The sequence below is a fragment of the Oncorhynchus masou genome, chromosome 29, assembly GCF_036934945.1.
Source record: "Oncorhynchus masou masou isolate Uvic2021 chromosome 29, UVic_Omas_1.1, whole genome shotgun sequence".
Classification (NCBI taxonomy): Eukaryota; Metazoa; Chordata; class Actinopteri; order Salmoniformes; family Salmonidae; genus Oncorhynchus; species Oncorhynchus masou.
In genome coordinates this window covers 35,042,306-35,186,484 of record NC_088240.1, presented here as the reverse complement: position 1 = coordinate 35,186,484, position 144,179 = coordinate 35,042,306, and the positions used below count along the sequence as shown (strand labels likewise).

General features: G+C 42.6%; 1 protein-coding gene across 1 annotated transcript; it reads left to right on the top strand.

The window, feature by feature from the left end:
- The first annotated feature begins 74,841 nt into the window (after positions 1-74,841).
- LOC135519408 (contactin-associated protein-like 5) lies at positions 74,842-143,185 on the top strand. Its single transcript, XM_064944612.1, has 24 exons — positions 74,842-74,949; positions 86,989-87,099; positions 92,313-92,506; positions 101,422-101,569; positions 103,415-103,618; positions 105,331-105,515; positions 105,638-105,781; positions 106,789-107,056; positions 107,874-108,017; positions 113,009-113,177; positions 122,903-123,009; positions 123,928-124,047; positions 125,286-125,486; positions 127,424-127,580; positions 128,064-128,191; positions 128,402-128,572; positions 129,238-129,456; positions 133,097-133,336; positions 134,821-135,045; positions 135,156-135,289; positions 136,071-136,158; positions 137,968-138,178; positions 141,078-141,130; positions 141,813-143,185. The coding sequence occupies exons 1-24, from the start codon at positions 74,865-74,867 to the stop codon at positions 142,046-142,048; spliced, it is 3,942 nt and encodes a 1,313-aa protein (XP_064800684.1). The 5' UTR covers positions 74,842-74,864; the 3' UTR covers positions 142,049-143,185.
- The last annotated feature ends 994 nt before the right edge of the window (positions 143,186-144,179 follow it).

The following is a 144,179-nucleotide window of genomic DNA, read 5'->3' as shown; positions in this document are numbered from 1 at the left end:
CTGCCTGGTTGAAAGTGGCCTGAGTTGTTTTGTGTGGAAGCCAGACAATGAGGGCACTCGCATCCAAGTGCAAGTGAGATAAATGATTCATGAGCAGCTGCTGTTGTTTGGCCACCCTCCCATGACTCTGGTGGAGGGTAAGGACAGTATTTCCTGACGCTCTGTCTGAGGGTAAAGGAAGCACACTACATTACCAAAAGTATGTAGACACCTGCTCGTCAAACATCTCATTCCAAAATCATTGCCATTAATATGGAGTTGGTCCTCCTCTTTGCTGCTACACCAGCCTCCACTCTTCTGGGAAGGTTTTCCACTAGATGTTGGAACATCGCTGCAGGGACTTGCTTCCATTCAGCCACAAGAGCATTAGTGAGGTCAGGCACGGATGTTGGGTGATTAGGCCTGGCTCGCAGTCGGCGTTCCAATTATTCTCAAAGGTGTTTGATGGGGTTGAGGTCAGGGCTCTGTGCAGGCCAGTCAAGTTCTTCCCCACGGATCTCGCCAAACCATTTCTTTATGGACCTCACTGTACACACGGGCATTGTTATGCTGAAACAGCAAAGGGCCTTCCCCGAACTGTTGCCACAAAGTCAAAGCTCAGAATCATCTAGAATGTCATTGTATGTTGTAGCAGTAAGATTTCCCTTCACTGGAACTAGCCCGAACCATAAAAAACAGCCCCAGATCATTATTCTTTCTCCTCCAACTTTTGTATACAGTATATAGTGTATTTTCTGTGTATTGGGTCACAGCCAAAGGTGTGACATAAAAACCTCAATAATTTGTTACATTATATAGCATTTGCCATTTAGTAGCATTTTCCACCATTGTTACTTACTGTACAGTGCCAAGAAGCCATACGTATCTTGTGGACAAATGTGTGTGTGTGTGTATGAGCGTGTGTACCTGTATGGGCCAGTAGTGTATTGAGGACTGGGTTAACAGGTCACTCTCCCTGTGATGGAAACAATGGGCCATAAATCATTTAAGTAAGAGGTAATGGTACCAGATATTTCACAAAAACTGTAGTCTGCTTCCAGTCCCTACCAGCTGCTGTTAATGTCACTCCCTCCAAACAATACCTCAAGAGACATTCATATTTCTCTCTCTGCAAAGGGCATTGATTGCGTTTCATGGCAAGGCATTTGTTTCGCGGCACTGTTTGTTACCATGACAAAATGATACTGTCAGTTCTTTCTCAGAACTTGATTTTGCACTGGCTTTTATCCAGTGCAGTAAGTGCAAAGGTTAAAGTACACACTAGAGTAGTTCATTGACGGATACAGTTCATTGGAACGAGTCATGTCGCCAATTGAGGATGGCTAAGAGAAATAAGTTTCAGTCAATATCACTTTGATATATAACCCATTGTGACTCAAAGGCCTTGGGGAGAAGGGTGTTCCTCAGAAAGTGTGAACAATATTGATCAAATGAATCCCCATAGTTATAAAGACTCTCATGACACCTTAAATACTCCACCTCACTCCAGCGTGAGAAATTCTTGCTTGTGTAGAACCTGGTGGCAATTCTTTACTGTAGTCCCCCTTACGTCTTCATTCAAAGTAGTTACTAAGGACAGAGACAATAGAGGGTGTTTTGATGTATACATTCCCAATGTTACAGTACATGTTCTGTTAATTATCAAAATGACTGAAGATTCCAGTAACTTCCGTGAATTACCAGTAGCTTTGCAACCCTACTTCTAGCACACCTATTCCGCTAAAAATAGCTTTTCACAGTTCATTTAAAGTATGAGTGATGCTTTCACGCTGGAACAAGCAATGATGAATGCAGCACATTGAACACTAGTCAAGGCAATAAGCACATGGAAGATTATAATTAAATCATGTTGAGATCAGTATCTGGAAATGCACCTCATACAGTACCACTCTGTGAGCTTCACAGCTCTGCATGAGGGCATTTCTGATTTAATGCATTATGTTTTTTCGCCTGTCTATAACTGGCATCCCGCTCAGCATTCATATACAGTAGGTTCCAAAGTGCTTCTCAGGCCATTGTTAATTACAAAACATGTCTCACTGTCCTGCTAGGAGCTTCAGAGAGCTCTCACATTTGGCTTTAAACTGAGGCATTTAGGCACTTGCTGTAAGAGGGTTTAGTATTTGCTAAACCCATGTGTCTTGCTCACAAGTCAAAACAAATAGGTTTTTACTAACATAAAAAATACAAATAAAGAGAGATATAGGTATTATTTAGAAAGGCTGGGGGATGGCAAGGATATTTTTCTATTTATGTAACGAGGCAAGTCAATTAAGAACAAATTCTTATTTACAATGACGGCCAACCCCGGCGACACTTGACCAATTGTGCGCCGCCCTATGGGACTCAAAATCACAGCTGGATGTGATACAGCCTGGATTTGATCCAGGGACTGTAGTGACACCGCTTGCACTGAGATGCAGTGCCTTAAACCGCTGCACCACTTGGGAGCCCCAGAAGAGGAAAAGAGAAGGAGAAGAGATGTAATGTTTTGTTCTGACATTCACATCTGGGAGCATGACAGACCTCAATGTCAATTCTAATACTAGGTTTTATTAGGCATGGATTTGAAGTAAAGGTATAATATGATTTAGGCCTACGAGGCAATTAAAGTGTACGTTATTCTTGTTTTACCATAACTCCCTTTTTGAACGTGTACAGTATATCCATTTGTTTCCCTTGTTATTTGCATTCCTACCTGAACCATGGCATTCAAATGTGAATTACGGACTGTCAAGATTTGCATATTCACAGAGAGCTGCATAATTTAGAACACATTGCCTTGGAATGTGACAACATAGCATTCATGAGAAGGTTGGTATGAAATGGTTCTCACTGGATAATAGATTACTCAAAGCCAAGTCTGACATTTTAGCTGGGTTTACCATCAGGACTCCAAACACAATAACCCAACATAACCCTGACAGATCCATGTATTATTCACCATTCGTGGCTACCAAATGAGCCTTTATAGCCAAGAGCAAGTCATTCTATATTTAGTGTGTTTTCTTAATGGGCCTAATTAAAACATTCTATTTTTTACATCCCTTAATTCAGATATTAAATCACAACAATTGTAAACCCTTTGCTGGGTTGATCTGGTATTTGGTTTAATCTTGACTTCAGGCTACCCTGACCTTACATGTACAGTAGATACGTTCTCACTATCTTAGCAACTTTCTGCTGTAGTGTTAAACATCATCCAATTTGTAGAAATAAAGACTTGTTTTATGCTTAATGCAGTCAGGTTCAAATGTTGTGATTTGCTAAGTGATTATGTGTCCATCGCAATCAGCTACCACTAATACAAGCCAAATTGTGGTTCAGTGGTGTTTTTTCCTGTCGGGGGAAGAATGATGCTATGATGTGCATTCAAAGCTTTGCTGTAATGATTCGTTGATGACGCATATACCACTCCTCGCTCAAGTGCATTGATTTAAACTACACTGAAGGTTAAAGTTATTTTTTTTTTTGGTGGAAAAAAAGGGCACCATATTCTACCCTCCTACTTTTCCCCCTGTTGCCAGGACATTACTTTGCCCACTTCAAGTTCCAGATGGCTTCGTATAAAGGTCCTGACCCTCTCCAGTCATCAAGGACATTAAATGTGGACTGGGCAGAGGGGACATGGCACTCAATATGAAAGCATTGCCTCGTAACAAGATCTTCAGGGATTCTTGAGCACTGGCATACACTGAAAACACATTAGGGCTCATAGATGCTTTGATGGAAAACTCTACTTTAAAAAAAGTACTTCAAACATCATCACTCATGTCTTATTGTATATGTTTTTATTTTATTTCTATAAGAATGCATGGGTTAACCTGTTAAGACTCAATGCCACAAAGTAGTGCAGTAGCTATATGGCCAAAATAAACAAACAACTAAGAAACAAAGAAACAAAAGCTCCTGAAAAGATGTAGAACATTTACCATTCGGTCAAATTATGATTCTTGATCTTAGTGAAGACCCGCCATGTTCATTTGTTAATTAAGTTCGGAAACAGAACAAGCAAACAATGCAGTCCGGTCAACGATGACTGCCAAATCCTCCCATCCTTTTCCAAGATACCCTCACATCCTCCCACATGAAACTGGGAATGTGTTCATCTGATGTCCCATCTTTTCAAAATAGCTGAATGGGCAGCTGCCCTGCAGAGCTTCTACAGCCAACTTTCACTGCCAGGCATCTGTTTCTGCCTACTGAGGTGCCAAAGGACCCTCCAAGGTGGTCAAATAGTTGCCTTGCAGAAACAAATCAATCATAAAGGCCTATGCTATTGGTTTCAATCAAAACAGCACACACAGAGAGCATGTTGGTCATTCATAATCATACTGTAGGTCAGAAAACAAAATGAACATGTTAAAAATGTGACGTTAAATGACTTAGAGGTAGAATAATCAGAATCTTTAAAAACTACTAAGCGCAACCAAGTAGAATGATGGCTACTCCCCCAGTCAAGACAAAACACAGATGTGTTGTATTTGAAATTCAAATGTATATTGAACTTAAGGCTTCAGATACCTGGCCTGTCATTTAGACCTATGTATATCAGTGAAATGGAAAAAATGTTATTTAACACTGAAGGCTAATAGAGGGCCAAGACCTTTCAAGATAGAATTAATAGGAAACACAAGGCTCCAGCCTTCAAGCCATATATCAGGCAGGAAAGAAACCTTTTGAACATTTAACTCCTCATGGAGAAATGGAATGTCATTTTCATACAAATATTTTTTGTCCAAATAAAAAAGTTGTTAGATGTTAGAAGTACATTTGATGTAAAATGAAAATGCACAATTGTTATATCAGTCCATATTGTTAGATGTCAAGATATAGAGCAGATTACAATACCTTTTGGAGTTGATTAAAGAGAGCTGCATATGAAAAGCAAGTAATACCTTTGAAAACGACATCAATATGAGTCAAAATCATTTATTCTGGTGACAAAATTGACTACAAAGTGTAGATAGGATCGTTTTGGTGATAAAATCAGCGTTGTCTAAAGCAGAGTTTGGAAGGTAATTGAAGGTTCTGTTTTGATTACAATTATGTCAACAAATCATGCCCCCTTTTGCCAAGCTCCACGTGCAAATGACCATGCTTCTACAGCCAGAGGTTCTATAGTTTGCATGCCCTGCCAAAGGACTCTAGCATACCTAGCTAGCCAGCTTTCTCATTACAACTTAGATAGCTCATAGCTCATACACATGTATTGTGTATTGTCTAGATACTGCTGGTTTTGTAATATGTAACAGTATGATTTTATAATGCTAGCAAGGCAGGTTAGCTAGCTACAGGCTATCTAACGTTAGATAGCTAGATACGTTAACCTGTTGAAACTCTGGGGGCGCTATATCATTTTTGGATAAAAAGACGTGCCCGTTTTAAGCGCAATATTTTGTCACAAAAAGATGCTCGACTATGCATATAATTGGTAGCTTTGGAAAGAAAACACTCTGACGTTTCCAGAACTGCAAAGATATTTTCTGTGCGTGCCCTAGAACGTGAGCGTCAGGCAAAACCAAGATGAGACGGCATCCAGGAAATGAGCAGGATTTTTGAGGCTCTGTTTTCCATTGTCTCCTTATATAGCTGTGAATGCGAGAGGAGTAAGTCTGCCCTTTCTGTCATTTCCCCAAGGTGTCTGCAGCATTGTGACGTATTTGTAGGCATATCATTGGAAGATTGACCATAAGAGACCACATTTACCAGGTGTCCGCCCGGTGTCCTGCGCCGAAATTGGTGCGCAAAAGTCAGCTGCAAGTATTTTTCCACAGAATTCAGAGAAGAATGCAGGCTTCCACGAACGATATATCAATGAAGAGATATGTGAAAAAACACCTTGAGGATTGATTCCAAACAACGTTTGCCATGTTTCGTCGATATTATGGAGTTAATTCGGAAAAATTTGACGTTGTAGGTGACTGAATTTTCGGTTCGTTTCATTAGCCAAATGTGATGTACAAAACGGAGCGATTTCTCCTACACACAGACGCTTTCAGGAAAAACTGCGCATTTGGTATGTAACTGAGAGTCTCCTCATTGAAAACATCCGAAGCTCTTCAAAGGTAAATGATTTTATTTATTTGGTTATCTGGTTTTTGTGAAAATGTTGCGTGCTAAATGCTACTCAAAATGCTAAGCTAGCTTAGCATACTCTTACACAAATTAGTCAATTGCTATGGTTCAAAAGCATATTTTGAAAATCTGAGATGACAGTGTTGTTAAGAAAAGGCTAAGCTTGAGAGTAGGCGCATTATTTTCATTTTATTTGCGATTTTCAGAAATCGTTAACGTTGCGTTATGCTAATGAGCCTGAGGCTTTAGTCACGATCCCGGATCCGGGATGGGGAGTTTCAAGAAGTTAACGAAAGCTATCAATTATATGCATAGTCGAGCATCTTTTTGTGACAAAATATCTTGTTTAAAACGGGAACGTTTTTCATCCAAAAATGAAATAGCGCCCCCAGAGCATCAAGAGATTAACATACAAGTTGGATTTGCAAGTTAGTTCCTAGCTCATACAAGTGTATTCTGTATTGTCTATGGCAAAACTAAATAGTGGATGCAGCTATGGTGGTAGCTAATTAATACGGTAATACATTAAACTGATTACTGATTACAGATTAATAGAGTAAACTAGCAGCAACAAACTGAAACAACGTCACCGGCCAGAATCTAATCCAATCAGGAGCTTCTTCTTTTTCTTCTCTGAGGTTTATTGGCAGACTATACTCACAATGTGTATTGCCACCAACTACTGTACAGGGTAGTAAAAAATGGCCCAAATAAAAAACACACTATCCAAATTCACACTACTACCCTGAATTTCAAACAATAACCAAAACTGTACTATTCAGATCCCTACACAGGCTCAGGAAGCTGGGAGGGGGGAACCTCATTCACTACCATTTAGCACTTTCAGGTATTTTCACTGCCTCCACATAGAATACCTGCTGGATGGCCCTGATCCTAGCTACTGCAACCTCCTTCATCTGTACAGGGAACTCTGGGAACTCGGGGGCGTGATTCCTATCACAATTACAAAATGATTAATCTGACTCTTCAACGACTATTTATTCCTTCGACAAACACTTGCCACGTGTCCCAACTTTTTACAATTGTAACACTGCAGTGGCTTCTGCACATACGGTCTCACCACATATCTCGCATATCCAAGTTTTACATAAGTTGGGAGAACCACTTCATCAAACGACAGTCAAATTGATAGGCTTTGCTCCTTCCTTCTGTCTATCATTCGATTCAATTGACGTGCGTCTACTACTCATTCAATGTTTTCCCTAAACCACACAGCCTCCTCCAACGAAACACCAGAGATCACACTTTTCAGTCTGAAGCTACAGTCAGTGTACATCTGTAAAGCATAGAATTGGATTTTCCACCAGTTACCGCAGCTACAAAGTAAAAATGACTATTTCGTAAATATTCATGATAATTTTTACTTGTTGCGTTTTGGACTTAAATTAAGGCTAGGTTTGGGAATAAGAATATTAGTGTAGTTACGGTTAAAGTCAAGTTTAAAATCAAATTTTAAGAAGAGAAATTGTAGAAATAGTCAGGCCTTATGACTATGTGGCTGTAGGAACTAGTGATGACCTAGAATTGGCTTGACCCGTGTTACTGCCCTGGTGACACAGATGGCTTCATCACCAACGTTGATGTGTGCTATGGGAAAACTTGCATTAAAAAAGACATGGGTTCATAAACTAGTAGGTTAATTACCTAGACAAGCAGATACACGTAGTAGAGTCATTTTTTTGTCAATAATCAAAAAAGCCGTTGTCCTTTCTTTAAAACGAAATGCAACTGACCACTTCGCTGTCTATTGTATTATCCTGTCACAGGCCCTCCCAGTTAACACCACCTCATAAGATGAAGAAGTCACAGGAGGTTGGTGGCACCTTAATTAGGGAGAACGGGCTTGTGGTAGTGACTGGAGTGGAATCGGTGGAATGGTATCAAATACATCAAACACATGGTTTCCAGGTGTTTGATGCCATTCCATTTGATTCGTTCTGGCCATTATTATGCACCGTATGAGGATTGCCTGCTGCAGCCGAACATGCAACATAGAAAAGAACAGCAAGGGGACCCTCAACATCACGCAGATATACCCTCGCTGTGAGCATTCCTATGAATGTAACAGGGAGGCCACTTCAGGTTGGTGACATATGACCTGGTCAAAGGTATAAACAGTTTAGAGTTTTGTCCCAATTTACCTTCATAACCTAGCCTGGTGGAACCAGCCTGATCGCTGTGTTCACCATTCTATTTCACTTTATGATATCTGAAGTGAAATGTAAAGGTGAATGCAGCAATCAGGTTGCTTCCACCAAGGCTAATCATAACCACCACTGATAATGTAAACAGTGCTCTGTGTTTGTATGAGACCGACCAATATCTTTGATGAGGGGTCAGGAGCTGATCTACGCTGTTATGCTCATCAATGGGGTGATGGCAATACCTTACCTCCAGCCTAATTTCTTTCCTGCTAACCCACGGTCGTCGATGAGAAAACCAGAATTAGGTAGGTTTCATCTGACCTCCTCAAACTACAACATAGTATATGTTTGTTTGTCAGATATCCCGTATCCTAACTGCCATTGGTAATAGAACAGTGACTGCGTGTATGTGTTCACAGATGCATCTATGGAGTCAGTACTTGGAGACTTGCAAGATGTTGAGTTGGATTCCAGACTGACTGATGGACTTGATACCGATGTCTCTAAATGGAGAGAGACCTGGCACTCTGCATAAAATTTTTAGTAGACACAACATTTACTTGTATTGTCTTTATCTTTCTTTAGTATTGAATTGAATGGTATCAGTCAATAGGGGGATGGAGAAACCCTGTATATTCTGCACCAGGATCAGGGTACTCCTGTTGCATACGGGACTCCATACAAGAAGATATGACCACTCTGACATGCTTGCCAAGGTAGCCCCATTACTACCAGACAAAATGCCAACAACCACAGTATCTGTATCGGCTGGGGATGACAATGAAAGGTGAAACGTGCACATTGTTATATTAGCAGAGCACCGATCCTATGGTATTATGTAAAGACTTTACATGGACCTGTTACTACATTTGAAAGTTGTCAAAACGCTTACATAAATTCAGCAATTATATTCCTCTCATATTACTTTGTAGGCTACTGACTTATTCAAAGCTTCCTCCGGCATCTCACCATACAGTACATCTGCCTGTAGTTATTGAACTCAACATGCAGGGGGGTTTGTTTGTTGTGATTGAATGGCGGGAAACACATCAGACCACACCTCCAAGTCAAATCACATTCGACTTCTGTCTGCATTTCTTGAGGAGCAGGACAAATCAGAGGGTGCTGTTACCCTTAAGAAAATCAAGACCATTTGATCTTTAGAGGGAACTTCAAGTATAGGGAGATTAACACTGGATTACTAGAAAACGACACTTTGCATCACGATCAAGTAATTTCCCCAGAATAGCTTCCCGATTCCTTTAAGTGACAAAAGCACCAATATTTCAGTGAAGGTTAAAGTGCTTTAAGTAGCTTTTTTTTTCTTGAAGGATTTTTAAAAGTGATTTTAAATTATGTCTGAAACATCTCAACGTATGAAGAGGAAAAAAGATTGATGTTGGGAGTTAAAAAGGTACATTTCAATGCCATGCTGTATTGATGTCCATGACAGTATATATAACTGTTAAGCCTTAGCTAAGTGACTCTCATTTTATAACTAATTGGTAGAAGATTCAGACAATTAATCTACTCTTAGTATAGCAAAACTGCAGCTGTAATTGCAGTGACTTGATTATGTTAAAAATCACCCCATGGACTTCTAACCCTGTAGTTTCTGTGGGGAGTATTCAATACTCTTTTGCCATAGTATTTCTATTTGTGTTCAACACATTCAATTCAATATTGTGGCTTCTCTCAGTCATTTTCATTTTCACACTGCAATGGTATTGACTGCTACCTGTATTTATTTATTTAATTTTATTAAAAGAAAGAAAGTATACCAGGGGAGGGATGGGGTGAGAGGAGTGGTGGTGTATTTTCCCATTGTCCACACACACCGGCACAGTCGTGAAGAGGGTACGACAGTGCCTCTTCCCCCTCAGGTAGCTGAGAAGATTTAGCATTGGCCCTCGGATCCTCAAAAAGTTCTACAGCTGCACCATCGACTGTATGCATCACCATTTGGTATAGCAAATGGGGCCGAGCTCCCTGCCCTCCAGGACCTCTATATCAGGCAGTGACAAAGGAAGGCCAGGAAAAGTGCCAAAGACTGTTCACTCTGCTACCGTCCAGCAAACGGTACCGGAGTATTGGCTCTCGGACAGGCTCTGAGACAGCTTCTACCCCCAAGCTATAAGACTGCTAAATAGTTAACTAAATGGTTACCTGCAGTATCTGCACTGACCCTATCTTGCACTGACTCAATGCACACTCACAAGACTATACACACACACTCACTCACACACACTACTTTGACACTCTCATACAAACCCATACACATAAACACATATGTTCACACTCATCATATGCTGCTGTTACTCTATTCTTTATTATATTCTTATTATTATCTATCCTGATGCCTAGTCACTTTACCCTGCCTTTATTTACATAATTATATCTAACTTGTACCCCTGCACACAGCGATATAGTTCTGGTATTCCCTGTATATACTTTCCTTTTATTCCTCTTGTGTTACTATTTGTATTTTTCTTATTTTTTAACTCTGCATCATTGGGAATGGCTCATAAAAGCAAGCATTTCAGAGTAAAGTCTACACCCATTGTATTTGGCTCTTGTAACAAATACAATTTAATTTGTGAGAGTCTGAAACTGAAATAAACGTCCTTTCAGCCACTAGCTCTCAGCCTGAGCACACAGTCTCACACTATGTCCCATTCTCACATCCCCTCCATTAACTTCCTTGTTTCTTACCCCTGTGGGATGATTGGTTATCAAGGAGAAAAACAAATATAAAAGAAAAGCAGCAGCTTTTCAAGGTCTTTAGACAGTCCACTCATACACCACAAGGGAAGAATCAGCACACCGCACAAGCTGCTGTTGGAACCCATTCCAGTTCTGTCTGCATATCCGTTACTACAATGTAAAAGTGCTTTTCAAAATCCTGTTTACATTAACTATGATTAGCTTAAGTTAATTACAAAAATAGTTTGCTGTGATTTGAGCAGTGGGAAAACAAATATCCTTCCCAAGACATGGTGTGAGAATGTATGTTTTTGGATTCATTTTGTCAATAAAACTCAACTTCATAAAGTCAACATAAACACATAAGAACAGCCCATGAGCTATTTTCCTCTTGACTTAACCTGGAGACCTAGTGTGACAGGTTAAAGGAAACATTCATAGCCTGTTATACATTAAAAAGTATTAGTAAGTTGATAGTATGTGAGGATCTTAAAACATCTAAGGTTAAAAAGATGCATTCAGTATTAGTTGATAGAGATTGATAACATTCATATAATTGTGTTAAAGTTAAAATCCGTCGAGCGTACAAAGGGTACGAATTGTGAGAGTAATGTGTAAACATTATATTGATTACTTTATTTTGTGGTGCCTAAAAGTGTTAATCTGTGATCTACGAAATGCTCTTAATCTATGAGCTGGAGATCGATTGCTCTGGTCTCCAGCGATATTGCTGGGGAAATCGCGGTCTTTTCTCATTGAACTAAAAGTTGAATTGAGAATACAACACCGTATCACTCTCGTGATTATTTCTCCCCTGTTTTCAGGTACTTTATTGATGATAAAAAAGAGTAATTTAAATGTAATAACTCGCTAACATGTCAAGAGTGTTTAAGGTGTGTTTTAGTAACGTCTTGGGGAAGTTAGAGTTAAGTTTGAAGAGAGGAATATTATCCCTGCTCGGTTGTAGTGAAGAATAGCATCTTACTGAGAGTAGCTGCCGTTTTAGGTCGATTGTGAATGAACATGTGCGTTGTTAATAAGATATTTTGCTGTGTTATTTGTATAATGGTTTTTCTGTTGTTTTGTAATGTGTTACTTTTGTAAAATGATTGAAGTAAAAGTTGAATTGAGAATACAACACCGTATCACTCTCGTGATTATTTCTCCCCTGTTTTCAGGGGCGTAACATTTTTGGAGGCTCCGCTGAGATTGCTGCTCAGATGTCCAGTTTCCACACCCTGGTCGCTGAATTCTGAGCCAGCTAAATCTCCACATAACAACTCAGGCAGGCTGCAGTGAGGAAAGTGTTGCTGTTCGAGGGAAGCTGGAAGTTAGTGGTTAAGTACGTGTCAACTGAGGCCATTGATCGACCATCAGAGACAGTAAGGACCATCTAATTCAGAGTCAACGCCTGCACAGTAAAAGGTTCCTACTGTTCTGTCAACATGACAAGCGCCTTGGAAGAACTACAGGAAGAGGTAATAGGAGAATTGCACACCCTGACTTAAGACAAATTATTAGAGATATGTGATTTCCTTGAAATATCAGGCGAACAGAGAAGAGATGTTCAAAACAAATCCCGCATATCATTGATGACTCACATTATGATGTTCCTTGAAAGAGAGGAAGTTGCAGAGTTAGAAGATGGTGGCATGTCAGAATTGTTGCTACGTAAAGATGAAATTACAGAGATGATCAGTGGCATAGATAACAAAACAGGGCAAATTGACCATGATATTAAACCAGCCGGAACACAAAACGGAATAGAGGAACTGAGAACTGTAACCCCACAACAAGGGGTGGGAACTGAGCAGATTACTGCAGCCAAAGCCAGTGATTCTCTGCGTCAGCCCCAACCCCATGCCAATCTTCAGGGGAGCGTGTTGCTCTCACCCAATGCACAGCCCAGCTCATACTGGCGTAAAGAGTTTAAAATTTCTGGTCAGATAGGTGAACCGGGCCAGAAAGAAAAACTGATTTTTTTCCAGCCTTGTCCATCAGATCGAGAATGGATTTAACAGAGGCTATCCTGAGGTAGAAATAGTAGACGCAGTAGTCAGGGCTATTTCTCCAGGCTCACAGCTACGCAGCTACTTGGAAGGTAAACCCCAACTAACTCTTCCCACAGTTAGATGTATCCTGCGTTCCCACTTCCAAGAGAAGAGTGCAACAGAGCTTTATAAACAGCGAGCTTCAGAAGCACAGCATAGCAAGGAGACCCCTCAAAGCTTCCTGATGCACGTCTTAGATTTGAGGCAGAAAGTACTGTTTGCATCCCAGGAGTCAGAATCAGGGCTTAAGTATGACCCTGCTCTAGTCCAGAGCATGTGTTTACACACAGTCCTTACGGGTCTCCAGAGTGACAGTATCAGGATAGACATGCAACCTCTCCTGCTAGAGAGCGAAACATCAGATGAGGTTTTGTTAGAGAAGCTTAACATTGCTTGTGCTAATGAGATAGAAAGACGAAACAAAAAGCGGTTTAATGCCCCACAGCCTGCTACAACTGTAAGTGTAGTCCAGTTAGAAGATATGCCATCTGCAAAGTGCCCTGTGAAGGAAGCCAAAGCTAAGATACCCGCAGAACTGTTAACAGAGTTAGCTGACCTTAAGACAGGTGTAGCTTCTCTAAAAGGTCTCAGTGCAGAGATTGCTCAGATTAAGGAGACATTACAGCAGCCTATGTTTCAGTCACCGCCTTGTGCCTATGCCCCACCCCCAGATAGGTGCCAGATAGGGACCCCCAGCCACCTGTTTTGCAGCAGCAGTATTACAGCAACTACAGTCAGTCCCAAGCACCTGACCCTGCGCAGCATCAATATGCACCTAACCGGTATACCAACCACTCTGCTCAAGCTCCAAGGAGGTGTTTTGTCTGCCAGCAGGCCAGAACAGATGCACGCTGCACACACTGCTTCCGATGTGGGAGTGGAGAACATTTTCAAGCTGGATGTAAAATCCGGGGAGCCAGACCATCAAGGGAGGCCCCTTTAAACGGAAACGAGTTACCGCTGAGGGACGGGTGTTAACCGTAGCTACCAAAAAGTCCCAGAAATGTGCAAATTGTGCCAGAGAAGAGTCATTTGAGAACCTGAAACAATGTTCATCATGTAAAGAGACACTGTACTGTTCCAAAGTATGTCAAAACCAACATTGGACTAAACATAAGGAAAAATGCACTCACCTGAAAATTGACTCTACCAGTTAAAGGTTTTCCTGCACAGAGGAAAATGCCCACTCCTTACCATCCCTAGCTCAAGGTTGCCACCCCCGTAAGGTCACCTTCGTAGTCGGCAGACAGTGCCTTATTGAGTGTCACCTGAATCGCCACCACCTCCAAGCTCTATGGGACACAGGATCTCAGGTATCATTGATGAACGATGGAAAGAGGAATTTCTCCCAAACGCAAGGCTGAGAGATGTTTCAGAAATCCTGGACTCACCTGATGATCTAAGGTTGACTGCAGCAAATGGAACTGAAATGCCGTACCTGGGATGGATTGAAACAACTTTTCGGCTAGACTCTGAAACTGACCAAACAAAGGAACTGATCATCCCGGTGCTGGTAATGAAAGGCTGTCACCTATCTCATCCCATCATAGGTTTCAATGTTATCGAGCACATCCTGACAATGACCGAAAAGACTAAACAATACAGTACAGTAAAAACAGCTTTCCCAAGCCTCAAAAGAAACAAGGTGAGAGCTTTTATACAGGCTGTTAGCGCAGAACAGACAGATGAATACACAGTGAAAACCAAGAAAGAGAAGGTTGCTGTACCAAAACACAGTAGCATTCAGATTGAGTGCCGTGTAGCTTCCCAGCCTTTCAAAGATGACATGACAATGCTTTTCCAGCCAGACTTGAACCCGCAGTGGCCAGACGACCTTGAGTTCTTTGACACACTAGTCAGAGTCAGGAAAGGTGTTTTTCCAGTTATCCTGCTTGATGTCTCTAACCCCACTGACCATGACATTGCCCTGCTAGGACGCACAATAATCGGTACAGTACAAACCATTATGACTGTGTTACCTTCCCAAGTCTTTGAAAAAACTGTCACCCCAGTCACAGTGAATCACACCAGCGTTCGAACCCCATGTACTGCTACTGAACAGTGGGATCCACCAGTAGGTTTAACTCACCTAACCGAAGAGCAGAGAGAGGTTGTTAGGCAAATGCTTAGAGAGGAGTGTCACTCCTTCTCCAGAACAGACAATGACATTGGCTGCATTGAACGATTGAAAATGACTATTTCTCTAAAGGACTCTGAACCAGTAAAGCGCACATACATGTCAGTGCCCAGGCCACTATATCAGGAGATGAAGGGTTACATTTATGACCTCATAGTCCAGGGCTGGGTTAAGAAGTCAAACTCTTCATATTCTTCACCTGTCGTGTGCGTTCGTAAGAAGGACGGGACCCTCCGGTTGTGTATAGATTACAGAGACCTGAACAGAAAGACACATCCCGACCGCCAGCCCATCCCTCGGGTCCAAGACATCATGGACAGTTTAGGTGGTAATTCCTGGTTCTCCCTCTTAGATCAGGGGAAAGCGTATCACCAGGGGTTCATCTCTGAAGAATGCAGACCACTGACAGCATTTGTGACACCGTGGGGATACGTATGCCATTCGGCCTCATGAACGCTCCTGCAGCTTTTCAGCGGTGTATGGAGGAGTGTTTGGAAGGGCTGTGGGATAACATCTGCATTTCTTATCTGGATGACACGCTAGTTTTCAGTAAAACATTCGACGGCCATGTGAATGATGTGCAAAAAGTTTTGCAGCGTCTCAGAGAGTATGGCATTAAACTCAAACCAAGTAAGTGTGATCTCTTTAAACCCCAGGTCCGTTATTTGGGCAGAATAGTGTCTGCAGAGGGCAGCCGAGTTGACCCAGCCGATTTTGAAGCACTAAGAGCATTGAAAGAAATCAGACCAGAGACTGTGGGCCAGCTCAGAAAAATGCTTGGTTTACTCACTTACTACAGACAGTACATCAAATACTTTTCTAGGAGTGCCAGCTGCCTGTATGACCTCCTGAAAGCAGATTCAGAGAAATTACCTGACCACCCACGGAAAACAAAAACAAGAAAGTAAGTCATGTGGTGCCCCTAAACAAGCCAATCCTGTGGACTGACCAGCAGCAACAGGCACTTGAACAGCTGATTGAGTGTTTGCTTCACCCACCAGTTTTAGGTTTCCCTGATTTCACTCAGCCATTTGTTGTACACACTGATGTGTCACACCAAGGCTTGGGAGCAGTTCTTTATCAAAAGCAAGATGGGAAGCTTAGGGTCATTGCTTATGGCCCTTGAACCTTAACAGCAGCTGAGAAGAACTATCACTACCACTCAAGCAAGCTAGAATTTCTAGCTCTAAAGTGGGCAATCACTGATAAGTTCCATGATTATTTGTACTATGCCCCAACCTTCACTGTATACAGCGATAACAACCCGCTCTGCTACATTCTGTCTACTGCAAAACTGAACGCAACCACTTCCAGGTGGGTTGCAGACTTGGCTGATTTCCACTTTAAAATAAAGTACAGGCCAGGCAGAGAGAACGGTGATGCAGATGCTTTGTCAAGGATGCCACTGGATGTAGTCACTGATGAGAGAATGTTCTGAAGAGCTTCCACCAGACACCATTGCCGCCACGATACAAGCAGTTGAGGTACAGAAAGAGGCTGTTGTACCTTGGTCATTTTCAGCTGCATCTATTTCAGTATCAGCTGAAGGTGAGACAACCACTGCAACAACCAGCTCGATCCCAAAAGATGGGATAAGAGAAACACAAGAATCTGATCCGGTCATCCGTCCTGTGCTCAATTTCAAACTGTCTGGTTCCAAACCGCCAGTTAAAGAGCAAAAGAAATTCAGTCCAAAGACAAAATGCCTATTCAGAGAATGGGACAAATTGACAATAGACAGTGATGGCATTCTGTACAGAATCACTACAGCCAATCTGACATCGAGCACTATGTGACTAAAACTTGTAGCTGTGTCAAGCAAAAAAAGCCAACCCATGAAACAAGAGCTCCTCTGACAAACATTGTGACAACACAGCCATTTGAACTGGTATGTATAGACTTCCTTCATCTCAACAGATGCAAAGGGGGATATGAGTACATCCTCGTGATTGTTGATCATTTTACACGTTTCACTCAAGCCTACGCCACCACATCAAAGTCAGGTAAAACTGCTGCAAATCTCATCTTCAATGACTTTTCCCTGAAGTTTGGGTTCCCGTCCCGCATCCACCATGACCAAGGGGGAGAATTTGAAAATCAGTTGTTCCATCAGTTAAAGAAACTCAGTGGCATGGCGGGGTCCAGGACAACATCCTATCACCCGATGGGAAATGGTCAAGCGGAACGCATGAACAGAACATTGTTGCAAATGTTAGACACTAACTGAGACACAAAAGTCAAATTGGAAAGAGTCTCTGAACAAACTGGTTTATGCCTATAACTGCACCCGTTGCGAAGTGATTGGCTATTCACAATTTTATCTTCTGTTTGGGAGATCACCCAGGCTTCCAGTTGATATGCTCTTTGGATTGTGCACAGAGGCAGGTTCCAGTAACCAGCGAGACTACGTGGAGAACTGGAAACGAGGGATGGAAGAAGCATATGCCATTGCAAATGAAAATGCTCAGAAAGCCGCTGAAAGAAGTAAGAAGTACTATGACACTAAAGTTAGGAGTTCAGTGCTACAGCCTGTTCTGATTAAAAACCTGACACCAAGAGGAGGACCAGGAAAACTCTGTAACTATTGCGAAGATACAATTCACACAGTGGTGAGACAAATGGGTTCAGCCCTGCCGATTTATGAATTGAGACCAGAAAGGGGTAGGGGACGCTTCAGGGTCCTGCACAGAAACCTGCTCATGTCCTGTGACCACTTACCTTTTGAGACACAACCAGAAATGACCAAAGTGGACAAAAGTCAGAAAACGAGGAGACACCAGCCTGCATCACAGCCTCTAGATTCTGATGATACAGTGGGGATGAATATGACCTTCATCATGAGCCGCTACAGGTTCCCACATCTCCTACAGTACCTGAGGAGAGGAATGCTGAACCAGCGAGAGAGTGGGAACACAGGCCCCCACCAGTGAAACAGACAGTTGCAGTGCCAGTCCCTGATATGCTACCAGCGCAGCCTCTTGTTGAAAAGCGGCTGGAGGAGACAACCACATTTAAAGACCTGCCTGCTGAGGAGATGAACTTGCCTGCTGAAAATTTGTCTGATGATCGTCCACCAAGTGCCTTTCCTTCATTAACTGATGCTGCTGTACCTGAGGAACCAGCCTACCAGCTTCCACAAAGAGAGAGACACCCTCCAAGACGTATCACCTATGATCAGCTTGGTATCCCTTCTTGCTACAGTATCCAGCCACAGCCACAGTTGTTCCCTGTCTACTCTGCACCAGGACTGGTTCCATGGCTGCCATCACTACAGCAATGTTACTTTCAGCCACCTTACATGTATGGGCTTCAGCAAACATGAGGCAACAGAGTTGACATGTTTGACCATGAACTACTGTCTGATTTCACAGACTGTCGAAAGAGACAATTTGCAGACTATGCATATAGATCATTAAAATTGATGGACTGTTGATCAAGCGTACAAAGGGTACGAATTGTGAGAGTAATGTATAAACATTATATTGATTACTTTATTTTGTGGTGCCTAAAAGTGTTAATCTGTGATCTACGAAATGCTCTTAATCTATGAGCCGGAGATCGATTGCTCTGGTCTCCACCCATATTCCTGGGGAAATCGCGGTCTTTTCTCATTGAACTAAAAGTTGAATTGAGAATACAACACCGTATCACTCTCGTGATTATTTCTTCTCTGTTTTCAAGTACTTTATTGATGATAAAAAAGAGTAATTTAAATGTAATAACTCGCTAACATGTCAAGAGTGTTTAAGGTGTGTTTTAGTAACGTCTTGAGGAAGTTAGAGGAAGTTTGAAGAGAGGAATATTAGCCCTGCTCGGTTGTAGTGAAGAATACCATCGTACTGAGAGTAGCTGCCGTTTTAAATCGATTGTGAATGAACATGTGCGTTGTTAATAAGATATTTTGCTGTGTTATTTGTATAATGGTTTTTCTGTTGTTTTGTAATGTGTTACTTTTGTAAAATGATTGAACTAAAAGCTGAATTGAGAATACAACACCGTATCACTCTCGTGATTATTTCTCCCCTGTTTTCAGGGGCGTAACACCAGCATCTGGGTTTGACTTAAGAGGTCCCTAAGCGCTATACTCTTTAAACACATTTAAAACAAAATCATCATGTAAGGGGTCAAACACACCAGCCAGATTGTCGGCATGCACAGTAGGGGGCTGCTCTCCTTACATTGCACAACAACAGGTACCACCAAGGATGTAATCATTATGTCTTGCAATGGAAACCGTTTACTGTTTAAGAACCAAATGGAAGCAAACAGAGTGATCTGTGGCTTCTGGCGTTTCAACATGCATAATCAGCCTGGCTGTCAATGCCCAACAACTTGACTTTGAGCCAATCAGACAGTATGAACCTCCGCAAGAGGCAAGCAGAGAGGAGAAACAACAAGGAGAAAAGCTGGCACTTTTCCTGGACATATTAGGTAGCGTGCTTGCTAGCTGAGCCAGTCACACTTCATATGAAACAAATGGGAAAGCTTTCTCCATAAGCTAGCTATCTAGTCATGTCAGGTAGTAATATTATGAAATCAAAATGTATTTGTTTTCATGAAGTAACTGCCTATTCGTCTGCCGAAAGTCAGTTCAGTACCGAGTCACAGATGAAAAGCTATCATCTTTGACCAAGTCTTTAGCTTGCTAAATAGCGAATGACAATGCTAGATGTTTAGCTAGCTACATTTTCCCTATCTAGCACTGGCAGTGTGAATGTCAATATTCTTTTAATTGTCTTGCTAGCTAGTTGTTATCTAATTGTGACCATCTAGCTATCAGCAAGAGCTTTCTACAAATTCTAGCAAGGGATCAACATTAGCACAGTTAGCCAGCCTTGGCAGAACATGTACACATATGCCAATGGAAACAAAGAAAGCAACACTACTGCCAGGAGTGTTTTTCACAGGCTGACGGCCGATGTCCTGTGCTGTTTGAAAACAAAAATATATTGACTGCCGAAACGCTTGGCAGAGGTGCTATGTACCGCGACCAACAGCCTTTCTGGTCTGTTCAAGCCCTAAAATGCACATGGGCAGTCCTTGCAATAACACAATAGCTGTCATGTCCATAGATGTCTGAGTAAGCTTACAAATCTCTAGTCTCTACTGCATATCAAGCTAGTCAGTACTATAATTGGATAGGCAGTACAACTGATCCAAGCATTTCAGACTAAAGTCTGGAGAGACATGAGAGTGCTTTATGTTATTAAGACAGAATCAGCTCTATATTGCTGCAGGGAGTCAGGTGTAGTATGAGGCATCTGAGGATACATGTCTTATTAATGAACACAGACCGGCATGTCTTGAGAGTCAATCGAAGTGGACCACACTGAGCTGGAGCTGGTAGGACTTTCTTAAAATGTTATTCATATTTTAGTGAGGGAGAGTGCTATTACCACAAGGTTATAGATCTTGATTGATGCCAGCCTATATAGCCCATGGCTTGGCAAGTGGTGCGAGTGAGCAGTTTTCCACCTTCATTTTCCACTAGAGGTGTTTCTAAGATGCTCCTTTTTTTCAAATTTGCAGCATGGCTGTCATGAAGCTGACAGTTAGAGGCTATTTGACATGCACTCTCCCTCTGGGTTGCATGCCTCTGCTCTTACTCTGCCCTCAAAGGTTAAGTGTTTACATGACTGTCACACGAACATATTCATACCGCACAGGCACAACACAGGAAGCTCAGCCAACACACCATCGCAGAGGAAAGTGAGAGGCGTAGGAAAATGATTGCTTTTTGGATGGATGTCCATGTTATCTGTGGTAGTATAAGAACAGCAAAAAAGGGAGATTGACATTTTGATGAAGCAAATCCATTCAGAAAAAGAGTAGCCAGAATATTGTCTAAGGGCGGCGAAAACATTAAACAATTGAGGGTGTGCCAATCTGCTTGCCAATCAGTACCTCACTTTAAATCTACTCTCCCCATAATGACTCTTCTAATGTTTTCTGCCTGGAAACCACATCACCGTAGTTTTTAGAACTAAAAGGTTGTTTAGAAGCCAATTGATCTGTGCAATTTTAAAGCACATAATCATTTACCATACTTTATGGCAGCCGATGTACTGTATCTGTGTACTGTAACTTAATCTGTTTATTCCAAATTGGACCAGTTCATTTCTTAGGAATGTGTTGAAAAAGTAGGGATCTGGCTATCATCAATGTATTTATGTTCACCCATCTGTGGTTTCATATGTGCTTGTTTCCTTCCCTTTGTATTGCCAGTCATTTCTAAGCACAGAATACTTCTGTTCCACTTCCAAGAGAACCCCGCGTCCCACTCCCAACCAATTTCACCACACACACACACAAAATGGAGGAAGCTTGAGTATCACATACTGTATACCTTCAGAGTAAATATATGAAAGCAGAGAACCACAAGGGACAAGGACAAATGGAGTCACAGAGTTTGGACTCTAAGTAGTGGTGACTAAGAACTGGCCACAAAAGCAAAATAGGTTAAAAAAATATATATATATCTACCTTCAAAGTGATAATAGCCATTTCTTGGTTTATAACGATTCAATTTGTTTTTATAGATATTCCACAATGATTGATATGCCTGAAAGTCCAGTGTTTGTTCTGGTAGGGTACAGCCATATCTCAGAGGAGTGTGTTGTTTACGTGGACAAAGTCTCTCTATTCCTTTAGTGATGTTGTTCTGGATATTGTTCAAAGAGATCTATTGCCATCAGGGTTTGCATGTCTGATCACATGAGGACATCAAAGGGAGATGACTGGTTACTTTACATTTACATTTGCTTGTTTATTTGTGTATACTCTAGTAAACCAGCAGGCTCTCTGGAGTTTGAATGACTCCAAGCCCATATGAGACTATTTTTGTGTTGCCTGTGGGATTGGGTTCTTTGATGTCTTCCAAGCCATGTCAAAATCTGTAGAAGGGAATGCAAGTCAAAGTAACAAGCTGCAAGGTGGCCATGCCTATACGGAAAACGCTTGTATTATAATACATGCGGGGAATGCAAAATATACTAACATACAGTACCAGGCAAAAGTTTGGACACCTATTCATTCCAGGATTTTTCTTCATTTTTATTGTACTATTTTCTACATTTTAGAATGATAGTGAAAACATCAAAACTATGACATAACATAAATTAAATCATATTTATATTTGGGATTTTTCAAAGTAGCCACCCTTTGCCTTGATGACAGCTTTGCACACTCTTGGCATTCGCTCAACCAGATTAATGAGGTAGTCACCTGGAATGCATTTCAATTAACAGGTGTGCCTTGTTAAAAGTTAATTTGTGTAATTTATTTCCTTGTTAATGCGTTTGAGCGAATCAGTTGTGTTGTGACAAGGTAGGGGTGGTAAACGAAGATAGCCCTATTTGGTAAAAGAAAATGAAAAAGTCCATATTACGGGCAAGAACAGCACAAATAAGCAAAGAGAAATGACAGTCCATCATTTCAAGAACTTTGAAAGTTTCTTTAAGTGCAGTCGAAAAAAATCATGAAGCGCTATGATGAAACTGGCTCTCATGAGGACCGCCACAGGAAAGGAAGAGTTACCTCTGCTGTAGAGGGTAAGTTCATTAGAGTTAACTGTCATGACGTTGGCCTGGGGATAGGTTTATGACAGTCATAAATACCTCTCCCCCTCTTTTTCCTCTCTCTACCCTACTGATGTGACATTTTAAAATCCTTTGGTTAACATAGAGATTCTGGGAACATCAGAAGGTGGGGGAAATGAACTATATTCTGGTAATCCGACCAATTGAACATATGTGGTGGTACTTAATGAATATGATAGCAGTTCGGTTGTCATCTGATACATTCTCATCAATGATAGGATGACAAACTCTACAGTGGAAAGTCTGCTTATTGTAGTTATCAGATTCACATGGAATTGTTGTTCAATTTAAATGTTTGAATATAAAATTATTGGTGAATTGATCTGAGAGTCAAAGGGCTATGGTGAAGCTCATATAATTAAAGATGAAGTTTAAGTATAACTCTGACTGGTGTGTGGTTTGTAAACTCTCCTCATTTAGTAATACAGGAAATTACCACGACACCTTAAATAAGCATTCCACACCATGGAGAAAAGAAAAGGCTCACAGTGAACACAAAAATGTATGGCATTCCATGGTTCCCAGTGTGAAACCCCCCACATATTTTGCCTGGGATATTAAACACAGTCTAGGACAGGTGTTGGTTTTGCCAAAGGGTGTCATGCTTAATGCATGGTACCAGACCTGTGAAAATGGGGGTTGTTTCTGCCTCAGGTTATTACATATGTCAGGGTCAGCTAGTCTCAGACCATGGACTGTGTTGTAGCACTCACCTTCACACTTCTGGGCTGGAGACAATGGCCACTTTACCTGTGTGACCTTGCATTTAATGTAGAATAGGAAAGGGGTATGATGTTGTACCTCAGAGAATATGGCGCATAAAATAGATTGTTTTCTGTAGCAGAGGCAATGCCGTAGGCACTGTACTGTGTGTACAGTACATACAGTATGTTCGAGGTATCAAAGTGTTATGTTTAGGGGGTACACTTATTTAAAGTGAATTAATGTACATGAATAATGTTGCTTTATTTTCATTTCAATGATGATCTCTGATCATACAGCAACTATTTTGAACAAACCTACGGTGTGGATTATGTAAAAACACTAGCCACCTCTCTCTCCCACAGCAGCATTTACAATCTCAGCCACTCCATTTTCAAATTTTTATTTAATTTTTATTTAATTAGGCAAGTCAGTTAAGAACAAATTCTTATTTAATATACCAGGTGGCACACTGTATCCTCAGGGTATACTGCTTTTGTGTATATTGTTCCCTGAATTCATATATGGAAAACAAGACTGGCCTGTTAGCAGTTAGCACTAAACTCATTGCCACTCATAGAGGGCACTGATATCACGTAAAGAATAATATTCACAAACAAATCAGCTGGTATTCCGAATAAAACCAAAATCAACTCAAACGTTTAAGCTCAGTCTCTGAATCATAAGTGGAAATGCAAAAACAAGTCTCTGTTTTAGTTAAGCAACAACGGTCTCTATTTAAACAAACCTAACGCAATGGTAAATATTAGCGCTGGCAAGTATAGGTTTGGGGATTTGTCCGAAATATTTTCACAACTGGAATTATGCGCACAGCAGTTGATCAATAAATAAGTTGTGGGTGTGTTGAGTCTTGACCTTTCCACACATGGTTTTACATGGAAATCAAAGGATTTCTACTTGGAACCAAAAAGGGTTGTCCAATGGGGGCAGCTGAAGAAACCTATTGGAACCATTTTTTCTAAGAGTGCAGTTCGTAAAATAGCCTACCCCATTCAGTATTTCCTAAATATGTTGAACATGTTTGCAGTCCATATTGTTCTAATTGCATTCCTTCAATATGGAAATGCTATGTTATACATAGGCTTTAGCAATCGCGGTAATATAGGGGCTAGACCTACCGAAAATTGCAGTGTGGACATGCCAAACTAAGTCATTAAGCAAGATTGCACCCTCAACAACCACTGTGATTATTATTATTTGACCCTGCTGGTAATTTATGAACATTTGAACATCTTGGCCATGTTCTGTTATAATCTCAACCCGGCACAGCCAGAAGAGGACTGGCCACCCATCATAGCCTGGTTCCTCTCTCGGTTTCTTCCTAGGTTCTGGTCTTTCTAGGGAGTTTTTCCTAGCCACCGTGCTTGTACACCTGCATTGCTTGCTGTTTGGGGTTTTAGGCTGGGTTTCTATACAGCACTTTGCGACATAAACTGATGTAAGAAGGGCTTTATAAATACATTTGATTGTTTGATTACATTCATTAGGCTATTGACAGTGTATAATTATAATCAAATTCAAATATAAAGTAACAACAACTTATTTTAAATAGTCTCTGTCTAAATACAGTTACAGGCACCATAATTGCTCCCCATAGGCATATACAAACAAGGCAACTGAGACTATGGAGGGATTTGCACACATCCAAACTTTTGCATTAGGGCAAAATATTTCCAAACACTCTGATTAGACCATTTAAGACTTTTGTTTATCGGCTACATTTGGCCAATGGCCAGGACAAGAAGACAAATCTATGTCATGCTGCTTAACCAACATTGATTAATAAAGGGAAGCTAGGCATTAGTTGTTTATTGTTTTTAAATATGAGATTTACCGGCACAAAAGGCACATCTCTCCATCCATGGGCACTGTACAGTGCATTCGGAAAGTATTCAGGCCCATTGACTTTTTCCACATTTTGTTACATTACAGCCTTCTTCTAAAATGGATTAAATCCAGGTTTTTCCTCATAAATCTACATACAATACCCCATAATTACAAAGCGAAAACAGTTTTTTAGGCATTTTAGCAAATGTATTAATCATCCTTGAAAATACCTTATTTACGTAAGTATTCAGACACTTCGCTATGAGACTCGAAATTGAGCTCCAGTGCATCCTTTTTCCAATGATCATCCTTGAGATGTTTCTATAACTTCATTGGAGTCCACCTGTGGTAAATTACATTTATTGGACATGATTTGTAAAGGCACACACCTTTCTATATAAATTCCCACAGTTGACAGTACATGTCAGAGCAAAAACCAAGCCATGAGGTCGAAGGAATTGTCCAAAGGACACAGGATTGTGTCGAGGCAGAGATCTGGGGAAGGGTTCCAAAAAAGTTCTGCACCATTGTAGGTTCCAAAGAACACATTCATTCTTAAATGAGGAAACCGTCTGGAGGAACCTGGCACCATCCCTACAGTGAAGGATGGTGGTGGCAGCATCATGCGGTGGGGATGTTTTTCAGCGGCAGGGACTGGGAGACTAGTCAGGATCGAGGGAAAGATTATTGGAGAAAAGTACAGAGAGATCCTCAATGAAAACCTGCTCCAGAGCTCTCAGGACGTCAGACTGGGGAGAAAGTTCACCTTCCAACAGGACAAAGACACTAAGGACACAGCTATTCCAACACAGGAGTGGTTTCGGGACAAGTCTCTGAATGTCCTTGAGTGGCCCAGCCAGAGCCATACTTGAACCTGATCGGACATCTATGGAAAGACCTGAAAATAGCTGTACAGCAATGCTCCCCATCCAACCTAATGGAGTTTGAAACGATCTGCAGAGAAGAATGGGAGAAACTCCCCAAATACAGGTGGGCCAAGCTTGTAGTGTCATACCTGTCATGACTGTACTGTGAGGATGCGAATGGGTCAGATCAGCTTGGCAATGGATGGCAATATCCAGACCCTCTCTCGCCCATAGAGGCGAGGAGGGAGCTGCTTGGGTGTTGACAGTTCACACCCTATTGTAAATTCAAGGAGAGATAACATCCCTCTCCAAATGTTGTCATACCCAAGAAGACTTGAGGCTGTAATTGCTGCCAAAGATGCTACAACAAAGTAATGAGCAACCGGTCTGAAAACTTACTGTATGAAAATGTGACATTTCTGTTTTTTTTTTTACTTTTAATACATTTGCACACAAAAAAAATCTAAAAATGTTATACAGGTAATATGCTGCATCTGGCCTTAGGGCGTGGATGCCAGTGCGCCAGTTTTTACATCACCAAATTTCTAACTAACTTGATTTTGACACTTGCACCTACAGTTCAGTCCCAAAATCAAGCGAGAAATTAGTGAAAATTCGAATAAACCAGACAAAAGTATTTATTTTACCAGTTTAGTTGTTAGTCGGTGTCATAATCCAATAATTATCCAGTTTAAGAATAAGTTCAGGTTTCCCACAACCGGCAATAATGTCAATAAGCACAGGCACAATAATTATGTCTAGTTGGTAATTAATAACTGATTTTAACATCTGTTACTGCTTCTTCTATTTTGTTTCTTGATGTTGAATATTGTTTGTAGGGTCAGGTTTCACTGTTGTGACCTTTCCATTGACCTGACTGTGTCCACCATTGCTGGGAAATGACTAAATGGGGAATAATAATGTCGGAAGGAACAAATTCATTAATACATTTCTCATTAGAAGTACCAGGAATGTGTAGTTACAGAAGCAAAAGGCCACACACTACTTCAACAATTTATTTTTTGTCACACTTAATTACAGTTCGATTGAGTCTAATTATAAGACATTAATCTTGATAATTTGTTCCATTATTGTGGTTCATTAGGCTTTGTTAAATAAATGTAACCAGTCTTGTTAGGCAGTTATTTTGTTCATTTCATAAATTATGCTGCTTGACAGTGTCTTACAGCACCAATTATTAGCCCACACATCTTAACCCAATAAAATGTTTTTTCAAGGAAATAGAAATTGTGATTATCTTGTCTTTCACCAATTGCATTTTTACAGATACAGGTTATAGTTAATGTTCATATGTCTCAGAAAAGACTGGAATATGACCCTAGCTAGCATTAGGGAACTGACTATCCATGTCCAAAAGGGGCTCGACCAGGGTTCACAGAACAGCTTGCCAGAAAAGAGAGCCTCAGTCCTCATTAAAACACTTCTCAACCACCTGGTCTGTTGGACAGGAAGTGAAATTGATAATAATAGCATCACTTAATGTGCACAGGTGGGAAGGGTCCACTTATATTTGACATTTCGCCCCAGTATCACTGTTGCTTCTGAGTTGATGTATAGGGCCAGTTGGCCTTGATCCTACAACTGGAAGAGTCACATTCTATCATCTGCTTTGGTTTTCTTAGTAGTGTAATATTGTTTTCCAAAAATGTTTGAAGAAACACCATAGCTAATCTTTTAACCCAGATTGATTCAAACAGTATAACATTATTGTTTCATTTAGTTTAGTTTCTCTTCTCAAAATTTCTGTTTGAGAAGAGAATAAAGAGTAGGTTGTGAGTGCACTCTGCCGATGCCTTGGCTATAAAAAGTCCCAATGCTGAGAGAGGGTAACTCACAATAAGGTCCAGGGCCATCAAAGTGTTCTGTTGTGAGTATAATTGAGAGGTAGCTAAGCTCCCCCTTGGGATTTTTAAACGGAAACCAGCTGACACTGCCAATTTAGATGTTTCCTCTTCATAATTGAAACTCAGTTTTTGCTGAGACAAAATTAAAGGAGTTTACAGTATGCTTAAATTATGGCCCCTTATGACAACTGACAGTAATTTGTTGTGTGATGTCTCAGTAAAGTGATATACCGTGGGTGTCCAAGGTGCGCTATGCACATTAGTGGAAATGTTTTCAACAGAAGTTACAACATATTTCTTGGTCTGAGAAGAAGGCTTGAAGGACATGGATGGACAATTTTTTATGGACTGTACAAAGACTACATTAGCTCATGGCTGGCAGTATTGCATCTCCTGAGTGAAATTAAGAAGCATTACTTCCCAGGCTATGACACCAAATCATAGTTCTGTCCTGGTTCATAGTCATCAAGATCCTTCTCAGAACCAAGTTATTTCCCAATATGTTATGTGAAAGAACTGCATATATTCTGAGAAATTGTAAGACATACAATTGTTTAAAACAAAATTACTAGTACGGTGGCAAAATTAACAATGATCATTAATACCTGAGATGTATCAGATGCAGTGTACATCACGAGATATACTGCAACCATGGCCACCATCCTCAATCTAAGATGGCGTAGCAGTCGGACGTGTGTTTGTCTTGTCCCATGTTAATTAGTCTGTAAATAGTCGGAACCTAACAACCCGCCTCACCCAGCGTTGTACAGATCTGCTATTTTTTATACCTATAACTGGAACCTCCAACAGGAGCTAGCCAGCAAACTAGCTAGTAGCTACTAGTCATTGTTTGCCACTGTTAGCGGTCTTCACATTTAGCTCAGACACTAGCCAGCTTTAGCTCTGACAATTACCTGCCAGTCTGCACAGCACGATATCAACAAACAGCATATCGGACTGCTTTTCTCCACCACATCACCAGATTTCCTGCCGCAAGCTCTGGACCATTACACCGGATCATCACATCTAGCTAGCTGCAACCGAGTGGCTACGTTTGGCTAACGCCTCTGTCCCGAAGCAAGCACCAGTGAGCCTTGAGCTAGCCTCGAGCTAGGCCCATCTCCCGGTCAGCCGACGGAGTATACCAGCTAATTCTTGGGCTACAATGCCTCTTTTTCCAATTGGCCTGGACCCTTTATTGTCGACACGGAGCCTCGCCGGTCCATCACGACTGGTCTGTCGACGTAATCGTCCGATGTGGTTTCAACAGGCTTTTCCGTTGCGATGTCGCTGAAGACCCATCTGCTAGCCCCGGCCCACTAACTTTCTGTCTCCCGCTCGCCTAGCATAGTAGCGACGACCGAACAGCTCCCTGACTCACCTATTGCTACTCATTGGACCCTATAATCACTCGGCTACACAGCTGATGCCTGCTGGTCTGTTCATTAACACTGAACCTCATTTTGTTAATCTGTTGGCCCCAGCCTTGAAATTAGGTCCTGTGTGCACCTAACTGACCTTCTCTGCCCATTCATTGCCATTTACCCGTTGTTGTCTTAGCTCTCATGACCAACACCCGTGATTGCTTTATGCCTATCTCTAATGTCGATATGCAGTGTCTACTGCTGTATCGGTTAGTTATTGTTTTATTTTACTATAGAGCCCCCAGTCCTGCTCAACATGCTTCAGATAGCTCTATTGTCCCACCCCATGCATGTGGAGACCTCACCGGGCTTAACTGGTGCCTCCAGAGATGCAACCTCTCTCGTCATCACTCAATTTTTAGGTTTATCTCCACTGTACTCACATCCTTCCTACCACCATTCTCTGTTCCCAACGCACTAGACAACCATTTCTTATAGCCTTTAGCCGTACCCTTATCCTACTCTTTCTCTGTTCCTCTGGTGATGTAGAGGTTAACCCAGGCCCTGTAGCCGCCAGCATTACTCCTATTCCCCAGACTCTCTCATTTGTAGACTTCTGTAACCGTAAAAGTCTTGGTTTCATGCATGTTAACCTCTTGATGCTCTGGGGGCGCTATTTCATTTTTGGATGAAAAACGTTCCCGTTTTAAACAAGATATTTTGTCACAAAAAGATGCTCGACTATGCATATAATTGATAGCTTTCGAAAGAAAACACTCTGACGTGTCCAGAACTACCAAGATATTTTCTGTGCGTGCCCTAGAACGTGAGCTTCAGGCAAAACCAAGATGAGACGGCATCCAGGAAATGAGCAGGATTTTTGAGGCTCTGTTTTCCATTGTCTCCTTATATGGCTGTGAATGCGAGAGGAGTAAGTCTGCCCTTTCTGTCGTTTCCCCAAGGTGTCTGCAGCATTGTGACGTATTTGTAGGCAGATCATTGGAAGATTGACCATAAGAGACCACATTTACCAGGTGTCCGCCCGGTGTCCTGCGCCGAAATTGGTGCGCAAAAGTCAGCTGCAAGTATTTTTCCATGGAATTTAGAGAAGAATGCAAGCTTCCACGAACGATATATCAATGAAGAGATATGTGAAAAAACACTTTGAGGATTGATTCCAAACAACGTTTGCCATGTTTCGGTCGATATTATGTAGTTAATTCGGAAAAAGTTTGACGTTGTAGGTGACTGAATTTTCGGTTCGTTTCCGGAGCCAGATGCGATGTACAAAACGGAACGATTTCTCCTACACATAGACGCTTTCAGGAAAAACTGCGCATTTGGTATGTAACTGAGAGTCTCCTCATTGAAAACATCCGAAGCTCTTCAAAGGTAAATTATTTTATTTATTTGGTTATCTGGTTTTTGTGAAAATGTTGCGTGCTAAATGCTACTCAAAATGCTAAGCTAGCTTTGCATACTCTTACACAAATTAGTCAATTTCTATGGTTCAAACGCATATTTTGAAAATCTGAGATGACAGTGTTGTTAAGAAAAGGCTAAGCTTGAGAGCAGACGCATTATTTTCATTTTATTTGCGATTTTCAGAAATCGTTAACGTTGCGTTATGCTAATGAGCCTGAGGCTTTAGTCACGATCCCGGATCCGGGATGGGGGAGTTTCAAGAGGTTTTAACATCAGAAGCCTCCTTCCTAAGTTTGTTTTATTCACTGCTTTAGCACACTCTGCCAGTCCTGATGTCCTAGCCCTGTCTGAATTCTGGTTTAGGAAGGCCACCAACAATTCTGAAATCTCCATCCCCAACTACAACATTTTCCGTCAAGATAGAACTGCCAAAGGGGGCGGAGTTGCAATCTACTGCAGAGATAGCCTGCAGAGTTCTGTCTTACTATCCTGGTCTGTTCCCATACAGCTCAAGCTTCCACTTTTAAAAATCCACCTTTCCAGAAATAAGTCTCTCACTGTTGCCGCTTTTTATAGACCCCCCTCAGCCCCCAGCTGTGCCCTGGACACCATATTTGAATGAATTGCCCCCATCTATCTTCATAGTTCATACTGTTAGGTGACCTAAACTGGGATATGCTTAGTCCTACAATCTAGGGTAGATGCCCTCATTCTCACACAAATTATCAAGGAACCTACCAGGTACAACCCTAAATCCGTAAACATGGGCACCCTCATAGATATCATCCTGACCAACTTACCCTCCAAATACACCTCTGCTATCTTCAGCCAGGATCTCAGCGATCACTGCCTCATTGCCTGCGTTTGTAATGGGTACGCAGTCAAACGACCACCCCTCATCACTGTCAAACGCTCCCGAAAAAACATCAGCGAGCAGGCCTTTCAAATCGTCCTGGCCCGGGTATCCTGGAAGGATATTGATCTCACCACAACGGCCGGCCATGCTTTCCACCTGGCTACCCTTACCCCGGCCAACAGCTCTGCACCCCCCGCAGCAACCTGCCCAAGCCCCCCCGCATCTCCTTTACACAAATCCAGATAGCTGATGTTCTGAAAGTGCTGCAAATCTGGACCCCTACAAATCAGCTGGGTTAGACTATCTGGACCCTCTTTCTAAAATTAGCTGCCGCAATTGTTGCAACCCCTATTACTAGGCTGTTCAACCACTCTTTCCTATCATCGGAGATCCGTAAAGATTGGAAAGCTGCCGCGGTCATCCCTTTCTTCAAAGGGGGAGACAGTCTAGACCCAAACTATTACAGACCTAAATACATCCTGCCCTGCCATTCTAAAGTCTTCGAAAGCCAAGTTAACAAACAGATCACCGACCATTTCGAATCCCACCGTACCTTCTCCGCTGTGCAATCCGGTTTCTCGAGCTGGTCATTGGTGCACCTCAGCCACACTCAAGGTCCTAAATGATATCATAACCGCCATCGATAAAAGACCATACTGTGTAGCCGTTTTCATAAACCTGGCCAAGGCTTTTGACTCTGTCAATCACTGTATTATTATTGGCAGATTCTATAGCCTTGGTTTCTCAAATGACTGCCTCGCCTGATTCATCAACTACTTCTCAGATAGTGTTCAGTGTGTCAAATCGGAGGGCCTGTTGTCCGGACCTCTGGCAGTCTCTATGGGGGTGCCTCAGGGTTTAATTCTCGGGCTGACTCTGTTTTCTGACCATGGACCTACTGAAGAGATGATTCTTCTATAAAGACTTAAAGGTTGAGACCGAGTCTGCGTCTCTCACATGGGTAGGCAGACCATTCTATAAAAATGGAGGTCAATCGGAGAAGGTCCTGCCTCCAGCTGTTTGCTTAGAAATTCTAGGGACAATTAGGAGGCCTACGTCTTGTGACCGTAGCGTACATATGTACGGCAGGACCAAATCGGAAAGATTGGTAGGAGCAAGCCCATATAATGCTTTGTAGGTTAGCAGTAAAACATTGAAATCAGCCCTTGCCTTAACAGGAAGCCAGTGTAGGGAGGCTAGCACTGGAGTAATATGATCAAATTATTTGGTTCTAGTCAGGATTCTAGCAGCCGTATTTAGCACTAACTGAAGTCTATTTAGTGCTTCATCTGGGTAGCCGGAAAGTAGAGCATTGCAATAGTCTAACCTAGAAGTAACAAAAGCATGGATACATTTTTCTGCATAATTTCTGGACAGAAAATCGCAGATTTTTGCAATGTTACATAAATGGAAAAAAGCTGCCCTTGAAACATTCTTGATGTGTTCGTCAAAAGAGAGATCAGGGTCCAGAGTAACGCAGAGGTCCTTCACAGTTTTATTTGAGACGACTGTACAACCATCAAGATTAATTGTCGGATTCAACAGAAGATCTCTTTGTTTCTTGGGACCTAGAACAAGCATCTCTGTTTTGTCTGAGTTTAAAAATAGAAAGTTTGCAGCCATCCACTTCCTTATGTCTGAAACACAGGCTTCCAGCGAGGGCAATTTTGGGGCTTCACCATGTTTGATTGAAATGTACAGCTGTGTGTCATCCGCATAGCAGTGAAAGTTAACATTATGTTTTCAAATGACATACCCAAGAGGTAAAATATATAGTGAAAACAATAGTGGTCCTAAAATGGAACCTTGAGGAACACCGAAATTTAGAGTTGATTTGTCAGAGGACAAACCATTCACAGAGACAAACTGATATCTTTCCGACTGATAAGATCTAAACCAGGCCAGAACTTGTCCGTGTAGACCAATTTGGGTTTCCAATTTCAAACAAAGCCTCCTTTACTCATGCTGATAAACATAGACTCGTAAAACTTACTATCCTACTGATTCTTGACTTTGGCGATGTCATTTACAAAATAGCCTCCAACACTCTACTCAGCAAATTGGATGTAGTCTATCACAGTGCCATCCGTTTTGTCACTAAAGCCCCATATACTACCCACTACTGCGACCTGTATGCTCTCGTTGGCTGGCTCTCGCTACATATCCGTCACCAAACCCACTGGCTACCAGGTCATCTATAAGTCTCTGCTAGGTAAAGCCCTGCCTTATCTCAGCTCTCTGGTCACCATAGCAACACCCACCTGTAGCACTTGCTCCAGCAGGTATATTTCACTGGGCATCCCGAAAGACAACACCTGCTTTGGCCACCTTTCCTTCCAGTTCTCTGCTTCCAATGACTGGAACGAATTGCAAAAGTCACTGAAGCTGGAGACTCATATGTCCCTCTCTAAACTACCTCATCCTCATATTGTTATTTTTTTTGTCTTTTTTGTCTTTTGCACCCCAGTATCTCTACTTGCACATCATCATCTGCACATCTATCACTCCAGTGTTAATGCTAAATTGTAATAATTTCACAACTATGGCCTATTTATTGCCTTACCTCCCTAATCTTACTACATTTGCACACACTGTATATATATGTTTCTATTGTGTTATATACTGTACGTTTGTCTATCCCATGTGTAACTCTGTGTTGTTGTTTTTGTCGCACCAGGTCACAGTTGTAAATGAGAACTTGTTCCCAACTGGCCTATCTGGTTAAATAAAGGTGAAATACATTTTTTTTAAAGAAGCAGCTTGTTCAGACCGTGGATTTTAGCCAAGGACTGTTCTATCCATTTGGCTAGCTGTGACAAAGAGTACATTTCTTTATATTTGACAGGTGAAGCCATTGAGCAGGTAAGTTTTTGACAATAGTGGAATGCATTTGGCTGATTCAGGTATTATTACACATCTCCTTCGAAATGAGAGCGGGTTCTGCAATATATCAGAATGCCGGATAGGAGGAGTACCATGTCCCTGAGTGATTTCAGCCACCAGCAATGCAACTCTTCACTCTTTTTCTAATTTCTGTGGTAAAGATCTGTGGTAAAGACAAAAATCCCATTTCACCTAAACTGAGTGACTCCCACATAAATGATCTATTCACGAGAGAGAATAATTCTGATATAAAAATAATTTCTCCATGTTTATGCAACAGTATATTCAGAAACATACTGTAAATGATAGAAGAGCATAATGAATTTAGCATCATATTCAATAAATATTCAAATAAAAAATACAATTTTAGGGTGTGTAGACTTGACCGTAAAATGCTTGTTACGAACCCTTCCCAACAATGCATAGTTCAAATGTAATAATACAAAAAATATATTTAACACAAGAGGAATAAAATGCACAATAATTAAGTTTCATACAGGGAGTAAAAGAACCAGATCAATGTGCAGGGGTGCAAGGTATTTGAGGTAGATAGAGTGCCTTCATAAAGTTTTCACACCCCTTGACTTTTTCCACATTTTGTTGAGTTACAAAGTGGGATTAAAATGGATTTACTAGTCATATTGTGTCAACCATCTACACAAAATACTCAAAGTGTAAAAGTGAACAAAAAAAAATGTGTAAAAGTTAATGAAAAATATCTTGACTAGATAAGTATTCAACCCACTGAGTCAATACATGTTAGAATCAGCCTTGGCAGCAATTACAGCTGTGAGTGTTTCTGGGAATGTCTCTAAGAGCTTTGCACACCTAGATTGTACAATATTTGCAGATTATTATTTTTTAAATTCTTCAAGCTCTGTCAAGTTGGATGATGATCATTTTCGTTCCAATTCAAGTCAAAACTGTAACTAGGCCCACACAGGAACATTCATTATTCATTGTTGTCTTGGTTAACAACTCCAGTGTATATTTGACCTTGTATTTAAAGGTTTTTGTCCTGCTGAGAGGTGAATTTGTCTCCCAGTGTCAATTGGAAAGCAGACTGAACCAGGTTTTCCTCTAGGATTTTGCCTGTGCTTAGCTCTTTTCTGTTTCTTTTCATTCTAAAAAAACGATCTAGTCCTTGCCGATGACAAGCATACCCATAACATGATGCAGCCACCCCCATGCTTGAAAATATGAAGAATGGTACTCAGTGATGGGTTGTGTTGGATTGTCTCCAAACATAATTGTATTCAGGACATAATGCTCTGTTCTAATTTAGTGCCATATTGCAAACAGGATGTATGTTTTGGAATATCTGTATTCTATACAGGCTTCCTTCTTTCCATTCTGTCATTTAGGTTAGTATTGTGGAGTAACTACAATGTTGTTGATCCATCCTCAGTTTTCTCCTATCACAGCCATTAAACTCTGTTTTAATGTCACCTTTGGCCTCATGGTGAATCCCTAAGCTGTTTTCTTCCTCTCTGGCAACTATCTTTGTAGTGACTGGGTGTATTGATACACCATTCAAAGTATAATTAATAACTTTACCATGCTCAAAGGGATATTCAATGTCTGCTTTTTATTTTTTAACAATCTACTGAACCAATATGTGCCCTTCTTTATGAGGTATTGGTAAACCTCCTTCGTCTTTGTGGTTGAATCTGTGTTTGAAATTCACTGCTCGCCTGAGGGAACTTACAGGTATGTGTGGGGTGCAGAGATTAGATAGTCATTCAAAAATCATGTTAAATAGTATTATTGCACAGTCCATGTTACTTATGTGACTTTTTAAAGACATTTTTACTCCTCAACTTATTTAGGCTTGCCATAACAAAGGGATTGAATACTTATTGACTCAAGACATTTCAGCTTTTAATTAATTATTGATTTGAAAGAATGTCTAAAAACATGATTCCACTTTGACATTATGGGGTATTGCGTGTAGCAGAGTGATATAACGGCTCTCATGGGTTGAAGAAGGAGACCAAGGTGCAGCGTGGTAGGCGTTCATTATTTATAATAAACTGAACACCGCAACAAAATAACAAAGTAGAAAAAAAACGAAAGCACACAGTTCTGTCAGGCAACAAAACAGCTAAACAGAAAATAACTCCCCAACAAAACCCAAATGGAAAATTACAACTTATATATGATCCCCAATCAGAGACAATGATAGACAGCTGCCTCTGATTGGGAACCACACGAGGCAAAAACAGCAAAGAAATAGAAAACATAGATTCTTCCACCCGAGTCACACCCTGACCTAACCAAACATAGAGAATAAATAAGGATATCTAAGGTCAGGGCGTGACAAGTGAACAGTCTTTGGCCCTGTTCCTGGAGTGCCGCAGGTACCGCAAGATTTTGTTCCAACTAGGCATCACACCTGACCAACTGACTTAATTGATCAGTTCAGTGATTGCCTAAATTCAACAAACCTACGGCTCTCCAGAACCAGGGTTGCCTTCCCCTGGTCTATGGCTTGTGTGACTGGAGTCTTTTGCACTTCTACGGGCTTTCCTCTGACACTGCCTGATATAGAGGTCCTGGGTGGCAGGGAACTCTGCCCTCGTGATGTACTGGGCTGTCCGCACCACCCTCTGTCGCGATTTGTGTACGAGGGCAGTACATTTTTGATACCAAGCCGTGATGCATCCCATCAAAATGCTCTCAATGGTGCAGCTGTAGAAATGTTTGAGGATCCGAGGGCCCATGCCCTCTTCATGACTGTGCGGATGTGTGTAGACCATGTTAAGTCCTTAGTGATGTGGACGCCAAGGAACTTAACTCTCTACTCACTCTGCTACAGCCCAGTCGATGTGGATGGGGGCTTGCTCTCACCTCTTTCTCCTGTTATCCACGATCAGCTCCATGGTTTTACTGATGTGAGGGAGAGGGTGTTGTCCTGGGGCCATACTGCTAAGTCTCTGACCTCCTTCATGTTCTGTATGCTGCCTAATTGCCATTGGTGATCAGGCCTACCACTGTCGTGTTGCCAGAAAACTTTATGATGGTGTTGGAGTTGTATGTGGCCTCACAGTTGTGGGTGAACAGGGAGTACAGGAGGGGACTAAGCACACACCCTAAGGGGCCTCCATGTTGAGGGTAAGTGTAGCAGCGGTGTTGTTGCCTACCCTCACCACCTGAGGCAGGCCCGTCAGAAGTCCAGGTTCAAGGTAGGTGTGCAGTCCCAGGTTCCCTAGCTTGGTGATGAACTTAGATGGGACTATGGTGTTGAACACTGAGCTGTAGTTTATGAACATCATTCTCACATAATTATTTCCCCTCTTGTCCAAGTGGGAGAGGGCAGTTTGAAGAGCAATTGTGTCATATGTAGATCTGTTGGGGTGGTATGTGAATTGGAGTGGGTCCAGGGTGCCTGGGATGATGGTGTTGATGTGTGTCATGACCAGCCTTTCAAAGAACTTCATAATTACAGATGTGAGTACTACAGGGCGATGGTCATTTAGGCAGGTTACCTTGGAGTTCTTGGGAACATGTACAATGGTGGTCAGTTTGAAACACGTTCGAATTACAGACTGGGACAAGGAGAGATTGAAAATGTCTGTGGAGTCACTTGCCAGCTGGTCAGCAACATGCTTTGAGAACATGCCCTGGTATTCCATCTGGCCTTGCGAGTGTTAACCTGTTTAAAAGTTTTACTCACATCAGCCACTGAGAGTGAGACCACACAGTCATCCGGAACAACAGGGCTTTCACACAAGACTGTGTTGTATTCTTCGAAGCGGGCATAAAATGTATTTTGTGGTTTGGGAGTTCTGCATCACTGAGCATCTCACGGCTAGGTTTTCCTTTGTAACCTGCTGTTGTCTGCAAGCCCTTCCACATACAATGAGCATTGGAGTCGGTGTAATGGGATTCCACCTTCCACCTTCCTCCTACAGTATATTGCACATTTGATGTCTCATCAGAAGTAGGCTTTCTTGTATGCATCTGTGTCCGTGTCCCGTTTCTTGTAAGCGGTAGCTCTAGCCTTCATCCCAGCGTGAATATTGCCTGTCATCCATGGTTTTTGTATCATCTATGCACTTGTTGATGAAGACCTTGACTGATGTGGTAAACTCTTCAAAGCTATCGGATGAATTCCGCAACATATCCCAGGCTGTACGAGCAAGACAGTCTTGTAGCCTCGAGTCTGCTACATCGGACCACTTCCGCGTTTTTTGCGTCACTGGTACTTCCTGTTTGAGCTTTTGTTTCTAAACAGGAAGCAGGAGAATAGAGTTGTGGTCAGCTTTGCCAAAAGAAGGACAAAGGAGGACCTTGTATGTGTTTCTGTGGGTAGAATAAAAGTGGTCTAGAGCTTTAGCACCCATAGTAGTGCAGGAGACGTGTTGGTAGAAGTGACAGAATGGTTTTAAGTCTCTGTGGGTTAAAGTCTCCGCCCACCAGAAACGCTGCATCTTGTTTGTTTATGGCTCCATACAGTTCATTGAGTGCCAAAGTGGTGTTGGCTTGCGGAGGGATGTAGACAGCCGTGGAGGGGAGTGCCAGTGGATTTTCTCTTCGTCTCAGTCTCACCAAGATACCTGCTCGTCTGCCATGTATACGACTGCAGTGTTTTGGTAGCCCATGAAACAAAGGAATGGGGTCCTGTATGAACAAGGGAACAGCTGAACTGTCAATCTGATGTCCAAAAGTGCTTGACAGTCATATAATAATAGTATGAACTTTCTGTATAGAAAAAGAAAGAGAAACATGCAATCTTCCCAAATATTAAGATCTTCAATAATGTATTTAAAAAAATTTAACTAGGCAAGTCAGTTTAGAACAAATTATTATTTACAATGTCGGCCTAGGAACAGTGGGTTAACTGCCTTGTTCAGGAGCAGAATGACAGATTTTTACCTTGTCAGCTTGTGGATTCGATCTAGGCACGTTTCGGTTACTGGCCCAATGCTCGAACCAGTAGGCTACCTGCCGCCCCACCATTTATAAATAAGAGTTCACAAAAAAAGAATCAGTTCCAGCAAATCAGCCCCGGAACAATCTCCTGTTTAAAAATGATAAATTGCTCTTGACAGGATAATTCACTAATTTATATTTTTAATCAAATCTTAAGTCCCCCTTGAGTTCATTTCAGGAAGTTTTTTACTCCATTATTCTGCCTCTAACCATTTTCAATAACAAGCCAATCAGCCTCTGGTTATCTGTTCTGGATTCCCTTCATTCCTCACACGCTCCAGCTCAGACTTAGCTGTTCTGCCTGAAATGAACACAGTTTGAGTGAGTGTGTGTCTGTGTGTACATGTGTGTCTGCGTGTGTGTGTATGTGTGTGGTTTTGTCAGATGAACTGCAAATATATCACATCTGAGACATATTCATAACGTCTAATTGTCCGTTTTATCACTCTAAATGCTGCCAGCTATTTAGATTTTTTAATTCACTTTTCAGCAAACACTTGCAAATTGCAAATGAGCTGTCAGGTTGTGTTAATTCCATTTTCATAGAGATAGGCCTGTGGTCCAGCCATCTATACAGGGGTAGTCTCTCAGACAAAAGGACTTTACTTCCTATTGATTTTATACCTTCTCATATAGCCTTATGTTTGGGACTATATACAGTGTATCTATGTAAATAATGGCCAATTGTCAGACTAGTAGTGTATGGACTACTTACCTCAAGGGATATGCATATAAGAGCATACACATTTTGAATTTCTTATGCCTTTAACTTTGGAAACACTTTGATTTGACTTTGGTTGGATGAACTTATACTTACATTTTTTACATATGAGGTTTAAAATTCTTAATGTCAAAATGCTGCCATTTCCCCATCAAATACATTTAGACTGAAAGACTCGGTCAAATGCAATATTAAAATGCCACAATCCCCATCTGTTCAAAGGCACTTTGAGGTAGACATTTGCCTTTCAGAAAATCACCATCTCCACGTCATTCATCTTCTTTCATTGGAGGCGCTGAGGTTTTCTCCTGTTTGCTGGATCATTGGGCTGGTTTTCCGGGTGATTTAACTAAGGCGACACATCAGCAGCGTGATGTACATAAAGCAGGCATTCATTCCTTGGTGATCACATTTAATTCAGTTTTTAAATAGCAAAAATTACTGATCTTATCACAGACAGATGAGGGAGTCGCTCTCTGCTACCTCTCAGCTGTGTTACATTATATGGTGGTACAACATCAATATGTAAATTCTCCCTGGTAACCTGTTTGAAGAAGGGGGACTGAATAACTGGGATAGGGAGATCATTTTTATTAGACTGTGCTGGATAGAGGACACATTCAAATGTCAGGAACAATATCCTCAGTCCTGCCAATCATTTGATCATTGATTACATTAGAATTGGCTGTCAATGCAAGCTTGGTAAACTTTTCAACTTTAAAATCACACATTGGCTTGTTATCTTGAAGGGATGGTAGTTATGAAGTCATAGTATCATGGTAGACATTATAATTTATTTTCATAAAAATAGTGTACCGTTCACCACTCTAAATTGTATTCAGCAAACTTTCATAATCTGAGAACATTGTGTAGAGATTGTCTGAGAAAGCTTCCTGGTATATCTACAACCTAGTCTGAGTACCCAGACTGAAAGAAAAATCATATTTTTGGACGAATAATTCAATTCTACAAAGATATAATTGGTTTCACAACTATAAATGGTCTTCACCCAGGCTTCCCTAAACCAATAACATTGTGTAGGTATTGTTTTGGAGTCTGTGAAATCTTGTGTGGTATATACAGTGCCTTTAGAAAGTATTCACACACCTTGACTTTTTAAACATTTTGTTAATGTTACAGCCTGAATTTGAAATGGACGAAATTGAGCTTTAGTGCCACTGATCTACACACAATACCACACAATCTCAATGTTACGCTTGTTTTTTTAAAACATTTTTACTAATCAATTAAAAAAATGGAAGCTGAAATGTCTTGAGTCAACAAGTATTCAATCCCTTTTTTTTCAATGCAAGCCTAAATACATTCAGGAATAAAAATGTTCTTAAAATGTCACATAGTAAGTTGCATGGACTCACTCTGTGTGCAGTAATAGTGGTTAACATTATTAACCCATCTCTGTACCCCACGTGTACAATTGTCTGTAAGGTAACTCAGTCGAGTAGTGAATTTCAAGCACAGATTCAACCACAAAGACCAACTAGGTTTTCAATGCCTCACAAACAAGGGCACCTAAAAAGAGAAGAGATTGAATATCCCTTTGAGCATGGTGAAGTTCAGTGCTTGACTTGGATTGAAATAGGTGCCGTTAATCATTTTGGGTGCCACTACTGTTCATATTTAGGTGCAGGAGCTACACAATACTTTTGCGCTAACATTCTATAAGAGAAACAGACGCTCAAGCAGTTGAACATTTGAGGTGATGTACTAAGCTCCGGTGAGCTCCAGCCCAAGTCAAGCACTGGTGAAGTTATTAATTGTGCTTTGCATTGTGTATCAATACACTCAGTCATTACAAAGATACAGTTGCCAGAGAGAAAGGAAACCGCTTAGGAATTTCACCGTGAGGCCAATGGTGATTTTAAAACAGTTACAGAGTTGAATGGCTTTGATAGGAGAAAACAGAGGATGGATCCACAACATTGTAGTCACTCCAAAATACTATCCCAAATGACAGAGTGAAAAGAAGGAAGTCTGTACATTACAAAAATAATATTCACTGTTTGCAATAAGGCACTAAAGTGATACTGCAAAAAAGTGGCTAAGAAATTTGCTATTTGTCCTGAATACAAAATAATTATGGTTAGTGCAAATGCAGTACAACACATCACTGAATACCACTCTTCAAATTTTCAAGCATTGTGGTGGCTGCATCATGTTATGGAGAAGCTGGTCATTGGCTCGGACTTGAGAGGTTTTTTTTGGGGGGGGGGGGGGTAAAAAGAAAATAGAGCTAAGTTACAGTTTTCATTTAAATCGGCTTGGAAATCTATGGCAAAACCTGAACATGGCTGTCCAGAAATGACTGGAAGTCTATGGGTATCTACTAGCATGCTTGCAGATACCCTTAGACTTGCATTGGCTAGCGAAACTACCTCTAACTTCATACTGGACACAGAGCCATAAGAATGTTATGCACAAGTTCATCTAACTCTAGGGAAGTAGAAGAGGGCACGACAAAACCTATTCCTCCTCAGGAGACTGAAAAGATTTGGCATGGGTCCTCAGATCCTCAGAAGGTTCGACAGCTGCACCATCCAGAGCATCCTGACTGGTTGAATCACTGCCATGTATGGGAACTGCTCGGCCTCTGACTGCAAGGCACTACAGAGGGTAGTGTGTATGGCCCAGTACATCACTGGGACCAAGCTTCCTGCTATCAAGGACCTCTTTACCAGGCAGTGTAAGAGGAAGGCCCTAAAACATTTCAAAGACTCCAGCCATCCAGCACCAAGTCTATGTCCAAGAGGCTTCTAAACAGCTTCTACCCTCAAGTCATAACACTCCAGAACATCTAATCAAATGGCTATCCAGACTATTTGCATTGCCCCCCAACCCTCTTTTACACCGTTGCTACTCTCTGTTGTTATCATCTATGCATAGTCACTTTAATAACTCTACCTACATGTACATATTACCATATTACTAACCGGTGCCGCACACTGACTCTGTACCTGTACCCCTGTGTATAGTCTTGCTATTTTTGTTTTACTGCTGCTCTTCAATTACTTGTTACTTTTATTTCTTATTCTTACTCATATTTTTATTTAAATGTAACTGCGTTGTTGGTTAGGGGCTCGTAAGAAAGCATTTTGCTGGTGCATTCGGCGCATGTGACTAATAAAATTGTATTTTGATTAGATAAAGAACTCCATTTCAAACATCTCAAAGTATTTAATGTTTAAGATGGTGTAAAGAAAGATCAGAAAATTATTATCTTTATTTTTTTACCTTTCTGTGTCTCACCTTTCCATAGAGGGTCACATTAGTGTGTATCCCAAACTGTTCACATGCTACAGACAGAATTTGGCAGATCGGAAGGAACCAACTTCAGAGTAAAATGTAGAGGACCAGGGTATTCATGAGAGTCTCATCTTTCCATCGAGTGGTCATATTAGTTTGTAGGTCAAACCGTTCAGACGTTACAGACGTTTTTGTGAGAATACCGATTTTAGGGATGTCTCCGAGTCTGACAAACACCGCTGTAGCTCGGCCACCTTCCACTGCACTCAAGTCTCTTTGGTGCCTTCTAGGGCACCTGAGAGGAGCTGCTTCCTCCCAGGCAGATGGTTAATTAAGCAACTCCGCCCATTCATCCCCATCAGCCAATCAAATTAAAAAAGCAAGCGTGCCATCGTGCGTTTGAGCAAGATTAACAATTTTCCACAGTAGTGACCTTCACAACTAGCTAACGTTAGCACATTGCAAAAAAAAACAAATAAATAAATGACAAGAGCATTTTTATATTATACTGGCTAACCTTCTAAAACACTGAAATGACAAGACTGTTTACAAACTTTACAGGCAGACATGTAGACTAGCTTAACTGCTTTCCAGGTTAGTTGTCTTTTCAAAGGAGCAAACTCCCTAGCTACATATTGGCTAGCTAATATTGTTCATCTAGCTAACTACATAATACTGCAAGTAGAGCTACTACTTTTACTAACTGCTTAGCTAGCTATTTTATCTGGAGCAATGGCCTAATATAGCAAGCTACATCTTAGATGGCTGATAGATACAGTACCAGTCAAAAGTTTGGACACACCTACTCATTCAAGGGTTTTTCCTTGTTTTACTATTTTCTACATTGTTGAATAATAGTGAAGACGTGAAGACATATGGAATCATGTAGTAATCAAAAAACTGTTAAACAAATCAAAATACATTTTATATTTGAGATTCTTCAAAGTACCCCTTTGCCTCGATGACTTTGCACACTCTTGGCATTCTTTCAACCAGTTTCACCTGGAATGCTTTTCCAACAGTCTTGAAGGAGTTCCCACATGCTGAGCACTTGTTTCCACCAGTCCAATGTCCATTGCTCATGTTTCTTGGCCCAAGCAAGTCTCTTCATATTATTGGTATCCTTTAATAGTGGTTTATTTGCAACAATTCGACCACGAAGGCCTGATTCAGGGTGGCAGGGTAGGCTAGTGGTTAGAGTGTTGGACTAGTAACTAAACAGTTGAAAGTTCAACTCCCTGAGCTGACATGGTACAGATATGTTGTTCTGCTTCTGAACAGGCAGTTAACCCACTGTCCCTAGGCTGTCATTGAGAATTTGTTCTTAACTGACTTGCCTAGTTAAATAAAGGTAAACATTTTTTAATTCATGCAGTCTCCTCTGAACAGTTGATGTTGAAATGTGTCTGTTACTTGAACTCTGTGAAGCATTTATTTGGGCTGCAATATCTGAGGCTGGTAACTCTAATGAACTTATCCTCTGCAGCAGAGATGCTGTAACTCTGGGTCTTCCTTCCCTGTGGCGGTCCTCATGAGAGCCAATTTCATCATAGCACTTGATGGTTATTGCGACTGCACTTGAAGAAATGTTCAAAGTTCTTGACATTTTCCGGATTGACTGACCTTCATGTCTTAATCCTTTGACGCATATGATCACGTATTTGTGATCATTGTTGAGTGGTCCCTGCAGCGTACCGTCTCAAATATGTGATTGGAACAGTAGCAACAGAACGTATTACGCAACAAACATGTCTAAACAGCATTGTTTTCTGAACAGCATCTAAATATTTTTTTTGTACTGACAGAAAATAAAGGTCTTAAACTTTATTCCTCAATTTGACATTTTATTGTAAAAGATAAATGCAATCTACATCATCCAAGCATTACACGGAACACATTCAAAGCCAAACTCATTCCATAAATAAACCAGTCTAAACAGGTTGCGCTGACAAAAAAATCAAACATAAATTAGCGACCTAACAGCTAGACTAGTTTACAATGTACCACATCTCTGGTGGGCACAAGAGACTAATATAATTTTGTGTATAAAATAAATGTGTGTCAGCTAAGCAAACAGCAGCTAAATTCTTTATGATGGCAGCCATGTTTGTTTATGTTTGACTTTGCGAAAACTCCGTAATCCCAGAATGCCATTCACTTTAAGATGCAAATAAACAAAGTCAAAATTGGCTGTGCTCATTGCCTGAAAAATATTAACTTAGTGTAGCCACTTTCAGCATATTACAATTCACCCATGTACTTGAGCACGTGACTTTTTGTTTTACCTTTATTTAACCAGGCAAGTCAGTTAAGAACAAATTCTTATTTTAAATGATGGCCTGGGAACAGTGGGTTAACTGCCTGTTCAGGTGCAGAATGACAGATTTGTACCTTGTCAGCTTGGGGGTTTGAACTTGCAACCTTCTGGTTACTAGTTCAACGCTCTAACCACTAGGCTACACTGCCGCCCCGACTTGACAAGTCGTTTGCCATTTTTCTCAAATCACAAAGTAAATAACTAAGCAAATAACACACCCAATACAAGTCTACTGTCTAGCCTTTTTATTTATTATTGTCACCTTTATTTAATCAGGTAGGCAAGTTGAGAACAAGTTCTCATTTACAATTGTGACCTGGCCAAGATAAAACAAAGCAGTTCGACACGTACAACAACACAGAGTTACACATGGAGTAAAACAAACATACAGTAGAAAAATATGTCTATATACAATGTGAGCAAATGAGGTGAGATAAGGCGGGTAAAGGCAAAAAAAGGCCATGGTGGTGGAGTAAATACAATATAGCAAGTAAAACACTGGAATGGTAGATTTACAGTGGAAGAATGTGCAAAGTAGAAATAGAAATAATGAGGTGTGTCACGACTTCCGCCGAGGTTGGCTCTCCTGCCTGTTCAGGCGGTGCTCGGCGGTCGTCGTCACCGTCCTACTAGCCACTACCAATCCCTTTTCGTGTGTCTGTTGGTTTTGTCTGATTGGTTTCACCTGTGTGTTGTTTAGTTAATTAGTGTCTGCATATGTAGTAGGTTGTCCCGCCCTTGTTTTGTGCGGGATTGTTATTTCTATTCATGTCAGTCGGTGTAGTACTTGTGTTGTTATTCCCCCGGTCTGTCTTTGATCCTGTGTTGGATTGTTCACCCTGTGTGTGTTGGGTTGACCGTGTTTTTTATTCGCCGGAGAATAAACTGTCATATCACTATCTGCTCTCTGCGCCTGATTCCACCCACCTTGGTAAGACGTGACAGAATCCCGCACCACGATGGAAGAGAGGGTCCTCCATCATACCAGTGTGCTTCACCGGATTGGTTCTGCCATGGACCAAATGATGGAGAGAATCGATCGATGGGAGAGGAGTGGCCTCCCCACCTCATCTCGAGCAGCCCCTTCTCCAGCACCTCCTGTTCCTGCGACCACATCTGGCTCCGGGGCTCTTCGGCTGACACTCCCACGGGAGTATGACGGATCGGCGGCTGGGTGCCAGGGTTTCCTCCTTCAACTGGAACTATACCTGGCTACCGTGCGTCCTGCTCCCTCTGGAGAGGAGAGCGTGTGCGCCCTCGTCTCCTGCTTGACTGGGCGAGCCCTCGAGAGGGCCAACGCAGTGTGGAATGGTCCAGACTCGGCGATGGATAATTACCCAGAGTTGAACGGCTGTTCCACCTGCGCCAGGAGTCGAGGAGCGTACAGGACTTTGCTCTAGAGTTCAGGACTTTGGCCACAGGAGCAGGATGGAATGACAGGGCCTTGATCGATCATTTCAGATGTAGTCTCAGGGAGGACGTTCGCAGGGAGCTGGCATGTCGGGACACCACATTCACACTGGATGAACTTATCGATCTGGCTATCCGTCTCGACAACCTGCTGGCTGCCCGCGTGCGTTCGGATCAGGCCCTGTCGTTTCCACTCCCCAGCCCCCCTGCCCCTATCCCTATGGAATTAGGAGGGGCAGCTTCGAGGGGGACCGGAGGAGGAGTGTCCTCCTGCATCAGTTGTGGTCGACGAGGGCACACGTCCGACCGGTGCTGGAGGAACTCGTCTAGGAGTCGGGAGGACAGGCGGTGCACTGCTCGATCACCCCAGGTGAGTAAGCACCAGACTCATTCAGAGCTTCCTGTCGGTCATGTGTATGTATTGACTTCTTTCCCTGGGTTTTTTCCCTCTCTACAGCATAAGGTGCTAGTAGATTCAGGCGCAGCTGGGAATTTCATGGATCGTGGGCTTGCGTTAAGGCTAGGGATTCCCCTGGTGTCGTTAGATCGACCTTTCCCCGTGCACTCCTTAGATAGCCAACCATTAGGTTCAGGAGTAATTAGGGAGGCTACGGTGCCGCTGGACATGGTAATGCAGGGTGATCATAAGGAGCAGATTAGTCTGTTCCTTATAGATTCACCTGCGTTTCCAGTGGTGTTGGCGGTTCCCTGGTTAGCTCAACACAACCCGGTATTTCCTGGCGACGGGGCTCTTAAGGGGTGGTCAGAGGAGTGTTCAGGTAGGTGTATAGGAGTTGCCGTTGGTGCGACTACGGTGGAGAGTCCAGACCAAGTTTCCACCGTGCGCATTCCCTCTGAATATGCCGATTTGGCTATCGCCTTCAGTAAAAGGAAGGCGACCCAATTACCACCTCATCGTCGAGAGGACTGCGCGATAAACCTTCTGGAGAACGCTGCACTTCCTAGGAGTCATGTGTATCCATTGTCCCAGGAGGAGACGGTTGCGATGGAAACATATGTTTCTGAATCGCTGGGAAAGGGGTACATTCAGCCCTCCGCATCACCCGTCTCCTCGAGCTTCTTTTTTGTGAAGAAGAAGGATGGAGGTCTGCGTCCGTGCATTGATTATAGAGGTCTAAATTCCATCACAGTGGGGTTTAGTTACCCACTACCTCTCATCGCTACGGCGGTGGAATCATTTCACGGGGCGCGCTTCTTCACAAAACTGGACCTGAGGAGCGTGTATAATCTGGTGCGTATCCGGGGAGGAGATGAGTGGAAAACCGCATTTAGTACTACTTCTGGTCATTATGAGTACCGCGTCATGCCATAAGGGTTGAAGAATGCTCCAGCCGTTTTCCAATCCTTCGTAGATGAGATTCTCCGAGACCTGCTTGGGCAGGGAGTGGTAGTGTACATCGATGACATCTTGATCTATTCTGCCACACACGCGGAGCATGTGTCTCTGGTGCGTAAGGTACTTGGGCGACTGCTGGAGTATGACCTGTATTGCAAGGCGGAGAAATGTGAGTTTTTCAAACAGTCCGTTTCCTTCCTGGGGTATCGTATTTCCACCTCCGGGGTGGTGATGGAGGTTGACCGCGTTACAGCCGTGCGTAATTGGCCGACTCTGACCATGGTGAAAGAAGTGCAGTGGTTTTTAGGGTTTGCCAATTTCTACCGGAGGTTTATCCGGGGTTTTGGTCAGGTGGCTGCTCCCATCACCTCACTGCTGAAGGGAGGACCGGTGCGCTTGCCCTGGTCAGCAAAGGCGGGCAGAGCCTTCAGTCCTCTGAAGGAGCTGTTCACCAATGCGCCCGTGATGGCGCATCCGGACCCCTCTTTAGTGTTCATAGTGGAGGTGGATGTGTCCGAGACTGGGGTCGGAGCCGTGCTGTCCCAACGCTCGGGCGTGCCACCCAAGCTCCGCCCGTGTGCTTTCTTTTCGAGCAAGCTCAGCCCAGCGGAGTGAAACTATGATGCGGGGAGTTGTTAGCTGTAGTCAAGGCTCTGAAGGTGTGGAGACATTGGCTTGAGGGGGCTAAAAACACCCTTTTCTCATCTGGATTGACCATCGTAATCTCGAGTACATCCGGGCAGCGAAGAGACTAAATCCACGTCAGGCTTGATGGGCCATGTTTTTTACCAGGTTCCGGTTTACCCTCTCATATTGGCCAGGCTCCCAAAACACCAAAGCCGACGCACTGTCTCGCCTCTATGATACCGAGGAACGGTCAGTTGAGCCAACTCCCATCATTCCACTGTCATGTCTCGTGGCACCGGTGGTATGGGAGTGGATGCGGAGATAGAGAGGGCCTCACGGTCAGAGCCGGCCCCTCCTAACTGTCCAGTGGGGACTCAGTACGTGCCGAGGGGGTCCGGGACAAGCTGATTCGGTGGGCTCATACTCTCCCCTCCTCGGGTCATCCTGGTATCGAGAGGACAGTGAGGAGTCTGAGAGGGAGATACTGGTGGCCCACACTGGCTAAAGACGTGAGATTTTATGTCTCCTCCTGCTCCGTGTGTGCTCAGAGCAAGGCTCCTTGGCACCTGCCTAGAGGGAAATTACAAGCCCTCCCCGTTCCACAATGGCCGTGGACTCACTTATCGGTGGACTTTCTTACCGACCTTCCCCCGTCCCAGGGAAGTACTAAGATCCTGGTCATTGTGGATCGGTTTTCTAAGTCCTGTCGTCTCATTCCGTTGCCCGGTCTCCCTACGGCCCTGCAGACTGCGGAGGCTTTGTTTACCCATGTCTTCCGGCACTATGGGGTGCCTGAGGACATCGTCTCTGATCGGGGTCCCCAATTCACGTCCAGAGTGTGAAGGGAGTTTATGGAGAGACTGGGGGTCTCGGTTAGCTTAACCTCAGGTTTTCACCCAGAGAGTAATGGGCAGGTGGAGCGCGTAAACCAGGATGTGGGCAGGTTTCTGCGGTCCTATTGCCGGGACCGGCCTGGTGAGTGGGCAAGGTATGTTCCATGGGCCGAACTAGCTCAGAACTCCTTACGCCACTCCTCAACTAACTTGTCCCCTTTTGAGTGTGTGTTAGGTTACCAGCCGGTCCTGGCTCCATGGCATCAGAGCCAGACCGAGGCTCCTGCGTTGGAGGAATGGGTACAGCGCTCCAAGGACACCTGGAAAGCTGTTCAGGACTCATTACGGTTAGCGGGAGAACAGCAGAAGAGGAGCGCTGACCAGCACCGCAGTGAGGCCCCCGTGTTTGCACCGGGGGACAGGGTCTGGCTCTCGACCCGAAACCTGTCCCTCCGCCTGCCCTGTCGGAAGCTGGGGCCGCAGTGTGTGGGGCCGTTCAAGGACAATAAACGAGGTGTGTTACAGGTTACAACTTCCTAGGTATTACCGTATTAACCCCTCGTTTCATGTGTCTCTCCTCAGGCCGGTGGTGGCTGGTCCCCTGCAAGAAGGTGAGGTGCCTGAGGTCCCTCCGCCCCCTCTGGACATCGAGGGGTCCCCAGCGTACACAGTTCGGGGCATTCTGGATTTGAGAGGCCGGGTGGGGGGCCTACAGTACCTCGTGGACTGGGAGGGGTACGGTCCAGAGGAGAGCTTCTGGGTTCCGGTGGGGGACATTTTGGACCCTTCTCTCCTGATTGATTTCCACCTCCTCCACCCGGATCGCCCAGCACCTCGTCCTCCAGGTCGTCCTCGAGGACGGTGGCGGCGCGCTGCGGGAGCCGCGTGTCAGGGGGGGGTACTGTCACGACTTTCGCCGAGGCTGGCTCTCCTGCCTGTTCAGGCGGTGCTCGGCGGTCGCCGTCACCGTCCTACTAGCCACTACCGATCCCTTTTCGTGTATCTGTTGGTTTTGTGTGATTGGTTTCACCTGTGTGTTGTTTAGTTAATTAGTGTCTGTATATGTAGTAGGTTGTCCCGCCGTTGTTTTGTGCGGGATTTTTATTTGTATTTATGTCAGTCGGTGTAGTACTTATGTTGTTATTCTCCGGTCTGTCTTTGATCCTGTGTTGGATTGTTCACCCTGTGTGTGTTGGGTTGACCGCGTTATTTATTCGCCGGAGAATAAACTGTCATATCACTATCTGCTCTCTGTGCCTTATTCCACCCACCTTGTTAAGACGTGACAAGGTGCAAAGGCACAAAATAAATAAATAAATACAGTAGGAGAAGAGGTAGTTGTTTGGGCTAAATTATAGATGAGCTATGTACAGGTGCAGTAATCTGTGATTTTCTCTGACAGCTGGTGCTTTAAGCTAGTGAGGGCGATAAGTGTTTCCAGTTTCATAGATTTTTTGGCAACAGAGAACTGGATCGGTAGGATGGTCAGTTTTACAAGGATATGTTTGGCAGCATGAGTGAATGATGCTTTGTTGCGAAATAGGAAGCCAATTCTAGATTTAACTTTGGATTGGAGATGTTTGATGTGAGTCTGGAAGGAGAGTTTACAGTCTAACCAGACACCTAGGTATTTGTAGTTGTCCACATATTCTAAGTCAGAACCGTCCAGAGTAGTGATGCTGGACGAGCGGGCAGGTGCAGGCAGCGATCGGTTGAAAAGCATGCATTTAGTTTTACTTGTATTTAAGAGCAGTTGGAGGCCACGGAATGAGAGCTGTATGGCATTGAAGCTCTTTTGGGGGGTTGTTTAACACATTGTCCAGAGAAGGGCCAGAAGTATACAGAATGGTGTCATCTGCGTAGAGGTGGATCAGAGACTCACCAGCAACAAGAGCGACATCATTGATGTATACAGAGAAGAGAGTCGGCCCAAGAATTGAACCATGTGGCACCCCCATAGAGACTGCCAGAGGCCCGGACAAACGGGCCTAACCATAGCGTGAAAGCTAAACAGGGATGAAACTATTTTAGGGGGGTTTGTGGGGGGTTTTCAAGTCCATGGGGGGTATAAATGGGGGAAGGTATGGGGGATATGATGCAGGAAATATTACTATGATGGGGGATTTATCAATAAATGGGGGGCAAACACAAGTGAAGTTTATACGCTAAATAAAAATACAAATCCCTGGAAAGGGGGTTGCCAACTCTGAGTTTCAATCTGATGCCACGTTCAAAACAATTAGGAACCGGGAAATTGCTGACTTCCAACTTTAGTGTGTTCAATACAACTGGGAACTCAGGAAAAACAAGCTCCGACTGGGAAAAATTGTTTTGAACACTCATCCAACTCCGAATTCCAACTCGGGAACTCTGGCCTCTTTACAGAGCTCCGACCTTCCGACCTGAAGGTCATTGATATCATAATTTTACCTATTATTTTTTCAGAGTTCACAGTTGTCTTGAAAGCACCAGCGTTGGTGTGAAAGTAACATCTTTGGTGTGACAAACACTTACATGACAACCAGAATGCATTATATGACGTCAACAAACATGGTGCCACACAAAGCCACAAATAGCTTAAACATTAGCTCATCATAATCAGTACAACATTCCAAAAAGTATTTTACACACATCACATGTGCTATTACAATCTATGCAAGAATTGGAATGCATGATTTGTCACCAGAACTTGAAAACATGAGAATAAAACGGTAAATACATTGTGATCCATACAAACATATGGTGTGAAACAGCAGAAACGACACCAAGACATACAGAAAATAAGCATCTTACTTTGATAGAAACGCACACATGTCCAAAGTCCAATTTGTAAGGAAAACAACCATGAAGGCATGAAGGGAGCCAACCAGAAAATGTGCTGGGGGAAAATGTTTGAGCAAGGCCTGTTCTGACTAGAGATGCACAATGTCTTCATACTTGATCTGGGGAAACACTAGGGAAGTGCTTGGGCTCTAGTTGAAGAGAGAAGTTGTCCGCTCATAAAAGCCTCAAACATAAGTTGTCTGCAACAGTGAAATGGGCTACTTCTTATGTGAATTAACAAGGAGGTGGAACACACCTCAATTCAAACTGTTGTTTATAAAACCTGTTTGAAAATTATTTGAAATTGACAAGTTGAAACATAACCTATAGATAATGAGCAGGCGGGGTGTCATGATTTGATGGCAGTGCAGGTAACTGTCCTGTTGCATAACAATTGGGCTCCCGAGTGGTGCAGAGGTCAAAGGCACTGCATCTCAGTGCTAGAGGTGTTACTACAGACCCTGGTTCGTTACCGGCTGTATCACAGCTGGCCGTGGTCCCATAGAGTGGCACACTATTGGCCAGTGGTGGGCCGTCAGGGCCAGCAAGGCCTTCTCTGCTGGCCTAAACATCATTAGAATATATATTTTTTTTAAATATATTTTCCCACAAATATGTATTAAATTATTTCCCAGAGTAAGAGTTACACTCTTCATTTCATAGCGTTCCTCTTGGTTGCACTGCTTCCAGCCCCAGGTTGAGATTTGGAGGGCTGGTCTTTATGTTAGATATTTTATCCAATCATATTCAGCCATCATGTGTTGCCAGGGGTCTAAAATCTGCCATCAGGCCTTCAGAATCAACAGTGCGGGCGCTTGTAGCTTAAAGTGAATGGAAATTAAAATTTAGTGTCAACCAATCAGCTTTAGAGTTGGCTATTGTACGCCTGCTGGCTGGCTCCAGTGTTACACAGGAGCCAACTTGCAGGCGTAGTGCCTGCACGTCTTTTGATTGGATTACCAATATTGAGAGGCAGGTCCTATATGGGCAGGTCTCAAAACTAGGAAACTGAAATTGATCAACAAATTAATTTGCGTACTACTAAACTGTTTTTTCAACCCACAAAGGCGGAAGGAGGAGATATCGATTTGGTTGAGGATATAATTATAACGCCATTCTCAAGACAAACTTTTCAAGAAAAGTTAGACATTGTCAGGAGAGGTAGACGCCGACGCTACAAAGCCGACGCTACAAAGACAGGCTCCGAGAAGCACTGCAAACTGTACTGCTGGGAATGCCTATTATTTGCAAGTGATCGATTTGGTGTTTGGAGCCACACTGGCTTTGCAAACCTGAGTTGTCTAACCAAGGCAGCAACGAGACACCAAAGTACGGCTGGGCACTTACAAACAATGGTGCTTTTGAAAACTTTTGGGGACACCCGAGTGGATCTACAGCTCAACGAACAAGCGCGCAGGGCAACGAAGCTGCACAATGAAAAGGTATTGTACTCTTCCCCTGCAATTCTCTGAATAAAAATGGCAATTTCAAGGTGACACAACGCCTGGTTATCCTGCGTTTCTGTCTAAATGTATAGTGTCTAGAGCCATGGCATCATAATGATGGTAATAAGAGGTGGATTAATTCGGGTGGGACTGTGTGGGACTTCACTGAAGCCCAGGCCCCAGAACCACGGCACGCTACTGCAATTGGCCCAGCGTCGTCTGGGTTAGGGAAGGGTTTGGCCGGGTAGGCCGTCATTGTAAAATAATAACTGACTTGCCTAGTTAAATAAAGGTTACATTTAAAAAAAAATACAATCACATTTTGGAACAGTGAAAGCATTCTGGCCTCATGCGCATGAAAAAACTCATGCAGGGGTGACGGTTAGAGATATTTGGAACTCACACGTGAAAAGGGTAAAGTAATGATGGACTGTATTTTCTCTTTGCTTATTTGAGCTGTTCTTGCCATAGAATCAAAACTGGTACTGTATACAAATATATTTTCTTCTTACTAACACTCACAGGCTGGTAAGGATAACTAGCTAGTTGCCTCGCAGGCTGGTGTATAATAATAGGTTCCTCACATTCTGTTTTTATAAAGGCTCCTCGCAAGCTAGTAAGGATAAATATCTTCCCCGCAGGCTGGTGTATATTAAAAGGCTCCTTGAAGACTTTTAGACCTAAGGATAAATAGCTGCCTCACAGGCTGGTGTATAATAAAAGTCTCCTTGAAGGCTGGTGTGTAATAAAAGGCTCCTTGCAGGCTGGTAAGGAGAAATAGCAGTCTCGCAGGCTGGTGAATAATAAAAGGCTCCTCGCAAGCTGGTAAGGATAAATAGCTGCTTCATCGATGGGGAAGACCGACATTGGCAGATCCGGTGAATTGAGACACAGCCCTTGCAAAAAAAAGAAAGATTTTATTTTTTATTTTTATTATGCTAATACATTTTTCTGCAGGGGTGCGGACATCGACACTATGGGGGTTAACAAGGTCCCCAGGACCAGCAGAAGCAAAATAGGCATGAAGGTGGGGTCTAATTGTAGATTTGGAGACTTGGTGACACATCCTAGATCTGAATGAATGAAATATTCTTATTAAATACTTTTTTCTTTACATAGTTGAATGTGCTGACAACAAAATCACACAAAAAGTATCAATGGAAATCAAATGTATCAACCCATAGAGGTCTGGATTTGGAGTCACACTCAAAATTAAAGTAGAAAACCACACTACAGGCTGATCCAACTTTGATGTAATGTCCTTAAAACAAGTCAAGTAAAACAAGTAAAATGAAGCTCAGTAGTGTGTGTGGCCTCCACATGCCTGTATGACTTCCCTACAACGCCTGGGCATGCTCCTGATGAGGTAGCGGATGGTCTCTGAGGGATCTCCTCCCAGACCTGGACTAAAGCATCAGCCAACTCCTGGACAGTCTGTGGTGCAACGTGGCGTTGGTGGATGGAGCGAGACATGATGTCCCAGATATGCTCAATTGGATTCAGGTCTGGGGAACGGGCGGGGCCAGTCCATAGCATCAATGCCTTCCTCTTGCAGGAACTGCTGACACACTCCAGCCACATGAGGGCTAGCATTGTCTTGCATTAGGAGGAACCCAGGGCCAACTGCACCAGCATATGGTCTCACAAGGGGTCTGAGGATCTCATCTCGGTACCTAATGGCAGTCAGGCTACCTCTGGCGAGCACATGGAGGGCTGTGCGGCGCCCCAAAGAAATGCCACCCCACACTATGACTGACCCACCAACAAGCCGGTCATGCTGGAGGATGTTGCAGGCAGCAGAATGTTCTCCACGGCGTCTCCAGACTGTCACGTCTGTCACATGTGCTCAGTGTGAACCTGCTTTCATCTTTGAAGAGCACAGGGCGCCAGTGGCGAATTTGCCAATCTTGTTACATTTACATTACATTTAAGTCATTTGGCAGACGCTCTTATCCAGAGCGACTTACAAATTGGTGAATTCACCTTATGACATCCAGTGGAACAGCCACTTTACAATAGTGCATCTAGATCATTTAAGGGGGGGGGGTGAGAAGGATTACTTATCCTATCCTAGGTATTCCTTAAAGAGGTGGGGTTTCAGGTGTCTCCGGAAGGTGTTCTCTGGCAAATGCCAATTGTCCTGCACGGTGTTGGGCTGTAAGCACAACCCTCACCTGTGGACGTCGGGCCCTCATACCACCCTCATGCAGTCTGTTTCTGACCGTTTGAGCAGACACATGCACGTTTGTGGCCAGCTGAAGGTCATTTTGCCGGGCTCTGGCAATTCTCCTCCTGCTCCTCCTTGCACAAAGGAGGAGGTAACGGTCCTGCTGCTGGGTTGTTGCCCTCCTACGGCCTCCTCCACGTCTCCTGGTGTACTGGCCTGTCTCCTGGTAGCGCCTCCATGCTCTGGACACTACGCTGACAGACAGCAAACCTTCTTGCCACAGCTCGCCATCCTGGATGAGCTGCACTACCTGAGCCACTTGTGTGGGTTATAGACTCCGCCTCATGCTACCAGTAGAGTGAAAGCACCACCAGCATTCAAAAGTGACCAAAACATCAGCCAGGAAGCATAGGAACTGAGAAGTGGTCTGTGGTCACCACCTGCAGAACCACTCCTTTATTGGGGGTGTCTTGCTAATTACCTATAATTTCCACCTGTTGTCTATTCCATTTGCACAACAGCATGTGACATTTATTGTCAATCAGTGTTGCTTCCTAAGTGAACAGTTTGATTTCACAGAAGTGTGATTGACTTGGAGTTACAGTGTGTTGTTTAAGTGTTCACTTTATTTTTTTGAGCAGTATAGTTTGGGGAATGGGCTCGTCTCAGAGGGAAGATCCTCAGAGCCAGATGATGTCATGGCAGGTAGCCCTATGCGGGACTGCTGGCATCAAAACCACCCGCTGGGTGAAAGGAGTTCCAATGACAAGCCAGGCAAGTTTAATGTGCAATAGTGTTCTGGGCTTATAGGCTATAAGGTGAATATGTGAATGACATTCCACACATGGCTAATAGGAAAGAGGAGAAGAAACAAGATGCTATGCTGATGATGATACGTTTGTCATTCCCACTATGCCAGTAGATTAGGAAACAAAAGTGAATTATGTTACGCTTACTGAATGAAGTTAAATGAGCATTCAGACCAGCCTTCCTGATTGAACCTTTGTAAACTACATTTTTCTCTTTTTTCTCTTTGCCTTTTCCCATGGTGACAGATGACAAAGTGATTTTACATGTGTGTTACGTCATTTTCATACCCCAGTGAAAGAGGAAGCCATGGAAGGACACAATACAGTTCCTTAAAATGAGAGGCTTCAGGTTTCATTTTGTTTGATTTTGCTTGTGAGAATCATTAGGGGTGACAAACATTTTGAACCTTATCTTTTTGAGAAAAAAATATATATCTTGTTAAATAAAATCTCTTTCTCTGAGCAACTTTATTAGTACAGAATAATATAATTTCCCAATTTTTGGGAGCAGACAATATAGCTCAATATTTGTATTATTTATTTTATGCAGTCTTTTTTGCTCATCTTTCTCAAGGGTGCCAATAATATTGGATTTGACTGTACGTTCGGGCCGCCCCCAGGTGGTGAAAGTAGGAAACAACATCTCCACTTCACTGACCCTCAACACTGGGGCCCCACAAGGGTGTGTGCTCAGCCCTCTCCTGTACTCCCTGTTCACCCACGACTATGTGGCCATGCATTCCTCCAACTCAATCATCAAGTTTGCAGACAACACAACCGTAGTGGGCTTGTTCACCAACAATGACGAGACAGCCTACAGGGAGGAGGTGAGGGCACTCAGAGTGTGGTGTCGTCGACTTCAGGAAACAGCAGAGGGAGCATCCCCCTATCCACATTGTAGGGACAGCAGTGGAGAAGGTGGAAAGTTTTAAGGTCCTCTGCGTACACATCACTGACAAACTTAAATGGTCCACCCACACAGACAGTGTGGTGAAGAAGGCACAACAGCATCTCTTCAACCTCAGGAGGCTGAAGAAATTTGGCTTGTCACCCAAAACCCTGACAACTTTGACAGATGCACAATCGAGAGCATCCTGTCAGGCTGTATCACTGGTACGGCAATTGCACCGCCCTCAGCTGCAAGGCTACACAACGCATCACCGGGTGCAAACTACCTGCCCTCCATGACACCTACACCACCCAATGTCACAGGAAGGCCAAAAAAGATTATCAAAGACAACAACCACCCGAGCCACTGCCTGTTCACACCGCTATCATCCACAAGGCGAGGTCAGTACAGGTGCATCAAAGCTGGGACCGGGAGATTGAGAAACAGCTTCTATCTCAAGGCCATCAGACTGCTAAACAGAAATCCCTAGCTCAGAGAGGTTGCTGCCTACATTGAGACCCAATCACTGGACACTTGAATAAATCGATCACTATTCACTTTAAACAATGCCACTTTAAATAATGCCACTTTAATAATGTTTACATATCTTGCATTACTAATATCACATGTATATACTGTATTTTATTGTATTTTATACCGTCTACTGCACCTTGCCTATGCCGCTCGGCCATCGCTCATCCATATACTTATATGCACATATTCTTATTCACCCCTTTAGATTTGTGTGTATTAGGTAGTTATTGTAGAATTGTTAGATTACTTGTTACAGTAGATTTGTGTGTATTAGTTAGTTGTTGGGAATTGTTAGATTACCCGTTAGATGTTACTGCACTGTTGAAACTAGAAGCACAACCATTTCACTACACTCCAATTAACATCTGCTAACCATGTCTATGTGACCAATAAATGTGTGTCTTTCAGAGGGGTTGGAATAAAACACAAGTAAAATTATAGATAGACATTTTGTCAAATTGACAAATAAAGTGATCTTAATCGTAATCTTAATACCACCCTCAATATCATTTTAAATGATATGTTGATTTTAAATGATATGTCCATTTTGATTCAAAGTCTGATAAGTCCTCAACACACAGCCACACAAGGATGTTTGGAGCTTATAAACATGTCATGCTGACTTTTCAATGAAGATTTTTATGCAGTGTCTCAATGGCTCTTGGAATTACACCCCTACAGGAAAGGCCTATCATCTGTGTAACCTGTAATTAGAATTTTCTCCTCGATCACCAAGAGTGAGCTTGAGATTTTCCATAAAACATACTTTAGAAATATATTTGACCTCCTCTCAATTATGCTGTATGGCTAACTCTAATTATAAAGCAAGCAGATATACAATCCTGAAGATAACAATCCAGTCAATGATATCCTTAATGCTCAATATATACCTGCCTTATTAAAGGCCCAGTGCAGCCAAAAACTTGATTCTTCTTGTGTTTTATATATATATTTCCAAACTATGAAGTTGGAATAATACTGTGAAATTGTGAAAATTATGGTAATGCCCTTTTAATATAAGAGCTGTTTGAAAAGACCACCTGAAATTAAGCCTGTTTTGGAAGGATGGAGTTTGACCTTCCTGGTGACATCACCAGTTGGTAAATTACTCACTGGGCAAACACTGGTTCAGTCAAAGTTGTTTCCACGTCATTTTAACCCCAAACTTATTTGGGATCACAATGACTCAACATGGAAAACTGATTGGATTTGAAAAAAGTTATCAATATGAGGGAATTTAGTATTTTTGTTCACCCAACTTTGATCACAACTCAGGATATGACCCAGATGCAGACACAGGAGGCAGATAGTACAGTTCTCAGATAATTTATTAGAAACACAGTGCAGGCAAAGGGTAGGTTGAGGACAGGCAGAGGTTTGTGATCAGGTCAGAGTCAGGCAGGTACAGGATGGCAGGCAGGCTTTGGGTCAGGGCAGGCAGAATGGTCAGAACCGGGAAAAACAAGGAAACAGAACTTGAGAAACAGGAAGGCAGGAAAGCACGCTGGTAAGACCTGACAAGACAAGAAGAACTGGAAACAGAGAAACAGAGAACACAGGTATAAATAGACAGGGTCATAGTGGGGCAGGTGGGCGACACCTGGAGGGGTGTGGAGACAAGCACAAAGACAGGTGAAATAGATCAGGGTGTGACAACTTTTAACATAAATCCAATGGCATGGTGAAATATTTAGTTGATTTCCCATTGAATTCATGTTAGTTGACAATTTAACCAAATGTAAATCTAAACTAGATGGTGAACTGACGTCTGTGTCCAGTAGGTAGTTAATATACCAATTAAAAAGAGAGTTCACAACCTCTCTGAAAATAACAGCTCATTCTTAGATTTTCCTTCCCCAATCAGACCATTCTGAGACAAAATTCTTGCTTGAGAAATCACACTAACCAGTTTTCCTTCCAACCTTTTCATGTGAGTAAAGTATAAAAGGATTTAAAAAATGTCCCTACCGGCCTGATGGAAACAGCTAAGTTCTCTGTAAACTTAAACATTTCGACAAAATAAAATATGCTAGACAAGGTGGGATCTTTTTGTGTTGGTAAAATTAATTATGCGAGATATGCTGATGGAAATGCCTTTTACCCGCAAATATTTATATAATAACCATTATATTGAAGTAAACTTGGAGTCACGCGATGATATGTTGTGTGGTCTTCCCACTACGACTTGGGAAAGAATGTGGTTTATTTCACAAGTTGGTGAAAGTGCTGTAATTTCCAATAAATATCGAGAGTCTTATTCTGGAGACATGATGATCAATGCTTGGCTGCCATTTGACAAATGAAAATAATCTTGCTCATTTGTCCATAATAATCTCATCATGTAGGTCAGCGGTCCCCAACCACCAGGCCTTGGACCGGTACCGACACATTCGCTACCGGGCCACACGGAAAGGATAAAATATATATTTATTTTTTAATCTGTAAAATAAAATAATAATTATATCATTTTCTCACCACTCAAATTTCTCTGTCACACCCAGAACAGTTTCAGATTTTGAACTTCAGTCAAGCTCGAGTTCATCACGGTCAGTCAAGCTCGAGTTCATCACGGTCTGCGTGAGCTGTGTTGCCTGGCAACTTTGTACTATCTAGCTGCGTTCGCTGACATGAATAAAAACAAACAAACGTCGCTGGAGAGCTTCTTCGGAACGGGTAAGGGAGATAAAAGGCCCAACGACGATGTCGATAATGCAAAGACAGCAGAGCCCGAGACTGCAAAAAAACCCACCATCCTCATTCAATGGAAAATACGATGTCCTTCCTAAATTATGGTTTTATTGAGACAGGTGACTCTCATGCTCCAAGCCCCTGGTGCATTGTATGTGGAGATAGGCTATCTAACAAGGCTGTCCAGGGGGAGATCACTTGCCAGAGTGTTTGAGTGACGAGAGCCGCTACAGAGATTTCTTTCAGAGAAAAAGTCACCATTGGGAGCACATTTCAATGATGGGAATGGGTCGCATAACCCGCTTACCTTTGCGACACATTCAACCTACTCAACAAACTCAATCTGTCACTTCAGGGGAGAATGACAACTGTCTTTAATAAAGTTGGCAGATAAAGTGGCTGCATTCAAAGCCAAACAGGAACTGTGGAGACGACAAGTGGACCGGGGCGTATTTGACATGTTCCAAACATTAGCGGGGATGTTGGGTGAGACTGAGACTGGGCTGTCTTTCTCCCAGCTGCAGCGCAATCACCTAGTTTCCCTGTCAATGGAGTTCTAGCTTTACTTTCCATCCGCCAAAGACGCACGAAGTGCAAAGGAATGGATCCGCGACCCATTTGTGAATGTCCCAGGTGAAGCGTCCATGTCCATGCAGGAAGAAGATCAACTCCTTGAGGATGCAAATGACGGTGGCCTTAAAAGTATGTTTGAGATAACTTCATCTCTGCCGACCTTCTGGATTAAAATCAAGGCTTAATATCCTGACATAGCCACAAATGCACTGATGCACCCCCCCACCCCTGCACTGTATCTACGAGCTGTTGTCTAGAACGCATGTGCCAAGACCAGCTTGGGCATGTTAACATTTTTTTTTTTTTTACAAAACCGTCAGTAGAGTTGAAAATGCGATGGAAACCCATTTAACTTGTGTTCTTTATTCAGTACATGGGAATTGAACCGCTAAATATATTTTGGTGCACTCCATTATCATGCACAGCCTTTTATCCGCAACAGGTCAATTGGATGGAAACACATCTCTGGTGGTAAAATGCGCAAATTGTTTTTATGCAGATTTTTTAATATTCACATGAAAATCTGTCGCCAATTGGATGGAAACCTAGCTAGTAGAGTACTTAATTGTTACCCAGAAATAAAAATGACTGTATTGGACCTTTAATGAAAATACACTTGTCATTGACTTCTCCCAGTTTTCTCATAACATATTCTACTCAGTGATGATAAGCACTTCCGGATTTCCCATTTGGGCATTTGCCTGGGATTAAATGATTCAGATGAAAGTGAGGATGAAATGAATAGGCTTTTCACTGGGAAGAAAAGCTGCGAGAGAGCAATAAAGCAGGGTGGGACTTATAAAGTCAATGAAACAAGAAACATTATCTTTAGAAACGAGCTCCATAATCCGTGCAATTAAAATGAAATGGCTGACAATGACAGTTAGCGTTTTTCGTTGTGCTACTGCAGCACTTCTCTTGGAAGAATCCTCCAGCAACTGTTTCCTTTGATATTGGAGTGGCTGCTGTGTTGCATGGTCCAGAAAAACACTGCAATGTAATCTAGTATGGTAAGTGGGACAGAGTGTAGACAATTACAATCACATTGGAGATAGTGCTCTGCTTGCACTGTGGCACAAAAACCTAGTGCTAGATGGGAAATATGCATGAAATCATGCCCAACATATGAATCTTGGGATTGTGTGAGGTTGTCACGTGTGAAATATTTTCGCTACCTGAAAAGAACAGCAGGCAAGATGGCCTCTGGGTTCAGGTCTCACAGATTACCTAGATCTCAGACACCTCACTGATTGCTGCATTCTCAGGTTCTCCTCTCCATCACATTACTCTTCTGTGAACATCCTCATATGCAGCTACTGTAGAGAATTTAATTTGGGAAACAGAAAGGATGCCCATAGTTTCACTCATGTGGATGATAGATGAGGCTGAGATCTCAGATGCAAAAAACTCTCATATTTAAGTTATTCTGATGACGACTCCCTTGAAAGATGGTTCTCTCACACAATCACAAGACCCAAGCAAGCAGAAAACATAATTGTATGTCTCTGGATGAGGGTACCATTTTAGAAGTTTACATAGTCGAAATAAGTATTTCTATGTTTTTCTGGCATATGTGCTATATTTTTTAGGATTATAATTTGTTAGTGTGAAAGGGTAATTATACAAACAGCTCACATTATTGTATTCTTTCTTGATTACACAAATCTGTTATGTAATTAACCTAAACCTCAGCTTAATCCATCAAGCAGATACACTGCTGTCTGTCTTTTACATCCTGCTAAACTGATTAGACACTCTTTGTTTTTTTTTTCAGTGAGCTAATAAATGTATTTTGATCAGAAAGTTATATTGTTTACTTGGTAGCAATTGAAAATAAAGCCTTGTTTTCTTTTTGTCTGATGTATTGCGGGGATCTTGAAGCAATATTGGCATTTCCACATAAAAAGCCAAATAAGTGCTAACATGTGAAGTTCATAAGAGCACCTTTGGTGTCAGAAGAGTCTACATGTTTTGAATTAAGGCATTCAGTATATACACTTTTTCAAGCATTTTCACTCCTGAAATGTAGGAATTAGCGAAGTCTTTGATATCTGGTCAAACAGATGGAAAAGGGGTGTTAGAAAACATCTAGCAGATAAAGTCTTAAAAGATATTAGAAATAAATCAAACTGATGTTTAAGTTAAGACCCCTACTGACTAATATCAACATTTATATTTAGTTTTGCAGAAACAATTTGCCTTCTGTAAGTTGAAGAAATATTTCCTAGTGTCTTGTCATTCTGTTACCAAAAACCTAAATATCTTTTAAGATATTTTATAATTTCCCTCCCTCATGAGGAGGGGAGATAATGAACGTTTACAGAAGTAACAAGTAAAGGTAGACTTACTGATAACAATTTCAAATATTATTCATTAAGTGATTAAAATGTGTCATTATGTTACCAAATCGGTAACAGAATTATCCAAAAATCTCTAACAGAATGAATGCAATGGAATTGTCTAGTATGGGAATTCATGGTGGTCACAAACCACAGTTGGGTCACCTGCTACTCTTTCTCCCTTCCACTGGCATACTGTGATGTTCAGCTATAACTGTTTTCTTTCTCCTTCTGTCATGTGATAGTCATAGCAAGATTGTGTAACAGTCAACCCAGGACAACCCTTCCCACTCTTTCTCCCTGTCTCTCGTCTCACTCTCTCCAGTTAATGTCACCTATCCCAGCTCTTACTGACCCATGAAGCCCCTCTCTTTCCATCTTCTGTAACCAGCCCTCTCAACCACTGAGCACCGACTGACACTAGACATCCATGGACATTGAAAAGTACTTGAAATTTGATCAGTCCAAATCTGATCTGTTTTAAAAGTTTTGCCATCACAGTACAGTACAGTAGATTACAGTATAACAAAGAAGAGTAGAGTAGAGTAAGTGCAATACAGTACAGTTGCACACAGTAGAGTACCGTATAATTTACTATACTGTACTCCCCTCAACTGTACTGTACTATACTCTACTATGCTGTACTGTACCGTGCTGTACTGTAGTGTACTGAACTCTACTATACTGTACTCTGCTGTGCTGTGCTGACTGTGCTGTGCTCAGTGCTTAGTTTGTCAATAGGGAGGTGCCAGAACAAAAAGTGAGCATGAGAGGGGGTGACCTACCGTAGGGAGCTCTGAGGTCCCTGAAAAAAAATCACCTTTATAATAAAGCATTGCATGCTTATCATCGCATTTACGTATTAGCATAGAGCAGTAGAGTAAAGGGTACTTACAAAAATTGCTTACATAGGGAAACATTCTAGTAGCCTAGTGTTCGGAAAAAATTGGGTCTTCAATAAATGCATTTCATGCATTTCTGTGTAATTTTACATGACTGGAGACTACGCAGAATCTTTTTAATACAGCACAAATGATGGAAATGACAGGCTACTTTGACACTGACAAACTGAGAATCTGAGATCAATAAAAAAGACTTTGTCTTGAAACCATCAATAGCCTCGGCCTAGGTGTGTGGAGAGACACATACTGTAGGCTACAATATAAGGTGGAAATTATAGTTCTAAAAATGCTTTCCAGTTTCACTGACTCACTTAATGATGCGCAGCTCAATCGCCGGTGACGGCTGCCAAAAAGCCTGTCTCTCTCTTGTTGTACTTTGTAAAACAATATTTGGAAGTTGATCAAATATTTTGGTAGCCTTCAGCAGACAGATTAGAGTCTTCTCTTTTCAGAAGGAGCCATTTGCTTTCCAACTAGTGTTTTCCCGGGATTGTATTTTAAATATTGTGAAATGCCTGTTTTTTCTGCATGCTGTTCACTGACAGATTTGCAGAGTGTTCTCGACTATAGGCTTTGCTACATACGACCTGGCTACATACAATCCACAGCTAGGCAATAAAAATTTGAAAAAGCTATTCATCCTCTGTGGCAAAATTATCGGCCTTCTCATGGTGTAGTAGGCTACTCTGAATTATTTCATTTCTTTCTGAACAGACAGAAGAAATTCTATTGCTTTGGCAAATTGATTTAAATTCATCAAGGTTATTGCAGCTCCTCCAGAACCCTTCGCGTGTCTATGATTCTATAAGGAAATAAAAGATTAAGTGCAACGCTGGAGAGCTCAGAGTTACAGGATCATGTCTATCAGAGCAGAGAGAGGGAGAGATCAGTATGGGTCACAATGCACATAAAACCTAGAGGCCAAACAGGGAAATAGTTCCAACTGTTTTTCCACCATTGATTTTCCCCATATGAGGACTTTAGAAACCCTTAAAATAAGGTCTGTGTTTCAAGTAGGCTTACCCTGGCATGTCATGTTGGTAACCGTGTACATCAATATATTTGCCTGTATTTACCCCCTCCCCCCCAACAAAAATGAAATGCTAATTAGCTGCTAATGTGGCTATCATGAAGAACTACAAATGTCATGATGATCTGGACAAGACTGCCAAACCAAGGCAAAGGTAAGAATCTCTGGATTAACTATCTAATGTTAGCTAAATGTAATTATGAATAAATTGGCTACATTTATTTAAATTGACAATTTTGTGAACTGTTTTGTGCAAGTTTTAAATTGACAAAATACTGTACCCGTTAGCAAAGGTGTCAGCTTTAGATGACATGCACGAGCTTGCAGGGATTTGTCATTTTGCATGATTCCTACTTTGATGCTTAGCATTTTTGAACCTGAGAGTAAATGGAGCTGAATATATTTATAAAAGTAACCTTGTCTGAGAGAGATTTACATGGTTATCAAAACTAGGTTTTATGGGTATTATGATACCTTCACAGTGGGGCTGTATTCTAGTTCTGTGAGAGATACAGGCGTGCTTCTCACACAGACAAGGCTACACGTTGGTCTCAAGTCAGTGATCAAATTAAGCACTGACTGACTCTACTGTGCTGTATTTTGATGTCCAAAGTTGTGAAAAATAGACGTCTATGATTGGTACAGATTTGGTCCGGTCCGGATCAACAAAATTCAGTCTTGTTTGGGGGCAGAACTCATACTTTTAGAAAAAAGGGTTCCAAAAGGGTTCTTTGGCTGTTCCCATAGGAGAACCCTTTTTGGTTCCAGGTAAAATCCTTCTTGGTTCAAAAGTATAATCCTTTTGGGTTCCATGTAGAACCCTCTTTGGAAAGTGTTGTACGTGGAACCCAAAATAGTTTTTTGCAAAACAACCTCTCATTCAGCATCAACAAAACAAAGGAGATGATCGTGGACTTCAGGAAACAGCAGAGGGAGCACCCCCCTATCCACATCGGGACAGCAGTGGAGAAGGTGGAAAGTTTTAAGTTCCTCGGCGTACACATCACGGACAAACTGAAATGGTCCACGCGCACAGACTGTGGTGAAGAAGGCACAACAGCACCTCTTCAACTTCAGGAGGCTGAAAAAATTTGGGTTGTCACCTAAAACCCTCACAAACCTTTACAGATGCACAATTGAGAGCATCCTGTTGGGGTGTATCACCGCCTGGGATGGCAACTGCACTGCCCACAACCCCAAGGATCTCCAGAGTGTGGTGTGGTCTCCACAATGCATCACCGACAGCACTCAATGTCACAGGAAGGTCAAAAAGATAATTAAGGACAACAACCACCCGAGCCAGTGCTGTTCACCCCGTTACCATCCAGAAAGCGAGGTCAATACAGGTGCATCAAACCTGGGACCGTGAGACTGAAAAACAACTTCTATCTCAAGGCCATCAGACTGTTAAACAGCCAACACTAACACAGAGAGGCTGCTGCATACATACAGACTTGAAATCATTGGCCACTTTAATAAGTGGATCACAAGTCACTTTAATAATGCCAATTTAATAATGTTTACATGTCTTGCATTACTCATCTCACATGGTATTTTACACAATCTATTGCATCTTGCCTATGCCGCTCTTTCATTGCTCATACATATATTTATATATATTCTTATTCCATTCCTTTACTTAGATTTGTGTGTATCAGGTAGTTCTTGTGGAATTGTTAGATTACATGTTAGATATTGCTGCATTGTCAGAACTACAAGCACAAGCATTTCGCTACACTCGCAATAACATCTGCTAACCATGTGTATGTGACCAATACAATTTTATTTCATTTGATTTGAATTGAATAACAGCCAGTGTGTAAAATAATACCCATTACCAAACATGCAAAGGAGGATATTACATGTTCTACCTTTATGTACCTATTCAGAATTACATATTTCTGTATAGTACATAATGATACAAACAAATATACAGTATGGCACATGAAAATCAAGAGAGGGTGGTCTACGGAGATAAAGTATGTGGGATGGGCTGAGAGTAGCTAAGGGGTGGGATTAAAAGCTCACGATCTGTAGTGGCTGGGGCCAAGAGAACATTGTATCATGTATGCCGCATATGTATGAAGGCCACTTTGTGTGGTGTGTATATAGAATTGTGCTATGTACAGTATGTGAAATGTACGTAGCAAAATATCTGTAAAAACAAGAGGTTGTAGGAAAATAAATAATATATGTTTCATTGTTTTATATATGTGTTGAAATTATATATATACTCTACTCTCTCTCTCTATATATATATATATATATATATATATATATATATATATAGTATACAGTATACACAGTATATATATAATTTACATCTGCACTGTGTTTGTTTATTTTCTGTGGAAATTGTTTAAAGAATTTTTACTTTGCAATCAATGGTATTTGTTTGGCATTCTTTTAAAGAGAAAAATCTGAGTATCACTGTCATTCTGTTACAGTGGAATTGCTTATATCTGTGCTCCTCTTTTGTATTACCTAGAGAAGGATGGCAGATTTGTCATCCAATCATGGCTGCATTAGCCTTTTCAAATTAGCTCTAGTCTTCTTCCTCTGTTGAAGTACAGCATGAATGTAACAATGGAAAGGAGCTTCAATAACATTTACATTAGCCAAACTTTTGTAAAGCACGTTCAATCTCAAGAACGAATGGAGTACAATATACAGTGCCTTGCGAAAGTATTCGGCCCACTTGGACTTTGCGACTTTTGCCACATTTCAGGCTTCAAACATAAAGATATAAAACTGTATTTTTTTGTGAAGAATCAACAACAAGTGGGACACAATCATGAAGTGGAACGACATTTATTGGATATTTCAAATTTTTTAACAAATCAAAAATTGAAAAATTGGGCATGCAAAATTATTCAGTCCCTTTACTTTCAGTGCAGCAAACTCTCTCCAGAAGTTCAGTGAGGATCTCTGAATGATCCAATGTTGACCTAAATGACTAATGATGATAAATACAATCCACCTGTGTGTAATCAAGTCGCCGTATAAATGCACCTGCACTGTGATAGTCTCAGAGGTCTGTTAAAAGCGCAGAGAGCATCATGAAGAACAAGGAACACACCAGATAGGTCCGAGATACTGTTGTGAAGAAGTTTAAAGCCGGATTTGGATACAAAAAGATTTCCCAAGCTTTAAACATCCGATAATATTGAAATGGAAGGAGTATCAGACCACTGCAAATCTACCAAGACCTGGCCGTCCCTCTAAACTTTCAGCTCATTCAAGGAGAAGACTGATCAGAGATGCAGCCAAGAGGCCCATGATCACTCTGGATGAACTGCAGAGATCTACAGCTGAGTTGGGAGACTCTGTCCATAGGACAACAATCAGTCGTATATTGCACAAATCTGGCCTTTATGGAAGAGTGGCAAGAAGAAAGACATTTCTTAAAGATATCCATAAAAAGTGTTGTTTAAAGTTTGCCACAAGCCGCCTGGGAGACACACCAAACATGTGGAAGAAGGTGCTCTGGTCAGATGAAACCAAAATTGAACTTTTTGGCAACAATGCAAAACGTTTTGTTTTGCATAAAAGCAACACAGCTCATCACCCTGGTCCAGTAGGCCTTGTGACCTCTTCTCGCAGAGGAGTTTGAAAGGGGACAACCCAGTGGAGGACTGGGGTACTTCTCGGATTGAAAACATTAGGTGGGGAAATAGCTGGTCCCAGTTATTCCCGTCCTGCTCGATGACGTTCCGGAGAATTTGTTTGAGTGTTTTATTGAACCGCTCGATGAGCCCATCCGTCTGTGGGTGGAAGACAGAGGTCCAGATCTGGTTGATCTGCAGGAGAGCACAAAAATCTTTCATTAGGCGGGACATAAACTCAGTACCTTGGTCTGTCAGGATCTCGTTTGGGATGTCCACCCGGCTAAAGAGATGGAACAGCCCCCGAGCGATTCCCTTGGATATCGCCGCCCGTAGGGGAATAGCCTCGGGATACCGGGTGGCATAGTCTACTTTACCAGGATGTACCAGTGTCCTCGTGCTGTTTTTACCAGTGGGTTTTGTAAGTGTGCCTTTGGGGCAGTCATTTGACACTCCGGGCAGCTGCGAGTAATCTTCAACGGCCTTCCCCATCCCGGGCCAGTGGAACCGGGCGGCAATCTGTTCCCGGGTCTTCTCCATTCCCAGGTGCACCCCCAACAGTGTGGGCCAGCTGAAGAACGGTTCCCACGTACCGGCGGGGCAACAACAATACCTCTCGAAGTTCCCCCTTTTGGCCCGACACCAGATACAAAAGTTTATTCTTGATTTGGAAATGGGGGTATCGCCAGTCACTAACCCCCGGAAGTAGCTGTCCATCCACCGCTATCACTTGGGCTGCGGCGGCTTTCAAGTTATGAACCCCCCACTGGTCTGTCCCGAATTGTCCCTTCAGTTGGCCCCCAGGGTCTGTCTTGACTGGCCCCTCGAAATCGAGGAGGGGGAGGCTGGGCTCTTCCTCTCGTGGTTCCCCAGTGTGGTCGGGTTCCGGCACCCCCTCTGACTCCGACTCCGGACCCGTAGATACAGGTTGTTCAACCGTTTGCTTCCGGGCCGCACAGGCGATGGTTCGTCCTTGCTCTTCTCTTCTGCCGGCTCTTACCTTCTTCCTCAGCTCGTGCCCCCACAAGGCCACGAACAGCGGACAATCTTGTCCCATTAGGAGAGGTACAGCAACTCTGGTACTGCACCCACCATCATCTGGCAGTTCCCTTGTGGTGTCACAATGTGGACCCATACGGTTGGATACCGAATTGTGGCCCCGTGAACACAGGAAATGGACACATCTCCCTACCATGTTCGGTATCCTGGTTCAGCGGGCTCATGGTTAAGAGGGTAACCATACTTCCAGAGTCTAATAGAGCTTCCGTGTCGTGTCCATCAACCTTCACCGGAGCCATTGGTGCAGTTGATTCGTGGTGTGCCCAACAGGAGGGGACGTAGTTCACTGCATGACCCACCTCGCCTCCCGGCTTGCTGATGGCAACGACTCCTCTCGAGCTGGGCAATTCCAGGCAATGTGCCCCCAGGCGCCACACTCAAAACACCTCCTTTGGTCTCCATCTACCTGGGGTCGTCGGTAACGGGTTGGCCCTACCCCAGCCATCTCTCACAGTTTTGCGGTCCTTTGGCCCTGCTGACTGTTGGTTCGGGGTACACAGCAGTGGGGCTATCCTTCCGACTCCTCGAACGGGTCGCCGACTCGGCCCGGCTCCTACTCAGCAGGGCCTGAGTGTTCTGATTTGTCTCCACTGCTTCCAGGAGGCCCTCCAAGGTCTGGGGCATGCAATGACTCGCTGCCCTGTTCATGTCGTGGAGTAGTGCCCGTAGGAAGTGATCCTGGACCACTTTGTCTAAGATGGATAGGGTGGATACATCTGTTAGGAGTCATCCCCTGGTGACGTGCAGTAGGTCGCTCATCTGGGCTCGTGGGGATGCGTCAGCTATGAACCTCCAGTTGTGGAATAGTTGAGCCTAATGGGGCAGGCTGTACCTAATGGGGCAGGCTGTACCTGTAGTGGCTGAGTATCTCCCATTGAGTCTGTTGTAGTTAGCTGCCTGTTCATCATTCAAGTCCCAATATGCCTTTTGGGCATTCCCAGAGAGGAACAGGGCCAGCAGACTGGCCCACTTCTGCCTTGGCCATCATTCCCGTAGTGCTGTCCAGTCAAACGTACAGAGGTAGGTTTCGGTGTCGTCATCTTCTGTTAGCTTGATTAAAAACTTGTTTGGATGTGCTTCAGTAGACGCTCCTCCTTGTAGCTTCCTGATTTCCTCAATGAGGAGGACATTTTGTAGCCACTGTTGCTCCAGCGTTCGTTCCTGAACCACCTGTTGGGCTTGTTGGCCCGGATGAACTGAGCTATCAACTCGTCCATGTTGATGCTGCGTAAACGTCAACCCTGATCTGACCATGTTATCAGAACGCCCGCATTCTCCACCACTTGTGGCAGACCAGGAGGTTGGTTCAAAACGTTTACACAGATCAGACATGGACAGAGTAGGATTAGCTCAGTTTCAAAGGTGTTTATTAAAATAATAGTCCAAAAGAAAATAATCTCTGGGATACCGTCTTCTGGGCTCTGGGTCTTGCTGTATCCTGTGGGGATCAAAAACTGAACTCCCTCCTGTTACCTCTGGTACCGTCCCCAACTATACGGGAGTCCTTTCCTCCCCCAGTCTCTCTCCTGTGCGCTGCCTTTCTGGCAACTTCATGGGACTTGTACAGCTGGTGAGCAATCAGCCCTTGATTACTCACCAATCCCCAATCAGCCCCAATTAGTCCTGGCCGGAGAGCCCATCGAGATCTTGCACGTCCAGCAGATGGAGCCATCGCCTCGTGATGAATACTCCATCTGTCACCAGGCCTCGACGAGTCTCCCCCTGGTGGCTGACCTGCTGTACACCATTATAAATATATATATATATATATATATATATATATATATATATATATATATATATATATATATATATATATATATAGTGGTGTACAAATATATATATTTGATTTTATGCATGTTTTTTTCTTCACATTTTCAAACAGTCCATTTTCCGACTGGGCTATACATTAGATTTTTTCTCTCGCCTGAGTAGCCTCATTTCACTGCCAAAAATAAAATGAAACATCTAGTGTACATCGAAATAACAACACAATGTCAAATACATGTAGTCTCGTCAAAGAATTAACATCAAATCACATTAACCGTTACTCTCTTGCGGGAATTCCACTAACGGTCCGTATGTAGCCAAATGTAGCTGCTGCTCATGTTGGTATCTGTACTGAGGTCGCAAAAACCATGACAGCGAGACATAGTGGATTGTTAAAGCGCGTGCAAGCACTCCTGATGCTATTTGGGTACACTGCAGCATCCACCGAGAGGCTCTTGCTGCCAAGGAAATGCCTGACAACTTGAAAGATGCTTTGGACACTACCGTGAATGTGGTTCACTTTCATAAGCAAGGTCCCCGAATGCTTGTGTATTTTCTGCACTATGCAATGATATGGGCAGCGACCATGTAACGCTTTTACAACATAGGTGTGCTGGTTATCAAGGGGCAAAGTATTGACACGTTTTTTTTAATTGAGACGGGTTTAAAGTTTTCTTTACTGACCATAATTTGCACTTGTCTCAACACTTGCATGATGACGAGTTTCTCTCATGACTGGCCTATGTGGGTGATGTTTTTTTCTCACCTGAATGATCTGAATCTAGGATTACAGGGACTCTCCGCAACTATATTCAATGTGGGGGACAGAATTGAGGCTATAATGAAGAAGTTGGTGCTCTTCTCTGTCTGCATTAATAACAAGGACAACACACAAGTCTTTCAATCATTGTATGATTTTTTTTGTGTGCAAATGAACTCAAGCTTACGGACAATGTCAGAAGTGATATAGCGAAGCACCTGAGTGAGTTGGGTGCGCAATTCAGCAGGTACTTTCCCCAAAAGGATGACACAATCAACTGGATTCTTATCCCATTCATGCCCCGCCTCCAGTCCACTTACGGATATTTGAACAAAAACAAAAATTGCAACAGGCGTTTCTGTGAAAATTTTATTTAATCAGAAGCCACTGCCAGATTTCTGGATTGTGGTGCGCTCAGAGTATCCTGCCTTGGCAAATTGTGATGTTAAGACACTGATGCACTTTGCAACCACGTACCTATGTGAGAGTGGATTCTCGGCCCTTGCTAGCATGAAAACTAAATACAGGCACATAAAAGGATTTGGAAAATGATTTAAGACTGAGACTCTCTCCAATACAACCTAACATTGCAGAGTTATGTGCATCCTTTCAAGCACACCCTTCTCATTAACCTGTGGTGAGTTATTCACAATTTTCAATGAACAAATAAGGTTTTATATTTAAGTTAAATAAAGAGCAACATTATTGATTATTATTATATTGTTATTTGTGCCCTGGTTCTATAAGAGCTCTTAGTCACTTCCAGGAGCAAGGTTGGGACAAAAACTCACAATTATTCTTATGTTAAATAAATTTATTGTGTGTCAGGCTTTCAATGATGACCAAAAAAACCATTAACATACAGCCTATCTGCTGCCGGGAGGAGAGAGAATTATCCATAAAACGTAACTTCCTCCTAAATTCCTTAATGTGATTTCCTCATCTTATTTTACCATACACAGATATTTAAACGGATTGCATCAAAAACAATATTTTTCTCCCCTCATAGCCTCTTACATACATTTTAATGTTGGCATACTCTTATCGAAATGAACATTCACTCATTTTGACTCGAGCCTCCTCCTGCTTGTCGCTGTCCAGCTACTTTGTTGCTGAAACGGTCTTGAGCGCAGCAAGAGGAGCAACAAAACTACTTACACTACTTTACAAAATCACACACACACGCGCACATACTTCAAGAAAAATACTAGAACTGCCATGACTTGAAACCAACTCATGAAATACTAGAGAGATAAACGTTGAGAGAGGAGAGAAAGAGAAGGAGAGAGCACGAGAGAGATTCTACGGGCTGAGCATCTGTGAAGGACTGCTGATGGGGGAGTGGTTTACTTTTCCACTGGGCTTCAAACACACTGCATGATTCCGTCCGCGCTCGGGACATTTGAAGGCATCGCTTTCATGAGATTTACTCTCTTCCTACAACATAAGGATATATCACAGTAGGGAGAATGGAATTGCGAAAGCTGCCTCGGTTATATATCTTCATTGTCTGTCTTTTGAGTGCCTCCAGCTCTGCGTCCGCCGCCAGTCACTGTGAGTACCAGAAGTTGCTTACCAGTACCACTGGTTTTGGAAATGAAACCGCGCGCGTTTTGTGACATGCTTTTTGCTGTAGTCTTATGACTCGTATGGGTGAAAACATAGATGCATGCTGAAAAGCCCGAAGAAGCAAAAGCCTAGATAATAACGTTATAGCTATTTAAATGTATAGGTATAGGGCCGTGTGTTGCAACTATAACGTGAAACATTGGATTCCTTGTATTTCTCGTGTAGCTTAAGATGACACTTTTTTGATTTGGCTATTGAAATATCAGTAAATTATATTCTAGAAACTATAATTGCAGCATAATTAGCAGTAACATAATTTGGTGGAAATTATATTCACCCCAGCATCGTTGGCATTTGTTGCTATCCCTGGTATGTCGTAATAAATTAACATTCAATTGTCTTTGATTTGTTGTGCCAGCATCTGTTTAGTCCAGTTTTTTTGATGTTGTTGTCGCTAGTGGTCGTCCTTCCTCACCTGAGTTTTTAGGTGGAGGATAAGGGGTGTATTGTGCAAAATCGGTAACGATTTGTTATAACTCCATATCAAACATGTTAAACAACTATATAATTGATTCGTGCATGATTCATTAAGTTATTGAATGAAATTAACTTAAAATACTAATTGTTATCCAAAACATAGAGTTGATGGGTGGCTTTGAGACCTGCTACCTGTGAGATAGGCTTAAAAGCAGTTTATTCTAGTGATGTAACCCAGTGAATTGAGCTAAACTGACAGCTAGATTATTCATTTATGACCTTCTTGTGGTCACTCAAATGTATCCAGTGATCAGAATTGACATGCTGCTCAGAGATGAAAAGGCTAGATTCTCCTAGAGGACAAGCAAATGGCCGTTCTCATATTTACCTTTGAGAAACAAAAGGAGAAGCCCAATATCCATCATGGGTGGTTTGTGTAGCCCCTGTGTCAGGTGACAGAGATAATGGCAGCCACATCCTCCCAGAGGAGCATGTCCTCATGCTCCTAGGTCTGGTGTCCTATGAAGGCTACCAGATCCGTTGCTTGCAAATATTCATAATTGATACTGAACATCTACTAAATAACCTATTTCATCCAATGATTTCCAGCATATGCTGCTGGGCCCGTGGGCCTGTAATCTTAGTGCTATTCAAATGGTTCACAGTGAAGTTCAGCAGGTGGTTGGACTTGCTTTATCATTTGCCTTATCTTATTTTTATAAAGGCCAAAGTGTGGTGCTTGAAAGGGAAAGTTTCCAGCTGGGAGTGAAATTATGATTTTGAAAGTTGCCTTTGGATGAAAACAGCGGGGGCTTTCATTGCCAGAGCTGTCTCTTGACATCACTCACTTCACCATGCCTCTGTGGGTGGAATATTGCTCCAGGTTTACAGTAATACTATCACAGCTACTATAGCCCACAATAGTATGCACATACTTATATTGCTAACAGTATAAACAGTCACACGGACAACACCATACTATGTTTTATTTGCTTGGATTTCCCGTTCGGTTTCTGATTGTATTATCTTTTTGAGCAGACCTTTCAGAGTAAATTACACATATCCCATAGCAGAGGCACTTACTGAAGTACATTTGTTAAAGTACTGTACCATCCCACATTGCAGCAAAGATGACAGCATCATATTGATGCATGCATGTGTAAAAGCAGTCCTGAGTCCTCACCATATTCTACTAGCTGATTAATGCAAAGCAGGCACTCACTCAGTCTCTAGAATGGAAGGAACTCCTACTGTTGTAGAGATTCATAAAAGGGTGATGTATTTATCGAGAGATAAATGAGGCAGAACACCGCAGTAGGGAGCTCCCACTTCCTCCAATGTGTAGACTGAAGTCTCCAGTATTTGCATTAAAAAATCTAATAAATTATAAACCTTTATTTAACTAGGCAAGTCAGTATGGAGAAAGAGCTCAGCTAGCTAGAGCCTGGGAGATCCAAACCGGTAGAGGCAATGAGTGTTCAAAAGTACATCACATGAATGGGTCGATGTACAGTGCATTCTGTATGCACTAACATGGAAAGGCCATGGCACACAGTAGAAGTAAAATGAGATGTTAGTCACTACACATAATTATCCAATTAAATGTTTTCCCTTCTCGATAATGGTTCTGGATTTCCTTAACATATCTGACTTTGCGTAATGGTCCAATTATGGTAATTTATTAGACAGTATAGTGCTGTCATTACTGTTGCTGGTAGTGGATCAGAGATGGACAGCACACGTGCAGTTACACATGGAAAGATAGACCAATATTATCTCCCCAGTGGTATGGTGGATGGCATACGGCAAAACAGATTGACATTCAACAAAATATCCAAATGAAAGGGCATCCACTGATAAAGACAGCAGCATCTTATGATCTACTCTGATGATAGGGTTATTGAATGTGTGACTTGGGGCTGGTACAGTCCTAAAGGAAAAGGTGCTCTCATCCATGTTCTGCTTTGTTCATTGTGTGGATCTACACACACAGCCAAGAATCACATAGACAATATGACGTCTATGAATCAGGTTGATTACAATAGATTTTCTTTTCAGGACACCATATTCATAGAGATTCCTACATGTTTCCCAGAAGTTAGAGTTCAATTACTACATGGTTAATTAAGTGAAACATGTTTCTCTGTCTTTTGTTCTATTTAGTGTGGATGGCTGGATGTGGATGGATGGGGCTGTTTTGCACTTCCTTTCATGTGTGACTTTGAGGAGCATGTTGTTCATTTGAAATGCCAAGAAAAAAAGACTGTGGTTGTGTGGTTCTTTCAAGGTGTTGACAATCATCACATTAGAATGCAGTTCTTGGCAACCTCCGGCTTGTGCTATAGACGGGGGTTACGTTTGGTACAGGAGTCAACAGTTAAATCACCCTTGAATGTAGCCTAATGTATTTAGAGATAGTATGGTCGAGGAGTATGCCTTGTCAAGCTAATGAATGAAGAAAGGGGTATGGCAGTATTAAACCAATGATATACTTACTGTATGTTGGAATATCTCCCTCGTTGTTGCTATGGTACACCCCATTATGTAAAAGTATCTTTGTAAGGTGTTGTTTTTTGCTCCCCTACCATACACTTGTGCTTGTTCATGTTATCGCCCCACGGCCACACATAATATACTGCATGTGCTGAATACTGTAGGGAGAATGAAGCCTATTTTATCACTGTAAATGTATTTAACCTTTATTTTGACAAGGAGTCAGTGCTGAGACCAAGGTCTCTTTTCCAGATGAGCCCTGTATAGCACCACAATACACTTCAAAATGCACATTCATATACACAATAAAATACATGTTACTATACACAACAATATACCAAGAAACAGAAGCATTTCTCAGTAAAAAGGTCCCCTAACAACTGTCGTAATTACGCTAGAGGCACCAATTCCTCCAAATTTAAGGTGTATTGTAGATCATTCCACACGTAAGGTCCAAGGAACTTATAGGCTATTTTACCTAATTCGCGAGACACCAAGGAGTTTTGATAACATGTCATTTTAAGTCTTAATAGTGATGTTAAGTAAGTAGGAAGTTTGAGGAGCAGGGCTTTGTAAACAAAAAAGACCGTAATGATGTGATCTACGTGACTTCAAAGAAATCCGGTCAACCTTTTGGTAAAGAATCCAGAAATGACTAATAAAACCATCTCCTGTGATAAAACGAAGGGCACTATAAAAAATGTAATCCAAGGTTTTAAGAGTAGAGGCAGCTGCACTTTGATAAATAGTATCACCATAATAAAGAACAGGAGGGTTGACTGCCCAACCTGCTTCCTGTTGACTGGAGAGAGACAAGATCTATTTAAATAAAAAAATCAAATTCTTAATAAGCTCAGTCATGTTTTTTTTTTTACGATAAATCATTGTCAGTCAAAATACCAAGGTATTTCCATCTTGAATGCATCTCCAAAGTTTTTCTGCAGCCTGTGTGTTCACCTAAAATCATGTGACCAGGATGTGCAACAATTGTATTATCTTAGGGTTGTTTATGATACATATATTTGGTCTGGACAGAGGAGAGCTAACTGGTATTGTGCAATGCTAAAACCAAACCCCACAAAAAACGAACAATATATGATATAAGGCCATTTAGAGCAATAATATATTGGCCCCCCTGGGAGAGGAAAAATCTATTTGATGAATGTGGCGCTGGTGGAGGCCTTTGCATTTCCAATCGTATCGCTCTCACACTGATGGTACACCATTCCCGATCTATAGAGTGCAATGAATATGCTACAAATAGCTGTATAGTCCGTAAGTTCCATCTTCTATTTATTTCTGGTGTTACTGGCAAAGGATTGCTAAGGATTACAAGTGACCACTTACTATTGACCGTGCGGATAAGAGAATACTGGTGCTATGCAGGGCTTTGACTGCGTGATAAGAATAACCAGGTAATGTTTCCGTACTTTCCATCTCCAAAGTAGACTGAGCAGACAGGAAGCACAGTTTAAACTTGGGAATAGCGGCAGACATTTTCTGTCAGTAGCTTTTACTCTGTAACTCCTCATTTCTGTGAGAAGGAATCTCATACACACAGTTCTCAATTGATGATCCAGGGCTTGATGATACAGGTGGATCCTGCAAACGTTTTGAGCAGGACTCATGATTGAGTCAGACAGGTAGCTATTGCAGCATAGCTTCTGTAACAATATGACCAAATTAGTACATCTGGGTTTGGGAATTGATGTTCTGAAAGCGAACAGTCAAATGTTTATCTAATATGAAACCTGCTGTCTTTATTTGGACCATCTTTGGACAGCTTTTAAATTTATTTCTCCAGAAAGTATTGTATGAGTTATTTCCCAGTTCTAATGAAGGTGAGCCTTCAACACTTAATCTGCATGTATTTAAATGTAAGTGGGCTTGGTGACATTTCCACAGGCAGGCGAGAGGATGGCCGTATCAGGACCACCATCTGGGGCTGCTTGGATATGGAAGCCAAGCTGTCATTTTTGTCCAATGGGAGTCTCTCTTTTCCAATCTAGTATTCACCAGGGGCTAATCAGCCAGTAACCTATGGTTTCTTTGCATAGTGACACATAGTGTTGGCTAATGGTGAGTTCAGTGTGGGGTAGTGTATCACACAGAGGTGACACAACCAGAAAGACTAATCAGAAAGGGATATGTATCAAAAGAGCAGCTGCACCGCCATCTATGCCAACTTGATAATGATATGAAAAATGAACAGTTGTTGACAATGTTTCACAGTAGGTGTTACTTCTCCTTTGTGCCTTGATTGAGAATTCTCACCAGCAGTGTAATATCTCTTGAATTTATGAAGTGAGTGATAGTCACGTGATCGCTCGGTCTGTAAGTAAACCTAAACATATCAGCCTTCAGATCAGTTATCAACACTTTCTCTCTAAACTATGTTTTGCTGCTCACTCTATCAGACACATTATTGGAAATTAAGTGCTACAGTACAGTGCTGTGTTTCTCAATCACACGTATCGACCGGCACTTCCTCAAATTCAGCCTGCCCCTGTAGCTAATTGTCAAACGATACCTCAGCCATACTCAATGTTTCTGCCTGAACAGAGATGGGATGGGACCAGTCTATAAATACATGTGAGGTATCGTATTCTGCTTTATCGATACTACCCGGAGGTATACATCCATTCTTTACTGGATCATGTCATTGTTCCTCTGGATCCTTTTGGAGTGATGCATAGTGGGTAGACAGGGCGGTAGACGCTGCCTGCTGTGCCTAGCACACAGGAAGCTCATTTGAGCATCTTTGTCTTCTTCAAGACTCTCCATATAGTTCCATAGAGATAATAATGGATTTAGGATTTAAGGATTTTATTTGGATAGCCATTAGCTGTTGCAAAAGCAGTTTTTTCTTCCGTTTAGTCTCAGAATTTAAACAGCTCCACAACTTCTGCTCTGACCATGCTGCTCGTCACCGGCAGGTGCGCTGGGGCCTGAAACGGAGCTAAAAATATTCCAGCCGCGTACGCTACAAAAGGCAGTTTGTTGGCGTAATTGAGCTTGATTTCTTTGTGGAGGAGCTGTTTGTTTAGCACAAAGACTAGGAGGGGATGCTGGCTAATGAGCAGTGTGAGGGATGGAAGTCAACTCAGGGGCCTTTGTGTTGTAAAAAGTTGTTGCCCATTTTGAAGAGAGCAAGTTCGGTGAAGTAGATTGGGTTTGAAAGTCACGTTTGAGATCTAGCAAAAAGCTTGAATAAATATAGTGTGAAAAGCAGAATCAATGGCAGTATTTTGTGTATTTGAATGAGCTAAATCTGGCCATCAAGTTTGACTGGATAATGTGGTTGTTTTTCCAAAACTGACAATAAAACTCACAAATTACGTTTGGTTTTGTACTCTAATGTGCAGTCATATTGATGTTTTCAAACTCAAAATAGCCTAAATTCCTTCCACTTGAATAGTCTTCACACTAAATTAAGTATGGGTCATTGTGTTACATGACAAAAATATGTTCTTTATGGGCCTTGAGGAAGTGTATAGGCCAAGGAGAGAAAAGAGAGCTCACAGTGTGCATCTAAATGTGTTCACAGCCATCTATCTTCCCATGCATCACTGGATGATGGCACACCTTGGGGAACAGAGGGAAGTGGAAGGGAATGCAGCTTCTTTTCTTTTTTTAAATCCCAAACACAATCACTGATAACCCCAGCTATGTTCTACTTGCCTGGAGGTGTCAAGATGTCTCTCACTGGTGTGGATACTAAAATCACAGTGTCCCTATACCCTGTCAGGATCTACTGTACAAGCTATGAGTTTATAGAAAGGGCTGGTTCCTGGTTCAGCTTTCTTTTCCAACTTTGTTTGTGTTTGTTTCTGTTCATCTCTGTGTGTGTGTGTGAGTGTGTGTGCGTGTGCGTGTGTGTTTTTGTGTCTGCTTATGGGAGTGAGTGTTTAAGATTTAAGCCCAAGCACTTTGCATAGCGAGTGTGCCGTGGCACAATCACATTCATAGCTAGGATAGATTTTCAATTATCCCAAGGCAAGGAGGCACTGAGCAGAGCAGTACAGCTTTGCAGGCAAATCATCCTCTACCCATAATTCTTCCTGATTGACAGCCCAGCTATTGGCTCGGTGCCAAATAACTAGATGGAGGCTATAAACAAAAACACTGTTCATAAAGCACACATTTTATAAGTGAGCTACCGTAATTGTCTTTGTATTCAGGGGCCTCTTAGAGTTATGTACTTGCCGATTGCTTTACGTTATATGCTGCTGTGACACAAACATATTATTGGTGTACCCTTTCCACTGTACAAAGGTCTCATAGGTGTGTTAAGATTTGGTGTAACCATTAGATGAAATGGAGCAGGTACTTTTACAGAAGTGAAAGAATAACCTGACAGTGATGAAGATGTTTGTGAGAAGGCCGTCAGGATCAAAGGTGCTTGCTTTGTTTCAAAGTGATTGCATGATCCCCAGAGTCTGATGGGTTGTGTGAGAGATGGAGAGATGGATAGATATAAATAGAAAGAGATAGACAGAGTCATGCTTAGAGTGATTAAGTAGTGGGCAGGGATGATTAAAACATTTTACTACACTGGGCTAAATCAGAGATGTAATGTATTACATGTTGAGGTTGCATCCCAATATTACACTTTATATACGTCACAAAATAATGAAATATAACATAACCATCTGACCAAGTTTTTTTGAAATTATGTTTATTCTTTATGAAATTAGGAACAATAGGAATTACATCCCACCCATGAGGCCATTAGAGGCGATTTGGTCATTTGACTGCAGGAAATGGCTACAATGTAATGTAAGGATTTTCACTAGAAACAGAAAACATATTTGCCACACAATGTTTAATAACATTAGGATAAAAATGTATAATTCCTTGAGTAATTATGGGATTTTTCTCAAAAGTTGGGCCTCTGTGGCTCTATAGCTGCATGTATATATAAGCTGTTTTTTTAATTATATCTATATCCTTTAAAAAAACAGCTTGATCCACTTGAGTCAATCTGTAAATCAACATTTAGAGACATCTGCTGGCAAGTGATATAAGTGCAGTCAATTCAGGTCAGCTGAAATGTGGTGGGCTGTCTGTCCTCAAAGATACTTCCAAAGTGTCGCAAACAGGCTCCTACTGTCATTTTCAACATGAAGTTGTTGTCTACCAGATGAATGTTCATTAGTTACTGCAGATGTTTCCAGGATAAATTCAACATGGAGTGGATGGAATCCAAAACAAAATGATGTAAAGAGAGAAATCGATGAATGAGTCACTGATGGAGAGAGTACAGTGATCATTGTAATCAAGCTGTTGCCAGTTCTTTTTATGTCCTGGGATCCTCTTTAGCAGCCACACAGTGATGCACCAGAAGCCACACTGCTCAGTGGAAACAACAAAGGAGAGTTGTGGTGCAGTAGCTAGCTAAGTGAATGAGCTCCACCCCACTCACTGCTCTTATTGGGGCCTGGCAGGCAGGGCTGGATCAGTGGAAGATGAGGCCGACAAGTTCAGATCACTGACCTCTTAATCTCCTTCTGCCTGGTGGAAGTGATCTAATCTGATGGATTAGGAGGAACACTACTGACACTCGCACGTGCACACACACGCACACACACACACACACACACACACACACACACACACACACACACACACACACACACACACACACACGCACACAAACTCACACACACACACACACACACACACACACACACACACACACACACGCACACAAACACGCACACACACACGCACACACGCAAACACGCACACACGCAAACACATAGGGCTGCCTAGGGTACTGTGGATTCTACTGTCCTCTTTTTAGGGGTCACTGCTTGAGTTAATGGACTGCTGGGGAGAGATGGGGAGAGATTTGTGGAGTGGTTAAGTGAGGCAGCCCCGCTATTTTAGCAGTACTTGCATTTAGACCCCATACCGTGCTGCGCTTGCAGACACAAACATAATTTTCCATGAAATTGCGAACAATAAGTGATCATATATTTCACCTGGTTTCACCTGGTCAGTCTAATGTTTTGTACACTCAGTGTTTACTGTATATTATTTATATATATATATATATATATATATATACAGTGGGGGAAACAAGTATTTGATACACTGCCAATTTTGCAGGTTTTCCTACTTACAAAGCATGTAGAGGTCTGTAATTTTTATCATAGGTACATTTCAACTGTGAGAGACGGAATCCAAAACGAAAATCCAGAAAATCACATGTATGATTTTTAAGTAATTAATTAGCATTTTATTGCATGACATAAGTATTTGATCACCTACCAACCAGTAAGAATTCTGGCTCTCACAGACCTGTTAGTTTTTCTTTAAGAAGTCCTCCTGTTCTCCACTCATTACCTGTATTAACTGCACCTGTTTGAACTTGTTACCTGTATAAAAGACACCTGTCCACACACTCAATCAAACAGACTCCAACCTCTCCACGATGGCCAAGACCAGAGACCTGTGTAAGGACATCAGGGATAAAATTGTAGACCTGCACAAGGCTGGGATTGGCTGCAGGACAATAGGCAAGCAGCTTGGTGAGAAGGCAACTTCTGTTGGCGCAATTATTAGAAAATGGGAGAAGTTTAAGATGACGGTCAATCAACCTCAGTCAGGTGCTCCATGCAAGGTCTCACCTCGTGGGGCATCAATGATCATGAGGAAGGTGAGGGATCATAGGAGGAAGAAGAAGGATGAGTACAACCCCAAGAATGCCATCCCAACCGTGAAGCATGGAGGTGGATACATCATTCTTTGGGGATGCTTTTCTGCAAAGGGGACAGGACGACTGCACTGTATTGACGGGAGGATGGATGGGGCCATGTATCGCGAGATCTTGGCCAACAACCTCCTTCCCTCAGTAAGAGCATTGAAGATGGGTAGTGGCTGGGTCTTCCAGCATGGCAACGACCCGAAACACACAGCCAGGGCAACTAAGGAGTGGCTCCGTAAGAAGCATCTCAAGGTCCTGGAGTGGCCTAGCCAGTCTCCAGACCTGATCCCAATAGAAAATCTTTGGAGGGAGCTGTAAGTCCGTATTGCCCAGCGACAGCCCCGAAACCTGAAGGATCTGGAGAAGGTCTGTATGGAGGAGTGGGCCAAAATCCCTGCTGCAGTGTGGGCAAACCTGGTCAAGAACTACAGGAAACGTATGAGCTCTGTAATTGCAAACAAAGGTTTCTGTACCAAATATTAAGTTCTGCTTTTCTGATGTATCAAATACTTATGTCATGCAATAAAATGCAAATTAATTATTAAAATTCATACAATGTGATTTTTCTGGATTTTTGTTTTAAAAATTACAGACCGCTACATGCTTTGTAAGTAGGAAAACCTCCAAAATCGACAGTGTATCAAATACTTGTTCTCCCCACTGTATATATATTTTTTTGGAGCAGTGTGTGTATATATATATATATATATATACACACACTGCTCAAATAAAGGGAACACTTAAACAACACAATGTAACTCCAAGTCAATCACACTTCTGTGAAATCAAACTGTCCACTTAGGAAGCAACACTGATTGACAATAAATTTCACATGCTGTTGTGCAAATGGAATAGATAACAGGTGGAAATTATAGTCAATTAGCAAAACACCCCCAATAAAGGAGTGGTTATGCAGGTGGTGACCACAGACCACTTCTCAGTTCCCATGCTTCCTGGCTGATGTTTTGGTCACTTTTGAATGCTGGCAGTGCTTTCACTCTACTGGTAGCATGAGACAGAGTCTACAACCCACACAAGTGGCTCATGTAGTGCAGCTCATCCAGGATGGCACATCAATGCGAGCTGTGGCAAGAAGGTTTGCTGTGTCTGTCAGCGTAGTGTCCAGAGCATGGAGGCGCTACCAGGAGACAGGCCAGTACATCAGGAGACGTGGAGGAGGACACTACGGGAGACCAGCAGCAGGACCGCTACCTCCGACTTTGTGCAAGGAGTAGTAGGAGGAGCACTGCCGGAGCCCTGCAAAATGACCTCCAGTATGCCAAAAATGTGCATGTGTCTGCTCAAACGGTAAGAAACAGACTCCATGACTGTGGTATGAGGGCCTGACGTCCACAGGTGGGGGTTGTGCTTACAGCCCAACACCGTGCAGGATGTGACAGTCTGGAGACGCCGTGGAGAACATTCTGCTGCCTGCAACATCCTCCAGCATGGCCGGTTTTGGCGGTGGGTCAGTCATGGTGTGGGGTGGCATTTCTTTGGGGGGCCGCACAGCCCTCCATGTGCTCGCCAGAGGTAGCCTGACTGCCATTAGGTACCGAGATGAGATCCTCAGACCCCTTGTGAGACCATATGCTGGTGCGGTTGGCCCTGGGTTCCTCCTAATGCAAGACAATGCTAGACCTCATGTGGCTGGAGTGTGTCAGCAGTTCTTGCAAGAGGAAAGCATTGATGCTATGGACTGGCCCGCCCGTTCCCCAGACCTGAATCCAACTGAGCACATCTGGAACATCATGTCTCGCTCCATCCACCAATGCCACGTTGCACCACAGACTGTCCAGGAGTTCGCTGATGCTTTAGTCCAGGTCTGGGAGGAGATCCCTCAGGAGACCATCCACCACCTCATCAGGAGCATGCCCAGGCGTTGTAGGGTGGTCATACAGGCGTAGGGAGGTCATACAGGCATGCGGAGGCCACACACACTACTGAGCCTCATTTTGACTTGTTTTAAGGACATTACATCAAAGTTGGATCAGCCTGTAGTGTGTTCCACTTTAATATTGAGTGTGACTCCAAATCCAGACCTCCATTGGTTGATAAATTTGATTTCCATTGATCATTTTTGTGTGATTTTGTTGTCAGCACATTTCAATTATGTGAAGAAAACGGTATTTAATAAGAATATTTCATTCATTCAGATCTAGGATGTGTTATTTTAGTGTTCCCTTCATTTTTTTGAGCAGTGTATGGTTTTTATTATTAATATTATTTTATTATGTATGTTTGACACCCCTGATCTAGTAGATAATGATGGTGCTAAAGCTCTATATATTGTACCCAACCATGAACTTCATACAGCATACTCTCTTTTTTTACTCTTACAGATATTTGTAATGGCCCATTGGTATCCATGCTGCCCCCAGCTTCTTTAGAGAGCTCCTCCCAGTCCTCTGTCAGTAACGCTCCACACTTTGCCAAGATCAACAGAAGAGATGGTGAGTTACAATGGAAAGTTATATTTTTTTTATTTAAAGTTTCTGAACAATACCCAGAGACAATCAATAATACTTTATCTAAGGTGAAGGGAAGGTGTTTTAGTTTTCTAAACAGCTCTTATGGAACGTAATATTAGGATATCATGAAAAATAAAAAAATCTTATCCAGGATTAGTTTGAAGTAGCATTATGCTGATTATTGCATTAAGATTCACCTCACGAGCCTCTTAAATACATATCCCTGATACAGTACTCATTGTACACGTCAGCACTGTTTAGCCAATTTAAAATGTTGCTCTTAGCCATAACAACAAGGGTCACAGATCAATAAATTGATATATAAATGAGTCTACTGTCTGAAACTAGATAATGATTCTCAATGACTTGGGATATTAGGGTGAACACTTAGCCTAACCCGACTGACCCCATGTCATGTTTTACCTCTGTAAAAGTATGTGAGTCTGTAACAACCAAAATTATCCTGGGAGGGGGGGGGCTCCGTAAATGATGCTTCCTCTGTGACTGAGACTCTGGTTTAATATTCAGAGCTCATCTGCTCCCATGGTGTTGTGTCCCAGCCCACAGCAGCTGAGTAATGAACATGAACTGACCTGTCTCTTCTGCCTGATAGCTGGGCGGCTTGTGGGGTCTGAATCTACTAATTGTACACTGCACCGCCATATCACACTTTCACATGAATGTTTGGATGTAGATACTGAGGTTATTATTCACCAGTGTATTTATCATATTAGTCCAAGGGCCATCCACCAAAAATGTTTTGTTCCGTGACCCAGGAAACAAAACGGCAAAATTTCAACAACATTATATAGATAATGTTATGAATATGAGAACATTGTGGTTCAAAACTTGTAAAAGTTGCATATCCATTTGTTATTGTTAGCAAAAGTTATGATTTTTGGGGGGTAATCTTGGGTAATTTGCTGCTATGTTTCACCTTCTTTCCTTTTGTTGCACACTGGTGCACAGAACACAGATCTATTTGTGCGTTCGGTGTTTGCCCTTGCATAAGCTCAAGCAACAGGTTATCGGTCTTTGACTTATGCAGATGAACCCCGAAGTTAATATAAGACATTTTAACAGTAGAATTTAGCCGACAAGGGCCCTCATTTCTTTTGCCTGCTAGCCAAACTAAAGACAGCACATTGTTTGTTAGATAACACAGCTCTCAAAACATTCAAGGTACTGACAGCTACATCGGCCATGTTCTGGCATATGAGACAAATTTATTTAGCACCTGTAACGGCATTCTTCTTTTGTTGAAGGAGAGTCGGACCGAAATGCAGCGTGTAAGTTACTCATGTTTATTAATGAAGACAAACGAACGAACTATACACGAATAACTAAATAAATACAAAAACAACAAACAGAACGTGAAACCTATTACAGCCTGACTGGTGAAACTAACACAGAGACAGGAACAATCACCCACGAAATACAAGGCGAAAACCAGGCTACCTAAATACGGTTCCCAATCAGCGACAACGAGAATCACATGACTCTGATTGAGAACCGCCTCAGGCAGCCAACCTATTTAACACACACACACCCCTAATCAACTACAATCCCAAACACTACAAACCCCAATACGAAAATACAATACATAATAACCCCATGTCACACCCTGGTCTGACTAACTAATAAACTAAAACACAAAATACTAAGACCAAGGCGTGACAGCACCTTTCAACAGCTTCTTATCTCGTATTATTTCCTCTGGTCCGGTACATACAGTATGTTGCTATCTGCAAGTATGGACAACAGAACGTGTGTAACAATTGTAACCAAGGTGTGACACCGCAACCTCATAGTGTTGCTAGGGGAAATTACCCAAAATGTGCTATGATTTCAAAATCGTACCTTTGATTTATATTTCATTGATGTGCAACTTTTCAAACTTTTTAACCACACAGTGTTCATATACATAAAATGATCTAGGTAAGGATGTTGAAACTTTGCAGTGTTGTTTCCCGGGTCACAGAATGCCTTTTCTGAAGCCTTTTTTGGTGGGTGGCCCTTCGACTATATCAAGTACACTGATGCATTTAAAATAAAATCAAATGTTATTTGTCACATGCTTCATAAACAACAGGTGTACACTAACAGTGAAACCACCACCTAGGACAATGGATCTAATTCCAGAAGGCTACCAGAAACAACGGTGCCACAGAAGGGGCAGACGGAGCGGCCTCCTGGTCAGGCTCCGTAGACGTCACTCACCACTTCCGAGTATACTACTAGCCAATATCCAGTCTCTTGACAAAATTCGAGCAAGGGTTGCCTTCCAGAGAGACATCAGAGATTGTAACATTCTCTGTTTCATGGAAACATGGATTTCTCGGGATATGTTGTCGGAATCGATTCAGCATCCGGGCTTCTCCATGAATCGCGCCGACAGAGATAAACACCTCTCTTGGAAGAGGAAGTGCAGAGGTGTGTGCTTTATGATTAATGACTCATGGTGTAATCATAACAACATACAGGAACTCACGTCCTTCTGCTCACCTGACCTAGAATACCTTACAATCAAACACCTGCCATTTTACCTACCAAGATAATTATTGTCAGTTATATTCACAGCTGTGTACATTCCCCCTCAAGAGAACACCAAGACGGCCCTCAAGGAACTTCACTGGACTCTATGTAAACTAGAAACTATATATCCAGAGGCTACATTTATTGCAGCTGGGGATTTTAACCTCTCTGGGATATGTGGGACGGTAGCGTCCCACCTGGCCAACATTCAGTGAAAATGAAGCGCCAAATTCAAATAAATTACTATAAAAATTTAACTTTGATGAAATGAAATTCAATATAACAAATTAAAGCTACACTTGTTGTGAATCCAGCCAACATGTCAGATTTCAAAAATGCTTTACGGTGAAAGCAAACAATGCTATTATCTGAGGAAAGCACCCCAGTAAACAAAGAGAGAAGAGCATATTTCAACCCCGCAGGCGTGACACAAAACACAGAAATATAAATATAATTCATGCCTTACCTTTGATGAGCTTCTTCTATTGGCACTCCAGTATGTCCCATAAACATCACAAATGGTCCTTTTGTTTGATTAATTCTGTCAATATATATCCAAAATGTCAATTTATTTGGTGCGCTTGATCCAGAAAAACACCGGTTCCAACTTGCGCAATGTGACTACAAAATATCTCAAAAGTTACCTGTAAGCATTCTCCAAACATTTCCAACTACTTTTGTAATACAACTTTAGGTATTGTTTAACGTAAATAATCAATAAAATTGAAGATAGAATGATCTGTGTTCAATACCGGAGGAAAGCAAAGTGGGGCGTGCTTTCAGGTCACGCGCCTCTAACAAAGAGTACACTTCCCTCGAGCCTCATTCTGAACAGTGTTATTCTTCATTTCTCAAAGGAAAAACCTCAACTAATTTCTAAAGACAGTTGACATCCAGTGGAAGTGGTAGGAACTGAAGGAAGGTCCCTTAGAAATCTGAATTCCCAATGAAAACCCATTGAAAAGAGAGTGACCTCAAAAAAAAATCTGAATGGTTTGTCCTCGGGGTTCCGCCTGCCAAACAAGTTCTGTTATACTCACAGACATGATTCAAACAGTTTTAGAAACTTCAGAGTGTTTTCTATCCAAATCTACTAACAATATGCATATTGGTCTGCAAATCCGACCATGACGCCATCTTGCTCAAACCGTCTTATAGGCAGGAATTCAAACAGGATGTATCAGTGATGAGAACCAGTCAACGCTGGTCTGACCAATCGGAAGCCACACAACAAGATTGTTTTGTTCACGTGGACAGGAATATACGCTGACTTGGTAAGTGCATTTATAAAGAAGTGCATTGGAGATGTTGTTCCCACTGACTATTAAAACCTACCCTATCCAGAAACCGTGGATGGATGGTGGCATTTGCGCAAAAGTGAATGCACAATCCCCTGCATTTAATAATGGAAAGAGGTCTCGAAATATGGCTGAATATAAACAGTATGGTTATTCCCTCCACAAGGCAATCAAACAAGCGAATTGTCGTCACAGGGACAAGGTGGAGTCGCAAATCAATCGTGGACTTCAGGAAACAGAAGAGGGAGCACCCCCCTATCTACATCGAAGGGACAGCATTGGAGAGGGTGGGAAATTTTAAGTTCCTGGGCGTACACATCACAGACAAACTGAAATGGTCAACCCACACAGACAGTGTGGTGAAGAAGGCACAACATCACCTTTTCAACCTCAGGAGGCTGAAGAAATTTGGCATATCCCCCAAAACTCTGGCAAAGTTTACAGATCCACAACTGTAAGGCTAACTGCAAGGGTGGTGCGGTCTGCACAACACATCACCGGGGAAAACTACCTGCCCTCCAAGACATCTACAGCACTCGATGTCACAGGAAGGCCAAAAGATCCTCAAGGGCCAAAACCACCTGAGCCTCTGCTTGTACACCCTGCTATCATCCACAAGGCGAGGTCAGTATAGGTGCATCAAAGCTGGGACCGAGAGATTGAAAAACAGCTTCTATCTCAAGGCCATCAGACTGCTAAACAGCAATCACTAACTCAGAGAGGCTGCTGCCTACATTGAGACCCAATCACTGGACACTTTAATAAATCGATCACTAGTCACTTTAAACAATGCCACTTTAAATAATGCCACTTGAATAATGTTTACATGTCTTACATTACTCATATCACATGTATATACTGTATTTTATACCATCTACTGCACCTTGCCTATGCCTAAACAAAAAAGGGTAAATGCCAATAGTCCGGGTAGCTATTGGTTAACTATTTAACTAACTGTTTAGCAGTCTCATGGCTTGGGGGTAAAAGCTGTTCAGGGTCTTGTTGGTTCCATTCTTGGTGCGTCGGTACCGCTTGCCGTGCGGTGTCAACGAGCACAGTCTATGACTATGGTGGCTGGAGTGTTATTTAGACAAAATAGTGTTTTCACACTCCATTTCATACAGCATGATAGAAAGGGGTTATTAGACAGTATGATAGAGGGGGTTAGTTAATATTACAGAGGAATCTAGCTTTCACAGGATACTCCCCATGCAGACAGAAATGCAAGAATTCAGCATCAGTTCCATGCAGGCAAGGCCCACAGGTTAAGGGTTACTGGACAAAACACTGACCACAATTCGATCCAAACTGTACAGCAACAGAATGCTAAAAAATGATATTTTCTCTCTCTGGTCTCCCAAGGAGCTGGAGGCTGGTCTCCCCAGGTGACAGACAGACAGCCATGGCTGCAGATGGACCTCAGGGACAGGATGGAGGTGACGGCCGTCGCCACACAGGGGCGCTACGGCAGCTCAGACTGGGTCAGCGGCTACCTGCTGCTGTTCAGTGACACAGGCCAAGCCTGGAAGCAGTACCGACAGGAGGACGGGGTGGGGGTGAGTTGTATCATACTGCAGATTTACTGTTGCCATTGGAAGACTTCACTGATGTGCTATTCACTGAGGTATTGCCTTGGCTTTAGCTCAATGGGCTAATACGGGTTTCAACCCAGTCAGTCACATTGATTTGAAAATAATAATCTAAGTTTTGACTTTTCTTTTCACTTGGTACACTAGGATGAGTGAGTAGCTGTGTATTGAGCTGTAACTCAGAGTAGGTCAGAGCTCCAAGGGTACACCTCATAAAATAAGACATTACGTCCCTCTCTTGTACTTGAGTTAGTGTCCTCCACCTCTGGTGTGTGAGAGAGAGTAGATAGCTAAACATCTCTGTCTTTGTTTTGCTCTCCCCAGAGGTACCATGCTTTGTGGGAAAACGATTAGGAGAATTCAGACTCTGTAACTCAATTTTTATCTCATTGTTTCACATCCTTGTGAAGGAAACATTTTGTTAAGTCTGACAATAGTCTGGGATAAACTGTGTGGATGTACACTACACACGTCTGGCTCACTCCACATATATCCTACTCCTCTACTATGATTTTATAGCTAGTACTTGGCTAGCATGTGTGCATAATTGAGTTACATCTAAAAAAAAATGCCTGTTTGTACCTCAAATCAAATCAAATGATGTTGGTGTGCACATACATTCTTTATAAGCCATTGTGCTCGCCCCAGTTATGTCAAATTGCGTGACGGAAATCTTAAATTGGAAGCACTGAAAAAGAATGAGGAGAGAAAATGGAGACAACTCAACATTCCTACCATTTTTTTCTGAACAAGTTTCTCTCTCATGGTGGATAATGAATAGTAGTTGGGGTTACAAGTACAAACAGCATGTCCAGTACGCTACAGCAGCCTGTCTTCTATTATTTATTCTCCTCTTCGACTAAAAAAAAATCATTGTTTACAGTCCAGTATGGGAATGTGGCATGGTGTCGAGATGCTGGTGTAGTGGATAAACCCTGGGAGACGTGCTTTGAAATTGTGTTCAATGATTGCTAGGGACTTAACAATAATTGGGATCTACAGTGCATTCAGAAAGTATTTAGGCCCCTTGACTTTTTCCACATTTTGTTACGTTACAGCCTTATTCTAAAATAGATGAAATAAAACAAATTCCTCATCAGTCTACACACCATACCCCATAATGACATAGCGATAACAGGTTTTTAGACATTTCTACAATTGTATAAAAAATTCTAACAGAAATACCTTATTTACATACGTTTTCCGACCCTTTGCTATTAAACTCGAAATTGAGCTCAGGTGCATCCTGTTTCCACTTGATTGGGGTTCACCTGTGGTAAATTCAATTGATTGGACATGATTTGGAAAGGCTCACACCTGTATACTGTATATAAGGTCCCACAGTTAACAATGTATGTCAAAGCAAAAACTAAGCCATGAGGTTGAAGGAATTGACCATAGAGCTCCGGAACAGGATTGCGTCGAGGCACAGATCTGGGGAAGGGTACCAAAAAAGGTTTGCAGAATTGAAGTGGCCTCCATCAATCTTAAATGGAAGAAGTTTGGAACCACAAAGACTTCCTAGAGCTGGCTGTCTGGCCAAACTGAGCAATCAGGGGAGAAGGGCCTCTGTGGAGATTGAAAAACCTTCCAGAAGGACAACCATCTCTGCAGCACTCCACCAATCAGCCCTTTATGGTAGAGTGCCCAGACGGAAGCCACTCCTCATTAAAAGGCACATGACAGCCTGCATGGAGTTTGCCAAAAGGCACCTAAAGGACTCTCAGACCATGAGAAACAAGATTATCTGGTCTGCTGAAACCAAGATTGAACTATTTGGCCAGAATGTCAAGCGTCATATCTGGATGAAACCTGTCCCTATCACTACGGTGGAGTATAGTGGTGGCAGCATCATGCTGTGGGGATGATTTTCAGCTACAGGGACTGGGAGACTAGTTAGGATCGAGGGAAATATGAACAGAGAAAAGTACAGAGAGATCCTTGTTGAAAACCTGCTCTACAGAGTTTAGAACCTCAGACTGGGGCAGAGGTTCTCCTTCCAACAGGACAATGACCCTACGCACACAGCCAATACATTGCAGGAGTGGCTTCGAGACATGTCTCTGAAGGTCTTTGACTGGCCCAGCCAGAGCCCGGACTTGAACCCGATCTAATATCTCTGGATAGACCTGAACATAGCTGTGCAGCTATGCTCCCCATCCAACCTGACAGAGCTTGAGAGGATCTGCGGAGAAGAATGAGAGAAAATCGGCAAAAACAGGTGTGTCATACCCAAGAAGACTCTCGGTTGTAATCGCTGCCAAATGTACTTGAACAAAGGATAGAGTAAAGGGTCTGAATACTTGTGTAAATGTTATGTGTCCGTTTTATATTTTTTTTTATAAATGGATCTTAGAATAGTCCCATGGCTTTGCTGTAGTCAGACCAAGAGTATTTGTTTTCCAGAATATAATTATATTTATTTGGACAGCATTTTACACCAGGGATTTCTTTGAGTTACCAAGTCAGATTGAAGAAACATATTTATGTAAATATTGAAATTGCTGGTATAGTTGAATGTGAGGTCATCCTTATGAACTGTCTATTTATCCAATAATTATTTCATGAGCTTATATGATACACAGGAAAGTGACCCCGTTACTTTATATATCCTGTTGTAGATACCTGACACGTCTTCACTATTAACTCAAAGAAAATATCATGTATGCTTTTTGATTGGAAATGTGCTTAATAAATAAGCTGTACCAGACAGTTGTAAATGCATCTCACTCCATCTTTGATTTCCAAGCAAATAAACACTCTCTGTGGCTCTGGTTCAACTTCTGGTCTGTCAATACCTTTCACTAACCACAAGCTTCTAACTGTAAATCACAGTGTTCTCAGCAGCTTGTTTTCTCAGCTGTCTCCTATTACAAAGACACTATGGCAGCCCACAGTTTAGTGGCTGGCTACACTCTAGTCTATGTAATTAATATGGGTTTTTATTAAGAATTAAAGCAAGGAATGAGCGTGTGGTGTTAATTTGATTCGTTCTTCAGTGAGTTAAAGTAAGCGGATGTAGAGCCCATCGAATTAGAATGAGAGATGAGAATAAGCAGCCTATGGATTTTAAGCTATCACCCCCCCCCCCACACACACACACACACACTCTACGCTTGGTATAAATGCCAAGCAGTGCTTTGAAATCAGACAAGTAGTTTAGATGATACAGTTGTGTCCAAATATATTTGCACCCATACACTTTTCTTAAATAATTCCATATTTCTTAAAAAAATAAGTTCAAATTGAAGAAAAGTGTTTGGTCTCCACACCTAGTTATTGTATTTTTAACATTGCAGAACCAATTGCACAACCAACTTAAGTTTACCATTTTAATTTAAATTTTTTGTTTTGGAGTGGCCAGAGAAGAGTGTAGATATGAATCGCATCCATAACCAATGTCGAGAGCTGAAAGCAGCAGTTGGTGGAGGGTACCCCTCAAACATTGAAGAATTAGAGCAGTTTGCTACTGAAAAGTGGGCACATTGCCAGTAGAAATGTGCAGCAAGCTCATTGGTGGCTCCAAGAAGCATTTGTTGGAAGTTATCTTGGCCAAAGGCTGTGCTAATTCCTAAGTGCCAATAATTGTGTCCATGCCATTTGTCTTTATTTTCTCAATAAAAATTGTAAACTTAAGTTTACAAAAATAAAATGGGTTCTCCAATGTTGGCAATCCAATAACAACAAGTGGAGAATAAACTACTGTTTTATTTATTTGTTTATTTAAAGAAAAATTGGGAATTAATTAAGGAAGGTGCAAGCGTGTGACTCTTGGATGCATTTGCTCAACTTGTTTGGTTTTGTTTCAGATTATTTTGTGCCCTATAGAAATTAATGGTACAGAATGTATTGTGTCATTTTGGAGTCAACATTATTGTAAATAACAATAGAATATGTTTTTAAACACTTCTACATTAATGTGTATGCTACCATGGTTATGGATAATCCTGAATGAATCTTAAATAATGATGAGTGACAAAATTACAGAGCCATAAATATCATACCCACCCATAATGCTAAACTCCTCTGTTATTGTTGGTAAGGATGTCTTTGGGGTGTGATATTTGTGCGTCTGGAACTCATCATTATATACGATTCATTCAGGACTATCTGTAATCATGGTAGCATAGACATTAATGTAGAAGTGTTTAGAAACATATTCTTGTTTACAATAAAAGGTACAAAATGACATAAAACATTATTGACCATTCATCTCCATTGGGCACAAAATAATCTGAAACACAACCAAAACAAACAGCGAATGCATCCAACAAGTTTGTGGAGTCAAAAGCTTGATGTAATCATTGTGCACTAGGAATATGGGACAAAATACTAAACATTGGACTACTTTAATAAACATACATATAAGTGAATTTGTCCCAATAGTTTTGGTCCCCTAAAATGGGGGGACTATCTACCAAAGGTACTGTAATTTCTAAACAGTTCACATGATATTGATTAAAACACCCTCAAATTAAAGCTGACAGTGCACTTTAACCGCATAGTCATTGTATCATTTCAAAGTGCTGGAGTACAGAGCCAAAACAACAACAAAAGAATCAATGTCCCAATAAAATCACTATCACAAAGCTTTCTGCCATCCAGAACCTCTATACCAGGCGGTGACAGAGGAAGGCCCTAAAAATGGTCAAAGACTCCAGCCACCCTACTTATAGTGTTCTCTCTGCTACCGCACGGCAAGCTTGCTACCGCACTGCAAAGTTGAGACTCATCAATCCTCAGTTAATTAATTAAAAAACGAAGAACATTCCAGTTGTTTTTTGTCAATCAATCAATGACACACAGAATACAACATCTAACTAACCTGTTAAATAGTCACAACATTTCTTCTGTCAATGTGAGAAGATAGCAGGTGTCATTTGGTTTTGATCCATGCCTGAAGAAACAGAAACGGTGGGATCAATTGGATGAGTGGCAGCTAGTTAGTGAGACTCCCCTAATGAAGGCACTCCAAAGGTGGGCGACCAATTTGAGCCTGCACGCCACACGGAGATATGAATTGACGTCAGTCTGGCATTTTAACAAGGGAAGTTCAAAGGTAATGGCCTGCTGACGGCGGTGCAGGCTGAGAAGGCTAATGAGAGAACACCAGCTGCCTGCGTCTGCCAGGTTGCAGCAACTCTGCACCTGTAAGGTTAGCCATTATTATGTGCTGTGTATGAAAAGAGTGGTTTTATAGCACTTAAGATACACACATGGGCAAAGGCACGTTCTCTAACACACCCACTCTCCCTCTCCTGCTTTCTCTCGCTTTCAATGACACACTTACACACACACACACAGAGACACACACACCGACACCCGCAGCCACAAGACACAGCCAGAGCTGCAGTCCTTTTATCTCTACTCTGTGCCAGACCAGGTCACAATGGCAACATGATTATCTGTTCTTGGAATTCTCCTCAGTCTTTGTCTCTTAGGAGTCACATAGCAAGGCCAGCACTGCAACGACACAACAGGGAGTATAAAGCCATGTTGGGAACAACAGGGAGTATAGGCCATGTTGGGAACAACAGGGAGTATAGGCCATGATGGAAACAACAGGATGGCACTCATGAAACAGTTGTTAATCATCCAATTAGACAAAGCCAGAGAGAAAGAAAGGAATGACTCATGTTTGTGGGTGACCAGCTAGCTATTAGGTTATGAAATGTTGTATTATTTTGTGCATATAGTCCAACAATGTTGTTCTTTTTTGTACCATTGTTTGTTGGAACTTTGTTTACTTTGGTATTTGTGTTTCCGTCAGTTCGTTTGAGAAGATTGATGCTCTCTGGTCCAAATACACAATTTCAGTTCCAATGTTTAGGTATTTTCATGTAAACCCCTCTGTGCGTATTAAGGAAGTTGTATTTTCCGTCAATTCGCAAAATCCTCTACTTCCGGAGTGAAACAGTGTGCAAAACACAATTGAAGGTTTGTTGAAAAAACTGTAGACTACAGTAATGACAGAATAGAAACATATTCAGATAGCTCCTCTTTAATCCGTCAGGAAGAGGGTGTTAAGGGTGTTTAATCAAGGATTGATATGCCTGTTAGCTGTGTATGCAGAAGTGTTTGTGGTGTTTAGGTTTGTGTCGAACATTAGGTTGGTGTTGATGAACAAAAGTGAAGTAAACTTTTGGGCATCTCTTTAAGATTAAGTTGCTCTTGTGCTATATCTCCTTTATAACTACTTTGATAAACAGAATGCAAATAATATAGATCTGATTAGGCTCGTTTTGCACTGGGTGAAAGTTAATCACATTCCAGTTTTAGAACCGGTGATGCCTCCTGTGCGTGAGCCAGGTGCCCCATTCAAAGCCCAAGGCGAAGTCAATATTTACATTTGAGTCATTTAGCAGGCACTCTTATATAGAACAACTTACATGAGCAATTAGAGTTCAGTGCCTTGCTCATGGGCACTGACAGATTTTTCACCTCGTTGGCTCAGGGATTCAAACCAGTGACCTTTCGGTTACTGGCCCAATGCTCTAAGGCTAGATGTTGCCTAGTAAGTTCACATTAACAAGCAAGATAACATAGCTGGTTAATTTTTGCTCATGTGAGGAAGTTAGGCTATCAAGCATTTTAGTTAGGTAGCCTAAGACAACAAAAACTAAAAGTGTGTACAGAGTCGTAGACCATTTTGCCAACATGAAAGAGAGGAGGATGGCATTGGTGTCCAACCAGTCTACAAGTAGGGTGAGTCAACATGTTCTTGCTACTTGCACACACACACACACACACACACACACACACACACACACACACACACACACACACACACACACACACACACACACACACACACACAGAAATCAGTGCCATGGACAGCCACATACACACAGAAATCAGTACCATGGACAGCCACATGTTATTTAGCAACATTGATTGGGCTAAATTGTTTTGGTGTCTTTACATTTGTTTTCACTGTATTAGACAAAGTGTATATAGCCTAGTTGATTTAATGATGTTGAAATGTTTAAGTTGAAATGGTGTTGGAATAGCGGAGGCAGTGCTCCTGTTTTCTTTGTGCTGACTTGCGTTAACTCTCCATTGGTCCAAAACAGTAGTTGTTTAGTAAACTGTCAGAAACATTAACGTGCTTGAACATGCTGTACACCAGGGATTGGCAAATCCAGTCCTTAGGGACCTGATTGGTGTCACACTTTTACCCCAGCCCCAGCTGTCTCCAATAATCAACTAATCATGAGCTTCAGTTTAGAATTAGTTGAATCAGCTGTGTTTGCTAGGGATGGGGAGAAAAGTGTGACACCACTGGAGTTGCCCATCCCTGCTCTACACTATTTAACTGTTTGTTACATGAAATATTTGCTTTGTGGATTTCACATGGACAGATGTTGCTCTCCGGCTTTGGGATGTAACAAATGTATATGTGATTGAATTTATTCCACCACTGTGTGACGGTTGTTGTTTGGTTGTGTCTGCCTTAGTGTATATCATGATGGTGTATGAACAAATAGGTTATAGAACAAACAATGCAATTATCACAACATAGGTTGCAATATGGATATTTTCCTGACTTGGCTTGGCTTCCCCAGGGATTTTGCCCACACACTGCTACTGGTGGTATGGATATTGACAAATAGCTTTTTCTCAGTAATGAATATGTATGCCACATTTTGGTGAAGCAAACGCTTATCAAATTGTATTTGCTAAATAAGTTACTTTACATTGTGGAGGATATGCATTGCAATAGCCTGCATGGTCTGAGTGGATGAGTAAACCCCAGTGAGTTTGCAAATGCTTATCTTGCACAGACATGAGTTACATTTCTAATTGCTTAGCTTGCACCTCTTCTAAAATACAGTCACCAGGCTCCACTTAAATGGACTCACAATAAAAACGCATGGGTATAAATCAAAATAATAGCCTAAATAGTTACCTTGTAAGACTGCCTCTTCATTATCTTCATTATCTACAGAGACCAATCTCTGTAGAGTCTATCCCTCAGAGAGGTAACACCATACTCCATGTGTGTGTAATTTGTGCTTCTTCTACTACCTCCCCCATCTGCTATTGTGTTTTCAGCTGCAGGGAGAAGTGAATTAATGGCATTTCTTGACTCTGTTGAGCCTGGAGCTCCGGTGTCAACAATCCATCTTTCCTTTACTCTGTGATACACATCATTATCGATTTAGCTCGTCACCTGCCTCGAATTCGTTATGACGGCTGCTTGTGATCAGTCATCTGAGTTTCCTCTCTTTCTCTCTCTCTCTCTCTCTCTCTGTTCACCCCCCTAAGCCTCCATGGTGCAGATTATTAATGCAGTGGAGGGTAGGGGGACAGGGGGATGGAAATTACGAAGAATAATGACATCTCGCAGTTTCAGTGAGAGATATTCATTGTTATCTGCCTGGGAGCAGACAATATGATACCAATTGTTTTTTCCCATCTACTTCCCATCCACAGAAGTGTGTGTTAGTGCAGTGGTGGACACCTCCCAGGATCCTCCCAGGATCCCCAACCCAAGCAACACATTTGTTATGTTTTATCTAAAAGTAGGGTCAGGTGAAGAGAAACATATGGCACAAGTTTTGTTTTGTTGCAGAATACTAATACAGTATCTTTAACAGATCTTGGAAACTAACCCTCTTTAATGTTATGATCCAAAACATTAAGTCCTAGATGACACAAAACCCTTTTTAATTATTTCATTCCTCTAGAAGATACAAGGTCAGTTCAGAGAGCCATGCTTGGTTAACAGTGACTCCCTTAATAACGAAGCTGTAATTTCTGGTTTTGTTTGATGAATACAGTTCCCTCAAGAATACCCCGCCCCTGTATATTAACACTTGGCATTGCATCTAACTCTTCTGCTTTTTATCCCTTCCCCTCTCTCTGCTGTGTGTCTCCAGAGGTTTGTGGGGAACGTGAATGCTGACAGTGTCATTCACCACAAGTTGTCCCACTCTATCAGAAGCCGCTTCCTGCGCTTCGTCCCGCTGGACTGGAACCCCAGTGGCTGGGTGGGACTCAGAGTGGAGGTGTACGGCTGTGCCTACAGTGAGTGACCAGACCACCCCTACCTCTAACATACAGACCATACACATTAGGATGTGCCTGCAATAAAGGGACCACCAGGCCTTACACACAGACCATACACATTCAGCTAATATCATAATGCCACAGTAAGTGACCAGAACACCCCTTACATCCAGAACACCTTACTTTTGTGTATACCCTTTGATGAAAGCAGGACGTTTGAGGACAACTGCAGAAATAGAGATAGCGAGTATTTTGATATTGATGCTCTTCTCTCATTTATCACAAATTTTCCCACCAGCTAACAGAGACAAACGGTGACTGCCAGGCAGGCATGACAGTTGAGAGTCAGACTCTGCCTTGGTAATGCTAAATGCACTGAACAAAACTATGAATGCAACATGTAAAGTGTCGGCCCCATGTTTCATGAGCTGAAATAAAAGATCCCAGGCATTTTTCATACGCACAAAAAGTCTATTTCTCTAAAATGCTGTGCACAATTTGTTTATTTCCCTGTTGGTGAGCATTTCTCCTTTGCCAATATAATCCATCCACCTGACAGGTATGGCATATCAAGAAGCTGATTGAACTGAATGATCATTACACAGGTGCACCTTGTGCTGGGGACAATAAAAGGCCACTCTAAAATGTGCAGTTTTGAAACACAACACAATGCCACAGATGTCTCAAGTTTTGAGGGAACGTGCAATTGGCATGCTGACTGTAGGAATGTCCACCAGAGTTGTTTCCTGAGAATTTAATGTTAATTTCTCTAACAACATCGTCCAACCGGCCTCACAACACAGACCACACCATGCTAACCCAGGACCTGCTTCTTCACCTGTGGGATGGTCTGAGGGGTGTGGGTGTGCTGAGTAGTATTTCTGTCTGTAATAATGCCCTTTTGTGCGAAAAAACTCTGATTGGCTGGGCCTGGCTCCCCAGTGGGTGGGCCTGGCTGCCAAGTGGGTGAGAAAATGCCACTCCATGGCCCCACCCATGGCTGCACACCTGCCCAGTCATGTGAAACCCATAGACTAGGGCCTAATTTATTTATTTCAATTGACTGATTTCCTTATATGAACTGTAACTCTGTAAAATCTTTGAAATTGTTGCATGTTGCATTTATATTTTTTTCTGTATAAATAAAAGGGACACTGGGACGCCTCTCACACACATTCTGAAGCAGCATTAACTGGATCAGACAGTGAATTACTGCTCTGTGAAAGACAGTTGTATTTAACCCTGAGTGAGCACTTTCATAATGCCGAACTGTTCCACAGCACGATCCCTGTATTAATATTGGATGAATGTGTGCTCTGCTAATAAATGCTGTGTGACATGCACCTCAATGCATCTCAATGAGGAGAGACCATACACATCTCAATTCAAACTATAAAACAGGTTGATCAATTCATGATACAGAGAGCAGAGATAGAAAGAGAATAGAAGAGAGAGAGATGAGAAGAGAGAGACTTGCTATGCAATGTCATTACAATACTGCCGTTACAGATTCATGTATCTATGCATGAGTCCTCGAGGTCTTCCAATGACTAAATTACATTGGAAAATCTGAAAATGCCCCCATGACAAATTCATAACTTGCATTCTTGAGGACTTACAGGAATCAATTTTGTAGTATGACCGAAAAGGGTGAGCACTAGAGCATGTGCAGTAATTATTAAAATTACAGGTGTATGTCAGAGATTGTTCCCATCCAGTTACACATGGAAATGGCTTCCAGCATAATACATTTCAATGCCATCACTGATATAGCCACATTACCATAACAGGTATGAAGCTCACAGTGACAGGGGACAAGTATCCCAATGACAACCCATTTCACTGTCTGTTGATTGCCTTCAGAGTCAGACGTGGCAGACTTTGATGGCAGAAGCTCCCTGCTCTACCGGTTTAACCAGAAGTCCATGAGCACGGTGAAGGATGTGATCTCGCTGCGCTTCAAGAGCCACCAGGCTGAGGGGGTGCTGCTCCACGGAGAGGGTCAGAGGGGCGACTACATCACCCTGGAGCTGCACCGGGGCAGGCTGGCCCTCTACCTCAACCTGGGTGAGTTTGTTACACTGGGGCAGGCTGGCCCTCTACCTCAACCTGGGTGAGTTTGTTACACTGGGGCAGGCTGGCCCTCTACCTCAACCTGGGTGAGTTTGTTACACTGTGGCAGGCTGGCCCTCTACCTCAACCTGGGTGAGTTTGTTACACCGGGGCAGGCTGGCCCTCTACCTCAACCTGGGTGAGTTTGTTTCACTGGGGCAGGCTGGCCCTCTTCCTCAACATGGGTGAGTTTGTTACACTGGGGCAGGCTGGCCCTCTACCTCAACCTGGGTGAGTTTGTTACACCGGGGCAGGCTGGCCCTCTACCTCAACCTGGGTGAGTTTGTTACACTGGGGCAGGCTGGCCCTCTTCCTCAACCTGGGTGAGTTTGTTACACTGGGGCAGGCTGGCCCTCTACCTCAACCTGGGTGAGTTTGTTACACCGGGGCAGGCTGGCCCTCTACCTCAACCTGGGTGAGTTTGTTTCACTGGGGCAGGCTGGCCCTCTTCCTCAACATGGGTGAGTTTGTTACACTGGGGCAGGCTGGCCCTCTACCTCAACCTGGGTGAGTTTGTTACACCGGGGCAGGCTGGCCCTCTACCTCAACCTGGGTGAGTTTGTTACACTGGGGCAGGCTGGCCCTCTTCCTCAACCTGGGTGAGTTTGTTACACTGGGGCAGGCTGGCCCTCTACCTCAACCTGGGTGAGTTTGTTACACCGGGGCAGGCTGGCCCTCTACCTCAACCTGGGTGAGTTTGTTACACTGGGGCAGGCTGGCCCTCTTCCTCAACATGGGTGAGTTTGTTACACTGGGGCAGGCTGGCCCTCTACCTCAACCTGGGTGAGTTTGTTACACCGGGGCAGGCTGGCCCTCTACCTCAACCTGGGTGAGTTTGTTACACTGGGGCAGGCTGGCCCTCTACCTCAACCTGGGTGAGTTTGTTACACTGGGGCAGGCTGGCCCTCTACCTCAACCTGGGTGAGTTTGTTACACCGGGGCAGCCTGGCCCTCTACCTCAACCTGGGTGAGTTTGTTACACTGGGGCAGGCTGGCCCTCTTCCTCAACATGGGTGAGTTTGTCACATCGGGGCAGGCTGCAAGGCACCTGCACAGATACGGCTCTAGTGGTGCTGGACCACCTGCCTGTTTGCTCTCCTAGGAAGAATGTGCCCTTTTTGATTGGTGGCATTTAAAATATATATTTGTACATATTTTAAGTCTATTTTCTCTTCTGTATTGTACATCTAAATGTTATGAATTGTGCATCAAACAAGCAAATTTCTCATAAACTTTGACTGGAAAATAATGTGCACAGACCTGGCAGGCAGGCTGGCTCTCTACCTCAACCTGGGAGAGGTCATCAGAAAGGTCAAGGGGCAGAGGTAATGGGTTACAGGACACAAGGGACTCTGGGTACAGATGTAGGAGTCTTTTGAACCATTTAAAATGAGCCTGGGGAGCAGTCTGGGAGGGTAACTGAATGTTTGTGTTCTGCTGCCCTTCCAATTACCACTGCACCTGAGCTCCATTTACTAGCTGGACTCAGACTGTTAAGGATCCACATTGTGTAGAGCTGAGTCTGGGGAAGACCATTCTCAAGTAGTTTGTTTTCAGAATGTCTATAAGAGCTCCATCTTCCTCGATAAACCGTCCTGTTTTATGATCAATATCTATATCAATATTAAAGTAACCATATGATCTGTTCTCGGTTTCTTTGTCTTCAGATGACACCCGTTTGCGGTTCAGCAGTGGTCGTGTTGCGGTCACTCTGGGCAGTCTTCTGGATGACCAGCACTGGCACTCTGTCCTCATCGAGCGCTTCAACAAGCAGGTCAACCTCACCATGGACACCCACACACAGCACTTCAGGACCAAGGGGGAAGGAGACTCTCTGGAGGTGGACTATGAGGTGTGTTTATGCTAACATATACTGTAGAATAGTCAGATACTTATTCAGACCAAGTAAATAGTTCAACCAAGATGTCTTACTCTAAGAGGATGTTGTCATTTCACCCTGTTTCCTCATCAAAGCTCAGCTTCGGAGGCATCCCACTGCCAGGTAAACCTGGTACCTTCCTGAGGAAGAACTTCCATGGCTGCATTGAGAACCTCTACTACAACGGGATCAACATCATTGACCTCGCCAAGCGACGCAAACCTCAGATCTACAGTGTGGTAAGACAACTATTCTCATCTACCGTACCATAGATTATTAGTACATCCTTAAAATAGTATGGGGACAAAGTAGTTAGTCAACCAATGCCTATTAAAGGTCACAGACAGTCTGTTTTAATTGTACTGTTGCTGTGAGATTTCACATTTTGCTACAATGTGATTCTGTTTAATCACATTTGTATTTGAGTTAGTCACATAGCCTTCTCCATGGTCCCTCAAACTGTATGAGATCCAGGGCAGAGACACTGTCCGTAGAGAAAAAAAATGTAGTTCTATCTGATCCTCACTACTGTGTCATTAAGTCTAAATTCATGAATAGATTCAGCCGTAGGCACACCCTATAATTTGGACACCCTCCCCCCAATCAAATCAGACAGAAGCCAAAGCGTTACATTGCATCACAGACACCCTATTCCCCTCGGAAATCTGATTGCTATGTTAAAAGGCCTTTACTTACAAGTGAGAGAGTGACTGCGATGATGGAATCCGTAATGGAATTTCAATGTGGAATACTATCTGGTAAGGGATCACAATGAGAGTCAAAGTGCTGCCGATTGCTCTTCTCTGCCTCTGAGGCACTGGGATTGATGGGCCGCTGACCTCAATTGACATAGCTGCTCTTTTGGTCCATATACCTCACAAGGCCTCTGGATCACTTGGAATTAAGGTGTGTTCTTTCTCTGCCCACCTGACGGCTAACCTAGATTGGAGGGGAGAAACTCAGAATTTTATAGTTTGATATTATATGACACTTCTGCCTGTAGTCCTTTTGTACTGCACCTTTTGAATTCAAGATAGTCATTCAGCTTCATATGGCGTTATCAAGGAAATGTGTGATTCTTGCAGGCGAGTTAGTTTTCTAAATATCATTTTCAGTAAATCTCTTTATCAGCTCACTGTATTTTATTCTGCTCAGATGAATGGTACAGTAAAAGTACAGTAAATCCAACATGTTGATGGTATGAGTGAATAATTCCATTATCTGTGTTTTCCATGTGTGTCACCAGGGCAACGTGACCTTCTCGTGCTCGCAGCCCCAGCTGGTGTCCACCACATTCCTGAGCTCCAGCAGCAGCTTCCTGTCGCTCCCGGCCACGCCGTCTGCTTCAGGAGGCTTCACGGTGCGTTTCCAGTTCAGAACATGGAACCCAGACGGGCTACTGCTCTCCACCCAGCTGTCCCTGGAGCCCCAGAGACTGGAGCTGCAGATAAGCAACAGCCGGCTGCGCTTGACCCATCACACGTCAGCCCAGCAGAAAGAAGAGGTCTCCACCGGTGAGGGCCAGGCCAACAGCCTCTAGCCTAGCTGACCCACACTATGGGCTGGAATCAGTGTACACCCAGGGAGACAGAAATAATAAAAGTCTTTATTCCAGTGAAGTAGACCGACAGTGAAAAGCTAATCCATCATCCAGGGGGAGACTGTCTGTGTTTGGTTTTGCACATCATTACATCAACATCATTCATATGACCTTTTGCCCCCGAGAAACTCAAAACACATTTAATCTTCTTGGAATGGCTTGAGGAAAAATGTCATTCTTGTATTTTGGACATGAGCGCTATAGGATTGCAGTCAGAGAGAAATAACATGTATAATTACGTTGGATTGCAGAGCCCAGACTTTCAGCAGATGGCAGGCACAGAGGGAATTATAGACACACAGAAAGACCATTACAGCTTGGAAGCCCTTCACTATAAAGGACAATCAAAATGGATATACCACAATCTGCTATGTCTGTTTGAAGCTTGAACCTACGGTCAAATGAATGTTTCATCCAATAATAACCATTACGTTATGTCCTCTGGCAACGATTTAGCTTCAATCTGACCAGCCACACTTGTCGTTCATTTTCATTCCCATGTCATCTTCCATTCTTGTTTGGAAATGTAGGACAGTTATTAAGACACACCATGTGACCATACTGTAGCTTACACAGCGATTGATAGGCTATGATTTATAATGTAATATGTAGCCTAGTACCTACAATATGTTGGAGATCCCAATCCCAGTAATCCCTGAATGAACATGTAGTTGATGTTTGATGAGCCTGTAAAAGTCTCACACAGAAAACACACCCTGCTGTCTCCACAGGTCACAGAGTGAACGATGGACTGTGGCACTATGTGAGTCTCAGCTCTCAAGGTCTTCAAGTCACCACGACCCTGGACAATGAGCCGTCCTCAACCATCGAGCTGGGGGACCACATGGAGGCAGGAAACAGCCTCTACTTCGGAGGTAAGACCACACACAATGAGTCTTGTTGTCTGCATCACTATCTCATTGTCACGACTTCCACCAAAGGTAGTTCCTCTCCCTGTTCGGGCAGTGCTCGGCGGTCGGCGTCGCCTGCCTACTAGCCATCACCGATCCCTTTTTCCTTTTCTGTTTGTTTTGTCTTTGGTTCTTTCACACCTGGTTTCAGTTGCCTTTATTTCTGTGTGTATAATTTACCCTGTTGCCTGCCTCGGTTTGTGTGGGATTATTTTATTGTGAGATTGCTCGGTTAGGTTGTGCCCATTTTTGTTTCACGCATTCATACTGAGTGTGTATAAATTGAGGAGCTTTGTTTGTTCCTCCTTTCGTGATTAACGGGTTTCTCTGTTGTCGTGGGCGTCTGATTTTTGTATTGTGCCTTACCTGTATTTGGTGGACTTGCCCATTATAAGTATGCATCTCGGACATCTCTGCTCTCCTGCACCTGACTCCTTCCCCTACCTCCAAACGCAATATTGTCACAGAATCCTGCACCAGCTTCGATGGAGTCAGCAGGAGCTGACGCGCTCCCAACATCTATGGAGGAGCACGTTCAACACCACATGGCAGTGTTACACCGGCTGGGGACCACGATGGATCAGGTGATGGCGACGATGGAAATATGGGAGAGAGGTGGCCTTCCTACACCTCCACCAGCCACACTCCAACCAGTACCACAACCCTCTCCTTCGTTGCCTGGTTCCAGTGTTATTCGACTCCCGAGGGAGTACGATGGGACGGCGGCCGGGTGCCAGGGGTTCTTACTCCAGATGGAGCTATACCTGGCAACCGTTCATCCGGCTCCTTCGGGAGGTGAGAGCGTGAACGCCCTCGTCTCCTGCCTCTCAGGCAAAGCCTGGAGTTTGCCAACGCCGTATGGAACGATCCAGACTCGGCGAGGGACCACTACCCAGACGGGTGAATGTCTGTTCCATCTAAGGCAGGAGAAGAGGAGCGCACAGGACTTCGCCCTAGAGTTCCGGACCTTGGCTGCTAGCGCGGGAAGGAACAACAGGGCCCTGATCGATCACTATATGTGCAGTTTGCACGAGGACGTCTGTAGGGAGCTAGCCTGTAGAGACACCACCCTCTCCTTGGACCAGCTGATAGACATGTCCATACGGTTGGACAACTTGCTGGAGACCCGCGGACATCCGGATCGGGCCCTGTCAGTTTTATCCCCCAGCCCCTCCACTCCAACGCCCATGGAGCTAGGAGGTGCTGCAGCGAGGGCAACCGGAGGAGGAGCCCTTTCCTGTACCAGCTGTGGTCGTAGAGGGCACACTGCTGACGGTGCTAGAGGGGTCCTTCTGGGAGTCGAGACGCCAGGCCGAGCACTGCTCGGACACCTCAGGTGAGTCGGCACCAGGCTCACCCAGAGCCTCCTGCTGGTCACATGTATGTGTTCATTTATTTTCCTGAATTTTCCCCTCATTCCCGGCATAAGGCGCTAGTAGATTCGGGCGCAGCAGGCAATTTTATTGACCGCGTTTTTTTGCATTGTTTAGGGATCCCCCTTGCTCAGATTGATAAACCCTTCCCAGTGCACACCTTAGAGAGCCAACCATTAGGGTCAGGGATAGTCAGGGAGGCCACGGCTCCACTGGGCATGGTTACGCAGGAGGGTCATGAGGAGAGAATTAGTCTCTTCCTCATTGATTCTCCTGCATTTCCGGTGGTGCTGGGGATCCCCTGGTTGGCCCGTCACAACCCCAAGATTTCGTGGCAACAGACAGCTCTAAAGGGGTGGTCAGAGGAGTGCTCAGGCAGGTGTGTAGGGGTTTCCATCGGTGCAATGACGGTGGAAAGTCCAGACCAAATCTCCACCGTGCGCAATCCCTCAGAATATGCCGATTTGGCTATCACCTTCTGTAAAAAGAAGGCAACCCAATTACCACCTCATCAGCGAGGGGTTTGTGAGATAAATCTCCTGGTAGACGCTGCACTTCCCAGGAGTCACGTGTATCCCCTGTCACACGAGGAGATGGTGGCTATGGAGACAAATGTCTCTGAATCTCTGGGGCAGGGGTACTCCACATCACCTCCACATCACCTGCCTCCTCGAGTTTCTTTTTTGTGAAGAAGGAGGGAGGTCTATGTCCGTGCATTGACTATAGAGGTCTAAATTCCATCACGGGTGGGGTACAGTTACCCGCTGCCTCTCATTGCCACGGCAATTTAGTCATTTCACGGGGCATGCTTTTTCACAAAACTGGATCTCAGGAGCGTGTATCACTTGGTGCGTATCCGGGAGGGAGATGAGTGGAAGATAGCGTTTAGTACCACATCCGGCCATTATGAGTACCTCGTCATGCCGTACGGGTTGAAAAATGCTCCAGCAGTCTTCCAATCTTTTGTAGAAGAGATTCTCAGGGACCTGCATGGGCAGGATGTGGTGGTTTATATCGATGACATTCTGGTCTATTTCGCTACATGCGCCGCGCATGTGTCTCTGGTGCGCAAGGTACTTGGGCGACTGATGGAGCATGACCTGTACGTCAAGGCTGAGAAATGCTTGTTCTTCAAACAGGCCGTCTCCTTCCTAGGGTATCGCATTTCCACATCAGGGTTGGTGATGGAGTGTCCCCGCATTGCAGCCGTGCGTAATTGGCCCCCTCCAACCAGGGTAAGGGAGGTGCATTAGTTTTCAGTGTTTGCCAACTACTACCAGAGGTTTATTTGGGGTTTTGGGCAGGTGGCTGCTCCCATTAAGTCACTGCTGAAGGGGGGCCGGTGCATCTGGGGTGGTCGGCTGAGGCGGACAGAGCTTTTGGTCGCCTGAAGGCTCTGTTTACTTTGGCTCCCGTGCTGGCGCATCCGGATCCCTCTTTGGCATTCATTGTGGAGGTGGACGCATCCGAGGCTGGGATTGGAGCCGTGCTCTCACAGTGTTCGGGTACGCCATCGAAGCTCTGCCCTTGTGCTTTCTTTTCGAGGAAGCTCAGCCCGGCAGAGCAAAACTATGTGGGAGATTGGGAATGGTGGCTGTCGTCAGAGCTCTGAAGGTGTGGAGACATTGGCTTGAGGGGGCTCAACACCCTTTTCTCATCTGGACTGACCACCGTAATCTGGAGTACTTCCGGGCGGCGAGGAGACTGAACCCTCATCAGGCAAGGTGGGTTATGTTTTTCACCCGATTTCGGTTTACTATCTCATATAGACCAGGTTCCCAGAACACTAAGGCAGACGCACTGTCCCGACTGTATCATATGGAGGAGTGGTTCATCGATCCTCCTCCCGATGGGAGGTGGACGCAACAATCGAGCGAGCATCACGTGTAGAGCCTACTCCACCACAGTGTCCAGCTGAATGGGTGTACGTTCCGCTGGAGGTTCGTGACGGGCTGATCTGGTGGGCTCACACGTCCTCCTCTGGTCATCCGGGCATAGGTAGGACGGTGCGATGTCTTAGTAGGAAGTACTGGTGGTCCACTTTGGCCAAGGACGTGAGAGTTTATGTGTCCTCCTGCTCGGTGTGCGCTCAGTGCAAGGCTCCTAGGCACCTGCCCAGTGGGAAGTTATAACCCCTTCCCGTTCCACAGCGGCCTTGGTCACACCTGTCGGTTGACTTCCTGACCGATCTGCCTCCGTCACAGGGCAACACCACGATCCTGGTTGTTGTGGATAGGTTTTCTAAGTCCTGTCATCTCCTCCCTTTGCCCGGTCTCCCTATGGATCTACAGACTGCGGAGGCCCTGTTTACTCACATCTTCCTGCACTACGGGTTACCTGAGGACATTGTTTCTGATCGGAGTTCCCAGTTCACGTCTAGGGTGTGGAAGGTGTTCATGGAACGTTTGGGGGTCTTGGTCAGCCTTACCTCGGGTTTTCACCCCGAGAGAAATGGGCATGTGGAGAGAGTGAACCAGGATGTGGGTAGGTTTCTGCAGTTGTATTGCCGCCGGAGACCGCAGCGAGGCTGGATCTGGATCTCGACCCGAAACCTACCCCTCCGCCTGCCCTGCCGGAAGCTGTGTCCGCGGTTTGTGGGGCCATTTAAAGTCCTGAGGAGAATAAACGAGGTGGGTTATAGGTTACAGCTTCCCCCTTACTACCATATTAACCCCTCGTTTTATGTGTCTCTCCTCAGGCCGGTGGTGGCTGGTCCGCTTCAAGAAGCTGAGGTGCGGGAGGTCCCTTCCATCCCCCTGGACTTCGAGGGGGCGCCTGCGTATGCAGTTCGGGCGTCGGGTGAGGGGCCTTCAGTACCTCGTGGATTGGGAGGGGTACAGTCCGGAGGAGAGATACCGGGTGCCGGTGGAGGACCATATTAGACCCATCTATGCTGAGGGAGTTTCACCGCCTCCACCCAGATCGCCCTGCGCCTCGTCCTCCGGGTCGTCCTCGAGGCCGGTGTCGGTGCGCTGCGGGAGCCACGCGTCAGGGGAGGGGGTACTGTCATGACTTCCACCGAAGGTAGTTCCTCTCCCTGTTCGGGCGGCGGTCGGCGTCGCCGGCCTACTAATCATCACCGATCCCTTTTTCCTTTTCTGTTTGTTTTGTCTTTGGTTCTTTCACACCTGGCTTCAGTTGCCTTAATTTCTGTGTGTATAATTTACCCTGTTGCCTGCCTAGGTTTGTTTGGGGTTATTTTACTGTGAGGTTGCTCGGTTAGGTTGTGCCCATTTTTGTTTCACGCATTCATACTGTGTGTATAAATTGAAGAGCTTTGTTTGTTCCTCCTTTCGTGACTAACGGGTTTCTCTGTTGTCGAGGGCGTCTGATTTTTGTATTGTGCCTTACTTGTATTTGGTTTACTTGCCCATTAAAATTACGCATCTCGGACATCTCTGCTCTCCTGCGCCTGATTCCTTCACCTACCTCCTAACGCAATATTGTCACACTCGTGAAACCAGGACTTGATGGTCAGGTCTTGTTGCAGCCTCTGAAGACATTATCTGAAAATGTATACAGGACATGTTGAATGATGAAAATGCAACTATTTAGCAACATGTCTTCTGATCTGTGTCACAGGTTGTCCATCTCTGAACATCTCAGGCTGTGAGAACCCCACATTGGCGTTCCAGGGGTGCATGCGTCTCATCTCCATCAACAGCCAGCCCATGGACCTGAACCAGGTGCAACAAGGACGGCTGGGAAACTACAAGGAGCTGCAGTTTGACACATGTGGAATCCATGACAGGTAAGCCTTTAGGTGGGTCTCCAATCCCAAAATGTGTTTGGATGACAAACTAAACAGATTTAAATGGTTCGGCCTTTATTTGTTGATGAGGTTATTCTGTCCAACACAGCCCGTGCTTTAGTATCGCTGACAAGTCAGCTAATGGAGATAGGCTTACAGACTGGATCTGCCAATTAGATCATGCAATGGAGTCTGGTACTGTTGCACTATCATCCTGGCTCAGGGCCCCCCTAACAAGTTGATACCTGTGTGGCGTGTGGCGTCCTCTCTGTCCCTCATTACCCCGCTCTGATTGTGGAACCGATGGGTGGGATTAGTACACGCTAAATATATCTCATGGCAAAGTTGAGGAAACCTGAAACACATACAGGGAGGAGACAAACAAAGGACTTGGTGAGTTGGTGCTTCTTCTTGTATTCACCCTGAGGGGAATCCTACTACTCTGATGTCAGATCGCAGCTACACCTGATTCTTCGGTTTAGAATGCTAACCGGCAGATGTAAAGGCTGTTGGAGTGTGTGGAACACAACAGATGAATAAGCCCTACAGGGCTGTTAGTGAAAGACATGAAATATGGGAAATGTGTAAAAAGACGGAATGTGATGGTTCGCATGAAAACAAAACAGGTGACAGCTGTCTGTGTGCCCTATATTGGCTGCCTCTCGATGAGCCTTCCACAAAGGGATGTACGCCGAGAGAATGTTTTGTATATTTCACTACCATGCAATATTACCCCTTATCCCTCATTTTATAGGCGAAGTTTATGCTCAGTATTGTTCACCGTTCTATGAATCTCTTCATTGGACTGTAATTCATTGTCCATCGCAGAGCCATGTCTTTGTGTAACGACCAGAACTATGCTTCATTAAAGGATTGGAAGATTAACCTTTACGAGTGTTAATCTACTTTTCTTTGTGTCCAATCAAACTCCATGACTACATTTTTTGCAAGTGTGCACTTCTGTGCCACGGCTTCTGTAATTTCATGACCTGTGAGGGCAGCCGTGAACACATCAATAGAAATAGCTCTACGGTAATTAAACCATGGCCTGCAACCTTATCCACGCCACAGTCACTCTGCTCCATGGCAATTAATGGGAGAGAGATGAAAATGTATGAAATTATAGATGCACGCTTGAAACCCGGGCAATTATGTGAAACTGAAGGAGGCTTGAGGAAGGTACTATTAATCAGGAAAGCGTGGTTAGGAGAGGGATTTCCATGAAGCGCTGAGTGTTCAAAACCTGTAAATACGTGCTCTGGGTTTGACTTGATGCTGCTGCTTCTTCTTTTTTTTTAAACACACAACAACACAGTACTGGCAAGTGTTTGTTTACCATTTGCCTCAACAATTTGAGTTGGAATGGTACTCAATTCATTTGGGATTTACTGAGCGGCCTTGTAAATCGTAAATAAACAACGGCAAAGGAAATGCACAAACTGTGTTTGCCTCGCCACTTGAGTACTCGGGTGCCAGACCGTGCCTTGATAATGAAAAGGGGAGCCTGCTTAACAGATAATGAAAGGCTGAGGATAGTAGGCTTTGACACGAAGACAAACCTTGTTTTTTCCACTTTTTACCCTACAAAAAGGCTTGGAAAATCTGACAGATATGTCTTTATGCTTTTTAAAAACTTTAATTATTTTACCAACAAATCTCATTTTATCCTTCTTTGATATTTCCACAATCAATGTTGTGAGATTGTTTCTGTTTATCACTGCGCAAAAGTCTTTCATTTAAAAAACAAAGAACAAGTATGTATCATCAATGTTTCTTCTACCTTATACATTTACATTTACATTTAAGTCATTTAGCAGACTTATCAATGTTCATCTTTTCAAATGTATTTATGTTTGCTTTTGTCACTATGAATACCCTGACATTTGCTAATGCATAGTAAAGATATGTATATACATAGTAATGTAATGTACAGGGCCTTCAGAAAGTATTAATACCCCTTGACTTGTTCCACATTTTGTTGTGTTACAGTTTGTGTTACATTTTTGCAAATGTATTGAAAATGAAATCCAGAAATGTATAATTGACATAAGTATTCACACCCCTGAGTCAATACTTAGAAGCACCTTTGATGGCAATTACAGCTTTGAGTCATCTTAGGTATGTCCGTATTAGCTTTGCACATCTGGATTTTGAGATTTTCTCCCATTCTTCCTTGCGGATTCTGTCAAACTCTGTTAACCTTTTACTGCTGTGGGCTAAATCAGGGTCTCACAGAGTGTTTATAGTACACAGTACACCTCACACACATTTTTATAGGCTTAAAAAAGAAGACACCTGTACCATGTCAAATTGAAATGTATTCAATTTTGAGTTTGCATCCCAATATTACACTTCGTATACACTGAAAAGTGGTGGAACAAGTGCCCAATTGTCATACTTAATATAAAAAAAGACTCCCAGTAAAATACTACTTGACTAAAAGTCAAAAATGGTTGGTTTTAAATGTACTCAAGTATGTATCAAAAGTAAATGTAATTGCCAAACTATATTAAGCTATATCAAAAGTAAAAGTATAAATCATTTCAAATTTCTTATATTAAGCAAACCAGACATCACCATTTTTTTTACGGATAGCCAGGGGTACACACCAACACTATATTTGTGTTTAGTGAGTCCACCAGATCAGAGGCAATAGGGATGACCAGGGATGTTCTCTTGATAAGTCCCACTGGGCACACATTGGTTGAATCAACATTGTTTCCATGTAATTTCAATATAATTACGTTGAACCGACGTGGAATAGACGTTGAATTGACGTCTGTTCACAGTGGGGTGTGTGAATTGGACCATTTTCCTGTCCTTCCAAGCATTTCAAATGTAACGAGTACTTTGGGGGGCAGGGAAAATGTATGGAGTAAACAGTACAGATACCCATAAAAATGACTTAAGTAGTATTTTAAAGTATTTTTACACCACTGACACAAAACATTAAGGACACGTGCTCTTTCCATGACATAGACCGACCAGGTGAATCCAGGTGAAAGCTATGATCCCTTCATGATGCCACTTGTTATATCCACTTCAATCAGGGTAGATGGAGGGGAGAAGACAGGTTAAATAAGGATTTTTAAGCCTTGACACAATTGAGACGGATTGTGTATGTGTGCCATTCAGAGGGTGAATGGGGAAGTAAAAAGATGTAAATGCCTTTGAACGGTGTATAGAAGTAGGTGCCAAGAACTGCAACGCTGCTGGATTTTTCGCACTCAACCGTTTCCCGTGTGTATCAATGATGGTCCATCACCCAAAGGACATCCAACCAACTTGAGACAACTGTGGGAAGCATTGGAGTCAACATGGGCCAGCATCTCTGTGGAACGCTTCCGACACCTTGTAGAGTCCATGCCCTGACGAATTGAGGCTGTTCAGAAGGCAAAAAGGGTTAGGCTTAGTGCAACTCAACATTAGAAAGTTGTTCTTAATGTTTTTTTACACTCAGTGTACATCACAGAAGACTGAATTATAACAAAACCGTTTGACATAAACACCGGATTTTGAGCTGTTTCATATTCTTGTTCTGAAGCCATTCCAGCATTGCTGTATGCGTATGGTCATTGTTATTTGCACTCTGAAGCATGTTCTCATCAATGATTTGCCTGTATTCATTGTTCCCTCTATCCTTGCCAGTTTCCCAGTCCCTGCTGCTGAAAACATCCCCATAGCCAAATACCATGCTTCACAGTAGAGATGGTGTTAGACAGGTGATGAGCTGTGCCTGGTTTTCTTAAGACATATCACTTTGTATTCAGACCAAAGACTAAAACGTTTTTTTAAAACTCTTTATTAAGTTGTACACACACACACACAAGACAACACAAAGCAATATCAATAATATACTCAACTAGAAAAAAAATACAAATAAAAAAATACAAATAAAAAAATTGCTTTAAAGATACCATACTTTAGACAAGTTAAACACACCAGGCAGAAGGCTACAAAGGTTAAAGGGCAATCTATAGTACAGGGACAGAGCAAACACCTCACCATTGTTCCTGTAAACAGTCAAGGGATAAGGGTGGAGAAATGCAACCACTCACAGACAGTCATGGCCACAGACCGACCATCCACTGGACCAAAAATAAAGTTTACAATGCTTTAAAATAAAAAAATAAAAAAAATGATTATTCATGTAGGCGTGAAGAAAATGTAAAAATAACTGGGAAAAACAAGCTCACACTTCAATCTCTGCCCGGACAAGATGAACAAGGCATCTGCGGGTAAGAGTAAAATGTTTGTCTCATCAGACCACATAATCTTTTGACTTACGATCTCTGAATGTTTGTGTTTTTCTTTTGCGTTTTTTGTTATTATCCATATTGTGTTTATCTCTGAGAAGCTACCCAGGAAATGGCTGAACGTGGCCATGTTAATATATTTAGCCATAGAAATAAGGTTAATGAAATCAATACCTTTCTAACATCAAATAACATAATATATTAGCCAATATTAGCCATTTCTGAGACTCACTTAGATAATGCCTATGATGATACAGCAGTAGCAGTACATCTATAGAAGAGACAGTAATGCTTATGGGGGAGGTGTTGCTATACATATACAGTTGAAGTCGGAAGTTTACACACACCTAGGTTGGAGTCACTCATTTTTCAACTCGTTCAACTCATTTTTCAACCACTCCACAAATTTCTTGTTAACAATCTATAGTATTGGCAAGTCGGTTAGGACATCTACTTCGAGCATGACACAAGAAATTTTCCCAACAATTATTTACAGACAGATTATTTCACTTATAATTCACTGTATCACAATTCCAGTGGGTCAAAAGTTTACATACACAAAGTTGACTGTGCCTTAAACAGCTTGGACAATTCCAGACAATTATGTCATGGCTTTAGAAGCTTCTGTTAGGATAATTGACATCATTTGAGTCAATTGGAGGTGTACATGTGGATGTATTTGTAGGCCTACCTTCAAACTCAGTGCCTCTTTGCTTGACATCATGGGAAAATCAAAAGAAATCAGCCAAGACCTCAGAAACAATTGTAGATCTCCACAAGTCTGGTTCATCCTTGGGAGCAATTTACAAATGCCTGAAGGTACCACGTTTATCTGTACAAACAATAGTACACAATTATAAACACCAGGTGACCACGCAGCCGTCATACCGCTCAGGAAGGAGACGCCGTCTGTCTCCTAAAGATGAACATACTTTGTGTGAAAAGTGCAAATCAATCCCAGAACAACAGCAAAGGACCTTGTGAAGATGCTGGAAGAAACATGTACAAAAGTATCTATATCCACAGTAAAACGAGTCCTATATTGACATAACCTGAAAGGCCACTCAGCAAGGAAGAAGATTGTGGGAGCTGTACTGTTAGATTTCAGTTAAGATATTATTGACCATAACCTGCTGTTGAGAACTTATTTTTTTATGGCTTTTTAACCTCTGCCATCGTGGATTCAGAACTTCAGTATCTATCTAATAGAGCTCAGAGGGTTGTAGGGTGTGATGTACCACAGGGCAGCTTTCTAGGCCCTCTACTCTTTTATATTTTTACCAATGACCTGCCATTGGCATTTAACAAAGCCTGTGTGACCATGTATGCTGATGATTCAACCATATACATGTCAGCAACCACAGCTAATGAAGTCACTGAAATCCTTAACGAGGAGGTACAGTCAGTTTTGGAATTGGTGGCCAGTAATAAACTGGTCCAGAACATCTCTAAAGCTAAGGTCATTGTATTTGGTACAATACATTCCCTAAGCTCTAGACCTCAGATGAATCTGGTAAAAAATGGTGTGGCTGTTGAACAAGTTGAGGAGGCTAAATTAAATTACCTTAGATTCTAAACTGTCATGGTCAAAACATATTGATTCAATTGTTGTAAAGATGGGGAGAGGTCTGACAATAATGAAGAGATTCTCTGCTTTTTTGACACCACACTCCAAAAGAAAGTCCTGCAGGCTCTAGTTTTGTCTTATTTTGATTATTGTCCAGTCATGTGGTCAGGTGCTGCAAAGAAAAACCTAATTAAGCTGCTGCTGGCCCAGAACAGGATTGCACGTCTTTCTCTTCATTGTAACCAGAGGGCTAATAAAAATACTATACATTACAAATTGTTTGCATAGTCAATTTACGCACAGCTCTGACACAGTAACTTGCCCCATCAGACATGCCACCAGGTGTGTTTTCACAGTCCCCAAATCCAGAACAAATTCAAGAAAGCGTACACAATTATATAGAGCCATTATTGCATGGAACTCCCTTCCATATCATATTGCTAAAATGAACAGCAAACCGGTTTCAAAAAACAGATAAAGCAACACCTCACGGCACAACGCCTCTCACCTATTTGACCTAGATAGTTTGAGTGTATGTAATAATATATAGGCTGTGTGCCATTTTTATTTATTTATGTAGTTCTTTCATTGTGCTGTTCTTGTCTGTTAATGTTCTGTAATACAGTATGTCATGTTTAATGTTTTGTGTGGATCCCAGGAAGAGTAGCTGCTGCTTTTGCAACAGCTAATGGGACTCCTAATAAAATACAAAAAAAAGTATTTCACCTGCCTTTTTGCAATCTCCAGGCATGCTGTCATGTGCCTTTTTGCAATCTCCAGGCATGCTGTCATGTGCCTTTTTGCAATCTCCAGGCATGCTGTCATGTGCCTTTTTGCAATCTCCAGGCATGCTGTCATGTGCCTTTTTGCAATCTCCAGGCATGCTGTCATGTGCCTTTTGCAATCTCCAGGCATGCTGTCATGTGCCTTTTGCAATCTCCAGGCATGCTGTCATGTGCCTTTTTGCAATCTCCAGGCATGCTGTCATGTGCCTCTTTGCAATCTCCAGGCATGCTGTCATGTGCCTTTTTGCAATCTCCAGGCATGCTGTCATGTGCCTTTTTGCAATCTCCAGGCATGCTGTCATGTGCCTTTTTGCAATCTCCAGGCATGCTGTCATGTGCCTCTTTGCAATCTCCAGGCATGCTGTCATGTGCCTCTTTGCAATCTCCAGGCATGCTGTCATGTGCCTTTTTGCAATCTCCAGGCATGCTGTCATGTGCCTTTTGCAATCTCCAGGCATGCTGTCAATCTTTGCAATCTCCAGGCATGCTGTCATGTGCCTCTTTGCAATCTCCAGGCATGCTGTCATGTGCCTCTTTGCAATCTCCAGGCATGCTGTCATGTGCCTTTTTGCAATCTCCAGGCATGCTGTCATGTGCCTTTTTGCAGTCTCCAGGCATGCTGTCATGTGCCTCTTTGCAATCTCCAGGCATGCTGTCATGTGCCTTTTTGCAGTCTCCAGGCATGCTGTCATGTGCCTTTTTGCAGTCTCCAGGCAGGCTGTCATGTGCCTTTTTGCAATCTCCAGGCATGCTGTCATGCAGTCTCCAGGCATGCTGTCATGTGCCTTTTTGCAATCTCCAGGCATGCTGTCATGTGCCTTTTTGCAGTCTCCAGGCAGGCTGTCATGTGCAATCTCCAGGCATGCTGTCATGTGCCTTTTTGCAATCTCCAGGCATGCTGTCATGTGCCTTTTTGCAGTCTCCAGGCAGGCTGTCATGTGCCTTTTTGCAATCTCCAGGCAGGCTGTCATGTGCCTTTTTGCAATCTCCAGGCATGCTGTCATGTGCCTTTTTGCAATCTCCAGGCATGCTGTCATGTGCCTTTTTGCAGTCTCCAGGCATGCTGTCATGTGCCTTTTTGCAATCTCCAGGCATGCTGTCATGTGCCTTTTTGCAATCTCCAGGCATGCTGTCATGTGCCTTTTTGCAATCTCCAGGCATGCTGTCATGTGCCTTTTTGCAGTCTCCAGGCATGCTGTCATGTGCCTTTTTCTCAGGAGTGGCTTCTGCCTGGCCACTTTCCTATAAAGCCCAGATTGGTGAAATGCTGTAGAGACGGTTGTTCTTCTATCAGGTTCTCCCATCTCAGCCAAGAAACTCTGTAGTTCTGTCCGAGTGGTCATTGGGTTCTTGGGCATCTTCCTGACCAATGTCCTACTTACCCGGTTGCTCAGTTTGGTCAGATGGCCAGCTTTAGGCAGAGTCTGGGTAGTTCCATATTTTTTTTAATTTCCCAATGATGAAGACAACTGTGCTCTTGGAAAGTTTCAACACTCTAGAAATTGTTTTATACCCGTACCCAGATATATACCTCATCACAATTATATCTTGGAGATCTGCGGGCAGTTCCTTGAACTTTATGGTATAGTTTCTACTCTGACATGCACTGTCAACTGTGGAACCATATATAGACAGGTGAGTTTCTTTTTAAATCATATCCAAACTATTGAATTGGGCCACAGGTAGACTCCAATCAAGTTGTAGCAACGTTTTAAGGATGATCAAAGGAAATTAGATGCACCTGAGCTCAATTTGGACTGTAAGGGCAAAGGGGTGTGAATATTTATGTAAATGAGATATTTATGAATTTCACTTTGAAATGGGGTATCGTGAGTAAATAGTCAAGCAAAACATGTATTTGATACATTTTGAATTCAGGCTGTAACACAACAAATTGTTAAATAAGTCAAGGGGTATGAATACTTTCTGAATAAACTGTACATACCTGATCAAAAGTATGTGCACACCTGCTCGTCGAACATCTCATTTCAAAGTCATGGGCATTAATATGAAGTTATTCCCCCCTTTGCTACTATAACATCCTCCACTGATATGGGAAGGCTTTCCACTAGATGTTGGAACATTGCTGCAGGGACTTGCTTCCATTCAGCCACAAGAGAATTAGTGAAGTCGGCACTGATGGTGGGTGATTAGGCCTGGCTCGCAGACAGCGTTCCAATTCATCCCAAAGTTGTTCGATGGAGTTGAGGTCAGGGCTCTATGTAGGCCAGTCAAGTTCTTCCACACCGATCTTGACAAACCCTTTCTGTATAAACCTTGCTTAGTGCATGGTGCCATTGTAATGCTAAAGCAGGAAAGGGCCTTCCCCATACTGTTTCAACAATGTTTGAAGCACAGAATGTCATTGTATGTGGAAGTATTAAGATGTGCCTTCACTGGAACTAAGGGGCCTAGCCTTTACCATGAAAAACAGCCCCACATCATTATTCCTCCTCCACCATACTTTACAGTTGGCGCTATGCATTGGGGCAGGTAGCGCTTTCCTGGCATCCGCCAAACCCAGATTCATCCATCAGACTGCCAGATGGACACGTTTCCACTGTCCAATGGCAGCGAGCTTTACACAACTCCAGACGACACTTGGCATTGTGCATGGTGATTTTAGGCTTGTGTACGGTTGCTAGGCCATGGAAACCGATTTCAAGAAGCTCCTGACAAACAGTTATTGTGCTGAAGTTGCTTCCATAGGTAGTTTGGAACTCGATAGTGAGTGTTGCAACCGAGGACAGACAATTTTTCCCATTTTGTGAGCTTGTGTGGCCTACCACTTCACAACTGAGCCGTTGTTTCTCCTAGACATTTCCACTTCACAATAACAGCACTTACAGTTGACCGGGGCAACTCTAGCAGTGCCGAAATTTGATGAACTGACTTGTTGGGATGGTGGCATCCTATGACTGTTCCACGTTGAAAGTTACTGAGCTCTTCAGTAAGGCCATTCTACTGCCAATGTTTGTCTATGGAGATTGCATGGCTGTGTGCTCAATTTTATACACCTGTCAGCAACGGGTGTGGCTGAAATAGCCGAATCCACTCATTTGAATGAGTGTCCACACACTTTTGTATATATAGTGTATATTGCTGCTGTCTCTCCAGATGTCTGCCCAACTTCTGTGAACATGGAGGGCAGTGTTCCCAGTCCTGGAACACCTTCTACTGTGACTGCTCTGGAACAGGATACGCTGGAGCCACATGCCACAACTGTGAGTTATCTAGACTTCCCACTTATATATACCTACAGTATACTATACACTTCCCACACTTTTCTCAAACTAGTTCTCAATGATACTGCACAATCCAACCCAAGCCAGGATATATAATGTATTTAAATGCAGCACACAATCTCACAATCACATAGAACAGTTATCCCTGTGGTTCCATCATTGTAAAGTGCAATTCAAAAGGGTTGGTAACAACATCAATGGTTCAATACCAGAGTGACCTTATCGTAATCAATCCCCTGGTATTCTGCCTGGCATAGCTACCTGGGAATCTGGTAAACCCTGTTCGCTATATGTCAAGAGCTTCAGTTTAAAATATGGAAGTTTCACCTCTCATCTGTCGTCTCCAGACATGCACAGACTCCCCTTTGATATTCACCACTGAACGCGCTCAGAATCCTTGTGTGAGAACCCTCTGCTCCTGAATACTGATTTCTTGTTTACTTGCCAGCGGATGCAGTTGTCCTTGCATGTTGGAGTGTACCTTGACATGAATATGCACCACATGAATGAAAATGTGGCCACTTACTTTGAACATCGTCTTTATATGCATAATGGTGTCTAGCTTGCTACCTTTTCTACAGTAAGTTATGCATATGTGTCCAATTTAAAATATGCAATATGGGGAAAAGTAGGGGAGGCTACAACATTAGTATTAAAAGGTCAAATTGTATGAAGTATGTCACTTATGTATATTAATATACCACATATTATATGAATATTTTGTGAATGTGCGTGTCTTTGTGTTTTAGAGCTTGATCACTCAGTGCTATTGCTAAATGTTTACCAGCCACTGTGCAATAATGTACATGCTACCCATTAAATTAGTTAACTTCCTCACTGAGATTTCTGTCAGCCATTTTAGAGCATTATGTACAGTATATCTGTGTTTGTCTGTAGCCATCTATGAGGCATCATGTGAGGCCTACAGGCTGACTGGCGGTTCCTCAGGCTTCTTCTCTGTTGATCCAGACGGCAGTGGACCTCTGGGGCCGACACAGGTCTACTGCAACATGACAGGTAAACTGCCACTGGGGGCACACCGCCCAGTCATCACCTCTCTGCACTCCCCTGAAACCCGCAAGACCTCTGAGGTCGTGGCAGAGGAGAGGCAGAGTAAACAAGATCTGATTCAGTCACTTACAGACACATTGCATTGGCCCACAGCACAACTGATGACTGACAGCCAAGCTATCAAGTGGAAAATCATTAGGGTGACTTGATATGGAACCAGCCCCTGGTTACAATGATAGCTCCAAATACAGATTTGTCAAAATGTCTGCTGTATAATACATTATTTGTGCAAAAGTGTGCAAAATGACACAATCGCAAAAGTGAACGCACATTAAAAAATACCAGAGCTCTGATTCAAGTCTGTGTCATGTCCTCACCTTCAGGGCTCAGACTTTTCACAGACAAGAGTAAAGGAATGAGAGCTCGATGCCTGGATGCTGGCACACAAGACAATATCCATCACCTTGCTGTCATGAGCTTACAGCTCTGACCTTTCCGGAGGTTAATGCAACATTTAAGTCATTACGGAGGTGGCTGGCTGCTGCTGACTGTTGATAGTCTGGCTCAGGATCACAATATATTTTCCTTTTTTTATGCCACAAATCCTAATCATTTTACATGGAGCTGCCTCAGGTTGACCTCAATTAAAGAAGCCATTAGAGATGTAAATAACGCTCAGCTTGACAAACTGGGATGTGAATAATCACAAAGTGGAAGAGGATTTCCTCTCAGGCAAGGTAAACACCGAATTCCCCATAATACATCAAATGGGGGGATGGAAAGGAATTGGAGTCCTCACCTCAATTAATCTCACAAGCTATTAACCCTTGGTTAGAGAGCCTACAGGAAATCTGTGGGTTACTGCAGTAGCATGTCCATAAAATGTTGAATGGGGTGACCAAGGTGGAGCGCCGATCCAGTTTAGAGGGGCCATAACATTTTGAGCCTTAATCAATGCAAGGTGGATTTTTTTCAATATAATTATGATGTTTCAACACATTAAATGCGTCAGCTTTGATTGATACATTTCCCTTTTCAAATAAATCATAAATCAATTACAAAAGTGTTTGCATTGAAGGTCGGGATTTTATATAAGGGTGTTAGCATACAGCAGAAAATTCACTTAAAAGTGCCATCCAGAGTGCGAATTACAGTGCATTCGGAGAGTATTCAGGCCCGTACAGCATGTTACACGTCAAAATGTCTTATGGTTTGACATGTGTTTTGTTCCATGTTGTTTGTAGAAGACAAGGTGTGGACAGTGGTGACCCACAACAGCACAGATCCAGTCAGGGTCCAGGGTTCTACTCTCCAAAAGCCCTACGTTATGAATTTCAACTACAGCGCCTCACCTGAACAACTGATGGCACTTGTGGCCGGGTCAGAGCAGTGTCAACAGGAAGTAGTATACAGCTGCAGGAAGTCCCGCCTCTTCAACACTAGAGGTGAGTAGGGATAGCACCCTGTTCATCCTATGACGTCAAACTTAGACATGGTCCCAGACAGACCTTTTTCCTAATATAAATGGTTAGTATTCTGAGAATGAACCTGACTCTGACCTGAGCGTGTGAATATACAGTACATCTTCAACCATTTCTCCCATTATCTTGCAATAACTTCAAAGGCTACCGCCGAGCATGTCTCTGAGCATTCATCTTCAATTGCTTTGGGAGCAAACGGTCTCCCAGACATCCCACATTTGCTTCTAAATCATGAAACATTCATGAAGTGCTGAATTCCCTGATTCCCCGGCTGTCATGTGCGTGCAAACAAACAAGTTCATTATCACAGTGGATCCAAAAGAGAAAATAAAAAAGTTATTGTATGGGCTATATATGAACAGTGTCAGATGGAACATCAATAGGTTGTTTCTGCTGGCTGTCGTGCTTGAACACAGATATTCTCTATAGAAGATGAATGATGTTCAGCCCCTCTGTCATACACACTATGTCTCTCAGCTGTTCAATGAATAGCAATTCACTAATTGTTTATTATTAGACCAAGTTGGCCCATGGATTATGTAAATGTACATGATTAAAAACTGGCTTTTTGTGAACTCAGACACCACAACGTCATGCATGCGTAACCTACACTCATTCATGGAATATGGTTCCCTTTAGTTTAATATGTTTGATTATTGTTATTAATTTGTTTAATTGTCATTTTCATTTGTTTAATTATGTAGTGTTCGGCACAGACATCAGCTGCAGCTTGTAATATGACAAGAAAATACCAATTACCATCCACAATGACAATGTCATTTTAACTCGTCTTCTCTTTTCATATTACCGTTTCATTATCTGTCAACGTGCAGTTTGAATACTAAGGATTCACATTTTGCACATTCTTTGTCATGGCCACAAGAACAAAACAATAAACAACAACTCATTTGTCTAGTATTGATATGCTTTCAAATGCTTGCCCAACACTGGGACCTATTCTGACTAAATGTCAATATTGTACTGCAGTTTATTTCAAGACCTCTTGCAGATTAAGTTCAATGAGAGGGCGTATATAATGTATGCAGGTTTAGCATGCAACATCACGAATCCCCAATGCACAATGCAGATGTGTTGATAGTAGCCTATAGCTGTGCTGAGAGCTGAGGGGCTGCTCTCTACAGGCCGGCAGTGTCTCTAATGCAGAGTCATATTGCCTGACGGATGGCTGTAGCAGGGCCACTTACAGATGCTCCAGGAAATGAGCCCTGCCTGTCTGACTGGCATCACTGAGGGTTCATTGACACAATGCCATGGTATGCCAACAGATGCCAATGGCTCTAATCACAGTCACTGTGCAGATAGCCATACTGCAGAGATAACCCCTGGATTATTAGCTGGTCTCTAATAGGATTTGTCCGAGTCTCACTGACCAGCAGGTTATTGGAATATTTGAATACGGATGACATTGTGTATTCCAAGGATTTCATTGCTAAAATGTTGGCAATTTTTCTAAGCATCTGGCTAGTCTATCTGATCCAGTAGTTATGCTTTTGAACTAACTGTATAACTAGCTACTGTAAAGATTTTTCTCTTAGTTGCATATTTCCTATATTTATATGTATTTTTTCATTTACTGCATTGCTATAATACTCATCTCATATGTATATACTGTACTCAATACCATCTACTGTATCTTGCCTATGCCGCTCTGTACCATCACTCATTCATATATCTTTATGTACATATTATTTATCCCCTTACACTTGTGTCTATAAGGTAGTAGTTTTGGAATTGTTAGCTAGATTACTTGTTGGTTATTACTGCATTGTCGGAACTAGAAGCACAAGCATTTCGCTACAAACAAACATCTAAAATGTGATTTGACAAATAAAATTTGATTTGATTTATTTTTGTATGAATTATGTTGTGCTCTGCTGTAGATGGTACCCCATTGTCCTGGTGGGTGGACCAGGGTGGAGAGAGACGGACTTACTGGGGAGGCTTCCTGCCGGGGGTTCAGCAGTGCTCCTGCAGCCTGGAGGAAAACTGCATGGACATGAACTACTTCTGCAACTGTGATGCCGATACAGACTCATGGTAACAATGCAAATATGTCTCGTGTATCTCTGGGCTGTTCATTAATGAATATGCTCGACAGGCCTTTGGGTTTGTCTAGTGACCATTATTATCTAAAAAAATATATTTATATAGAACTTTGAATACAGGGATATTTCTATCACAGTTCAACAGCTGAAATGCAAAAATGACTATATGAAGGTGTAAATTACTATCAAAAACATATTAGGCTTCAACTGCAGATCTTATCATGATATTCTTTATTACATACTTTATCTTTAACTTGAATTACGTTGCCTACATTTATTCTCACCCAGTGTGTCCCTGTGCAATTTTGCATTTAGGGAACCTAATTTGCATATCTCCTGAGGCACCCGTCCACACCTTGATAGATCACCCCATCTTTATAGTGTTTACTCTAAAGTTCCAGGCAATGCTGACTGAGGAATGGATTAGTTTATCTGTTGTGAAATGAAGAGGCTTCTCTCTCTCTCTGTATTGCAGGGCTAATGACACAGGAGTCCTCTCCTACAAAGAGCACTTACCAGTGAGTGAGATCGTGATTGGAGACACCAACAGAACAGGCTCTGAGGCACTCTACAGAATCGGCCCACTGCGTTGTTATGGTGACAGTAGGTGAACTCTTCTGTTTTGTAAAAAAAAATATATATTCTTACAGATGTTCCCTTTGGGCATCCAGGCCAAATGCTGATTAAATATTGAGTATGTTCAAACGCTCCACTTAGTTCCAAGACATAAACCCTTTTTCACTCATCTCTGTATCCTTATTATGTGAGTCAAGACTTTCCTCTAAGAAGAAATCTGTATTTCCTGTTTTCTAGAGTCTGTGTGGAATGCGGCGTCCTTCTACCAGGAGTCATCCTACCTGCACTTCCCGACCCTCCAGGCAGAGCTCAGCGCTGACATCTCCTTCTACTTCAAGACCAGCATCCCATCAGGAGTCTTTCTGGAGAACCTGGGCCTCAAGCACTTCATCAGGCTAGAGCTCAGCTGTGAGTCTGTAGCCCCCCCCCCCTCCCCCCACACACACACACACACCAAAATCCATTTGGAGGAGGCCAGCAGTGTGAAATCATCAAGATTCTATTTTCTGATGAAAGCACTTCCCAGCTACAGTAGTCTACATTTGATATACAGTTGAAACATGTCACTCCTGACCTGACCTGCACTGCATAATGTAATCCTAATGACACACACAGTGCTCTAATATCAAGCTGTCAAACTAACCTCTAATAGCACTTGCCGCGGTAACCATATAGTCAAAATATCCTCACTGAATAGAGAAGTAACTGCTAAAGAAAATAATGTGTGAATGTACTAAAAGGAATAAAGAGGAGGACAACTTAGTTGTTGGGCTCAAAATGCATCTGAAAAAAGCTTCTCTTTAGGTCTTTTGTAAGAGTTAATTCTCTCACAGGACATTTGCAGCACTGACAAAACTCCAGCGTCTGAAATGTGAGGCGCATTTACAAATATTGACAAGCTGTCAACACTGCCCTACATAAAACCATACAGGTCATCAAAGCCTTCTAAGTCTCAATGCATCACATTGCATGCCATCGACATAAAACAAAATTGTGTATCATATAAAAGAGGAGTCTCAGATTCAATGCTAACCTGACTGACTGTTCGCTTGTGTCCCAATTTATTTTCTCAGCTCCCTCTGTGGTGACGTTCTCCTTTGATGTGGGAAACGGGCCAGTGGTCTTGGCCGTTAAGTCCCACGTGCCCCTGAATGACAGGCAGTGGCACTATCTGAGAGCGGAGCGCAGCGTGAAGGAGGCTTCTCTACACGTGGACCAGCTGCCCCTGCGCTTCCTGGAAGCCCCGTCTGACAGACACCTCCGCCTCCGGCTCAATAGCCAGCTGTTTGTGGGTAGGGATAGGGTGAACAGCCCTTCTGTGGATTAATATGTACATAGAGCAGTTATAAATCAAATCAAATCAATTGTATTGGTCACATACACATGGTTAGCAGATGTTAACTTCTTGAAACTCCCCATCCCGGATCGTGACTAAAGCCTCAGGCTCATTAGCATAACGCAACGTTAACGATTTCTGAAAATCGCAAATAAAATGAAAATAATGCGCCTACTCTCAAGCTTAGCCTTTTCTTAACAACACTGTCATCTCAGATTTTCAAAATATGCTTTTGAACCATAGCAATTCACTAATTTGTGTAAGAGTATGCTAAGCTAGCTTAGCATTTTGAGTAGCATTTAGCACGCAACATTTTCACAAAAACCAGATAACCAAATAAATAAAATAATTTACCTTTGAAGAGCTTCGGATGTTTTCAATGAGGAGACTCTCAGTTACATAGCAAATGTGCAGTTTTTCAAAAGAATATTATTTGTGTAGGACAAATCGCTCCGTTTTGTTCACGTTTGGCTATGAAAAAACCTGTATACAGTTATAGCCTCAAGCTCATTAGCATAATGTAACGTTAACGATTTCTGAAAATCGCAAATAAAATGAAAATAATGTGCCTACTCTCAAGCTTAGCCTTTTCTTAACAACACTGTCATCTCAGATTTTCAAAATATGCTTTTGAACCATAGCAATTGACTAATTTGTGTAAGAGTATGCTAAGCTAGCTTAGCATTTTGAGTAGCATTTAGCACGCAACATTTTCACAAAAACCAGATAACCAAATAAATAAAATCATTTACCTTTGAAGAGCTTCGGATGTTTTCAATGAGGAGACTCTCAGTTACATAGCAAATGTGCAGTTTTTCAAAAGAATATTATTTGTGTAGGACAAATCGCTCCGTTTTGTTCACGTTTGGCTATGAAAAAAACCTGTATACAGTTATAGCCTCAAGCTCATTAGCATAATGTAAAGTTAACAATTTCTGAAAATCGCAAATAAAATGAAAATAATGCGCCTACTCTCAAGCTTAGCCTTTTCTTAACAACACTGTCATCTCAGATTTTCAAAATATGCTTTTGAACCATAGCAATTGACTAATTTGTGTAAGAGTATGCTAAGCTAGCTTAGCATTTTGAGTAGCATTTAGCACGCAACATTTTCACAAAAACCAGATAACCAAATAAATAAAATCATTTACCTTTGAAGAGCTTCGGATGTTTTCAATGAGGAGACTCTCAGTTACATACCAAATGCGCAGTTTTTCCTGAAAGCGTCTGTGTGTAGGAGAAATCGCTCCGTTTTGTACATCACATTTGGCTACCGAAACTAACCGAAAATTCAGTCACCTACAACGTCAAACTTTTTCCGAATTAACTCCATAATATCGACCGAAACATGGCAAACGTTGTTTGGAATCAATCCTCAAGGTGTTTTTTCACATATCTCTTCATTGATATATCGTTCGTGGAAGCCTGCATTCTTCTCTGAATTCTGTGGAAAAATACTTGCAGCTGACTTTTGCGCACCAATTTCGGCGCAGGACACCGGGCGGACACCTGGTAAATGTGGTCTCTTATGGTCAATCTTCCAATGATATGCCTACAAATACGTCACAATGCTGCAGACACATTGGGGAAACGACAGAAAGGGCAGACTTACTCCTCTCGCATTCACAGCCATATAAGGAGACAATGGAAAACAGAGCCTCAAAAATCCTGCTAATTTCCTGGATGCCGTCTCATCTTGGTTTTGCCTGAAGCTCACGTTCTAGGGCACGCACAGAAAATATCTTTGCAGTTCTGGAAACGTCAGAGTGTTTTCTTTCCAAAGCTACCAATTATATGCATAGTCGAGCATCTTTTTGTGACAAAATATTGCGCTTAAAACGGGCACGTCTTTTTATCCAAAAATGATATAGCGCCCCTAGAGTTTCAAGAGGTTAATGCGAGTGTAGCAAAATGCTTGTGCATCTAGTTCCGACCATGCAGTAATATCGAACAAGTATTCTAACAATTTCACAACAACTACCTTATACACACGAGAGTAAAGGAAGATATAAGAATATGTACATAAATATAAATTTATGGATGAGCGATGGCCTGAACGGCATAGGCAAGATGCAGTAGATGGTATAGTAGATGGTATAGTAGATGGTATAGAGTAGAGTATATACATATGAGATGAGTAATGTAGGGTATGTAAACATTATATAAAGTGGCATTGTTTAAAGTGACTAGTGATACATTTATTACATCCAATTTTTAATTATTAAAGTGGCTAGAGATTTGAGTCAGTATGTTGGCAGCAGCCACTCAATGTTAGTGATTGCTGTTTAACAGTCTGATGGCCTTGAGATAGAAGCTGTTTTTCAATCTCTCGGTCCCAACTTTGATGCACCTGTACTGACCTCGCGTTCTGGATGATAGCGGGGTGATCTTTTTGGCCTTCCTGTGACATCGGGTGGTGTAGGTGTCTTGGAGGGCAGGTAGTTTGCCCCCAGTGATGCATTGGGCAGACCTCACTACCCTCTGGAGAGCCTTGCGGTTGTGGGCTGAGCAGTTGCTATACCAGGCGGTGATACAGCTCAACAGGATGCTCTCGATTGTGCATCTGTAAAAGTTTGTGAGTGTTTTTGGTGGCAAGCCAAATTTCTTCAGCCTCCTGATGTCAGAAGGTGAATTCACCAATTTGTAAGTCGCTCTGGATAAGAGCGTCTGCTAAATGACTTAAATGTAAATGTAAATGTAAGAGGCGCTGTTGCGCCTTCTTCACCACGCTGTCTGTGTGGGTGGACCATTTCAGTTTGTCCGTGATGTGTATGCCGAGGAACTTAACTTTCCACCTCCACTGCTGTCCCGTTCATGTCGAAGGGGGGTGCTCCCTCTGCTGTTTCTTGAAGTTCACAATCATCTCCTTTGTTCTGTTGACGTTGAGTGTGAGGTTGTTTTCCTGACACCACACTCCGAGGGCCCTCACCTCCTCCCTGTAGGCCGTCTCGTTGTTGTTGGTAATCAAGCCTACCACTGTAGTTTCATCTCAAACTGCAAACTGAGTTGGAGGCGTGCATGGCCACACGGTCGTGGGTGAAAAGGGACTACAGGGGAGGGCTGAGAATGCAGAAAGTCCAGGATCCAGAAACTCAGAAAGTCCAGGACCCAGTTAAACAGGGCGAGGTTGAGACCCAGGCTCTCAAGCTTTATGACGAGTTTGGGGGGTACTATGGTGTTAAATGCTGAGCTGTAGTCGATGAACAGCATTCTTACATAGGTATTCCCTCTTGTCCAGATGGGTTAGGGCAGTGTGCAGTGTGATTGCGATTGCATCGTCTGTGGACCTATTGGGGCGGTAAGCAAATTGTAGTGGGTCTAGGGTGTCAGGTAGAGTGGTGGTGATATGATTCTTGACTAGTCTCTCAAAGCACTTCATGATGACGGAAGTTAGTGCTACGGGACAATAGTCGTTTAACTCAGTTACCTTAGCTTTCTTAGAAACAGAACTAATGGTGGCCCTCTTGAAGCATGTGGGAACAGCAGACTGGTATAGGACTTGATTGAATATGTCCGTAAACACACCAGCCAGCTGGTTGTACATATTAGAACACAGAAGTGCCATATTAATTCGTTATAACCTGTGCTTCCTCCAGGGGGAACAGCGGCCAGGCAGAGTGGCTTCCTGGGATGCATCAGAACTCTGACTATAAATAGTGTGACCTTTAACCTGGAGGAGCGGGCTAAGATGACCCCGGGGGTAAGCGTTGGCTGCCCCGGCCACTGCAGCGGCTCCAGAAGTCTCTGCCACAACAGAGGGAGGTGCATTGAGAAGAACAGTGGCTACGTCTGTGACTGCTCCCAGTCTGCTTACGGAGGACCCTCCTGCAAGGAAGGTGTGAATCTTATAGTAACTTCATCATAGAGATTAAGCCTTGGGGTTCATTTAGCTGTAACGTACTTTCATCTAATCATTCTGATGCTGTTTAGACACCGGATCTATGATTCTAACATGCAACATGTAACATCAAGTATACACACAAAACATGCACTGTTTGTAAAGTATAATTTTTAACACGTGGGTGTAAGAGTTCCCTAGTGAAGTGCAATCGGCTGCAATCAGGGGAAGTTGATTAGCATAGAGCTGTAAGATGTCACAACAGCCATCTGTTGCAAAATATTGTGTTACATTAACAGAAATCTAACATCGCTCAGAGTAGGGTGTCCACCTTATGTTATAAAATACATTTTACCAAGACAAATATGATTCTTCATGTTATGAATCGTAAGCTAATACTTCCAATAATAAGCACCGAGGTCTGTTGACAGAGTAGTGCCACTTCTCCCAGCGACTTTTGACGATTTTACATGTTGTTGTGGTCTTCTGCGAAGTTGTTATCGCGGGTCACAAAAAGCAACATTAACATAACAGGAGAGATGCTTGTTTTTTCTGAGAAATATATTTTTTTTAAACAGGAATTTCGCATTAATATAAAAAGTGTACACTAAAATAGGAAATGTCATGTCTCAAATTCGATATCTGTCGTACCTCTATATTGTTTTATGTCCTCCGGTTTCGAGAAGAAAGATGACGAGTTCAATGGTGAGCCTGTAAGTTTGCCTTAATTCTCTCACAGCATCCAGTCCAGCTGACTAAGTGGTATTTTCCAGATGTTTTACCACATTGTTTTCTCTGGGCTCCATTGATTTAGTCATTCTAATCTTGGCCGTCCTACAACGGTAAAAACTCCAAAAAAACGCTTTAACGGGTTATGATAGAAACATACGGTTTGGACCATTGGTTTCCGTAGAGGAGTATCCATACAATTAAACATACTGTATTATTTTACCCATTGGTCAAAAGATGCGTTTTTGATTGGACAGAGGTGAAAACATCACATTTTTTGTGTTTCCTAGTGAAATATTAAAATACAGCAAAGATCTTAGGCTGCTTCAGTCTTGATGATGTTCACTTGCTCTTGAAGTTTTGGAGTAGAGGTGCTGAGATCAGTGGCATTCAGAGTGCAGATTGGAAAATAGATCAAAGAGGGAGAGGATGAGATGACTGCTCTGCTGTCTCTGGTCTGTCTGAGAGGATCCGGCTCTCACATTCACACTAATCTATGCCTCCATTATCATGGAGCAGACCCGCCTGAAATATTCCACAGGTCTGAATTACAGTAGTCCCACTTTGATTCATTCCCACTTCCACGGAGTGGGGGGGGGGCTTATTTCATATTAACCGAACGGCAGATATTATAAATGCTTGCTGGCCCTGGGGCTGAGGCTATCCTCAAGTAAAAGGTGTTCACATTGTGCTGGACTATCACCATGATATAATGCAGTACCTAACCCATCTTCTCTCTCTGTGTCCATGCAGAGGTGTCTGTGTCATTTGACAGAGAGTCGTCGGTGACCTACACCTTCCAGGAGCCTTTCTCTGTGATGCAGAACAGGAGCTCCAAGACCTCCAGTGACTACAGAGAGAGCAGCAGGGCCAGAGATATCATAGCTTTCAGCTTCATGACCACACAAAGCCCTGCCATGCTGCTCACTGTCAACACCTTCAGCCAGCAGTACATAGCAGTCATCCTGGCACGCAACGGTATGGACCCCTCTACTCATTTTTCACTACAATAAATAAGGTAGGATTATCAAGGAAGGATTCTTACCACTGAATTGACAGTTTAACCCAGTTTGTGTTGTGATCAACAGGGAGTCTCCAGATCTGGTACAGTATCCATGTGGACAGGAAGCCAGATGTGTTCAGCCCCAGCCCCAGCAGCCTGGCAGATAGACGCCTCCACCGTATCAGAATCCACCGTCAGGGGAAAGATGTCTACCTACAGGTGAAAGAAGGGGGATGTATAAACATATGGGATGTTAATATTTGCATGAGTCAAGGGAAATGTAGATGCAGGGGAGTGAAGAGAGTGAGGAGCAGGGGAGTGAAGAGAGTGGGGAGCAGGGGAGTGAAGAGAGTGGGGAGCAGGGGAGTGAAGAGAGTGGGGAGCAGGGGAGTGAAGAGAGTGAGAAGCAGGGGAGTGAAGAGAGTGGGGAGAAGGGGAGTGAAGAGTGAGGAGCAGGGGAGTGAAGAGAGTGAGGAGCAGGGGAGTGAGGAGCAGGGGAGTGAAGAGAGTGGGGAGCAGGGGAGTGAAGAGAGTGAGGAACAGGGGAGTGAGGAGCAGAGGAGTGAAGAGAGTGAGGAGCAGGGGAGTGACCAGAGTGAGGAGCAGGGGAGTGAAGAGAGTGAGGAGCAGGGGAGTGAAGAGAGTGGGGAGCAGGGGAGTGAAGAGAGTGAGGAGCAGGGGAGTGAAGAGAGTGAGGAGCAGGGGAGTGAAGAGAGTGAGGAGCAGGGGAGTGAAGAGAGTGAGGAGCAGGGGAGTGAAGAGAGTGAGGAGCAGGAGAGTAGAGAGGATGTGTACAAGTTGTATTCAAACAGTTGGGGCTATATAAAAAGATGACGTGAGCAGAGAGAGGAACTACACTGTACTTGGTCACCATGAGCAAATACCTTGTTGGGAAAAATGTTTTACGGTAGCTAATACTAGCCAATGTGTTTGTATACTGTATGTGGTTGAATGTGTTCTTCACACCGCTTTGTCCTTTTTCCCTCTCCCACTCCACTAGATTGACAAGGACATGAACCTAAAGTACAGCCTGTCATCAGACGCAGAGTTAATCTCCATCAAATCGCTGACTTTGGGGAAAGTCACAGGTGAGCCCACCATAGAAATGAGGACCTGTTGGTCAATGTGGTTTGAAATGACAACATGACTGGGTGCTACTGTCAATGTTTTTTTTTGTTCTACATGGAGGAAATTAACAGCCTAGGACATGATGGCAGGGATTAGAAGAATCTGTCTGCAATAAAAGCAAAGCTTGTAAGCTGGAAGAGATAAAAGAGACATGTCAGTGATATCACATGTGATATAGGCATTCTACAAATGAGATTTGGTCAAATGTCTTAATCACTTCTCGCATCTGCTGTAGAACTGACAAACAGATGGGGAGGGGTATGAGCCACTCTCATCATCACCCCACCAAGACATTGTATCTGTCTAATAATCAGTCTCGCATTTGCACGCACAGCAAATCTTGGGAGTATTGCACTCAAGCTTATCACTTTGAGCATTAGTCAGAAGCTAAATGGAACTCTTATGTAAATCAAGCCTAATTTGTCTAACAAAGATTCTCAATAGCTTGGGGAACTAGCAAATCTATGCTAATTGACAACACAATTTGCATTTCAAAACAAATGTATTCATCTTATCATTAAGGTACCACAGATCCCCACGGATGAATACATTTTATATAGAGATTTTGAGAGCAACATTCTTTTTTGGACATTGGCAATGTATAGGATATTTAGAGCCGTTGAAAAAAAAACTATTCAACATAGGCCTGTAAGCCTTAATCATTCTAATGGTAATTGCTGTTTTTCCAACTTTTTCATCAAACTCAAGAAAAATCACGAGAGTAGAGTTAAACAGACAAAATCTAATCTCCTTTATGTATGCCAAATCAGGGCTTTTACTATATAGGACATAACATTCCCTCTAAGGTATGCTGTTTCTCACTCTCAGCCACATTGTATTCATATGACTACGGCACAGCAATACAGCATACACTTGTTCTCTAAAGGACCAAAGGAAAGACATTTACCTTCTTGGCTGGGTTATGTCTCCCAGGGATCTATTAAGTCAAAATGAATGCTGCAGCGCCACAAACAAAAATCAATGATAGACCATTGTGGCGATGATCATTGTACAACTTTTCTGGGCCAACTACTTCCTCTACAATAAATGTGTCCCCCATGAGAAGTATGCTGGTAATTATAGATTAGAATATTATTTTAAAGGGAAGATGCTGTTGAATGTTCACCCAGTCTGATTAGCTCCATTATTTAACAATAGAAAGTACTGTACAGGAAGAAGACAATAGTACATCTTTAAAGGAATGACAGGCACACTCCCATCTCTGTTGTATCTTAAATTCCCATCTACTCTTGTCCTTAACACAAATCAAAACTGTAAATTGCATCTCAGCTCTCCTATTGCTGATGAGTGATATTCAAGTGCTTTAAGCAGCCATGATGCTAGCTGCATATGTGGCAGTTGTTATTGATTACTTTCCTGCAAATGACGAGGAATCTTTAAATAAACGTATGTTGGAGCTCTAATTGCATTTGCATACATTTCCTATGCAATTACAGACTCTCCCGTTGAACACGACAAGCAGGGACAATTTTCATACAGTCTCAAAAGAGCCTGCTCAATGGGTCATATCTCACATTGACAAAGAGAGATTGTTATAAGGGATACTAGACAACATGCCCATTAGTCAAATGTATGCATGCATGACTGTACGTCACATTTGATAGAAGTGTCTGTTAAATGGCATATATTACATTACTATTATTCAAAGTTGGATGCTGTTGTAATTGTGACAGTCGTGGATGTTTGAATGTTTTATGAACATCCAGATGAATCGACGAATAAGTGAGTACCTTACTTATTGTTTACAGGGGTGGATGCTGTGGATGAGGAAGTGATGCGGGCAGGATCTAAGGGCTTCATTGGCTGTCTGTCATCAGTCCAGTTTAATCACATGGCTCCACTGAAGGCAGTGCTACAAAATCGTGGCAGCTCATTGGTCACTGTCCGGGGTCACTTGGTGGAGTCTAACTGTGGGACGTTGGCTGACTTGACAATATTGCACTCTCAATCAGGTATTGTGTGATGTATTCAAAATGTAATGTATTTCTGCCATTTTGGAAGACGTTGGGTACAAAGATTAGCTGTATTTAACTTATAGAGTTTTAACTATGGAAAATGTCATTTAAAGTAGCTGTCCAGTGTTTCCAGATTTTTATGAAATATGAGCTATAATTAATTACAATATGAGTGAAATGGTTTTTCCTTCACACAATTTTTAATTTTATTTAATTTTTTATTTTACCTTTTATTTAACCAGGCAAGTCAGTTAAGAACAAATTCTTATTTTCAATGACAGCCTAGGAACAGTGGGTTAACTGCCTGTTCAGGGGCAGAACGACAGATTTGTACCTTGTCAGCTCGGGGGTTTGAACTTGCAACCTTCCGGTTACTAGTCCAACGCTCTAACCACTAGTATGTTAAAAAGCTGCTTTTCTGTGTTTGAATGGTGTGGGCCTACCCCAATAACAGAATGGTGTGGGCCTACCCCAATAACAGAATGGTGTGGGCCGACCCCAATAACAGAATGGCGTGGGCCTACCCCAATAACAGAATGGTGTGGGCCGACCCCAATAACAGAATGGTGTGGGCCGACCTCAATAACAGAATGGCGTGGGCCTACCCCAATAACAGAATGGCGTGGGCCTACCCCAATAACAGAATGGTGTGGGCCTACCCCAATAACAGAATGGTGTGGGCCTACCCCAATAACAGAATGGTGTGGGCCTACCCCAATAACAGAATGGTGTGGGCCTACCCCAATAACAGAATGGTGTGGGCCTACCCCAATAACAGAATGGTGTGGGCCTACCCCAATAACAGAATGGTGTGGGCCTACCCCAATAACAGAATGGTGTGGGCCTACCCCAATAACAGAATGGTGTGGGCCTACCCCAATAACAGAATGGTGTGGGCCTACCCCAATAACAGAATGGTGTGGGCCTACCCCAATAACAGAATGGTGTGGGCCTACCCCAATAACAGAATGGTGTGGGCCTACCCCAATAACAGAATGGTGTGGGCCTACCCCAATAACAGAATGGTGTGGGCCTACCCCAATAACAGAATGGTGTGGGCCTACCCCAATAACAGAATGGTGTGGGCCTACCCCAATAACAGAATGGTGTGGGCCTACCCCAATAACAGAATGGTGTGGGCCTACCCCAATAACAGAATGGTGTGGGTGTTAGTGATGCGTGGGTTCACTAGTAACTCGCAGTCCCCTTGATTATATCCGCGGGGCAGGCGGGTTTAGGGTCATGAATTATTGTGTGGATGAAAGGCGTGTGGGGGTGCGGTCGGGCTGAATGAAGAGAAAGCAATACCTTCAAAAAATCCATAAATGTATAATTATTGTGCAATTTATATCTATAGGCTTTTCTTTCATTATTTTAGGCTATCTGGCATTAGTGCGTAAGCCTATGCTTCAGAGCCTGACTGTATGTGTGCCAAATAGCCTATACGCCAATTGCCAAATACATTTAGGAACAGGCAGAAAAAGTTAACTTTGATCCACGGAAGCAAAAAGCTGTGAAATGGAGAGTTGGAAATAGAGAGAAGGGAGGGCCTGAAAGCTCATGTTTGGGAAAGAGTTGGTGAAGTGGTACAGAAGGATGATAGCAGTGCCGGCTATGTTATGTGTGATGATTGTGAGGCCCTATGCAAATTTGACAGTCACAAGACAGGGACCTCAAATAGGCCTATTGTAGCCTACTGTTCAGATGGGTTAAATGAAAACTGACATCTAGACATTATGTGAGAGGTTAAAAACCTACAGTCAGTCTTAATATTTTGACAATGGAATGGAAGTGGAGAAATATGATTTCTTTCTTTCAGCATCTTCAGAGAATGTGAATGTGCAGTTAGATACAATCTGTAGAGGTATTGTCTTTATCAGTTTCATAAAAGCTGATAGTATTACTTTCTAGTTCATTACAACCGGTCAAACCGATGTCATTGGGACATTTTGCACAGAAAATCGTTGCCGTGGATTTTTGAATTTTTTTGGGCATTTTCTCCCGGTGCCTAAACATCTCCACCAAAGAAGCTGAGATGACAGAAAAAACGGTATTAATTCAATCGATTTATTACATTATTCTCGTGAGCAAGGGTTAATTTTTCTTCTCGGGCAACATATAATGACAGGATAGAAGCTGCATGTATATTATTATTATATATATTTTATTTAAATAGGCAAGTCAGTTAAGAACAATTTCTTATTTACTCTGAAGGCCTACCCCGGCCAAACCCGGACAACGCTGGGCTAATTGTGCACCGCCCAATCATGGCCAGATGTGATACAGCCTGGATTTGAACAAGGGACTGTAGTGATGCCTCTTGCACTGAGATGCAGTGCCTTAGACTGATGTGCCGCTCGGGAGCTTATAGACAAGTTGACTAACAAATATCTTACCAAAATGTTGGAAATTATAAGGAGAAACATATCTAAATCAGGCTGATTGGACAGCTCAGCCACTGAGCCAGCGTTTTGTCATGATAAATGTGGAAATAGCAAGCATTTTTTTAACAGTCTGTTAAGATAAGTTTGAGGTGGTTTGATTTTTTTCAATAATTTTTGGTCTTATTTACTATGCTTTGGCCACAAGTGTGAGTATAGAAAGAGTCAACATTATTTGTGTATAAGTTATCAGCCTTCAAAAGTGCGATTTTCACCTGACACAGTTACTTTAACATTTCAATCTTGTCAACACCGAAGCCAGGATAGAGTTTTCAGTCTGTCAGATTCTTACATTGTCACAATGATGGTACCCAAGTGAACGTTGCTTTTCCTTTTATGTTTGTTTTTCATCTATATCCTTTGGTCACCCAGTTCTCATATAAATGACAGATCAATGATCTAATCCATTCCTCACTGCTCTCTCTTCCCTCCTCCGGTAGATCATTCAGAGACAGTCAGCAGAGGCAAGGGGCCATTAAGGAAGGCTTCAAAAAACAACTCAGTGGTAATTGGAGGTGAGTTTTCCAATTCAGAGTTGTTAAAGTGCTCAATTGCCAAAGTCAGTGTGATGTGAAATGAGCCCCAGCAATCTCTGCCTCTCTCATCAGACGTTTTCTCTGAATAATGTGTGTCTGTCAAGATAGGATAACATGCCACAGTTTAAGGCATTTCCAGCACTGGAGAGACTTCCAAAGTAATTACCCAGAAGCGATGTTATTTGAACTGTAAAGTAAAAGGTCGTGTAAATTGACTTTCAGTCAGATATGATTGTATGCCATGGAGTTAATGGATTGACTGATCTAAATATATATATCAGTCAATCCATTAACTCCATCATATATATAAGCCGAATATATATATATATATATATATATATATATATATATTCCTAAGTAAATTCCTAGTGAGAGACATTTTTGTCAAGGGATTTTAAGTTCAAACAATTATCTGTGCCACTGAAGTTAAAAGATATGGAAGGTCATTTTGCTTAGCCTAAACAGCCAAATTGCCATCAAATCAAATGTTATTTGTCACATGCTTCGTAATCAACAGGTATAAAACAACAGTGAAATGCTTACGGGCCCTTCCCAACAATGCAGAGAGAGAGAAATGACTTAATAGATATAATATAGACATAGAAAAACATTTATCCTAATAGAGGATCCACTAAAGATGACTGCTATTTCACCCCCACAGGAGTAGTGTCAGCGGTGGTCTTCATCACTCTGTGTGTGGTGGCGGTGATGACCCGTTTCCTGTACCAACACCGGGAAGCCCAGAGAGATGCCAGCATCAAGGAGAAGGAGCACCGACACAACCTTGAAACAGCCTACCGGAGAGAAACTGCGTACCAGGCAGAATCAGCCTACCGAACAGAGCTCCACCTCCACCTCAGCTCCACCCTCAGGGACAACAGGGAGTACTACATCTGAACACCAGTGTTCCAGTACCCTTGGTCATCAGGGAAGGCCTCTTCTCTGTTAGTGGATTTGGAAGTGGAGATGTTGCTGCAGAATCATGGACAACATTCCGGAAAAACAAAAGAACCCAGAGCCCAAGCCCAATACCCTTGCACAGGGATTCTGCCAGGGCCAATGTCTGATTGTTACAAAACATGTAGGTAGTGGACAGCGAGTTTAGCCAATTTTTAGGGCTGTAAGTGTATTATGTGGTTGGTGGAACTGTTAAACAATATGGAGTGAATATGCAGGTGTGATTGTGAAACATTTCTCAACCAGCAGAAGTAAGAACTGAGATAAAGAAGGAAGGGAAACATAAGTGAATGTCACCTGCCACACCTACTGAATGTGTACAAATCTCCGAAGACATCATTATTCTTGTAACCCCCAATATTCTTCAAGATTTCCCACAGAGTTCTGTGGAACGTCCTAAATTACATGTGAAAGATACGAACGTACTGTAGGTCTGTAAGTGATGCCAACTGGGGCCTATACTGCCTTCTGTAAGAGTGCCTCTTCATATTGTTTTGACCTATTTTTTTAACAACCCTTTACAACTTGGTTTCAACTCATTAGTGTTAACTTGTGTTTTGAATGTTGTATAAGGGAATCAATCACACATCTGAACATGACCCGCCTGTACTGTAAAAACATCCTCTGTTCGAACCTATAACAAATGAAAGGTGTATTTTGTTGTAATTACACAATGCTGTAATTTATGTTTATGCATTATGCTTATTATTTATTATTTATGCATTATGCTCAAAGGGGAGTATTTTGCTATCAGATGGATTGATAACTACAGTATATGTTCCACTTCAAAAGTTGTGCTAGCCCAGATCATTTAGAGACATCCCTGTGACTGGAATTTACCTACAAGTTTGCCATTCAAATCAATGCATGGTTGTGCGAAGATTCAAGTCACGAAGTTGTCTCAAGACAAGAAATGATCAGATGTCTCTGTAGAAAAACTTTAACCACTAACAATGAGATTTTACTCATTGTTTTATTACAACATTTGTCATTTATTTACCTTTCCTTCTTTATGATTTGTATAGTTGCAGTTGTACAGGTATATTGTATAGATGTATATTTATTAATAAACGGAAGACATTCTTAATGATATATTGTAATGTACCTTATTCCCTTCTTACATCCCTTGGTATAGTTCAGTTGACTGTGATGTCAATTAAAATTAAGTGGATTTGCAAGTCAATCCAATCTTCAGAAATGTAGTAACCTACATTAAAATATGTTGATTGAAATATAATATGAAATGCATGATTATAGGAACATGTAATATTCCCCAAATCCTCATCTGACCTCTTGTGATCTTCCAGGCAAATAAATACAAACACTCCCCACTTTACATGCTCAATGGAGGGTTCATAGAGTCAGTTTGAAATAAAACAACTAGGGCATGAGCCGCTTACAAAATATATCTCTGACAGTGTATATGTAAAATAAGTTCAATCAAATCAAAATGTATCAAGATAAAGGTTGATGTCAGGCGTGCCTACTGGCGGTAGAGAAGTCAGGGCCAAGAGAGCAAAGACAGTGTTACAACGGCGCAGTTAATGATAAAAATCACAGTTAACAAAAACAATATATACAATGGGACAAAAACCCCAGACATAACGTTCAATAGCACTTACAATAAACAATACTGGACAAGGACATGTGGGGAACAGAGGGTTAAATACACAACATGTAATTGATGGAATTGAAACCAGGTGTGAGGGTAGACAATACAAAACAAGTAATTGATGGAATTGAAACCAGGTGTGAGGGAAGACAATACAAAACAAATGGAAAATGAAAGGTGGATCGGCGATGTCTAGAAGACCGGTGACGTTGACCGCCGAACGTCGCCCAAACAAGGAGAGGGACCGACTTCGGAGGAAGTATATATATATATATCCGCCACACTGAACCTCAACACGGGGGCCCCTCAGGGGTAGGTGCTTACTCAACTCCTGTACTCTTGGTTCTCCCACGACTGCGTGACCGTGCATGACTCCAACACCATCATTACGTTTGCTGACACCACGACGATGGTAGGCCTGATCAGTGAATACGATGAAAAAGCATACTGGGAGTAGGT

What these genes read in the sequence shown, in the direction of transcription:
- LOC135519408 (XM_064944612.1), top strand. Translation starts at nt 74,865, where the DNA reads ATGGAATTGCGAAAGCTGCCTCGGTTATATATCTTCATTGTCTGTCTT. An exon ending in GGTGTACGGCTGTGCCTACA is followed by an intron (nt 101,570 to 103,414) that starts GTGAGTGACCAG and finishes GATTGCCTTCAG; the next exon opens with AGTCAGACGTGGCAGACTTT. An exon ending in ACTGCGTTGTTATGGTGACA is followed by an intron (nt 128,192 to 128,401) that starts GTAGGTGAACTC and finishes CCTGTTTTCTAG; the next exon opens with AGTCTGTGTGGAATGCGGCG.